The 144179-nt window shown below is 41.8% G+C and overlaps 1 protein-coding gene across 10 annotated transcripts; it reads right to left on the bottom strand.

The window, feature by feature from the left end:
- Nucleotides 1-30784: 30784 nt before the first annotated feature.
- Nucleotides 30785-92711, bottom strand: ephb3b (eph receptor B3b). Of its 10 annotated transcripts, none has more exons than XM_083940131.1 (16): nucleotides 92383-92711; nucleotides 61878-61942; nucleotides 56732-57404; nucleotides 52133-52288; nucleotides 50783-51118; nucleotides 48501-48625; nucleotides 47686-47848; nucleotides 47234-47342; nucleotides 45645-45697; nucleotides 45133-45351; nucleotides 42833-43080; nucleotides 42044-42259; nucleotides 40832-40981; nucleotides 40355-40554; nucleotides 37100-37255; nucleotides 30785-34962 (listed from the first exon to the last, which is right to left on the bottom strand). In XM_083940131.1, the coding sequence occupies exons 1-16, from the start codon at nucleotides 92444-92446 to the stop codon at nucleotides 34854-34856; spliced, it is 3042 nt and encodes a 1013-aa protein (XP_083796257.1). In that variant the 5' UTR covers nucleotides 92447-92711; the 3' UTR covers nucleotides 30785-34853. The 10 variants fall into 10 exon arrangements, 9 of the variants coding, with proteins under 9 accessions (XP_083796257.1, XP_083796256.1, XP_083796260.1 ...); XM_083940130.1 differs by having other exon boundaries at nucleotides 48489-48625; nucleotides 92383-92569; XM_083940134.1 differs by having other exon boundaries at nucleotides 45217-45351; nucleotides 48489-48625; nucleotides 92383-92569.
- Nucleotides 92712-144179: the final 51468 nt, after the last annotated feature.

Here is a 144179-nt window from a genome sequence, read left to right as displayed (position 1 = left end):
GGAAGATAGTACAGGGGCCTATGATACTCTTGTCGTTCATCATTGTCCTTCTCTCTCTCCTTTTAAATCTTTATTTCTTTCAAGTCTTCAATTAACAGCTGCCAGAGGAGAGTCATGCTGAACGAGTGCCAGATTCGTGCTCTCTTGCTGTCCTGTTTGTCCAGGAATAGTTTATCTTGGATCAAAGACTGAAGCTGTATTTGAAACCAACTACAACATACTGACGGATGCGTTATGCATACTGCATTTGCCAGTATTATATAGTATGAAACTGTTAAATCAATTTATTTTGCTAGGCAAAGCTTAGAGATCCTAAAGTATTGGACAGAAAACAAACTCATACCACTATTGCAATATTATTGAGAAATACAACTTATTGAGCTGTGATTTTAGTGTGTTTATGAGCAATGTTTATTTACTTTGTAAGATATTTCCATATTATTATACGTGTTTCAAATCTCATTTATATATAGCGTTATATCGCTCCACAGTAAGAGGGTTCCAAGTCCAAACCCACTGGCCGAATGGGGCCCTTCTGTGTGGAGTTTACGGGTTCTCTACATGGGTTTTCTCCGGGTTCTCCAACTTCCTCCTACAGTCCAACGCATGCAGGTTAATGGTGATTCTCTGACAGTTTGGTGACCTGTCAAGGGGTGTAACCCGTCTTTGCCCAATGTTAGCTGGGATCAACTCCAGGCCATCGCAACCCCGACTGGGATAGGTGGTTACAGATGATGAATGGATGGATATTATAATTAATTTACAAGTGTCTTAAAGAAAATAAATCTATCTGCCCTGTAAGAGGCCGCTCTCTTCTCTCTTCCCTCACCACTCTGTAACCTGTCTGAGTGTGAATGCTGGCTGATGGGCTAACGTGTGCAGGCGCTTGAATAACTTTTTAAGATTACCACAGGTTGCTCTTAAACTTTCAATGGACATTTGTGATATTTAACCAAACCATGGAAGGCAATAACAGGGACATAAAAGACTGTTTGCTATGATACCGCCCTCTTGATAGAGCTTCAGGGTCCAGCCAGCTCATAGCCGGGTCTGCCAGAGGCTGGCAAGCTTGTGACCCTGGCGCTAGCTTGCTGTCACGCCGCTTTGTGGAGCTTCTAAATTTTTGATTTGTTAGCAAGGTTCATTAAAATGTAAATATTTGAAATCTAAAGTTGATTTGGATCAGATTTAGTGTTTTTGATTGTGAGATGCAGTAGATGAGGTAAACTGGTGCGATGCATACTGGACATATATTTATTTTTTCCGAATCAGTACAACATCCAGATGTTTTTAGCATTCTGCAGATTTTGCTTTTGTTTGCACACTGCAAACCACATTTGGTCAAATCTGCTAGTGCACTGGGTGGTTTTGAATACAGCCTTAGAGAAAGTCACTGGTGGTAAGAAAGTAGTGTCAATTCAAGATCAATTTAATTTGATTATTTTTTTTGAGGACATAATGAGCAAGATGATACCAGGTGATCTTGGTATGAAGAAACAGAGGGAAGTAAGCAATGGGAGAAACCCACAGGAACAAAGGTATAGGCTCATAAGATGTGAGGGACTGAAAGACGGAAGAGAAGCAACAAGGAACAAGAGAACAAAAAGGGATGAGCAAGTCTGTGATGCAGATCAAAGTGTAGGTGATACCCAGGGAGGGACGGAAAGAAAGAAACGAGAAGAAAACACACACAGAGACAGTGTTTGTGTGTAGCCACAGATGGATCGAGGCCTGTAAAAAGAAAGGGCAGTGATCAAAGCAGAGATGAAGTGATGGAGGAGGCAAGCGGGAGACACAAGGAAGAGTGGGAGGTACAGTCAGAGCCACAAGGTCTGTGTGCACATAGCAACTTTATTGTTTTATGCGCTATCTTTATGGGAATGTGTTTCTTTTCCTGATCTATTTTCTCCTGGCAGATGCATGCAGACACCCACCCATCCACACACACACAAACTGTCACCACCTTTAATACCAGCCTTGCATCTGCCGGGCAGGGGATGCTCCACGGCCATTAAATATGCGGTCACACTGCACATCACAGCTTCGCCTTATTATCCTGACCATAAAATAGCCACATTCAAACAAACTTCGACTGATGTTGCTGAAGTCACACTGCCTTCCTGCATGGCCTTATTTGCTGCGCTTGTCTAACTAATGAACTGGCACCAGTGGAGGCCGAAACGAGGGATCAGCAGGAAAGTTTAAACACACTTGGCTCCCGCGCAGCAGAGGAAGTTATTTACATAATGCCTCCCTGATTACCAATCTCCCTGCCCGCTTGCACTTTTATGTGTTGGTCGTGTGGGTGAGGTGAGAATGAAAGAAAAAGGTAACATGGGCTCGATTGGGATTTGTCATGTAGTGGTGCAATGGCTAATGAGATATTAATTTGCAACCTGACTTTCATGGCCTCGGTGTGCACAGATCAAAGGGAGAGTTTCTTTTCTGGATGCGGGAGGTGTGGAATGAATCTTATTTCCTTCCATTTTGGGTTACACAAATTAGTTTTTAAATCCAGGGCTTTATATCCTATTGTGCAAATGAGTATGCATATCAGAGGTGCGCGGATGCTTTAGTCACAGCAATAAGTACAGCCCATGCATTTTTGTTGACAATATCTACAGTGCATGCATGCATGTGAGCAGTGTTTGGACTATAAACTAGAATATGGTCTGACATCCTGCAATAGTATCTCCCTACTTGAATGAATAAACCTGTTATCAAAGTATCTACTTGCAAGTCTGCCTGTACTGTCCAATCAACAGACTAAAGAAGTATAAAAAGAGGATATGTTTCTTATACCATTTTGCTAAAAAGTCAGCTACTTCTAATGCAGGGGAGAATAACTGCTTGTACAAACGGAAACACACTTCTTACGGTCTTTGTACTTTTTCCCTCCCAACATCAAAATGTACAGCATCGCCCTGAGGAAGACATGGCTGTCAAAGCCTTGCTTAAAATAAAAAACATGTATTCCTGGCATCCAGGCTCAGTAGATTTTCATTTTATAAAATGAAGAAAAGAGACAGACATTATAAAGGTCCACAGTACATTAGAAATATAAGCTGGTACAAGAATCTTAGTCATATATTTTTTGTCTTCCAAAACATATATGATAAAATTGTTGCCTAGGAAAAGTTCTGCAGATGCAAAAACTTTCACAAGACCTTTCTGTGAGTGGTTTTGTTACCACAATCCTGCTACAGTAGTTCCCCAAGAATCATCTTAAATGTATACACTGCTTACTACCATTTTCATCTTGTGAACACCACCCCTGTTATCTATGAGCACTATTTCCTTCTGCATTTACAAATTAAGACGGCGACTGTAGTTTTATTGTATTAAGTTTGACATGGCCCTTTAACCATGTTTCTAATGATTACATCAGGTTGCAACCAAGTAACGACATTTACAGTACACACAAAGCTCTAGGTTACTTGACTAACTGGGTTAAGAATGGAATTCTCATCAATGGAGCACAAGTTAAAATAGAAACGGTAATTTGTATTATTTGCCCCAGTCAAACTGGGGTCACTCCATACTTGTCTTTTGACAGTCAAGTCCCTGTCACACAGATAGTTCTACCCGACAACTGAACACCTTATCAAGTTTTTAGACGGTCAGGAGTGAACATAACTCACAAAGGGCACTGGGGGGCCAGCCTTGGCCTGGAGGTTAGACGGCCTCTTTATACTCCTTATGAATGATGCATGGCTGGCTGGAGTTTAGTGTGGTGTAGGGAACGAGAGGGAGGGAGAGACGGCAGCCACAGAAGCAAATAAGCATTGATCAAGGGCACTACGATTACACTGACCTCAGCTAGTTCCTTTCAGTGGGTGCCCCTAGGAGCAGAGGAAATGCCCTTAGATAGATGAAAAGGCATTGTGTGTGTGCATGTATGTGTTTTTGAGCCCGAAAATCTTGTATCTTGTTATCTTTTTCCTGCTGGAATCATACATTTCATTGATTTTTTGTATGTGTAGATTTATAAGTCTTGGACCTGGAAAACAAACCAAAAACAAAGTACAGACAGAAGTGGAAAGTAAAGAATCCTTACATTTCTGAAAAAAACAAAACAGGTAATGCCTAAAATTGCACTGTGAGTAGGTGACAGGGATAAAGTAGGATAAGGCGGGGTAGGGGGCTTGGTGAGGGCGAGAGAGAGTGAGGTGTGAGATAAAAGGGAAGGATGGGTGGAATGCAAGAGGGAAGAAGAAAGGTGATATGGTGGTCTGGGGAGTCGACAGATTGATGGATGGCTTCGCTGCAGATGGATACTGAGCAGAAACAGAGCTGCTAAAACCCACTTAGCGTACACACACATATGCAGACACATCTAAATGCATGCATACATACACACATTAAGGTTACCATTAATGAAAGGACTCGCAAATTAATTAACAGTCAGACACTCTAATCCAAAGGTGGTATTTAGGTGTAGACATTTAACCCATAAAGCTTCAGCTCCCTCTATCTCTAACATTCGCACACATTATTAATGTGCGTCATGCAGCACGGGGTAGTGCGCTGACTAATAACTGTAAACAAGTATCACCATGGGGCCTATCACACAGCCCAGTAATGGTTATTACCATCATCACTCTTCCTATGATTATCTAGGCCCGTCATTAGCTTGAACATCATTCCCAGCGAAAATTTACCACTGGCATTGGAGAAATACACTAGACCCCTCTCCATTTCGTTCATTTACATCACCGGCACATCTGCTTGCAAGGTGTCACCGCTGCTGGATTAAATGTTTCAAGCTGATCTTCTGTCAGAGACACAAAAAAAAACAATGCTCGATTTGATGTATCTGTAACAAGCAGCAACTTACTCTATACGACTGGTACGCTCCCATCTGCTTATGTGTTGTAGCGCACAGTGGAGGCAAACTGTGCAAGCTGAGTGTACAATAACCCACATGGGGAGAAACGGCTTGTGGGTTGTAAATGCCAGAAAAGTGTGTATACTAACGAACAAAAAAGCAACCGTGAAACCCTGCATGCAGCCTGATTTACCTTTTTTTTAAGATTGAACAAGTACCGAAATGTGTTAGATGAGCTGCCGCAATCTGTTTGGTTGGTGTGTTTTGGGGTCTGGGTGCACATTTGGGATTAGAGCTCCTTTTAAGTGATACATGTTTTTATCCGCCAATATAAAAACAATCTTTTTTAGGTCTTCAAAGAATGTGTCAGAGGCTTTTCACTTTTCACTCCTTTAAACTGGGAAAGCTGTAGGTCAGAGGGAGGAGGAAAACATGATTTATCATTTTTCTTCTCACTTGTATCTTCCACTAAATATGCCATCCTTGCAATAAGAGATCTTAGAGCTTATTTAAGTGTATCAGTATGTATGCTGTTTGATGATATGCTAAGCTATGGGGTTTAAGTGCAGAAGTATACTCGCATTATGCTGTGAAACATGTTCACTATTTCTAAATTCATCATTTAAATACGAGTATAAAGCCACACTGAGATGGCAGGACATGCTGAAATTAAATGAGACGTGTTGTTTCTAAATGCAACTAGTCTGATTAATGCAATTCCACTATTTTCATCGGTGGTAACAAAAGTGATCAGATCCTTGTTTATTTTGAGAAGCTTTTCAATGCTTTTTAAAGGTCTTTCTCACCAATGATGTGTTTTATTGTGAGTTGTCATTAGTTACCTCACTGTTTTTGCATGTGGACTTTCAAGTCAGAGATACTTTAACAAGCTGTTTCTGGATGATTAATGCTTAAAGAGTTATGTTTTCAATCAAATTAAAAAAAAGAAGAGGTTAAAAATAGAGCATGCACAGTGGGATTAAACTGGAGTGGTAAAGCCCCTCGCATCAGGGCACTTTGATATGGCTGTTCATGGAAAAATAGAGACTACAGACTGCACGTTCAGGTCAGACTTAATGGAACCACAAGTAGTCAAACACTTTTTCAGTCAATATGAAGCCTGAAGCTTGTGGTTTGTCCCACAACAGCATTCTATGGCCATGACTTGTCCCCTTTCAAGCTTTGCTGAAATTTGGTCTTATTCGTTGCAGCTTGGGACCGCATTTGCCTGCTTTAATCAGGAAATTAATGGCCCTTAGTCACGGAGGCCCAGATAATAAACTCATTCACTGTAAATTAATTAACAAACATAACAGTAGACAGTTAGAGGAAATTATGGAAATTGCAGCATGCTTACATAACAGCACGTATATAGTTTGCTAATGCTGCATATATTAGTATGATATGTATGTATGTTATCCAATAAGACAAAACCCTTCGAAACAAGGCCTTCAAAATAAACATATTATGCATTCGTTTTCTTGGAACTTATTGACGCGCTCTTTTTGTTGATCTGAGAAGAACATTTGGCTTCTGCAGGGCAGAGATGTTATTCTGCTGGGGAGATTCTTGCTCAAGGACAATTCAGCAGAGCTAATGCCTGGAAAATGTTGGTCTTCTGGTTCTGCTTTGTCTAAAGAAGTTAGTGGCAAGCAGCAGAAGAGATGGTAGAGCTCATGGAAACACAACAATGGCTATAAGATGGACTTGATCGTACTACATATCTACAATAATTACTCACTGAGCCTATCTGCCTTTCTCTACTACAAAATTATCACCATTAAAATACAAGTTATCTATATTTTCCTGGACACTTCTGATGGCTTGTTCCCTTTAAGGAAAAGTGGACCGAACTGTCAACACATTCTCATTCCACACCAGTCATATGCAGACACTTGGTCAGGAGCCCTTGGCGTCACATTTTTAACGCTCTTTAACGTGTAGGGTATGGTTAGGTTTAGGATTGTTCATTGTTTAGGATCATGTTAATTAATGACATTGCATACATGAACTAACTTACATCTGCAATATAACTCAAAATAAAATTGCTTATATGAACAAGCCCCCAAGAGGCAGAGAAACACCCAAAACCCATTACTGGACTACAGTGGCAACATGAAACATGTGGTTGGTTTGTTTCTGCTTATTGTACTGAGAGATGTTTATGGATGCAGATGCATGTAATGTAACTGCAGATATAATTACTGAAGACAATGCACTATGATGTGCAAAAAGATGCTTACAGTTTAAATGTGTTAATGTGGGCTGATGATTTTTGCTGTATTTACCTTTAATCAGTGCTCCACATTGTACTAAACAATCAACTGAATCTTAGCAGCAACAGAGATTCTGCTGCAACAGCTATTTCCCTGCATAACTCATCCATACATGCATATTTGATTTTAGTTGACAATACCAAAAGCTTCAATTCATGAGGAAGATGTGGTGGTGGTGGAGCTCTGTCATGAGGGTCAGTAGTCTGTTCAAATTGGTTGGGTTACCAAAGCCATCATGTACTGGTATGAATATGAATTTCAGCTGGTAGCAGGATCAGCAGAATGAGCCGCTGATGATAACGCACTAATGAAACAGCGGGTAGCTGATGGGCTGATTCAACATCCCCTGAAGTTATGCTCCATGTGTTTTTTTATATTCATACCAAAGAAAGTAATAAACATTGAAAACCATGATAAGAACCATCTGTGGGATTAGCCAACACACTCTCTGGATGCCAAATAAGAATCCCCATTCCATTAGGGAGGTCGACTGAAAGTACATGTTCACTCTATTCCTGCCAGCTCAAGTCGTAAATACCAGACAGACTCTTTCCTCACAAATCAAATCATTATGTTTAATAGAGAAATAAGAGCAAATACACCAGATATGTCATTAATAATGGTAAAAATCACTGTCCTGGTTTCTGCGTCCTTTAACCCAACTATATTGAACTACGTGCTGTTAGGAAAACAGAAGTGTGCATCATTAGGCCAAGGAGTGGCTTTTTACCAACCTCAACAATCCTTCTCTGACTGCACACTGTTATTTCTATCCATCATATTCTATGAACGGACCTACCAGCAACCAATCAGAAAAGAGAAATCAAGCCTTTAGTCACGGTCTATACTGGCAGTAAATGAGCACTTCTGTTTCTGTGAAACTGTTCGTATATAGAAATGTATTTGTGTATGTACATTCCATTGTGTTATTGCAAGTTTAACACATGTGTGCACACTTCTTTATCTGTTTGTTTGATTGATTATCCAGCAGCCTCTCAGCACCTTTATATTTTCCTATCTATCACTCTCTTTTCTCTTTGTACACATATGTACACAAGCCTTATAGGGGGAGACGGTGGCCCAGCTAACAGCATATTAGCCACCTGTGGGCAAGCCAAGTACTGTGTAAATACCCAGGGAAGGGAGGGGATGGGCTGTGGCGCCCTGTCAGCCCTAATCTAGGAAGACACCTAATCTCCACAATCCCCTGCGGAGCCTTCTCCATCACTCCCAGGTGGATAGGAATAGTTCCTGAAGGATCTCCTCGACAGTATCACTGAAGAGAATTCCAGAAAATAGTCTGAGCCCACAAAGGCCAGATCTAAAGATTAATTAGGAACTTATGTCAGTGTGGATTCTTTGGATTACATAATGGTCTTAACTTTTAAAGAGTGACAATCAATTATGCTGAAGGTCTACACATTTGGCTGCAGATTGAATCATCTTCAGATTTTTAACCAAATCAACCATCAATACATTTTTATCTTAATCACCTCTTGGTGACTATCACTTCATACATTTTAGCAAATTACCATTTTCACTTGCTGTACTGAGATAAAAGAAGATACTCTGTTGTACTTATATATTATTCCACTATTTACAATTATTGGTGCTCTGTACCAATGTGTGTGTGTTTGTGTTTGAATTTATGATGATACGGTTTATTATCCTGCTTATATTGTATATGCTTTTTCATGAATACCCTACTTGGACAGCTGTTATTATAGTTGTAATTTTATAAGAAGATAGGGAGACATGTATTCCCCATTAGTTTGTTACTCTCAAGTGTCTGTAACAACCTCATTCTTAAATGTGTATGTCGTAATCCTGACGCATTTCAATAAGAACCAGGTTTTGTAAAAGATACGTTGTGGGGTCAAATCTTTATTTAAAATATATATTGTCCATTGAACAAAAAAAAAATTTTTTTTTTCATCCACCAAGAAACAAGGAACTTTCATGCTTTCATGCTTCTTTGACCACTGGACAGTATCCAGCTTCACTTTTGTATCCCGCTGATTATTAAGTATTTACTCATTTATTTATTGATTGATTTTACTCAGTCGAATGAATCAACTACATCATTTTCTATTTCAATGTAATTCATGTATTCTTTTTTTAACAGCATTTGTTGTTTAAATCACAATTCACATAATATCTAAATATAACCTCTCTAGTCAGGATGCCATATTAGGTGCCAAAGGGATATACGCTGTATACGTTGCAGATAAATAGTTAAGAACACACTTCTGTCATTGTTGACTCATATCCATGTATTTCAGTAGAGTCTGGGTTGGAGAGGAGGTAATGTTAGACAATATTTAATAAATTCCTCTGAATCTGATCCTTGTACAGTCATGCCTCGGACACTTAGAATCAGATATTGTCTGCAAGGAGAGACGTTTAATAATTAAATTGGCTGCTACTGAGGGACATTTAACCACAATCATCTGGTTTGAACATTCTGTGGAATTGACTGACCAGAAACAAGTAGGCTAGTGAAGAGCTCTAGTTTTTACTAAAACAAGCACTGTCCTGTGGAAGTGGGATTGAGCTGAACCTTTACCCTAATCCAGTTACTCACACCCAAATATTACTAATAGTGCAGCTGCACTTCAAATATCACTTGACAGGTGATCGGGAGAGGGGAGAAAAAACAACAGCAATTTTCTATTTTCAAGCAGCGTTCTGGCAGGTGGAGTGCTAATGAACAATTCTATGATCCATTAATCGGGATCTCATTTGTACATGGCCATCATCACAAAGAGGCACTTGAGTTTGCGTGGCTCCATCAAAAGGGTTAATGGAGACGTTGGTACTAATCAGTCCAAAGCAAATAGCTCTCCTCCAGCTTAAATTCACCAGCAGCCATTTAGGAAGGTAAATGCCTATTGGGGTGCCTAGTTTAAATGTATCTTTGTGTATTCATGTCAAAAAATGGCCTCATGTACAATACTTACCATGCACAAGTGTACAATTATCTGGTATACAGGACAAATGCTAATATCTTATAAAAGACAGGGGATAATGTATCACTAGCAGGGCTACTATGACTTCCAAAGTCAATGAATATGTAAGGTATAATGAAGAGCGAGCCAGTCATTATTGTGACTTGGACGCCGACAAGGTGACGCAGGACTTGAATCACTTTCATTGCCAATCACCTCCTTGCTTAGAACACAGAAATCCGAAACAAAATATTGATTTCAATGGAAAGCAAGCATTTTTTTTGGTTTTAAGTTGATGGACATGGTTCACCAGATCAGAACAGTGTCCATAGCAGTGGTCTGTTATACATGGTGGCGCTGTTCTATACAAAAGTAACAGACCTTGATTTACCAATCGAGTCAACAAAGCCATGTAACTATGTTGAATAATGCTGTTGAGATTATACGTATGATCCATCTCAGAGATAACATCAAAGTCACTTGAAGAAGAAAATAATTTGGCATTTATTTTACCAAAGCAAACCACCTTACCAAAGCTTTGTGTCCACATGGTCACAATATACTGTCACACATCAGTGCATATTCCCACTCCCTATCCCTTTCCATCATATGTAAACCAACGCAGCACATGAAGTTCCTCCTTTCTTACATCATCTACCACTTCTTCAGTGCCAGTAGTACTGCTTTTCCCTCTCCTCTCCTCCCACATTAACAATTAGACCAACGGATGTCTATTCTCTGCCTGCTATGTAGGCAACATTTCACCAGTATTGAGGATAAAGATGTCAGGGAGGATTACAAGGTGAGCCGACAATGGCACATACAAAGCAGCAGACACACACCTAAGTGGCTTGTTGCTAAGCATGAAGAGAGTGTGCAGAGACACGCTGGCCCAGCCTTGACATTATAAGTTAATCACAAATCAAGGGCAAGATTACAACAGGTCAAAAAAGAAGGTGGCTGGTAAGAAAAAAGAAGAAAAAAGGGTGAGTAGTGAGGTGTAACAAAATAAAGTGTTGGAAGCTCTGCCCTGTGACCAGTCAAATTGGTGGAAATGACATCTTGTTCATAAAAGTTGCTTTCATCTAATCTAAATAACGGTGTTGTGTGTGTGTGTGTGTGTGTGTGTTTGTGTACATATACATTAATAATACTTTGATAGTTTGTATGTTCACTCACATGATGCTTTTGCCAGTAACTAGTGGTAGCACATTAACTGTCTCATGCCTCATTTCCATGACAACATTGTCACATATTCTGTGGAAATTTGCAGTCACTCACCACGATTACTATTTAAAATTAGCTCAGCAGAAGACATTTGCATTGCCATCAACTCCATTCAGGTTAACCTGTTTGTGGAAAAAATGATGGAATGATGTCAAATAGTTTGTTTGTTTTTTAACAAAGGATGTGAACGGGACAATGTCAGTCAAAGACCAATGATGCAAACTGAGAAATGTTGATTATAACTGAATGACACAAACATCCATTAAGCCATTATGTTGACAATCCCAGGTTATCACTGTAATTGCACCAGTCATTTTGCACCACATGCATTTCCACCTCACACAGTGAACCATACATTTATGTCATGGCCATAATATAAACAATTGACAGGGGGTAAGCCCTAATGAGTCAACACGGAGAGCAGTTAACTGTGCAGTTCTGAAAGATTTATTGTCATGATGAAGATTGTGGTCTGTAAACATTATCCAAGCGCATAACAATTCAATGCAATTCATCATTTTTGTTTGTCTTATAATGTTATTTGTCTCATCTCTCCGACCTTTATTTCTTGTCTTTGCATGTAACAATTTCTATCACCTGTGTGTTCAGTTTAACATTACAGTAAACATATACACAGTGAATTACGTGGCTATAGTGAATATATGTGAGGGGAATATATTGAAAATGCTAAGTAAAAGATCAGTGTCAGCCAATACAAACCAAAATAAAATGGTCACCACGCTAAAGAGAAAATATGTACACTGTACATCTGGGAATTAAAACAGCATCAATGCCCAGTGTGAACAGACTCGATTATTCCGCTTCACTCCTCTGCCTCTCTGCTCTGTGGTAAATACTTCAATGATGTCCCAGTGTTAGTCATGTGTCCCCCTCCAACCAACATGAAGTGATGTGCAAAATGGCACCAATCTACTCAGGAGACAAAAAAGGAGACAAAGCAAATGTCAAACTGTTCCCCTGATCTGGGACTGAGACCAGGGGGGTGCATGGGTGGGGGCATGTTGGTGTCATTGGGACATTATGCTAAATGTGTGTGTTTCTGTGTGTGTGTGTGTGTGTGGGGGGGGGGGAGGGGGGGGGTGCGTGTGTGTGGCAAGGGCTTAAGTGTGCAAGCAGATGTGCCCAAACACACATTAGGTACTTATGCATGTGTGCATGTGTGTATGTGTGTTTGTATATGCAATTATCAGCGCCATCAGACATTACCTTGTCACAACTATCTCCATCAACCATCCCTGCAAACACATGCACACATACAAGTCTCAAAAGGCTGGATACTTAATGCATGAGAGAAGGAGGGTGTCTGGTGTAACTGTGGGGCCCTAAGCCGGTTAATGACACCGGGCACCAGAAGCCCCACAGATGGCTAATCTAACCATTGTCTTCTCTACCAAGCTCCTTCAAGGCAAACTCCCATCTCATTGGCCCCCCATGCAGCATGCTACTGTTTACCCCTATTCTATCCAATTCTAATCCTGTTTAGCAACATTCTCAGAACTCTGAATAGCCTTTACCCCCGACCCTCTCCCCTCTCCTTTCTCTCTCCCCTCTTTCTTTGTTTTTTCAAATGATAAAACGCTGCGACTGGGTGAAGAAGGGCCACGGTTATCCTCACTTATGTAAAAAGAGAGATAGGTCCACTGGGGAAGGAGGGGCAGAAGAATGAAAGCACGAGGGAGGGTGGGAAGACCTTGGAATGTTCAGGGTTTCTTTCAAGGCAAGTTCATGCCCCAGCTAATTAACGATTATGCTTCATAGTTCTTGCATTCGCTAATATGCGGAGATGACGGATATGGTGCTGACATCTTCAGCCCCCTGATGCTGCCTCCCGAGCTTCCCTCTCTTTTTTCTCTCGTAGTCTGTCAGTTTAAGTCCGCTGTGTCAATCTGAGGCCCCAGTCTGGTTGACTGATATTCCCAGAATTCCTTTCCCTCTATCTGAAGGGAGGTGTCTGTCTGTGAGGACCGCATTGTATGTAGCATATAAAAAGGCCACAGACACACATACATGTACACACACATACACACTGGCTGTCTGTAACCTCTACCAAAGCGAGAATTTCCCAAAGCGGCCTAGAGAGGATCAGTGGATTGGGCCTGTGTGTTCACATTGCCCTCTCTGCTAGTCTTTTCACTTTGTTTCCATACATATCAAAGCATTTTTCAGTGCTTTTGCTTAGCCTACTAATATGACACATTGCCATTTATACTGATTTGAATAAGTGGATAAGGAGCACAAAGGCCCACACAGAATAGGGAATGACTTGAAACTCTTTCACCGCTCGCTGAAAAGAGCATTGTTACTGTCTGACCTGACCGCCGAGTTTCAGAAGCATTTTCAACAGTGCAGGGAGATTACAGGCAACGAAAGAATCCACCTAACACATTTTGTTTTGTATTTCTATCTTTTTACTCTCCTCCTATTTGTTCAGCGGTAGACTTATGAAAAGGAGGAATTATACGCAAATGGAATTGCTGTCTATCTGTTGCACCCAGGTATTGGCACGCTATGACATCAAAGGCCACAGGAGTGCTTTGAAGTGTAGCTTGAAGAGAGACACCTGTTTTTTTTTCTTGTTGTAATAATTGTTCAACACTCTGATACTTAACACCCCGCCGAATGACATGCTTGGATTCAGTGAACATGACAATCGGTCTGGGTAACAAAATCCTCACGTCCAATGATGTGGCAGAGGGGAGAAAACCAAATCATACCTTACTGAGGTAATTTTAAAAAGGTAAATCCACAAGCATCGGACTATGTAGCCATACTAACTCACCAAATATGCATTCAACTACATGCTTGTGATCTAATATTTAAATTGATTTGATTCATTGGCACCTAGTTGTTTCAGTACTGAAAAAAATGCTAATGCACGGTCATCAGCCACCTTCTGCTATCAAGAGCTATCATTTTACCTTTAAAAGCCTTGTGCGAAGTAGGTAATTTGGAAAACCCACGATCAGCCTACACGGCTGCTGTCTGTTTGTGTCTTTTTTTTCTTACTCTTGAATATTCAAAATGTCCTGAGGCAACCTTGCCGTAATAGGGTTTTATATGTGAAAATGATGGGGGAGGTCTTGATGATGGGGAGGACCCAGTAGAGCGGGTCTGCTTCAGTTAATCTGTAGCCATGCCTGTGACTTCTCAGCCTCGCCTGTGAAGACGAAAATAAAAAGGTCTTATTTTCTGACCTCAAGCCAAGCAAAATGAAAACTCTCAAAGCATTTCTCACATTCTATCACCTTGCCTCATTTTCTTTTTCATATGGTGTATGCTTTTATCCAAAGGACCTTACAGTACTAAGAGTCTGTGCATGTTTATTATGGGTAGCACGTGCATCATATTGAAAACCTGCAGGAACAAAACTTCTTCTTCTCATCTTTTTGTAAAACCATGCAACCCTAAATCAGAGAGACCAACACAGTCTCATAGCAAAGCTACTACATCAAGTTTTGATATGCTTAGTTTGGCGGGGTTACGTTAACCCTATGTCAGCACATTGTGTTAAACGCACAATGATTTTGTCATGGCAAATATGCTGGCAAACAGTTTTCTACTTTCACATCCACCATTCTTTGTGCTGCTGAGACTCAACCACATACTTAATATGCAGACTCTAAAACAGAAATAAAGAGTTTGGTTTATTCATCTGTTTAAATTGTAATGTGAAATATATTTATTAATTTAAGTTTAATACTGACAAATTATAAAAATTTTACAAAATTGGACGGTAAAATAAATTAAGCCCACTTAAACTTCTTCCCATATGTGTATGCATTACAAAACCTGCATTTAATCAGAGAACACGTTTTGCTTTCTGTTATTACTCTCAGACTCTACTGTTAAAGAATGAAAAATCCACCTGTGCTGGCTCAATGAGATTCCATTAAAATACTGTACAATGTTGAGTCTGCATATTGTCATATTTCCCTATTTTGCATTTTATATATGTGGTATGACATTCTTATAATACATTTAATGAGAAGAGGAGCAATACTCTATGCAGGCATGATGAATATGCTAAATGGGTGCAGTTGGATAAAACAAAGTTTCCTTGTTGTTTTATGATGGGGTCTTCCCATAATTTTCATTAATGTAGTCAGAGTTGGGGATAAATATACACAACGATCCTCCATTCTTACCTCTAAGATACATCAGAATCAATATATTGTCATTGCCTCATCGCCTGCAGTCTTTTTTATGTAAAATATTTTTTTTCTAAAAAGGGAAAATTATTTAGATTTTAAGACATTATGTTCCGAAATTTCATGAGACCAATTACACAGGTATCCCATCCTGAGACCTTTAAAAGAAAATGGCAGGCCAGCAACATCAGCAGCATGAATCTACAATGTGGTTTCCAAGCTGAGCAATAGGAAGGCTCCAGCACAAAGAGAAGCTCTGTTCCCCCTCTGATGAGCCAGCACAAACTGCCAGTTCCCTCACTGAATCATTCCCCTAGTAAATGTACTTCACCATCGGCTTTTATGCAGCACAGTTCCCTCACCCAGACTTCGGGCACTGTAAACGGCAAGCAGGGTCAGAGTAATTGAAATCATTAATCGTGTTTTATTCCACTTTGGGGCAAAGTAAGCTTGAATTGGAAAGACGTAGGTAATTTCTTCGGATAATGTACCAGTCTTTGAAGGAAATGGATGAAACAATATTGAGTTGTATACACTATTGTGTTTCAAAGGTGGAATAGAGGTAGGTTATAGATCATGTACTGTTATGTTGTCATAATAAAATCATTGATTTACCTTTTGGAATTAATCTCATACTGTATTGATTTATTGCATTCAGTGAAAGACATAAAAAAGACAGAAGAAAACTCTGACATACATCGTTGTATCTGTTGTATCAAATTAAAAATGTAAGGTGAAAAAAGTTGGATTTAGAAATTGATATGTGCAGGCTACTTACAATGGCAAGAGAAGTATACATTGAAGATTTACATGCATTTTCCTTTTTTAAAACATCAGTTGTACTTTGACATTGGGCTTTACAACAGTACAAACATATTAGTCCAGGATCTTTCAAAAAATGTGTTGGATTTTCTAATGTTTTATATAATGTTGTCTATCAAATATATCGATATCGAAGAATCCAGAATGTGCAGGTAATGTTATGCAACGTCAACATACTATACTAGGATTTTTTTATGACTTTTTTATGACATACTATACCATGACTTTTTTTATGACAAACTATACTATGACTTTTTTCAACATGCTATACAATGGTGTTTTATGACTAATTGTACAATGTACTATACCATTACTTTTTTATGACTAGCTATACTATGACTTTTTTCAATATACTATACTATGAATTTTTTATGACTTTTTTCATAACATACTATACCCTGACTTTGTATCATTTTTTTATGACAATCTATACTATGACTTTTTTTTACAACATACTATACTAGGACTTTTTTGATGACAAACTACTATGACTTTTTAATTACTTTTTTATGACAAACTATTCTATGACTTTTTTTTACAACATACTATAAAATGACTTTGTTATGACAAACTAAACCATGATGTTTTTATGACTTTTTATGAAAAACTATACTATGACTTTTTTACAACATACTATACTATGATTTTTTTATGACAAACTATTTTCTCTGTCACTGCATGGTTCTTTAAAAATGTTCCCATGCTTTAGGGCGCTAACACGGACACAAAATTGTATTGGTTTTTCTGCACTTTTATTGGTGTTTCTGTCCATATTTAACTGCTGTGTTCCCTGCTGATATTCTGAAATGTACAGTTGGGGAAAACTTCCTATTGTAATTACTATTTTTTATATGTGTAAGTTGCACTGCAGGAGACAATTTGACCTCGAACATAGTTCAGATCTTCTGTATTTTAACATAATAAAGCAATGAGTCACAGACTTTCATCAGTGGTCTCAGTCACATTGTTTTAATAATTTATTTGATTACACCATAAAACACTTAAAAATAATTTTTGACTTTTTAAAATACTTATTGAATTAATGTTAAATTGGCCCATTTAAAAAAGCTGTACTAATGGCAAATCTCAATTTTAAAATATTTTTACCCTCAAAGCTAGGTCGGAGCCATAGTTCTGTGGCCATAAATGTTTTTTTTTTTTCTTGTTCGCTAATCTAGTCACATGTAACCTTGTGTCACAGCGGTAACTACTATCATATGTGTCTAGGCATGACAGGGCTTTAAGTTCAAAGGTGCCTATCTATTTGATTGCATGCCACAGAACATTGCACCATGGCGTGCAAGGGCACAACACGTCCTGTACCCCAATGGGAGCTGAACGACATGCTGACCTCTGGCACCGGGCTCCCAGTTTGGCTATGACCTTGTGATGTTCCCCCACTTGTTCAGACAGGCCAACAATGTCAGCCTGTGTCTGACCTGTCTCTACCTTACAGTGCTCGAGTTTCAGCATCGATGGATACACTGGATGAGGACTCTAAATATGGTGGACCCTTCATTCCCACGATAGCTGCTCACCATGCACAAAAAAAGTTTGCTATGTACCTGACTATAGCTCATGCTCATTATCATCTTTCTCTGCCCTTGCCTGGCCTTTTCCTATCAGAAACAAAACAGGCTCAGAGTTAATTAAGACATACAAATATCATTTCTAGGAAAGTATATAATATTATATTAATATAACATCTTTATTTTTTACTAAATTATAATATTATTGATATATATAAAACAATGTCTAATCATTAGCTATTGTTTCATTATCCTAACAGAGAAATATTAACAATGTAAGTTGTTGAGGGTACTTTAAAACGACTATACCCTCTCTCTGTACTCCAACTAGCAGTGTCTGGATTCCCCCTATTTTGATTTTAAAGAACATTGGATGTTCTCACTCACTGTTCCGCAGTTTGAACCCTTGACCAGCAGATAATGTGCTCATTCAAACAAATTGATTGATTGGATTCAGGAGATTTGGGCATATCTCCTATGCTCAGCGCCACCGGCACTTCCGCCCATGGAGACAGGCCAAACACTGTTCATCTGAACACAATGCCAACATTGCCATGACACAGACCTGGATTAAAATGGGTAAAGCATCTCTTTAACCATTCAGCACCAGGTCAGTATTCATTCAGATATAATTCTTTTTTTTACTTGTTTTGTATACTTTTACTTGTAACTGGCTTTTGACCTTGGGCAAAGCCTGTGTGTTGATAAACAGCTCTTTGAATTCCTAAATGCCAGGTTAACCACAAGGTAAAAACCATTAGACAATAAATCCTGTTTGATATCAATACTTGGAGTGCCTCTAATCTTTAATTTCAACAGATTTGTTACATGCCTGTAAAATGTATATTTAATAGCTTTGTGGTAAGGTCAGGCATGTTTTGACTAGTGTCTAATGGCACAGACTCTATCCTCCTTTTCCAGAGCAGGTTGCCTCAAGATAGGGCCAAGCATGCCGGCATGCTTACACTGTGTGGCATGGCTGGGCAAGCTTTGAGTGCTAACTGGAGATGGAGAGGGATTGCTTTCCCTCTCGTAATGCCAGCTGGCACACCTGGCCTCATCAGGTTAACTGGCTTGGGACAGGTTAAATTGCGCTCACTCACTGATACACGGAAGACTAATATAGCAAAGGCAAGAAAGAGAGCGATGTCGCTTCTGGACTGCAGCTTCTCTTTTTATTTACTTTTTTTGTTTGTTTCATGTGTATCTTTACCATGTATCCTTGTTCAAATATCAGTAGCATTGGCATTTTTTCACAAATGTATTAACTGACGAATTGATATATTAAAATAAATATATGTAGGAGAGTGAACCTACACGTATTATGGCTAGAATATATTAGTTGCTGAATTAATTATGAATTAACTCGACTGGTTGAAATTTAGGATTTATTTTACCTCGAAGTTGGGCACCACACCGAAATAAGACAGGATGTTTATTAAACTTTGGTGAAGGTTTAATACCTATTAGCAACTTAAAGTAATTGAGTGTTTAAATTTTATCAGTCTCGTCTCGAACGCGTTAGTTCGTACCACAGCCTTATCAGGGACCATCACTGTCCGCACAGAAGGGAAGACCCTCACAACGATGTAAAGTTATAAACATTTATTTGACTAGCAAAGATAATACAGAATAGTGCAATACTAAATAGGTGAGTGACAAAGGGTTAAATGTGGATATAAAAAAGGTTGAGACCAGAGTGATTCAGACCTACGGGGCTGGTTTATAATATTAATGGAGGACTTAAACTGGCAATAATTAGCCTGTCAGCAGAACTCGGACCAGAACTTAATTACCACCAACGTTTTTTTTAACCAGGAGTTGAAGTAAAAGGCCAACCTTACTTTGCCGTTGATATTACAGTCGCCCTGGCGTCTTACAGTACCGATGCAGGTTCCGTAGGTCCGAGTCCTGGTGTTTGGCGGACCTGAGTTCTGGTCTGTAGACTGGGTCGTCTGCACAGTTGGATCAGCAGGGCTTGTCTGCTCCTTTCCTGGCTTGGATTCAGCTCTTCAGGTGGCGGCAGCTCTGCACTTGGCTTTTGTTTAGTGGTCAAAGAAGTTCTGACCTGTTCTGTGGGGCTGGTGTCGCAAGTTCGATGCAATTTTCCGGCCGGACAAAAAGGCAAAGACAGCATGAGGGGTTTTACTATACTTATAAAAGATAAAAACGTAGCGTAGAAAACGTATAAAGTTGCGCGATAAAAATAGATCAATAAACAGAAATATTTTAACACAAAAACAAAATATAAAGTAAAGTCTCTTGCAAGCTTTTGGATAACAAATGTTGAACAAAAGAAACAAAAGAAAAAAATGCAGGAAGCACAGAAGAGGGGGAGAAGAGAGCGTGAAGAGAGAAGGGTGCAGGATGTGAAGATGAAGAGGGCAAGAGTAGGAAGTGAAGAGAGTGAGACACCTCTATGTCGACTCTTTATCTCCCCGGAGGAGCGAGAAGGGGGGTCTTGGCCTAACCCAACCCTCTGGTTCTGAGCGAATTAACTGCTTTATATCCAGAATTCTAACAGGGAAGATTTAACTATCTCTGGTTGATTTTCTGTTATCATTCTTTCTGATATCCAATTTAACCAAAATCTTTAGGTAGGCAGTTTTAACAGATGACCTTACTAAAGTGAAGGGAAGTATTTTTAAAACACAGAATATTTCAGGAATTAGACAGAGACTTTGCACTTCTGAAACCACATAAACATAATCACAACAAGATACAAATAATGCATACACAGTTACACATTCGGAAGAATGTCTTTGAACAGCCAGTTGCGATGAAACGGCGAACTTTAACTGTTTTTCAAACTTTCGAAGATATGATTTTTGTCCTTATCACTGAATGTCACTCTGTCTCCTGGGTGAGGGAGAGACTGACCCTTCAGTTTAAATTGCAGTCAGTTTTGAGGTTGATTTAGGATAAAAGGTCTGCCCTCCTGTGCCCTCCTGAAGTTCTGAGTTTTAATTACCCTAGGAGGGTTTGAGGTTGTAAAACACACCTTATCTCACATTGAAACGTATTGAAAAGTATAAAAACGTCTTATCTCCCACTCCCTTCCTGTGACGCTGAGCAGAAAAACAGAAACAAAGGACTGACAAAAGAGCACTTCCTATCGGGGTTCCTACATATAATACACATGACAAGACCAGGGAAACAGAAAGTATTCTTGCATATGCAGTTTATGTCCATCCCTGGACAGCAGTGTCATCAACCCAGACGGCAGAAAAAAAAATTGTCATTGTACATACAGTATCTGCAAACTACAGAAACGTATTGGACTTTCAACTCCAAGACTCCAATGTAAAGCCACCTATACTGTATATACATCATTATGATTGCTTGTGTATATTGATGCATACACAAGCAATCATAATGATGTATACCATATTGACATGTACATATATTGCTCACAATTTTCTGCTCACAGGTTTGTCTTCAATCCACAGTTAGCATGTTAAAGATGATAGTAATAATTAATAAATGAAAACACAACTTTATACAATAGTGTAATAAAATTAATGAAACTATAACTTCAGCTTGACTAAATTCTACAGATTGATGACACGTGTTCTTATTGCCAGATCCTCAGTCAGCAAAGTACTCCCTAACCTCGACAACTTTCAAACCTAAAACAAATCAACTTTCACTGATCTTAAGTGAATACAAATTATAAAATTTGTTCAAAAAGACATTCCATATTTCACAAGGTTAAATGTTTTATTTTAATGCTTACCACTGATGAACCCTATCAGATTGTAAAGAATTTCCTACAAAGTAATCTGAATAGTCTTTCTTCTCAACAGCAATTATACGACTAAACCCCTTCCCAGAGGTGTGGGAACCCATTCCGTGGCCCGATTGAAAGCTATTAATCACAGTTGGCAGTCCTCACTTCTGTGCAGAACAGAACATAATGGTTTATGCCTGTATGCTGCTCAAGGCAACTGATAGGCCTTTAAACTTTCATAAACAATCAGCACTTATGAAATAAATACAAACTACATCAAAGGTACCATGTTCTAAAAGGTGGGATTTTCATGTCTTTTTTTTTTATAAAGCAGGGTGATGTGCTATATAAATCCTGTTAAATGTATCAAAACCAACAATCCCCACAGAAATATACCCAGTCCATATTCAAAAACTGTGCTTTTAAAAGAGCTATCAGTATGTCACAGCTATAATATAAATAGGTAGAAAGTGCATCAATAGTGCCATTATAGTAATTATTCGGCTGCAATAATGTTGCAGAGATGCTGAGAGCGTTATGTTATTGTGGATGTGTCGACGGTGACACTGGAAATAATGTACCTCTCCGTTTGGTCATACACACTCGTTATAGTACTAGCAGTGTGTTAAAATAGTGTAGAGTGTCTATTTACAAAAAATACCACGCAATCTAGCTATTTACACCTGACCCTTCATCCGCTACCTCAAAGAGGGACAAAGTGTGGTATTATGGTAGCTAACTGTGGGTAAGTTGGTAAAGTACTGGGTTTTCACCCACAAGACCATAGCCGGGGCGGCTGTGACAACATGACAGAAAATTTAGGAAGCATTCAGGTGAGCACGTTGTCGCACTGAATTGAAATGTTGTGTGGAAACAAATATTACAGATATACACCATATGCAGTGTGTTTCTGATAGGCTACATTCAGAGCGTGTGCACCTAATTTCCCTGGTCATGAGTTTGTGACTGCAGGAAGGAGAGAATCAGTGGAGGAACAGCTCTGTAATAAACCTACAGTACGTCATAATTTTTCACCAGAGCTGAACTCCATTTTAGTAAACATGACCACTCTTTGACCCTCGGAGCAGGGGGCAGATGGTGATGAGGATTAAAACAATGGCAACGGGCGAGGGAGGGAGGCAACAGCATTTGGGATCAAAGCGGAGGCAACAAAAGAGGAGAGTATTGAGAAATAAGAGTGCCTTTCAAAGCTTATAGCTGTGTGTTTTTTTCTCTTTTTTCTATATGGCATAATAAAGACATATTGCCATAATCACCGCTTTCAAATCGATTCATTTCCCCTCTACTGTTCTCAATGTCCTCCAGGAGAAAAAACAGTATCCTTGTGTTGGTGAAATGTGTGCAGGAATGCATGTTTTGTGCGTGTGCATAGTATAATGTGTGTGTGTGTGTAAGGTTGCACCTCTGTTTGTGTGAGCATGTAGAGAATGCTCCCTTGCAGAGGCAATGAAGTCTGGCAATAATCACCAGTCCAGTGAGAGGGTGTACAGTATGTCCTGAGGGGAAAAAAATCCTCTCAGCAAGCAACGCACAGTCACATTATCTCAACTACACACAGCGGCAAGTTTAACAGTGAGAGATCATTGTCGTGAGGGCTTTTGACCATAGGGTCCGCAGCTCAAACCTATTTGGAATGTTTAAACAGAAAGCTGTACTAGATGCCTGTTTACTTTTCAAACTCACCCTTTCATTATGTTTCTGCCCTTGAGCAAGGGCAAATGACCCTCTAAGTGCCATAAGCAGAGCAATTTAGCAGCCGTTGGCACAAAAAACATGAATGTTGGTCAGCTGTTATGGCATTTAATACTAATAAAAAAATCTACCCAATTTCTCTACCTTGTTATTTGTTGGTGTTCTGGTAAATGCAATTGATGAATTATAGACAGACTTTTGTGGGAACCTGTATAACCCAAACCACCCATAGTTAATTACAAATGTCCATGACCTCTGGACTCGATCACTAACTGAAGTAGCAGGTTAAAGAAAAGTGGGTAGAAAAATAAACTAAAATTAATAATCAGTTGCTGCATTAAACACATTGTGAGGTGGATGTTTTCTTTAGTCGCCATGCAGCTACAGCAAAGGCATTTCCGTAAATTAAGATATATTCACAGTCAGCGGTTAGAACACGGTAGGAAATTAAATCAAAGTAAAATATAAAATGTGCCATATTCCCGTGTACTGTATATGGTAATACAGTGAATTGAATTATGCACCATTTTACATTTACATTCCTGCTATTGAAACCATTTTTGCAAAGTGCAGGTACTGCTTCTTTTCAACTCAGTGGTACAGTGTGTGCCAGAAGAAGTGATAGCTATTGGATTGAGCTGTGGCTGTGCATGTCTTCCACCTGTCTGCCATGCCTCTCAGCCTACGTGATGGTTTTTATCACATCACACAGGACCACTGGAGCATGTGCAGTAGGAGGTGTGCTTGTATTATTGTTGTCAAGCATGTCTAGTTTAAAACAATTTTTAAAAAGAAATTGCAGGTTTTCCTTTTGTCAGCTCCTGTCAGCGAGGGATGGTGTTCATATGTCAACACATCAGATCCATCTCCTCTGAAAACATGCACACATTTGCAGCTGAGTATGAAAACATGAACAGCCAGAGGTATGACCACACACACACACACACACACACACACACACACACACACACACACACACACACACACACACACACACACACACACAAACACAATGTTTTGATGTCTGGTGCAGGTACAACCATCTAAAGAATGCAAAAAGTTGTTCAAGGAGTTGAGCGCATGTCACATCAAAATTTTAAATTAAGTAAAATGTTAGTTTATTTACTGAACCTCACGATTTTCAGGATCATACACCACTGATTGTTATAAAAACTATACTAGTGGAAAATCAGCAACTTTGTAATTAAAATGTCCTCTGTAATTGCACACCAATTTCCAGAAACCAGTAAATGTGGGATTACCGAGAGAAGGATTAAGGGTAGACGAGAACAGCAGAACAAACAGGACACTGCTACTGTTAAAATGCTCTTACAACCAATTTCCTTTAAAGTCTGACATTCCCTTCCTCTGCTATTAATACTTGCAACATAGCATTGGATAATACTGCCTCACAAATTAGTACATTCTAATCTTATTATAGAAACTGGTTTTAGGGGCAGCCTTTGATGTGTGCAGCGTAGCTTTTATTTCACATTTTCCATGTGTTTAATATGACGGCTCTAACGATCTAGAATGTAATGAGACGCAATTGCCTTCACTAACTATGCCTCTATCGAAAGCCTTTATTGTTCTTCATTGGACACCATTTACACCCTGATAGTGCACTCTGCTAAATTAGGCTTGATGCAAATCTTTGTTAATGAGCGAAATGTGAGCAGTGTGTGTTTAGCTGGCTTGTCTCAATACAGCTATTAAAAACAACGTACACTGGTGTAGCATGAGGGCAACAACTATCCTTAGAGCGTGAATGCCTGATGCCTTTATTTAAATCAGTGTCTAGTTTAACAGAATGATGGCTTCTCTGTTTACCAGCTGTCCTACATTTCTGCTTTCACAACTGCCTCCTCCTTCTCGGAAAACGAGGACACATTTTACCCAAGATGCATCACTGTCTGGCCTTTGCATGACCCCATACGCCATGATGTGAGTGTCTGGCCGCGGGCGGGGTCACATATCGGTTACTTTTGTCCAATCAGAATCCTCTGCTATGACTGCAATGGGTGTGATTGGTGCTGAGCCCCGGTGACGCGATCGGTGTAGCGTTGGAGAGCAAACGCAACCAACATAATGGCAAAAAGAAAAAAAAAGTCAGACATAACATGGCGAGTCTCTTAATCTGTGAAATCGGACACTGTCCCACTTTTCATGATTCGTTTTATTTTTTTCCGTCAGAAAGGGCTTCGGCTTTCCCGCTGTGTTTGCCTTACATTCAAGCTGCACTTTTTTTCAGCCTCTGCCTTTGTTTTGTGACAATTCTGGGCGACTCATACTGTTTACAGGTCAATTGCAGTGCAGAGAGGTGAAGCCGAATTTGTAATGAGTTGACACTTGGTTCCACACAAAAACACCTCACTGGCCTTCGAACCAACACAGCTGCGCAGCCCAAAAGAATGTTAGCACATTATCCAACACCCCCTAGTGCCTCACTTTTGTCTGCCTGCCTCCTGATATTAGGCTGCTTCACTTCGGACCTGTTAGAGGTCCTTAGTGAGGTCAAGGGGTAAGACTGGACACCTGATGCTAGATGTAAACGAATGTTTGTGTGTGAACCAAAAAATAATTTGCCTCTTCATCTGAACAATTGTCGGACTAATGTTTTTTTGTTTTTTTTCACAAAATATAATCTCAGTTTGTACGAGCTTAAATAAAACCATATTACATATGAAGCAGGTTTTTCCATCTGCTAAAAACCTGCTAAAGAAAATGTTTCCATTTATCTGCAAAATCTTAAGTGCTGAGTTTCTATTTTGACCTTCATTTAGCAATATTGTGTCTCTTTTCTTGATGACATTGTTTTTGTGGGGTGAATATTTTCTTTTTTCAACATACTATACAATTACTTTTTTATACACACACATATATATATACTATGACTTTTTTGAAATACTATAATATGACTTCACAACTTTTTCTGAAATACTATAATAGGACCTTTGGACACACTGTCAAACACACTATACTATGACTTTTTCTACAAACTATATAAAGACTTTGTTATGACTTCTTTTCCCCATACTCTACAATGACATTTTTAAAAAAATTTTGGCACGCTATACCATGACTTTTTCAGTTTATTTATTCATTTGATATTAGTTTTTACATGTGAGAGAACTTCCTTCTGCTCTATTTCTTTCTTTTTTAACTCTAGTGTGAACCCAGTACCAGGGAGAAGCAATGTGTGAACATATTCAAATAACTAACAGTCTTCTTTGTGATATATTTTAATTTGATACTGATAGTATCCTGCAGAATTAACACACATAATAATTTTTGGAATCACTTTCAAGTAAGACAAAAGATTGATTTCCCAGATTTGATGGGGGAAACGGTCATGCTAATTATCCCATATTATTTCTATTTCAATTGTAAAGGCAATGTGTTGCATGCCAGGCAGATTTCTAAAACCCCTCATTTGTTGTGGATACACAACAATTAATTAATACAACCCTTTACTAAATTCTCAAGAGAGAAAACAAATAGTCTGTCACTGTTGCCAAGCTGGGATGCTGATGCATTTTAGCTTTTCCCAATATGTTTACAATAAGGAGAGATAAGGCAGAAAATGGGAATGTGCTCTTTTCAATTCCATCTTCTTTTCTGCAGCCCTCTAGAACTTCAAACATGCCAGAGAGTTTTTTCTTCCCTCCGTAAAATCAAGGACAGTGGAGTGATTGCTTTCACACCCAGGAAGTAATCAGACAAGACCTGCCACAGCTCTGATTAAGACTGATAAATATCGACAAGCAGTTAATGAGATGTCAGGTAGGAACAATGCCTTTTCCCTTCATGCCTACCATATGACACCAATGGAGAGAAAAAAATGACCTTGACTTGGCAATGTCATGACCATTATCTTTAGTTGGTGAGCAAGATTATCAATGGTGCAGCTGTATCATTCACATCAAAGAAATAGTGGCTAGCATATGCTTGTTGGGATAATATTCTTCATAACTACGTCAGCTAAACTGAGAATGATTATTGTACAATGATTTCAGGTTCAGACAGGCACATAGTCAAAAAAAAGGCTCCTGCAGGCAGGTCAATTAGTTGATTTAAAGATTATCTTATATGTTTGTTGCTCAAACAAGCCAGTGCCATTCTTTGAGCTTAGAGTCTAAAACCTATCAATAAACTTCAAGTACAGATTAACATTTCCAAATTTAGATCATGGATGTTTTTGGTAAGCATAACGACACTGCACAGTTTTTTCAGTAACATAAACACGGCTGATGCTTTTTGCAATCACTGCAGTGTATAAAACTCCCCAAAAGACACACAAACACAAGTCTACTAGAAGTCTGCTGAACTATGATGAGGACACAAGCTTAGCAGGCAGACATCAGTGCGGCTTATTGCTTGGCCATGTGAGTTTTGCAGTTTTGGTAGAGGTATTATGCCCTGTGTACAGTACATTAAGGCCTATCTTGCAACTGCAACCATGAGGACATCTTATGTTCCCACAGCGGCATTTTGATGTGCTTGTTCAGTGGCCTCACCATACCTGAAGGCTGCAATACCTCTCACATGTGCCAGATTCCCACCAACTGTCCAGCTTTGACCGTGAACTCCAGGTCACCCCAAGGTCCCTGGGCGCAATTCCGTCGAATATTGTTTCCCTCAACCCGTCAGACAGAAAGACCATGCAGCTGCACCCAAACACCCTACAATAGGATGCTTGTTCGGGTCCCCTTTTTTGAGGAAGGGGGTGATGTGAGCGGGTGGTCATATATGCAATAGGAAAATCTTTTGTGATCTTCCTTTGAATGAAAGCATTGGAAGAAGTGGAAAAACTTGTTCTGTCACTGTAGAAATATTTATGAATATTCCTAAATTCTGTTTGGAGAAATGTCTAAAAAAGAAATAAAAGAAAGTCTGAAATGAGCTAAGCTAATCAAACGGGACATTTAATTAGCTTTGTCTTGACAAACAGCAAAATAATACAACAACAACAAGATATGATGTATGACACACTGAAACTGACACTTTTCCCATGGGAAACACGATTTAAGGAAAGGAATGACATATTTGGTAGCTCTTATAGGCCAACCTCTCTGATGACTCATATCATCCATATTGCACAGTGTCACAGTGTTGGTGTTGTTTGTTTCACAGGACCCTTGACTAAAGGAAGGAAACAAAGGTGCAGACAAACACACATGCACGCAGGCACACACATACTTCTTTGTTGAAAGTATTTGCCAATTAGCAAGTTGTGGCCTTGGAGTGGTAATTAGGCTTTCCAGTTGGCTGGTGTCTGTGTGCAGCTTAGCTGAGACAGGTCCGAAGCTAAATACCTCACCAATTGTCCAGCAATTATGTCAGGTCCCCATGTCACAGTACAGACGTGACCAATTAGCTGTGCCAAGCTAAAGTGAAAGAGAGGGATTATGGCAGAAGAGATGGGAGAGGATGAAAACGTAGACAGCGAACAGTTGTGGGGGTGTTAGCGGGGAACTCGTAAGAGGGGGAGAGTGAGGGATCGTCTGTGGGTAATACGAGAGAATAAAGGGAGACAGAGTTTGGCTTTGGCGACGAGGGGAAGGAGTGGGTAAGGATGGGTTTAAGAGAACAGATTTATTTTTTTCCCCCTATTGCTGTACGATCATGTTTTTAATTGATCCTCATCCTGACCGACATGTGGCTCAGACATGCATATGCACTGCGATATTTATGCTAATGCCGCCTCACTGAACGAGCAGGGATAAGCAAATTGACCTTAATTGACGTCTCAATAATTCCCTCGCATTATATGGAAAAGTTTGATGAAATAGGCCTACATACAATCAATATTCTGCAGCTTGGAGTATTGTGTATTATGTATGTCAATAGTTGTAGGAATGTATACAGTGCTAATAGTTCAACTTGGCATTAGTCCATAATTGCAGCCAATTGACAGATTATACTACATATTTAATTTACTACGTATAATGTATATATATACCTGCTATCTGGGTGAGACAAACAACTCAAAATCAATGATACAGTCCCCAGTCTGTCTCAGGATACATTTCGTAGTCATAGTTAATTTGGTTTTGTTACACTGGGGCCTTTAAGTTTTTTCCCTGCAAAAGTGGTGCCACGGAAATGCTAATTATTTATCCGTGAAATGCTGCTGGACCCTCAATAAAGTGTGTCCATCACACGACAGCAACAGTGGAGAACAAGAAGCTGTGGGAGATCTGAGATGAAATGTATGCTACCTGCTGCAAAACAAAAAGAACCCACATAATCCTGAAGCTTTGCAGAGCGCATCTAGGGGAGAGAGTTTCAAAAATATCTGCTCTACCAAGACACCGAGACCACCCATTCCAAGGCTCTGTATTTAATTGGAGAGGGAAAGGGAGAACAGGGGAGCCAGGGGACAAGGCGAAGGGCGCATGAGGTAGAATCTATGATCTGAGCATCTTTCCTTTTTTTTGCCGGAAAACAAGACTGTTTGCTCAGTGCCTGCAGAGATGAGAGGAGCTCATATAAATTAGTGAGCTTGAAAAAACTATATGGGGAGCTTACATGGCTGTGACATGGATCTCTAAACTTTTTTGATTTGATTGTGACAACACCTCTTAAAACTTGTGAGGCCTAGAGCAAATTGACCCTGGTAACTTGTATGAAATTTTATCCAGAGCCAGTTTCTCAAAAGATAGACTTTGACTTTGGCCTAGATCTAACTGCTAGTCAGACTTTAGAATAGATGTCTGAATTAATTCAAATAACAAGGCTCTTAGTCCACAGTTAGCCTAGGGGCAGGGTGGATAACATTTTACGTTTAAAATAGTCGTAAATGTCTAATCTAGCAGCAGAATTACTGTAAATTTAAAGACCATTCTAAAATATATTTATGAAACTAGCTCCTTGTTGACGTCATATTTTCATTGCTAAATTTGGTAAACTACTTTAGAATAGTGCTCTTTCACTTCAATAATGGCAAGGAGCCCAGCAACTGAAGGAGCATTAGAAATAGATGAACTCTGGGTAACTTCTCCAAAGGATCAATATCCATTCATCAGAGTGCCTGTAGCTATAAAGATGAAAGACAGCATTACAAAAATAACAGCGTAACTGAAAATGTCCTCAGGCTTTTTCAAGGCAAGGGAAATAATGTAGGCTAAACCTGTCTGAAACACAAACATCAAATCTGATGAAAACTCAACAACGCCTGCTTGCAGGTACACAGAGCACATTTTGAGAAATATGCATCTGAACTGAGGCTATGTTGCCACTTTGTCAATACGAAGTGTTATTGTGATAACTGCTGAAAAACTACACAAAGTTCTGGTAATGATTACAGGAGTAAGAGATGGCCATAAATGATAAGCTGTGCAATTCAATGTGTTTGTCTTTGGCAACTACTTGACTGGAAAACATGTGTGTGATAATGTTTTGTCATGACAATAGTTTAAGTCTACATGGATGAATTATCAGTTCAAAACACAACATAAAGACTCAGGAGATCGGGTCATATTTCTTAAATAATTTAATTGCAAAAGGGTCTTTTAAAAATATTTCTACAAGAATGCATCATTTTTTTTAGTAATTTGTTGTGTATGTCTGCACTATTAAATACATCTTAATGCTTTTCAAAGAGGAATTAACAATTGCATTTCTCAGCACTTTAGTCCGTCCCCCCTCGCAGTTCAATATACATGTACAGTACTTTCTGAAACATCTCACTTCCTTGTAAGAAGAGGGCTTTTCAAAAGGGACCACAATACAGGTGTGGATTGGGCTTGTTAGAAGGCAGGAAAAAAAAGACAGTACTGTATATATTTACGTTAAACAGACAACTCGTGAAAATAAAGTTAGAAAGTTGTAAGTGAAGGGGGTTTAGGGGAGGGTGTGTGTTTGTTCTGTAGAGGATGCAGGGAAAGAAAGGTGTAAGGAATGTTGGGAATTCTATTGGCACACAAAGAGATAAACCACATCTGACAAAGCCTAAACTCTGCTGATCAAAGTGTTTCTGTATAAAATGGCAATCCTTTTTATTTTACACACTCTCTCGCACACACAAACATAAAGCCCATCTTAATTTCAGCAACGTGTGCAGTCAGAAGGAGTGTCTCTCTTTTCTGTGAATGTTAAATATTAAACACTCCCATGAATGTGTGAAAAATTCACTCAAAGATTAATTGTTTGTAGTTGATGTGGCGGCGGTTTAATCATTTTAAGATGCGCAACAGTGCCCGTTGAGCTCATCACTCACGGACGGTTGACTTTTGGTGAACACAACTCCAGACCCCAGCGCGCCATGTGCACCTCATCAATAGTTCATGCAAGCTCCAAAGCGCTGCCATTTTTCATGAGTGGGCATGTCTACCATCTGATTTTGTTTAGCCTCCATATGCATCCCCTGCTCATCAACTGTGTCTGTTTAGGTGCTACAGCGGGGCTTAGCTGATGATTGAGCTGAGTTATAGCTGGGAGTAATATCATATATTCCCGGGAGACTTTGGGGAAAGTACGCTTTTGATTAATTCTACTCGTTTTTATTTTCAAAAGTATATCACTCTTCCAATCAAAATGCTGTTTTTCTTTGGGGAGAAACAAACTAACTCAAGAAAACAATGTTTGCTCATCTAAGAGGCACTTCCAACACTGTCTCCTCGTGATAACAAATCATGCTGAATATATCCACACTTATATCTCAGCCATATCTAAGTGTCAAAAATGAGGGATGAGAGTTATTTTCTGTACAGTTTGAGTACACACCAGTTAAATTACTACTTGATTGTGTACTGCAACTGTTACAGGTTAGTAAGTCCTTTACAGAGTGTACTAGCAGTAGTGAAAACGTTGTGTATGTGGAATAAGATGAAACGATACAAAACAGGAAACACATTGTTGTCTTGCATAATATCCTTCATGGCTTTTGAAGGGACTTAAGAGAGGCTGACAAAAGTAATATGGGAAGACATACTGCATGGCCGCTAACATCACACTATCATTACACACCTAACTAATAATATTCACATATTGCATTGATCGGCTCCAACCCAAACAATATGGAGACTGTCTGGAAGATCACACCAGTGGTGCAGCCCCATCCCTTAATCAACTACCTTCAAACACCCCTCTGTGAGTTGTACAAATAGTACGGTCTCTGTGATGCAGCTGCTATCATTTAGGATGAGGGGTCTGTCGATTTTGGCTGTCTGCATGCCAGGTCTGTTGATCCTGCACTGTACTAATCACGCAGCAGCCTGAGCTGAGACAGGATGATTGCAGGCCAGACAGGAAGATGAAGAGAGTAAATGATAGGTCAGCCCGCCGTATGTCTACGCTCGCTATGTGCACGCATCCTCGCAATGCCAGATTGGCTGCTGCATTAATCGACCTGACAGACAAAGACCAATAGGTTTCTTGACAGCTCTGGATTATCTGACGTGGATCCTGTTGTAGGGAGGTAAACTGTCTGTTTAGTGATGGAGTTCTACATCCGGGGCGATTGAAATAGGTAACAGGTAGACTGCATCATCTCTGGACCTTCACCCTAATGACTACTTAACAGTCTAACATAAGATGGGTTGGGAGGATCCCGTTGTTGGAAGTGAGTAAAATAAGTAAAATTCAAACAAAGTTAAACCACAGAGACGCATTTGAATGGTTTTCAGGAGGTTTTGAGTTTGAGTGCCTAGAAGACAATTAGTAACAGCTCATTGCTTCACAGAGGCTCCTTATGTTGAGAATGAAAATGGATAGGGGAAGCTTAATATCCCGTTCAGGTGGCGCACACAAAGTTGAACACACCTACACAGACACTCACACAACAATGGACGGAGAGCAAAAAGGCAACATGTTCTCTTCCTCTCTACCTCCTGACTTTCCCCTTCTCTCTCTTCTTACTTTGCTTTCTGTTAATTTCGTTCTGAATCAAACATTTCACAACAACACTTCCATTTTGTCAAAACACCATTTTTCTTTTGTTATTTATCATATTTTTGTTACAAAACATGTACAGGCTGTTTAGAACAACAACAAAAATACAATATCCAATTTATATGCAATTTCTTTTGTTTAATAATCAACAATTTGTTAAGTGAATCCTCTTGGAGTTTCTCTTTCTTCTGATTGTTCCAAGTCCACTGTCCCAAATACTGTCCATCTGGGTGTTGGTGTGGTGTTGGTGTTGGTGGTGGGGTTTGGCGGATGAGGTACAAATAAATACATAGGGCAGGATGTCAAGAAATTAAAACAAGATTTTTGATTATTTCTAAAACCAGATAATAGTAAGTAGAAAGTAAGGTGTCCATCATGATTGATGTGTGTGTGTGTGTGTGCATACATGTATGAATGTCCTAAGTTCATTTTTTTTGATTCAATAAAAAAAGAATGTTTAACAGTTGTCCACAGAATATAGCGTAATTGTTTCAGATATATTTGCTCCTTGTCACGGTTCAGTTCATGCGTTAATTCTCCACAGTGGCAAATAGCGGAAGCTGTATTGTACAGTATACTTGTGTGCAACTTGACACACCCGCACATCCAAGCACACTTAATCACACATACACGCACACATGTGCACGCACACATACAAAAACGTACACAAAAGGCCAAGTTGTCTCTCTATAGTTTTGCCACAGTCCTCGTCTCCCCTTAATCACATAAAAGCGTCCAGTGGGGTGGGGCTTGACCGGCCATTTTGAAACCACAATCTCCCCAAAAAATGTGTAAGACAGCTAAAAAAAAAAAGAAGTGTGGACAAACGAAAACACTTTTATGTGTTAAAACACAGTTGATGAGCAGGCGATCCCAAGCTGCGGAGCTATCCTGAGTCACTGCAGGTCAGGGTGAAGAGGTCATGTGGTGACCTACCGAGGATTCAGCAGCCAAAACAAGTGTCCAAAAATGTGGCTGCCCTCCATTGACCTTTCTGACCTCTGTCATCCTCTTGACCTTTGACCTCAGCCCATCATATATCCTCTTCGACCACCTCACCCCCTCTCCAGCAAGTGCCCTTTTAGATAACACACCTTCAATATGAAGATGGAGAATGAGACACGCGTGCACAGTAAAACAACTTCTATTCAGGGAAAGAATTGTCCTCTATCTTCTGTGGGGTCCAAAAAACTAGTTTATTTTTGTTTGTTTGTTTTTTTTGTGTGGGAACGTTTGTTCACTTTTTTTTTTCCAGGGCGCTCCTTCTTTACTATGTATTATGTCCATCAAAGCTGGGTTGAGAGGTCACAGGGAGAGGCTCTTGCTTGAGAATCAGAGTGTGACATTTCAGTCACAGGGCTAAGGCCAACCTCACTAAAACACACATGCATGCAAACGTCAACCCGCACCAGAGCTGGTGAGCCACGCATGGGATATAAGGGGGTAACTCTTGTTCCTCTTTCAAAAACACACAAATTCTGACTGGATGGAGAAAGGAAACAATGATGAATAACAAAAAAAAAAACAGGAAAATTGAAGTGGTAGTGAAATAAAGAAAACTAAAATAGTCAGAGGCACTGCAAGCCAGTTTCATAGCGTCTAATTGGCAGAGATGGGTCAGGCAGCTAGGGTTTTCCAATGGCTCTCTCTGGCACAGTTCCATCCCCTTTTTTCCTGTCGGGCTGTCCTTCGACTGCATCGGTCTGTGTCCTGTCGCTCACACCTGGACAGGAAGTGTTTGGTTCATCTGTAGTCTCATGTCCTGAATGCTACCCAGAATCTTCTTCTGATGGCCGGCCAACGTTACCCCTATCCGCAGCAAGTCTCTGAAGAGTAAGAAGAAAGGAGGAGAAAAAAAATAGAACAGATGGCTGAGTCATAAAAAAATGAAAGCAGACAAACATCACATGTCCAAAGTTGAAGTGAAACTTTCACTTTTCACCAGTAAGTAAACACATGCTACACCAGGTGGGAACAGGGAAAGCACCTTGGCAATCACCCATAAAATGGCTTCTAAAGAGTATGCTAACAGAATGGGGACACTCATCCAGCAAAGGTGAATGTTGGTCTTAATGCAACATACTTCTGTTGCCCAGCAGATGGGCAAGAGGAGGGGAGTCAAGGGGCCATAATGTCATAGTTAATGATTAAAGAGCAAACTTAGCTACTGTTTGGCAGCTGACAGACTTCACAGAGTTCACACCAGCCTGCTACTTAGCTACAAAAAGAGGGAAGCAGAAGATATTTTTGTAAGATACTAGAGTAGACAGATTACTCAGTTAGGAGCCTGTCATTTATACTTCTGTGTGTCAGTACGTTAGTTTTACCTTGACCACTGTTGCACAGAACTTCTTAGTGGTTAAAATATCCAAGAAAAAGTACCAAAAATAAGATGGAAAGTGTAAATTAGACTTTTAGTTGAGGGCCCACTGCAGCTCCAGTGTGATCTTCACAGTAACTAGAGGGTTGAGAATGCAGTGGGAAAATATGAAAATGTCAACATACAGTTGACTTTACAGTACTACGCCCTTAACAAGGCCTGGGAGAGTGCACCTGCTTTGGCCGTCATTAGTCAGACATCGTAATCAAATCATCGTGGCCATGTTGGTTAAACGCTGTACAATTATATCACGAGAATCTCTCTTTTCTGCTCGCTTGTTTGATTTCCCCAGTAGATAGCTGAGGAGTGAATGGACGGCGTCTGGGACAGAGATTAGCTGACTGCTGGGGCTCTGCCACAGTCTGCGTCCTCTCCATTCAGTCACACCTACACAAACACACAAATACTGGATAATCTAATATTACACACAGACACTGTGCTTATCTCAATGCCTGTATGGTCCCATCCATTTTTGTACAACATTGTGCACCTAAACTCACACACGAGCAAACAAATACAGTACATGCATGTGCGTGCGCACACACACACACACACACACACACATACTGATCTACACTGCAAATCCATCCTCTCCTAAGCCAAATTAGGGTGCATCACCGCAGTTTCACACATATAAATGGTGGTGTTTTTTTCATACTTCGCCGTCCCCATCAGTGCAGCAATGGAGGATGAAATGATAATAAATGGCCACCATTAGAGAAATTACTGGCCATTAAGGGCAACACAGAGCCACAGACACCACACCTGTCAGCCTGGCGAAATTGAAACAAATTACCCCCACCTCCATTGCCTGTTATGCAGTTAATGAGGATAATTTATTTATCATTATAATCCTAATTCATTTATTTGATCATCACTGCCTCCAATTTCCATGACTCCCATTACATAATTTCCTGTTTGTAAACATGGCAGAAGGTGGGTGTGTCAACAAGGTCAACTGGAGATCATAGCCAAGGAAGCAGCAACGAGTGAAGAATCTTTGATTGCTTTTGAAGCAGGTGATTGTTATTAGTCCCCTCTTGATTACATAATCATTCCTATTCTACAGCCAACCTACCCTGATTGGTCAAGTAATATCACATTACGGGAAAAGCATAGAGGAGCTTGCGTTTTCCCATTTTGTACTGCATAATATCTCTTGTGTCTCTTGGCAGGTTGTATTGCCAGTGAATCTAACATCTTCCCTTTTTTCTCCTTTTTAAACGTGTGATTTATAATACACTACAATATATGTATATAAATACTGGAAGACATAACAGTAAAGGGTGTGATACTGTACATCGAGCCTTCAAGGAATGATTTATCTTCATAGCACAACAAATATATTTCTGACATGTTTGTTAGATATAAACATGCTTTATTTATCATTCTTTACACCTGTTATTACTTTGATGTCTGAGCCGAATCAGAGCTCCCGTTCCACATCTAATTATGTTTAATTTAGCCATGAGACTATTTTTATTCCCTCAAGGTCAATCTGTATAACACTAATTTGACTCTCAAACTCAGCCCAGTCAATCACTTTAGGCCTGATTAGCTGAATCCACTCCCTCTCCACTCACTCTGCTGTCATCTGGGCCACCAGGTCAAAGGAAGCAAATCCAGCATTGACGAAGTTGTCACGGTAGCGGCTCATCTTGATGGCGTCCAGCCAGTCCCCCACAGTGGTGAAAGTGGTATAGTCTGGCACACAGCGGTCAAGCAAGGGCTGGGATACCCTACATTGAGGAGGGGGGAGGGGGAGGAGGTAGAAAGAGAAACAGAGAGAGGGTTAAGGTCGTCAATCTACTGCCTCTACCGGCCAACCTCACCCACAAACGCCCGCCCACTGAGCGCCACCTCTCCATTTCTCCACCTCTCCTCCTCTTTTCTCCCCTCCTAATCCCCTCTCCTCCACATGTAAAGAGTTGTGTGCAGGGGGGTGGTGAGTAAGGGGGGCAGGGGGGTCACTTTTATGACTGTGGAGAAACTGGCTGGAGGCTCGGGTGGTGGGTGGTGGGTGGTGGGTTATGGATGCTGGCGCTGCAGCTGGTGAGGCAAGGTGGTGTGTGTCAAATCTGGTCTTGAATGATGACTACACACATTGAAAATTACAAGGAACCAGATTGGATTCATGCTAAAGGTATATTATGTAGAAAGTATTGCTTACTGTTGCTTACCAAAGCCAAAGCTACCCTTATCACCAAATACACTATACCTTTTCTTACAATTGGCAACACATGTGGAATGAGCCACGTTTCCTATATTATTCCCTGGAAATATTTGTATAGCTGTCTTCCTGTTTGTTGGTTCCTGTTCTTCTTGTTTCAGTGAGATGTCACTGTGTTTGCATGGGGACTGACAAAACAGGGAAAAAAATCCCATTTGAAATTCAATCTAAGTGATTGTATTGAGTTGCACTTTTAAACCATATACACATGTGGTTTGAATCTGATCTTGGTAGATTGGATTCCATGTGGTTTTTCCTAGTGAACTCAAATCAGATTTGGTCTCCCTGTATGAAAATAAGCATGACTAGAAGGTTAGAAGCCATATTGTCACTTTGTCTCAGGTTGGCTAGACAAAAAGGATGCGTTGGACATAATCACACAGAGGTTCTCACATTTGCGGACAGTGCTTCATGACAATGGAGAAATATCTGTGGAATGTAAACACGGATGTCGTTCACATGTGTGCATAATTCCACAGTAGGACTGACTCATGGACCTGTGGACACTGGCAATACATGGAAGGCATAACTCACCAACCAAGTGTGTTTAAATTAACAGTGCATCTGTGTGTATAAAAATGAACTGTATTTAGTTTCAGTCATAGTTTCTTTAATCAGTGTGTCTGTATGTGTATTCCTGAAAATGTCTCTAAATGTGTTTTGCATGTTCCTGCACACCTGTTGACAGCCCAAAAAGGACCCTTTAAAGCAGAATCTAACCCTAAGCTGATCAATGCTGTAGATAGAGGCCACCTTGGGAGTTTTAATAAAACTGTGCTACAACTCATGGAGAAGTGGAGTGGATGAACAAGACAGGAGGCGGAGGTGGAGGGGGGAGACGGTAAGGTGGCGGGGAGCTGAAGAAGGAGAAACAGATGAGGGAGGAGGCAAAGAGAAAGAGCGCCACTGTCTCCCCTCCTCTCTGCTCTGTTGATCCCTGTCATCCTTTTTGATGGCATTAGATTCATTAACAATTAAACGAGGAATGGAGAGAGAAAGAGGGAGGAAAGAGAAAAGGCATGGAAGGGGAGTTAATAACAGTAATACAGAGGCTCCATTGAGTGGTGCAGATGGAGTGATTTTTAATAAGGCCTGTGCTTGGGAGCTCAGGGCCTGGGGCCTTCGCTAACACAAGACTCTGGCTTCTCTTAATGGAGCATTGTTAGTCCTCTGCTAAAGTTAGCTTCAAAGGGGTCCAGACCATTGTTGGCCACATGTGAGCCACAAGCAGAAACACAGCAGGAAACCTGGGTAATATCATAAGCTAGCTGGTGAGACAGTTACAGACCCAGCCTAAATTCAAGGTCAGTGGCTGGGTCAGTCAGTGTTTCTCCAAACGGTTATGTCTGTTCAATCCAGAGAGAAGGAATTTCTGCATTTTCTCAACAGTAGAAAACTACACACAACACTAGTGCTGGAAGCCTAACATCACCAAACTTCAGTTGCCCATTCAGCTTTACACCCACAATGCAATATGCAGTCATGTCAAGTACATTTAACACACACAACCAAAGGGCTTTCATCCCAGACAGTGTTAGCTAACCTCCAGCCACCCTTCAATGCAGATCAGGACGGCACTATCATTTCTCACTTCTCCCTTGTTAGGTTTGTCGGCAGGAGGCCACCTCTCCGCTGGCCCGTTTAAAATCTCGTTAGTGGCTAATTAAAAGGCTCTCCCTTTCCTTTTTTGCATTGCCTTAAACAAGCTAATTAACCGCAAGCCTTATCTTCTAAGAACGTCACTCCGATGGCCAATCGAGACCTTGATTTCCCCCAGTGAGCCCAAACCAGGATTGTCTGCGCCCCTCCCTCAGGACAGAAAGACCCTAATACAGGGACAGATAGGTAGGTCATCTCCCTCCCTATCGCTCCAACTCTGCCACCTTCTATTCTCCAAATACTTTCCAGGAAACAGGTTGCAGGGGAAGGTAGTGCAGCTAAATGTAGTTGTGACATCATTGATTGAGCTCCCAGTTGGTGGAGGAGTTGCTCCAAGGGCTGTATTGAACCATGGTAATTTGGATTTGCATAATGGCCCAGGCTGCAAGTGTGAGAACTAAAGGATAGTATGGGAGGAAATCTGCACTTTACACAAGTTCAGAGATTGTTACAGCTGAGTCAGAGTGACTCACACACACCGTATCAATTTGGATAAGGCATATTTGCAAAGTGAAAATCATTATCGCGGTTGCTCGGTATCAGGTGCAAATGAAATGGCCTGGCCAGCGCTCTCACGGCTGAAAAAGTCAAGTGACTTCATTCAATAAACTAATGACCTATTAATGGAAGCTATCATAAGAGTCCAGCAGGTCTCCTCAACGTATGACCTAAGAAAACCATAGAAGATGTTTAGGAAGCAATCACATCTAATGCCCATTATGAAATTATCATAATGAGACATTAGTGCCCTATATGAACATCACTAATCCACTTAATAAAAGTCAACTAGGACCTCCAGAGGAACTAAGAGAAACAGAAACACAGCAAAGACCACAGTATACACAAGATATACGATACATGCATTTAAGTTTCGAATCGGTATGTAAGCCCTGTCAAGCAAAGCTTTATCTGATCAACATACCTTTTATATCACAAATGTACAACTCACCCAGTGGACTGTGTGCTGTTGGTAACCACCTTGAGGCTAGCAGCGTTGCGGATAAGCTTATCCAACGTGGCCACAATCTGAGTGAATTTGGGTCGCAGGTTCCTCTCTTTCACCCAGCAGTCCAACATGAGTTGGTGCAGTGCTGTGGGGCAGTCCATGGGTGGGGGCAGTCGATAGTCCTGCTCCACGGCATTTATCACCTAAGGAACACACAGAGAAATTACAATCGCGTGTAATCGCTGAGTGCGATGTCATGGGAGTGCGGAACACAAGGAGAGAGATGGGTTGATGGAAATAGCAAGTGAGGGAGGACAGAAGAGGATGATAAGAGAAATCATGGAAAAGTCAGAGATAAACAGGAAAAAAGGCTTTAGGGAATGCAGAGAGATAAAGGCCAGAGAAAGATCAGCTTTGAGTGGTAGTTGTGGTTGGATAAAGAAAACATTACGGATTAAAAAAAAACTCATATTAGCTTACATCTTGATTGCTCATGTCCCAGTACGGCCGCTCGCCATACGACATCACTTCCCACATGACAATGCCGTAGCTCCACACATCGCTGGCTGAGGTGAACTTCCTGTAGGCAATTGCCTCGGGAGCCGTCCATCGAATGGGGATCTTCCCTCCCTGTGGATATGCGAATGAGTAGGTGAGCATGAAATACTGGAGGGATGGAGCACAAACACAGAATCACACACATACGAGAGGGAGAGAGAGGGTGAGAAAAACACAGTCTAAGGGAAATGTTGATGCACAACACATGGGTGCATGCTGTACAAACCCAAGAACCACATACACACAAGGTTAGTAACACAGAGAAAAATGATATGTACAAACATGTGACGCTAGAAGAATATTTAATGTGCTACATCATGTATTTTTCAACATCGATATATCACCATCATAGAATCCTTTCATATAATTACCAGACAAACTGAACCATAGGCGAGGGGATTGGCATTTCTTGCCAGTAGTGTCTCTCACAGCTAAGAACACCCTTCCCAATTAACATCATTGCTTCCTGTCACCATGATACTTGCCATTGTAACATATCCAAAAGGCTTTATCTGAGTTAAACTGGAAGAAGAGAGCCCTTTTCCTGTTTTGACAAGAACTTTCGTATACAGGCGAAAGGAGGCTGCCTATCTGTATATATATACAGTATATATATATATATATATATATATATATATATATATATATATATATATATATATATTATATAATATCTCAAAGGACCGTTTCCTCTGGGAATTAACCTGCTTTGTCAAATTTACCTGATGTGTCATGTGAGTGTAGAAGCAAGAATATTTCATATTAGACATAGGCTACCAGTAATTTGTCGGCTAAGGATTTTTTCTAAAATTTCTGGAAACGGCTTCAGTGTAAAACATTCAGCAACGTGCCATTGTAAAAGTTTTACATAGCCACGGAAGTGTCACAAATTAAGTGAAAAGTGAGAAGAAAGTTTCTACCCATAATGGTCATGTCATGTGGGAGCAGACTTGACACAGATCTATTTTTTGAATACACTCAGCAATGATGTGGATGAATTTATAAAATGAGCTAAATTTAACATAAATGTGATGTATTGATGTTAAAAAAGTGATATATAGCACCTTTAAACATTGATTTCTAACATGAATACACATACACGAACATATATGCATAACTTCTGCTCTGACTTACCAGGGAGCTGGTGTACGTGGGGTCTGTGGGATCATCCTCGAGGAAACGAGATAGGCCGAAGTCAGACACCTTACACACCAGATTACTGTTGACCAGGATGTTACGGGCAGCCAGGTCTCTATGCACGTAGTTCATGTCTGATAGGTACTTCATGCCTGCTGCGATACCACGCAGCATGCCAACCAGCTGGATCACTGTGAACTGCCCATCATTGAGCTGGCAAAGGAAGAGAGAGAACGACAAGGATAGATTGGATTGGAGATCAAGGTTGCATAATCAAAAGAATATACTGTATGCATGTCTACTTTTTACCTTTAATTGTCCTACCTGTACCTGACTTTCTTTTTTCCGTGTCCCTTTCATTACTTTCTTTGCTTATGTTCTCTTATCTGCATCTTTCATCTCCTATCACATTCAAACTGTAACGTATTTTTCTCTTCTACCTATCCATCCTCCATTCCTCCCCTTCCCTTTCTCTGGCAGACAATGAATGATGCGACTGTGATGCAGGGATTCATTGTAGACTGAGCTCTTTGTAAATGTCACCATCACCCGAATGCAGCATTTGTCGAATAACCATTGTGGGCTCTGCGGCAGAGTTTAAGAAGACCTTTTATGGCTCCAAAGAAAAAGAGATAACTAAAAGCAAAATTGAGCAGATCTCGATCTAATTTGCTGGATAGTGTTGTATTATTGATAAAATAACAGATGTTTTATAAGGGGTAGCTATTATTCCAGCTATTCTTATGTACAATGTGTTTGTGTGTGACGTTTTCTTTTGCTTCTCACCCTTAGGAAAGAGTCCAGTGCTCCGTTCTCCATGAACTCAGTCACAATCATGACTGGCCGACTCTTGGTGACAACACCTTCCAGACGGATAATGTTGGGGTGGTCAAACTGGCCCATGATGGAAGCCTCAGACAGGAAGTCTCGCCTCTGGCGGTCAGTGTAGCCCACCTTGAGAGTCTTGATTGCTACGATGATCTCCCGGCGCCCAGGCAGCTTGAGGCGACCACGACACACTTCCCCGAACTCTCCTGCAAGAGCCCACGTGAGCCAGCCAGCAATAGAAGGAGAGAGAGAGAGAGAAAGAGGGAGGGTAGAGAGGCATGACGGAAGAGTGGAGGAGAGTGGGGGAAAAGAGGGGAGAGGGGACAGTTAACTGGTTAGAACCAAGGAGCTAGGAGGGTAGCAGGAGGGGTGGGACAGGGGGAACTGCAAGAGAAGCCAGGACTCTAGACCAATGTCAAGGGATGGTGGCGATTGGGGGGGGGCATACAATGACTTTGTGCTGTTAAACTACAGATTAAAAGAAATAGCATGGTGAGTGTGAGGCATGATGAAATGTGAGAAGATGTAGAGTTGTTGAAATGTAAAAAAAAAAAAAGCAGAGTGACAGGGTGCAAGGAGCTGAGGGGGGACAGAGGGGGAAGGGGGCAAGGATTGGGGTATGTCTGTGTGTGTGTGTGCATGTGTGTGTGTGTGTGTGTGGGGGGGGGTGCGCTAAGCTTCAGAGTGGCCAGAGAAGCGTGCACAGGAGGAGGAGAGAGGTGGAGACAGAAGCTTGGGGGTTCTTGGGGTTGCAGATGCTTTATGTTTAGAGTCTACACCAAGCATGTGCATGACAAATTATGCAGTGAAAGCGATGTGTGAATGGGTGCCGGGGTGATGAAGGCAGGGGGAAAGCCAGGGGAGAGTCGGGGCAGGGGATGGAGGGATGGAGGAATGGAGGGATGGATTGAGGGTGGGGGAGGAGGGGGACAGGGAAGACAGGGGTTGAGGGTTCGTCACTTTAAAGGCGAATGCTGGGAAGCGACGGGTTTCAAGTAGCCTCAGAAGTAGAAGAGCTGTCGTAGTAGCAGTAGTAGTAGCAGTAGTAATGGTAGTAGCAGAAGCAGTAGTAAGGACTCCCATCTCTGCCATCACAACGTCGTCCATTTTTGGCTCAGATACAATGCTAAGAAAACTCAACCTCAATTGGCACAGTCCTGCAGCTTTTGAGCAGAGATATTACTATCAAATATATCAAATACATAAATATATTTAATTATCTACAACATCAAATGTTAGGAGGTGGTGTGGGAGAGGGGGTTCTAAAAGCAGGGGACACAACCACATAATGCCAGGAACAGCTTCAATATAGTGATCCAGTAGAAGTACTCTTTAATAAAGAGGCTCTGTGGGTGGGGTCAGAAACAGCCAATCCTGGAGAAGAAGCATTTTAATATCTGATGCTCCATCCAGACAGGATCAATATTTCAGGGGGATGCAGGCGATAAATATTAGCCATGCTCCGTGGGAACTAGAATTACTTTGTACAACCCAACACATTCCCCAGGCTGCTACACATAAAACAATTTAATGTAAGCTACCCATAACCCATTTGATAAGCCTGTAGGGTCTGATCCTCCACATGGGCATTCAATAATTGTATGTCAGAAACAAAGTAATTGCTTTGTGTGAAAATATTTCAATACATCCAACAGAACTGAAATTCATGTGCAAATACTGGAGTTACATTTTAACAAAGTGTCTATCTGTAAAGAAAGTGAAAAAACAGAGGGCCAACAAGTGAGCCAAAAACAATAGGGATGTAATTAATACTAGAAGAGATAAGAGAAAAAAATGCGCTTGGACAGGATTAACATCTCCCCTGGAGAAATAAATCCTGTCTGTACGGTGCTGTAGTCTTGGATTGTCCAAAAATCAGCTTCTGTTACATTCAAGAATATTTTTTAATCAGTTAGAAATTACTGCTGTTTCATACTTATTTAAACTAAATTAATTTCCTCACACAGCACTTCTCTCGATCCAGGATTGGGCTTCATTTTGAGAACACGGGGGAAACGATAATCCACCATACAAAGGGCATTAGAGCTACTCTAAATGCACATGGCATGATAAACAACACAAGGGTGCAAGGACTGTGAGTGATGCTAACTTAAAGACGACATACAATAGCTAGTAATGCTTTAAACACAGAGTGCTGGAGAACATCTGTAAAACTGGAAAGGGGGTTCCTAACAGATGACGAGTGTGGAGTGGGAAAGGAGCAAGGAGAGGGCTAGCGATGAATTGAGTGGAAGTACCGCTTGGTGTGAAGTCCTCTAACGGTATGGCCTGGAGGTGACTAGCAGCCTTCCCCCTGTAGCTCAGGAGCTTTGGTGGGTTACCTGCGCCAATGACCTCCTCGATCTTCACGCAGGAGACGTCGATCTCCTTGGCGAACTCGCGCACAGCCTCGTTGGGGTCCTCATAGGTGAAGGGGTCGATGTAGACTTTCATTCCCGGCGTTACTATAGGGGATTCAGTGGCAAGAACAGGAAAGTGAATCTATGTTGTCAAACAAAATTTCAACATCATGCAAGATTCTGAAAACAGATTATTTAGTTGAAAGCAAGATCCTTATATATTCATACAGTATACTACTTTATTATTGCATGATATAATCAAGCCAATTAATTTTATGTGAGCTATTCTTTAGTGGTTGGGGATGTTCAATTATAGCTCAGTAGTGACTGACTGAGCAGAAGTATAGGAATAATGCTGTTGGAATGTGAATAATGCAAAATAGGAGTGGCATCTCAGCAAAGAGACTTACTGTACTGCTGCAGTTTCTCTGTGTACTCTGACTCTGAACCGTTTCTCTGCTTTCTGTTGAGAAAGATGAAAACACAAACTAAGTCACATGGGCTCCTCCACAGTAGGGTGCAAATGCCGGAAAAAGGAACAAAGGCAGTAGGAGAGATCCCTAATATTGTCTGCAGAGATGTAGCCACGCTACATCGGGGCATAGGGAACGTGTTTTGCCTTTCTGCATTGGAAGCATGAGGATACACTTTAGATAAAGATTGGATCAATGGCTGGTGGTAAAATGATTCATACTTGGAGACTGTAACATGAGTCTAAATAAAAAAGATATCACACCATTGTCTGAAGCAGAAAGCGAAAGCCATTCACTCTAGGTACCCCCAAAATGAGCAACCGAAACAAAGACAGACTAAAACAGCAAGCTCAGCTGTCTCTCCTTTCTCGCCCTACAGACATCTCGCTGCTCATTTCAATTCAATCCGCCTCTTATTTTCTCCTCATTGACGCTCTCTCCTTCTTCACCATTTCACTTCTCTCTCTTACCCCATTTCGATGTGTGTATTCTCATCTTTCTGCATGTGTCCCTTCAGCATGGGGGTGGGGTGCAGGGGCAAAGACAACGATGATGACAGAGCGCCGGGGCTGGGGTTGTTGAAATTACATGTTAATGTGCTTCCTTTGTTGTCTAACCAGTAACCAGGGCAATAATACCCGATGGTGATTTGCATCTTATTTCAGATGCTAATTTGGTTCCGGAATATGCCGAAGCTCTGTGTTTTGTATTATTGCTATTTTCTCCTTCTCCTTCTGTGGCAGTCAGAGCAGCGGCTAAGCCAAGACCCTGAGAGAGACACAATGTAGCGGTGTGAAAATAGAAGAGAGGGCGAGGTGGTGGGGGAAGCGAGGGAGACTATTAGTCAGTCTAGCGTGACCAATGCCCATGCTTGTCAGCCGCTGCCACAACTAACTTGTGAAAGGAAACCCAGTGGGCACCAGTCAGTGGTGAGTGCCATGTATATACACACATGCACCATGTTCTGCTTGACAAATAAGAGGAATAAGGATAAACGAGTGTGGTTAGACCCAGCAGATGTAGTGTCAGACTTTTTGAAAGGAGTGAGCAGCCGCTCGCATCTTCCCCAGTCAATTGGGCCCAGCAGACAGGGCCACATCTGGGTTCTTTGTGGTCCGGCAACGCACAGTTGATTCTGAGTGCCAGGCCATGAGGACAGGCCTATAAGGTCCAACAGCTGCTCCGCCATGCTGTGTCCAGTGAGCAAAGAAGCATTTTGGCCAACGCTGTTTACTATTCACAGATTCAGAAAGGCTAATCTGGCATTCCGCCGCCTCACAGGTGGCACAGCAGTCCACTGAGACTGTTCTCGGGTGGTTTGGAGGACATGCAAACAAAGTTGACATTTTAAGCTATCTCCCTTTTTTTTCAACTTGAAGTAAAATTATTTTTCCACAAATGTTTCTGCAAGTCCTCACTGTTTGAACATATTTTTTCGTAAATGAGTGGACGTGCTCGGACATGCGTGCTCATCATTCACATGCCCTGACTTTGTTGAGTGGCTGATAGAGGAGCTATATTCCAACCTGAGGCAGACGATAGCGATGACCACAACTGCAATGATGAAGACCAAGGTTGCGGTGGCCGATCCCACGATGAGTGGCAGTTGCTCTTGCCATGACTTTGGAGGGTCGGCTTTAGGAGTCAAAGTGAAAAAAGTGGTTACTTGAAGAACTTGACGTGAACATACACATACACACGCCATCTTTCTCTGCCATGAGTATGGTAGAGAGAAAGCATGAGGCTGATAGCATGACTGATTGGGAGGCTATGGTAAATTTTCATGAAATCATAAGTCAATTTATCTACAAGGATTTTTTTCATGAAAAATAGACATAATAGCTTCTACCTTTTTAAGCTTTTGAGCCTCCATTGTATTCATAAGCTTATGCACAGCACTATTATAGAGGTATTGCTGTTAAGCTACAAATATCCCAATATATCCCTGGGTAATGAAATTGGTATGGGAGTAACGTACTTTGCAGGTTGGTGCTGAAGTCAGCCGGGCTGCTGTAGCGGCCGTAACCGGCCACTGTTCGGGCACGGACCTGTACCACATAAGGCGTACCAGTCTTGAGACCTTCAATGCGGGCATTGCTCCGTTGGGCAGTCATGGTATGGGCGATGGCCTCACCCTGATCCTGCAGAGACAAGGACAGTCAGTGATGTAAAAAAGATACCAAATTGCTGTCCACCGTGTTGTCCCATTTGTCATTGTCCCCTCTCTCTGATGCTTTACCCTCCCTTACACACAAATCTAACCATGCAGGGCGGCGAAAAAACTATAGAGACAAGAGCGAGAGAGAGAAATGGAGAGACAGATTGTAGTCGGTGTTTTAATCCAATGGGAGGAGGATGTGAAGACAAACAGAGCAAATATACACTGAGTGCCTTTGTTCTCTCCCAGAGGCAGATCCAGTCAAAACTCTCTGGGCCCCCTGAAAAATACAGAAACTTTCTAATGCATGGATGGAGGGAGGGCGAGGGATAAGAGAGGGCAAGAGGGAGAAGTGGAATTATGGGTACAGAAAAGGGCAAAGCATAACAGAATTATAGGAAATGACTGGGAGGAGAGAAAGGGGAAAGAGAAATAGAGAGATGAGAAGAGAGGAATAAGTAGGCGAGGATGATCACACAAGCTCAGATTGGAAAAAGTGACTTGCTCACTGCAACCATGTGTTTATCAGCAGAGGCATTGTTTTCCCACATTTACAGAAACACAGATGAAACAGAGGGCATGCGAGTCAATGAAATTGGATTGAATTAGAGGGGTTGACTTACATTGCTGCTTACCTTCTCATGGTACTTAATCTCATAATCCAGAATGATTCCGTTGGGTTTCTCTGGAGGCAGCCAGGACAGGCTCATGGTGCTTGCTGTGGCCGCCATCAAGTGAACTGTGGGCACAGCAGACGGAGCTACACAGGGCAAAAACAAACAAAAGCAAAATCTGCTTTATTTAGTGTTTTCATGTTCTATCCTCTTTGTATGTCAGCAGAAGCCCGAACACAAAGTCTTAGGCTGCGGGCTTTGTGAAAAGCTTTCGCCAATAGTTAGTATGCAGAACCATTCCCCACTAATGCTCAAATTCACCCTCAGAGTCCTCGGGGAGGGAAAGGGGATGTCTAATTCTCTTTAGCAACAAGAGAATCAAACTGCCAGACTGATGGATAAATCTCTGGTACATGCAGTTCTCTCTAACATACACCAATTGTAGGAAAATTAAGGAGCAATCATACACAGATGTAGACTTTTCACTTTTCAGTTAACTGTACGCATGCTGAACTACTGCAGCCCTTTTGCTCAAAACTCTTCACAAAGGAATAGCCATGCACTGCCAAAACACATAAATAGACGTCTATGCATTGGTTAATGAACACACACTCAGACGAGCATAAAACACACTGACACTCCACCCACCTGAGCTTTTCATGCTTTGTTAACATGTGTCTCTTAATGGACAAGTGCTGTCTGTCTCCCGGTCTGTCTGTCTGTCTTTCTTCTTTTCTAAGTTCAGGCTTGTTCTCTACCTCTGACTCACTCCCTCCTTTCAGTCTACTCCAGTCTACTGCTTTTGTTTCATAACTTCAACTATCAAACTCCAATTGTACCTTCCCATCAAAAAATAAAGTTCCTCACTTTTTCCTACACTCACACAATCGCCATCTTTAATTCCCCCTGTCCTCTTCAGCTCTTCACTTTTCATCTTCCTTTTCACCACTGAAGACCTTCATCTCCACTTTGTCTCTCTTCCTTCCTTCAAGCGTTTTAATCCCCAGTTTTTACTTCTTTCATCCTCCCCCTGCATTTCCTTTCTCACTCTGCTGCCTGCGTTTGTGACCAGACATCCTTCTGTCTCTCTTTCAATTTTCTCTCTAAACCTTCCCTCCTCAGACCCAGGCCCACCACGTCTCTCTTTGACAATGCTTTCGGTGCAGATCCCCTGGTTACTCTAGCCAGGGGATTAGGGGCCCTCCTCTGGGAGGAGATGCTGAAGTAACCATGGAGGTGGCCCCTGGGGCTTATCACCGCCCTCGTATTTATTTTGGTTCTTAAAAGGTGAATGCACATGCAGGAATGGTCTTGGGACTGCACCAGGGGATAATCTGATCACAGTTGATGCTTTCTAGCCCCCTCCTTTCCCTTCCCTTCTCTGTTTGCACCCAACTGACCCCAAGGACCCAAGGATGGACAGTGGTCCTTGTCAGCCCAGTGCCAAACTGGGCTGACAAAAAGAATGAGACCCTCACGTGGGTCCTGTAGGTCCTCTAGGTCCTAGACCCACTAACAGAAGGCATTCCTAAAGCACCTTTTAGGAGCACACAAGGTTAGAGGTGATGAAGACAAGGCCATGGAGAAAGAGAGAGCGGATGGGGGAGGAGCAAGGATTACCAAGTAATCCTTGGTGTTGTCTATAACTGCAGAAATGGCAAATTTAACACAGCGGCTAAACACATCCAATGCACAATTTAAAATCCCTGGGAGAACCTTAACAAAGAAACCAACAAACAAGTGACTAAAATGGACTACACCTTTCTACTTATTTAAATCCAAATTCATTAACTCTGACATTTACATCTTACGTCTCAGTGTAATGAGGAACACTTGCAATAGCTTATGATTACTAGCCTAAATTATTCTTCAGTCTTCTGTACAAAAAGATGTATCTTAGCACTGATTGCTACATTGGCCTAGTTACTGTTGCTGCTGTGGGCTGTAGGAGTGGTGGGTTGGAAGCAGTGGGCAGCTAGAATGCTGAGGGTTCAACACTTTGAATATACACTGCCTCGCTATTGCTATTTGCAGCGATGTTAGTACAGAGCATGCTGTGGGTGTGTGAAAAAGGTCCCTTTCTAAGCTCATTCAGAAGAATGTCTTCCATCTCAATGTCTCTTCAAAAGGAAAATATATAACACACTCCTACATGCATACAAGAAATTGATCTCTACTTCTTATGCACAGAACATATTCTTAACAGTATTTTGTATCTTTTTCCTGACTTTTTTAAGTCGGCAGTGCCTACAAGTTCAGTATTGATCCATGACAGGTAACCATGATGCTGAAGCTGCACCTACCGGCCTGATTTGTGGTGATGTTCACTGCAGAGAATTGAGGCGTGTAGGGGCTCTTGTTGGAAACGCCGTTGACCGCCTGGATCTCAAAGCTGTACTGCGTGTGGGCCTGTAGGTTACGGACGGCCACGCGGCGCTGGGTCAGGCCCAGGTGGCGCGGCGAGATGTCAACGTTGTCGTCACACCGTGAGCACATTCCCCGCTCGGGTAGGCACTTCTTACAGATCACGTTGTAGAAGATGTCTTCACGGCCCCCCAAGTCACGCGGGTCGCTCCATTCCAGCACGAGCGAGGTTTCGTTCACACTGGAGATGACACTGCGCGGTGCAGAAGGAACAGCTGTGAAGAGGAAGTAAAGCATGGAGGAGAGGAAGAAAATAGGTTTGGAATGAGAGTGAATTTAATCTCTGTCCACAATAGGTGTTAAAAAATACCTTCCTGTACTGGTAACAGTACAGAGACATACTGATAATAGACAGAGATTCATATTGCAAAACACAGTTAACATATCATTATATACACATACATTCATTATTTCATAGCTGCTATCAACACAATTAATGACGCAAGAATTTTCCTTGTGCTGTGGTATTATTACATTTTTTCTGCATTAACTAGAATTTTTTTTCCCTCACATAACAATATTCTGATCCAGCATTTCTTCTTCTTCCGAAAAAACCCCACAAAAGAACAGAAGTTCAAATTTGAATTGCATGTTCATTTCCACTGTGTGCCTGTGTGTGAAGTGCTGGGGGGAATGAGCGAGACAAACTATTGGCAGAGCCTTGGCAATTCTTATCCAATTACCAGAGCCTTATCTCTCGCTGTACTGTGGGAGAATCAGCCCCACCGCCCCAGCAACAGAAAAAGGATCTTCTTTTCTCTCCACCAGTGACTGAATTAGCTCCTTCGTGTGTGTGTTTGCTCCTAACGAAGGCACTGCTACTAGAAAAGTCCCTCCACTGTCTGTCTGTAAAGCGATGGCAGCATCAAGAACGATAGACTCAGCTGAGTGGCGAGCAGGGGGAGGGGTTGGATGATAATGTTTTCGGATAACATTGGGAAATCAAGCAGACTTGTTTGCCACCCATATGGCATGGTGGGAACATACTCTTGAGGGCTCATATCAGCCATTTAGGCCACAATTTAAAAAAAGGAAGTTTCGGCGATTTAGCACACAGTCAAGAATTATGTTTTATGGCTACCAATACATTTGATTACTGTCTGAATGTGAGGTATGAATCTATTTCTGTCTGGTTTTCAAAAGGATTGCAATAACGGCATTTCATATAGCCAGTGTAACTTTTAAACCTGCTGATGCTATTCAGTCAGCTGAAAGCAGTGTTTACTTACTGGTGCAGGGGGCATCAGGAGAATCTGTGTCTGAGCGGTAGAAACCGTTTTGACAGGAGCAGACGCTGGATGCACCTGAGCTGGCACGGCTGTTAGCTGGACAGGGCAAGCAGAAGCTGTCTCCCTGTTTTGACTTGAAGGTGCCAGGGCTGCAAGCTGGTGACAAAAGAGAGGACCAATGAGGTAAAAACAATAACACTTGTGTGGGTCACATTTTTGAAATGGGCAATTAGGCCTCGCTCATTCTGTAATCAAAAATACTACAACTCGCTTTCACTAATATTTTAGCTTAGGACGCAAGCGTTCACAATAGGATGCAACATCTGCACTATAGTGGATCATTTTATGGTAACACTGTTCCAGCTCACTAGTAAAAATGACTCAAAAATCATATTTAATGTGTTTAGCATGTGGTTGTTTATGTACATGTGTGCACATGCACATGATTTGTTTTTGTCCCCTCAACCCCACGTTCCCTTTTTTCCTAATGGAGAATACAAACTGTAGTGGGAATGTAGAGGGGTTTTATAGCAGCGTGTAGCTGTTTAAATAAACCCATGCTTACACGATGAGACTGTCAACCCAAATTACATACACAACCCTCAGAACCAAAACCCTGTGCTTTCTTCTATGAAATACACAGAGAGAATCAGAGAGGCACACATAACACATGGTGAGTTGTACACAAACATGCCTGTGCAAATACACAGACACAGACACACGCACACAAACACGTGCACATGCACGCACGCAAGCACACACATACAAACACACACACACACACATACACACAACCACCATCCTGGCCCGAGTGACTTAAGTGTAATCAGTGTTATGAGGCTTTTGTCTGCATCCTTCTTTGAGATCGCTCCCACTCTAGAGCTACACAAAACGTTCAGCATTGTTCTACCTAAATAGGTTCTCGATTGGTGAAGCCTAGTTAATCAGATGAAAACACTAGTGGCCTTTGTAAATGCCCTATCTTCATTTATAGCTGCTGTTTGGAAGTTTATAACTCAGGTGATAAGTTGCAGAGTTGCAGGGAAACATTGACAGCGGCACTGTGATCCAGAACACTTTGGCAGACTCCATATCTTTGATAAACTGTCTCGTTAAAAGATGAATGAGTTTGCCGCAGCGCTTAATAAAAACAGGCGAGAGCAGGTAAGACAGGTTAAGTTTACAGGGGGCCAGTTGATTAGCTGACCCACTAGTACGTTAGCTCGTCAATGTCAAGGACACATTGTTATGTTTGTCGCTCTGAATGATAATCCTCACGATAGCTCCTGCGTTTGTTTTTCACATTTGTTTGGAGGTCAAATCCACAGCAGAGCATTTCCTGGTCCTGCTGTTAAAGTTCAATATTAGCACAAAACCAACAGTTGACTGCACCGTGTACATTAGCACTGAGTGTATTTGTTCTTCCACCATTAATCAGTCATTCACACCACTGGCTCACAGGAAGTACTGTTTGATAATCAGATAAGAAACAAGTTTTTACCAGGTGGGAGAACAACCTCTTCAATATGGTTTTACGACTCATGCAAGTTCATTTAAGTTCACACAAAGTAAACTACAAGCAATTTCTTAAGTCCCAGGGGAGGAGAGAGTTAGTTTTCGAACATGTTGGGCTAGCAAAAGATGTCGATGGATCATTCCCATTAAAATAAGCTTTTTTTTTCAGAGAGGGGCCGAAAGTGCTGATCAATCACTTCCAGCGAGTAAAGGGGTCATCCTCTTCCTTTCATCAATTTTGCCCCTTAGAGGAACCACTAAGGAATGAGGAAGAAAGAGAGACAAGGGGCTGTAGAAAAAAGGTGGGAGAGCTGGAAGAGGTGGAGGCCTAGAAAATGCTGATCCTACAGGCAACCCTCAACCCCACCAACCCCCAATTTCACAATTCCCCTGTGTCTTTTCCTTAAGCTCTATGCTCATGCAGAACATAAAGCTTAAGGAACTGATTAGAATGCATGCTGAAATTGGAAAATGCAGAGCATGAGGAAAAAAAAGTTAAGAATATTGAGGTTGAAGAATGTGCAGCAAACAAGTGAAAAAGCAACAAAAAAGGCTCATCAATTAATATTAATGCAGACATCCTGACTGTAACTCTGGTGGGTTATTAATGAGAGTAATGGCCTTCAGATTAGGAAGGAACAAGAGGAGTGAAGACTAGTGTGGAGAAAGGTGGAGCTGGAGGAGATGCTGCATGTTGAAACGAGGACAGAAAAGCAGAGAAAGAAAGAGTCACAGTGAAAGGATGATGAGAAATTAATATGGAGAGTGGACCTGAGGAGAGGTAGAGTGAGAGAAGTATAAGAGTGGGAGATTTACCCCCTTGTGGTTTCTAGTGAAGCTTGATTAGAGTATGTTTTTGTCAGGACCTAGTTGACAGGGCTTTAACCTTGAGCTTTCAGGAGCAAACAAAAGAGTTTCTAACCACATATACACCACGCTTCAGATTTGCTATGCTCTCCAACGTGTCCCATGAACAGGTCCTTACCAAATACTACGAAAAGTAATACACAGAAATTTGTACGAAAAAACACACTGACGGACTCGAAAGTCAAAATACAATAAACTGGAAGTGCAACAATGCACAAAAAACAATGTTTCATGAACGATTTTAGTCAACAAATGTGATGGTTAGGGTTAGGCATGAAAACACTTGGTTAGGATCAAAAAGAAAACGGTAATGAACCGGTAACAGACCGGAAAATCGATGCGTGCAACAACACACAGAAAACAATTATTTTAGCCAACAAAAGGTGACACTTAGGGTTAGGCATGAACAACCAAGCCCCAACCACAGCGATTTCCTAGTTGATCCAATTAGGAATTGCCAAAAATTGCAGTTTGCAGGGTGGCCACTAGCTGCAGGTTTCATAATAGAGCCATTTCTCATTGACCTCCATGTTAAACAGGCCGTTTCTCACAGCATAATTAAAGCCATTTAAAGTCTGGCACAAAAAAAACATTCTAGTCTGTATGTTTAGGTGATATCTCCATGACAACACTGAGGAGGGTGGAATTTTTTGGTACCAAGCTAGTTTTTATTTTATTGGATGTTAAAGGTTATGAATAATTAGGGATGCAGCCTCTTGAGTGACAGCTAGTCACTGACCCTCACTTCGCCTTGGAGTTATAAGTCAGCCAGATGGACCTATCTCCTTCCCCCAACGTCACATCAGTGCCTTTTTTTGGTAAAAGGAAATGAGGTGGAGTCAAAGTCTGATGAGATGGCGACTCTCGTAAGTCAGTACGATTGGATCAAGTTGAGAAAACCGACCTCGACGGAGACGCTATGTCAATTTTTTTTAATACAGTCCATGTGAAAAACGCTTGGTTAGGTTTAGAAAAAAGGCTGTGGATTGGTTTAGTAGGGACAGGAATTGAACCCCTGCGCATTACTTTTCATTGTTATATGTAAGAAAACTGCATGAGAACAGCCTGTCTCTCTCACACGTACATACTCTTCTAAAGGTGAGCCCACATATTTAGGGTCAGCCAGAAGCTGCCAGTGTAAAGTATCTACCCACACACTGGCTGATCATCAGTATGGGTGCTTTACTTATATGTCTTCTCAGCCTCATCTCTCACTGATATAAGGAGAAGAATGAGCCCTCTGCACCCAGGCAGGGAAACTGCTCACAAACTGTACATGCAAATACAGTACACCTGGCATTCAACCCCCGCTGATCAATCACCCTGCCTGCTCCCTTCTCTCTCTCTCTCACTCTGCTGTCTCCATTTGACCTCTGCCACTAAGCCTAATTTCACGCCCCTATGACCCTCGACACAAACACGTTTTCCATTTATCCCTTGCCCTCCTCCATGCTGTCACCTGCACTCCATTTCACATGAGACCTTGCTGTTTAAATTCACCTTGCTCTCAACCTCTGTGAACCTGTCATGCTTTCCATCAGACCTGAAACCATCATAGGGCCTCTAATAGACAGCGTCCCATGCATTTCCATTTATTTACCAGCTGCCAGGCAAAACTGAGGTCATGAGAATGACCTATGCCGCCTGCTGACAGTGTCATCTAGTGTGTATTATTCTACCTTGTAGCTATTGGATTAATGTGTCGAGGAACACCAGGCAAACAAATGCCTCATAATAATGTGGCTGCTGGAAAATCTAGTGAGAAAGGCTGTAACCTGCAGTCCAAATAAAATCTGTTCAATCGCTCCAACAATCAGTGTGTGTCCAATATAGCCAGATGAAGCGTCCTTCAGCGAGACTTTGACCCCTTAACTGCTCACTCATTGTTATTCACTCTGCATGAAACCATCTGATTCTGTGCTCCTGAAATGCTAATGTAACTTCTCTAAGCAGTAATAATGTGATACATTATTGATCGCCTTAGGGACCCCCCACCCTCACCACCACCATCTTCCAGTAGGGTTAAGGCACACTGTTCTGTAGATTTATAAAGATTTATTAACTTTCTTTGGGTCAGTTCAGCAGGTAAGATAGGTCGTGAACCTTGTGTACCCTGTTGAAATATGTCTCTCTAACCCTCTAGATTAATCCACCATGACAAACGCTGATTAATAAAATCCTGGACTGATCTAAAATACATGTTTTGGTAAAACTCACCTTGACACTGGGTATCCTTCATGGCTGATTCAAAGCCAGACGAGCAGGTGCAGGCCCCTACGGGAACCATCCACTCGCCGTCTCCGTTGCAATAAAGCTTCAATGGCACAGACACCTCCAGGGCATTGGGGACACAAGTTCCTGGCGCAATGACCAAGGAGGTTGCCTCAGCCCCGGTTGCTGTCTCTGGGAAAACAGCAAAGTTGGCGATGGTGGTGGAGCATTTCTTGTAAAAGACCCTCACTGAGATGAGTGACATGCAAGCACCAAGGTCTTGGAAGGCCAAGTAGAACCCGGCTTTGGACAGTGGCCCGAAACTTCGGACTTTTGTGTTTACCCGCCCAGACTCAAGCATGGAGAAGCTCTCATCTGGGGCAATAGTGTCCACCTTCACATAAGGGTTCTCCATCCAGAAAGGGCTGGTGGCTGTGGCCGAGTCTGAGTCTGATTCATAGTAGAAGAGGTTGAAGGTCTCTTTGCAGGAACCTGGGATGTTGGGAATGCTGTTGCAATCACGCACTGTGAATTTCATCTCCACATAAACACGCAGCACATCCTTCCGCGGGATGAAGTCACTGCGTAGCCAGTTATTCTGGTTGACCTCCCGTACGTTGCAGACTTGGTACGTCCTGATGGGGTTCATGGCATCATCGTAGCCACTAACCTCTTCCCACTGGAAAGAGAGTAGAAGAGAAAATAAAGGTCAGAGTCTGTTAATGCATATTGATATCTTTGATATTCAGACAGTTTGATAAACACGAAGACATTGTGTCTCTGTTTATGGGCTGCACATTTACCCATATCCGTACACCTTGTATTAAAACTTTAAGAGCAATATTCAGTCACGTTACATGAAAAAAAAAAAAAAAAAGAATGAAAGAAACAGGGCAAGGTTAATTTCTCTCATCTTCAACCGCTTATCCCGGGGTCGGGGTCGCGGGGGTGCTGGAGCCAATCTCAGCTGACATCGGGCGTGAGGCGGGGTACACCCTGAACAGGATGCCAGTCTATCTTTTTCTATTTTTATTTTTTGCTTTTTGGTCATTTTTTAATTACACTCCCTTGCCTTTGCCATGTTATGCTTTCATCTTTGGTTAATGTAGCGAAAAGCCAGGGACAAGGACTGCAAATTCATCTCAATTACAGCACCCTGTCACCTCCTTGCCACAGAGCCACCACAGCATGTTTACCTCATATCTGTTTGGAAGTAGCAGCCACATTGCTTCACAACCAATTACGCTGCAATTACAGAGCAATGATAGCAACGTCCTCTAATGAAGACGCCGGTTAACCTTCATGATTCTGCTTTTTTTTACTCCTCTAAATCTTTCACTGCTACTACAGTGCCCAGGGGGTGAATAACTTAGTATAAAACGGGATTAAATTATCTAAACTTTGATTACCAGCATCATTAAATGAGCACAAGCAAACTAGTCTGTAAAAGCTTAGCTGTGAGACACTGTAATCTAATGCATTATTTAATCTTGAATGAGGACACCACAATTAAATCCTTTCACTTCAAATAGCAATTCCTTTGTGTATAATATATGTTTGAACGTGTGTACACAGGAAACTGCTCCCCTTTCCTATCAGACAAACAGTGCATTTATTTTGAAGATAAACCAAGGCCAAGTTTATTTGCATAGCACCTTTCAAATAAGTATTTTGCATAAGGCATGGCAATGCATTAAATCATTCAAAAGACAATGAGGAAAATAATAGAACAAAATACAACTAGACAAAAGGATAAAAGCTATTGTGCAATTTCAGCTAAACATATGTATTACTTTACATGGCTGTCGTACTTGCTACCTAAATCTATGAAATTGAACCTGCAATCTTCTAATTACAGGATGGTCTTTCACATCACTCAGCATGCCTGCTACCGTAAAAGACAAAAATAATTAAGTCTTAAATGTCAGGACATGGTAACAAATTAAATGGCATTCTCTGTACCAAAGTTTGCCATGGAATGTTTGACTCTCTGGAAATTCGATCATAAATGCACCAATTTCTTCTCAAGAGCCAGTTGTTTCCACCTGAGGTCTTGGGCGTCTTAATTGAGGCTGTCATATGGATGTGGTGGAGACAAGGCTATTCATCCAAGACCCTGGAGGCCATGAGAGGAAAGAAGGAGAATGGGCGTGGACCAGCCTTGGCATTAAAACAACAGCCCGGCGAGAGCGAGAGCCAAGGAGGAAGGGACCGGGGGGAATCGATAATCACTGGCCAGGTCAATGGGATGGCTAAAAGCATGAAGTGTCAATGGGTATTTAGTTTAGCGTAATAAATCACCAACTGCAAAAGAGCGATACAGCCAGGTGTTTGTGGGTGTGTGTATGTGTGTGTCTGTGTGTATGAGGTTGTGCGTGTTTGTTTAAATGTGGTTGTGTGGGTCTGTCTGTATGTACATGCTTCTGTGTTTGAGTACGTATGTGTTAGTGTGCATCTGTTTGTGTATGTGTGTGTTTAAAGAGAGATCATCCCCCTGAGACACGCACCAGTGGTCAAACAGTGCCTGCTTACTGAGCCTGAATGAATTAAGTAGGTCATGTGAAAAAGGGTCAAGTTTCTTGGCATCGATTTCCAACAAGATGAATCGTTAAGCGAGATTTGCGATCCACTCCATTTTCTCTGTCCTTTGCAATCTAAGCTTTAAATTTTACTTTCAGGTGACAATGAACAATGCGTCAGTGATGCGCTGTTACTCTCCTTGAAGGCCCGCTGGGAAAAACATATTTTGCAATATTCTGGGCAAAACTATGTGTCTTTGGAGCAAACTGCGGATATGAAACCACAAAACCTGAATAGAGAAAGGAGAAGCAAGTTGTGCGGCAGGCGTTTTAACATGTTTTTCTAAACTCTTTTTTATTCATCAACCTTAGATGAATTCAAGGTGAACATTAACTCTTAGCAACTTAGATAAACTGGTATTATTAGCTTTAGGCATTAACTGAAATGCTGTAGCCCCAACAAGCTTTTGTTTTTCTGTTTGTTGTTGTATGTATGAATAAGCTCTCTGAAGACATTTTAGCTTGTTCATAACATGTTTTAGCATGCTGTGGGTCTGCAAAGACACAGTGATAGTGTAACAATAGTTATTATCTCCACAAGCCAACTAACTCGGTATACTGTTATCAGTGTATGGTTATGGAAGTCTTGGTGGAAATCCCCTTTTGTGACCCATCTGTTTTGGAAGATAAATTATACGATATATAGACAAACACACACACACACTCACGCACGCACACACAGACACACACACACACACACACACACACACACACACACACGATGCAGATGATAGAGACAGAGGTAAAAGACTATGAAAGAATACATGTATGCACATGCATATACATCCTGTGGTATGTGAATGCAATCAATAATAGAATGCACTCTTACAGACACACAATCACAAATGGCCTTCACACCTATTTTTTACACCAAGAGTTGTGGCATTAATAGTAGCACTTCTATGCCAGTTGTCTCTGTATTCACTGTCATAAATATACACAGTTTATGTTTCCTCTGTGTTTCTATGTCTGATGCTTTATGCATTGTGCAACACTTTCAAGAGATGCTGTGACTCAGGCTTGACTGGACAGCATCCCTAGGAGAGTATTTGACTGAGAGTGGGTCTTTTTCTAAGTTTTTTTTTTTTTAGAAATTGATTTTTTTTCCCCTTATATGCCCTCTCTCTGATGAACATGTCTGCGTATTTTACTTAATCTCAGTCACATTGCTCTGCAACTGCAATCCCCTCCCATTACACTCTCTGTATTTTTTGTTTTTATTATTTGTCCTCTCCTCCACTGTGTCAGCTCCTCTTAAACACTCATCACCCCTCACAAAAAGAGGCAGTGATCGAGACAGAAACAAGACAACAGGGAGGGTAGCTTTCTTTGTGTAAGAGAAAAATAAAAGGAGGGAAAACAGTCATGGAAAGATATCTCAGGGACAACCGCCCTATGTTGCACATTCTGCTACAAAACAAAAAAAGGCACGGGAGAAACTCATCTCCAGTCTTTCGGTTGGTAATCTGTGAAATCTGGAGTGCCAGAGGCTCTCCACTGTATTTATATCTATTGAAAAGGAGCATCTGTTGCGTGTTTGCTTCGAAAAGAAACAGGGAGGCGTTTGCCATGCATGGGACCGTTGGGAGCGTTGCGGCTGCATTGTAGCTCAATGAGAAGGAGGGGGGCAGAGAGAGGCAAAGGAAGATGGACGGATGGGAAGGAGGGCACAGAGGCTGTGAGGGCGTTTGTCCTACTGATTGTTGCAGCTGAGGTGGCTAGTGTGGTTGGCTTCATCAGTGCTTAGTTACTTGGAAGTAAACCGAGCGGAGAAAAAGGAGGTTGGGCAACTTTGGACAGCTTGGGTGGAATCTTTCTGCAAGCGCGTTGAGGAAAAAAACAAATATAAAAATGGGGGCCCAGCTTTCAAAACACAAGGGCCAAGTCAGAGGGCCACACAAAAGCAAGGGGAGGAGTGCTGGGGGTCTTTGAAGTATAGCTGAGGAGGGGTCAAGAATCTTTTTTGGTCCTCTTTGGGCCATTGTGAAGACCACATGGGAAAGCAATATGGGGCTGTCACTGACACTTTGTGTGAGGTAGATTTGGATGCTGGGGCATGCACTGGGTCAACAGTAAGAAATATTTCAGTGTCTAAAAGGTTAGTTTATGAGGAGGAAGCTCACATGCTTAAGGTGCACTATAGGGCAAGGGATAGTGAGCATCTGTCACTGGGCGGGTCTGTGAAATCGGATTGTAGTGTATCTTTTTCTGCTCGCTAAAAAGCACATCGTGTCAAATCTTAACACATATTCTTTGGAGTGATTTGCAGATGGAGGTGTCCAGGACTGGCATGTAGACAGTGAACGTAGAGACACACTTGCACACACACACACACACACACACACACACACACACACACACACACACACACACACACACACACACACACACACACACACACACACAAACACACACACACACACAAACATATATGTGAATTTAAATGACAAATAAAAGCGACTATGTTACTCACTCTTCTCTTCCACCATCTGCGTCTCCATTAAATAAATCAGTCGTACTCAACATGAACACACAAAAGGCAAACAAACGAACACACTGCACAGTAAACTCACCCCAGTCTCAGGGTGTGCGGTCCACGCTAACTCCGTCGTTGCCCACTTTGTGTCCATCAGCGTCTCTGTGAACGGCAGCAGAAAAAAAAACAGTCGGGTCAGACAAAGAGGAAGAGGGTGACAGAGGAGATCAATAGAACTTTTAGCCTTTTTTACGGCAATGTCATAAAACTTGTAAAATTAACCGTGGAAGAGATAAGAGGCTTTGACCGAAGTTGTTCTCAGATAATCTGGGAGAATAACTGAATGACAGAAAGCACGGTCTTAGAGCGATATTAGATTCAATTAGACAAAGAAGTACTAATGTCTGTGTGTGACAGGAAGACCAAGAGACAGTAGGGGAGCGGTAGGGGGGCTAGGTGGGTGATCTGTGAGTTATTGTTTGACATTTTACTGCAGCTCCTTGTCTGGCTAATTAGTCTCAATTAGACATTTGCTTTAAACAGGGGAAAGGAAACAACAGCAAGTCTCCCTGAGAAACAGTTCCGCTTCCCACAGGGCACTACAACACACAGACACACACTTGATAACACCCACACACATATAGCGACTAACAGGTTGTAAAACTCCACAAGATATATAGCCGAACAGAAGGCTTTTTTCTTGGGGGGGGGTTAAAGTTAGGTGTCACAAAAGGGGCTCTTGAGCGGAACTGAGGTCAAGATCTTTCAATTGGATTCACTTTGTGTCAATACTTGAAAACATGCACACTTTTTTACTTTCACGCCTGTCTCTTGGCACACAGAGGAACACACACACACCCCATGTACACAATACACACAAATGCACAAAATGGTGGCCAGGGATCATTCCCATTAAACCCTTTTCTCCTTTTTGCTTTCCACTCCCTTGTTTCTACTGGCAAAGATGCCGGCTTTGTGAGAGCAGGGAAGGAACACTATAAATGTTGAGTCTTTTACTACCTGGCGCTTAAGGCGCAGCATACAGCCACTGTTATTATCTCAACCGCCATGCTGTTCTACAAGATAGTAAAAGATGATGAAACGGCACTGCCGGAAAGACAGCTCGAACTGTCCCTGGTCATGGAGGGCAGCGCAAGATGTTCCATTTTTCCTGCCACAATTTCAGGGGGCTAAAGCTGATGAAGTCTCTCAGCCCGCTTTGCTACTCTGCCACCATATCTAAGGATTTCTCTGCCTCTGTCTCCCTCTTTCTTCTTTGATTTTTTTTCCCGCCTCCAAGTGAGCTGATGGGAAATGGGCCTTGGGAGCAAAATAAAAGAGTAAACCTCAGGAATTCACCACCCCTTCCCCGGATACCTGCCGCCACCGCCTCTGCTGCATTCAGGAGCATCAGCACTGACAAACGCAACACCCTCGAAGTCTGAGACCCCTTGCAAATTATGTCTAGAGATGTTGATACGCCACGCTCCTATAGCTGGGTTCCCATTGAATTCCAGCCTCCACATGCTTTGAGTGTCAGTTTCTCCAAAATATGTACTGAATATGCTTATTACACCTGTGAGAAAACATGACTACCAAGAGAGTTCCTGCCAAAGGGAAATATCTTCCAGTGCAAAAAAACACACATACAATCAGATTTAAAATGTAGTTTTGGCTTGTTGCCCTCAGGCGAAATGGTCTGGATGCTTCACTGTGAGCCAGTTCACACGCAGCAAGAACTGTCTCTGTCAGAGTGGCTCCAGGAGCTGAAGTGAATATCATGTACTTGCACTAATGCTGAGTCGAATCGAGCTTGCGACTTTTTTTTTCGCAAACAATCCTCGGCTGTCGGTCTCTGTTTTTTCTCGCTGTGCAGATAGTGGATATACTTTCAAACAATACATGAATCAGTCTGCTTGCCAGATGCGATGTGCCACATTTGTCTCTTGAGCAAATAAGTAACTAGTGTTTTCATCTCAGAAACTGTGTCAGTGCATATTAGCTGCGGGACTTCCCCTGATTCATACCATGGCAATGTGTGATTTGGGAACTGTAATCGACTGCTACGCAGGTAAGCTGTCATGGTGGAAATTATACACCTCCACCGCTTGGTGTTTATTATTATGACCGGGCCGTATGTAGGGTGTGTTGGCTTGTCATTAGAACTGACCTTGCTGAAAATGACAACACGCTGAAGCACAATGACAGACGGGGAGGAGAGTCAAAGAGGGGAGACGGAGACAAGAGAGAAAGAATGAGAGCCGCTGAGCATAAAGAGAGATATGCAAAAACACTAGCATACACACACACACACACACACACACACACACACACACACACACACACATATGTGCAGTCTGACTCAGTGGTTTAGACAGTGGATCATTCGGGAGTGCATGTGCAGCAGTAACCCTTAGCTTCTCGATGCATCTGCATTGTTTAACCTTGCTGGGTAGGTATGAATGTGTGTATGATGCATGTCTATGTGTTTGTGTGTGTGTATGTGTGTGTGTGTGTGTGCGTGTGTGTATATGTGTGTGTGTGTATATGTGTGTGTGTGTGTTTGTGTGCTTGTATTTGGTGCAAAGCTCTGTATTGTGCCCAAAGTGGAGCACAAATCCGGAGTCAATGGGCCAGAGCAAAAGCACTGAATGACCCCAACCTATCCCGGCCGCTCCCTTTCTGCCAGTGTGTATGTGTGCATGTTGGTGGCTGTTATGCTCATTTGTCTCTGCACACCGTGTGTGAATACCACATCAGGCAATAGAAGCACACTGCAATATTCATGATGCTGCAGTAAATCCAGACACCTGCACAGTCACAGAAAACTCCCCTTTAGCACACACACACACACACACACACACACACACACACACACACTAAAGTGAACAAATAAAACCAGAAAATAAAGTGCTAAATGCCGAAACTCAAAGCAATCATTTGTGCACCAAACTGCCAAACCTGAGCTATAAGGATGAGACAGAGGCAGAGTAAGACAGAGAGAAAGGTGTTTTTAAAAAAAAAAAAAATAATAAAACCTCTGAAAGCTTCTAAGGCCATGCTGGCAGCTTGCCTAATGGGCCCGGTTGAGAAAGAGAAAAAAGAAAAATGGACAGTAAGAAAACCAGAAGGACGAGTTGAGGGAGTAACAGCCATTGTGTGACTATAAGATCCTCCCCTGTGCACAGACAGCACTGTTGTTTGCCTTTAAGCTCTATATGTTTCACTCCAGCCTTTAATTTCCATCCTGGAAATGTAAAGAGAAAGAAGAGAAAGAGAGTAAATCAGGGAAATGAACATGCAATTTTGCACACACGGGGAGTGAGATCAAAGCATGCAGATTTTGGACGTGACGCTCGATCAGGATACACAGATGCACAAGGCTGTTTAATCAATCTTCTTTACACGCACTCTCACTTTCTCCTCATTTATTTTCAATCTCTATCTCATCATCCCTGTGAAACTATGGGTCTAATTCCCCCATCACACTTTCTCAGTCTCTGCATCTATCCCTGACTTTCACTAACTACTTTCTCTTTCTTCCCCTCCACTCAGAAGTGTTAGGTTTCATCTCTTTTCATTCGTCTTTTTCCTCTTCATCTTCCCTCCTCTGCTTGCCGATCTCTATATATGTGCTTGTGTTTTCACGCTGGGCTGTGATGGATGTGACGTGCGGCATACAGGGGAATGGTTTTCTACCTCCTACTGCTTACGAAGACTTTTCAATTAGAGAGTCACTGTTTGAGTAACCCGAGGATTGTGTTATTTATGATCAAGGTCAAATGCACCTGGGTTACAACCATGGGGGGAAAATGGCAGAATTTAGGTTTTTTTCTGCATGTGAACTCTGATTGTGTGAGAAAAACTGCAGAAATACAATCAGGCTTGGAGAGATCATATGAAGGCAAATACAAGGGTACGAGCACACAAACACACACACAAACACGCACACATACACGCGTGCATGCATACACGCAAAACCAACCTCTAAACTCTAATCCCGTAATGACAGGGCAGGCCTAATAACAGGGAAGGACGCTAAAGCATTCGTCCCTATGGCCACATCCAACACACACACTCACATGCACACAAACACACAGAGCACCCACAGTTACAAGCCTCTTAAAATATTTCTTTGTTCAAACAAGCACACTTCTTAAAAGAAGGGGGAAAAAAGACTGAAAGAGGAAAGGGGAAGAAAGGCTATTATTGAGAGAGAGGAATGTGTAGTCGTTTCCCAGGGCTAAGTCCCCAAGTCCCAAGAAGCAGACAGGTGAGGGGATTTAACTTGTATCTTGCTGCGACTACTTTGAGCTTTTTGAGCATGCTCGTCTTTGTTAGAGTGATCCTGTCAGACTATAAATGGAAGATAAATGAACCAAACACTGAGGGAGCTAAGGGATATGTCTCCATAACCTTGGAGATATGAGTGTTACAGCGCCGCAGAGCAATGTCTGAGATGTTAACGAAATAGCTGACTCAGTAGCTTCTTCCTAGCTTGATTTTTTCCTGCACAAAACAAAAATGTCTTCTTCTCATGCTAGCGCTAACTACTGTATTAATGAAACATGATGACAGCATGATTTTGTTTTCAGAAAAACACACACACACACACACACACACGACTTCTTCCCCCCATGACTCCTTCCCCGAAATCCTTCCCTTCAGGCTTCTCCACTAGTTAATTATCTGCTCCCCACCTCTACTCCGACTTGCTTTTGTTGTATTCTCCTACAGTCAAACAGACCAAGCACATGGCAACCTGGCATGGGGTAGCCACTCCATTAAAATACTATGTCGTCTGGTTGCCAAACACTTGAGCCTCTGTTTAGCCACAGAAACACTGAAATGTGTCAACACTGAGAGTGAGGACCCCACGCTCAACTTATTAGCGCTATTAGCCTGATTGCTTTCTGTGCTATCTTTGTTGGCTCATCTTTTGTAATCCAATGTGAAGCAGAGGCAGAGAAAGAGGAAGAGAGACACAAAAAAAGAGAGCCTGAGGAGAGATGCTATTCAAATTCAAATTGTCCAAGCAGCCTTTTTGCCTTTGTGCGGGGCCAGAGTGCGATGATTAGGAGAAGTCCCCTCTATTTTATGGTGAGAGCTCCCCTTTAGCATCCACGCACCCACACACACACACACACACACACACACACACACACACACATACACACACACACACACACATACACACACACACACAGGCACAGTCACGGTAATTGGTTGCTGTGACATGGGCAGGCCAAGGAGGTGATTCCTCTGTGGAATTCCTGAACGAACTCGCCTCCCATGACAAACCCCCTCCCATTCAGCCCACACACACACACACACACACACACACACACACACACACACACACACACACACACACTTAGACTCACACATCCTTCACCCTGCTACCACTCACTGTCACTCATCCCACAATGGCTGTCACACAAGAGGTTTGTACCGTGTACGTAAAAGGGTTACGCCGCCGATGCCTCAGAAATAAGCTCTCTTTCCACCTTTCTCTCTCTCTGTCTCTCTTCTTATCTGTTATTTTCTTTTATCTCCCTCTCACTCATACTAACTCTCGCATCATTTCTCCCCATAATGAATGCAAGACTTTGCCCGCTCTATTTTTTGCTGGGCCCCTGCCCCTCAATTATTTCCCCCTCATCAAAAGATACCTTGGGGCTGAATACCATTTGGGTTGTAACATCATGCCATTTTTTTGTCTGTCTTCTTTGCCCAAAGTGTCTGCAGAGGCAATTTCTGACAAGCAGGTCTTACCCAATGACTCTGGTAATAAATAAACAAACACAAGGATGTTCTTTTCTTTCAGAGGCTTTGAAGGGGCAGTACAGAGCAGTTGAGACGAAAAAAGCAGAGCTTTGATCGCAGCAAGGAGGACATTGTGAGCTAGTGCAGCTGCTTTTTGAAATTACATATATGTGTGTGTGAACATGTGTGTAAGTGTGTGTGTTTGTGTGTGTGTGTGTGTGTGTGTGTGTGTCTGCTGCAACCGAGGAGTGTATTGCTTTTTTTTTGTCAAGGGCTCATGAAGTCTAGTCTAGTTCCTGTGCTGCTGATGGACTGGGCCTCTTTGTCTTTAGCCCCTCCTTTTTTTCTTTCTCTCACTCATTCCCCGTCTTTCTCTCATCTGTCTCATTCCCCCACCCTATCCCCTTCTCTCACTAACTCTCCTAATTACAAAGCACAGAGGATCTGACGAACAGGTAGCCCTAAGGGCAGCTGTCTGCAGAACCAGGTGTGCCACTGTGTGTGTGTGTCAACACATGTACGTCAGTATGTGTATGTTTGAATAACTGCATATACATGTGCATGTTCAGTCTTAAGAAGCTGGCGTCTTGCTATGATGAGTATGAGTGATCGTGCCTGTTTGAGTCATCAGCGTATGTGTAAATTTAAGTGGTTGAAACTGGAGCTTCTGCTTTGTTTACTGTAATGTCACTTTGGCTTTTAACTTTGTACCTCTCAGGATTAGTCACTCTCATGTTGATCATTTGGAATTTTAGCTTATTCCTCTATTTCACTCAATGTCAGTCAATATAGGGAACTACCGGTACTTTTTCTCCCTGACTTTAAAGGGGACATATAATGTTCATTCCCTAGTTATATTTTGTGTTGCTTCAAGAATATGTTTAAATGCGTTAATGTAAAAAGAAAACACATTATTTTTCTCATAATGTCTTTCTGACCATACATGTATTCAGCTTCTATCTGAAAGGTTTTAGCGCCTGTCTCTTTAAGCTCCCCTCAGTAAAAAGCCTAGACCTCTGTTTCTCCGATTGGTCAGTGTTTCAGGGTCTTCTGCTTCTGCATCTGCACTGTGTGCATTTCTCTTGGGATTGAGCATTTAATACTCGTTAAGTATATATATGGAATGTCCACCTGAGTCATACTTTATTTTGTGTATGTATATGCTCGCGTGTGAATGTGCCCATTCTCTCCCTTCTATTCCCCAACTTCCTAGTTAACCACCCAACCCCACACCCTGCCCGAGACCCAGCATTCACAGCTGTCTGCATTGTCCCATGGGTTCATTGAATGGCTCTGTGTTCAGATGCTATTGAATAAATCACAGCCCCTTCATCAACAGTAGTGACAATGTAACACGTGCACACAAACACATTCACGGTGAGCCATTGGCACCATTTTATTGGCTACTTGCTCTCTGACACATGCACATTAGGTTTCCTTTAAAAAACATCCTATTCTAGAATTTTTCAATGGGAATCTTCCATAGTGTGAGTGTCTGCATGTCGTCAAGAGTGCCATCTTTGCTCCATTTTGTGCACCTCAATCTAACCAGCTTTTTTTGTTGATGTTTGTTGCTTTTAAATGAAAGATCCAATGTTATAACAGCACAGCAAAGCCCATTGCCCAAGACCTGCAGTTTCTACTTACAGTTGACTGACTGATGCTTTCTGCTAAATACTTGAGCTAGCTTTGAACCGGCAGCCTTTTAGTCACTGCTTCATTCCCCTACACTTAACATTTTGCTCTCAGAAAGGATTGTGAAAGCTTTTGTTCACCATCCATAACATTCCCCCGTCTTTGTGTCTCTCTCTGCCCCTGTACTTAACGTGTACATAGTTATCTTCACCTGTGTGCTACTTCCACAAAACTGCTGATACAGAATATATACTATATACTTAATAACAGAGTTCTGAGCCTTTGTCTTGTTTTGTAGTTTTTTTTTTACATCTATGCCTCCCTACATGACGTTAAGTTTACAGAGTTTCATTCCCCATTGAAGTATTCCTCTATAGGAGTCATTCCATTCCCTGCTGGTTTATGACACTGAGATGTTTGGCCTTGTCATATGAAGTCTAATTAGCTTGAATTCACCACTCACTGGAAACCAATCCAGGGGCAACATAGTGGATGCTGATGTCATGTGACACTGAAATATAACTGCTACAATTACAGTAAATGGGGACATTACCACTGCAAAATACCATGAATTGAAAAAAGGTCCTGAAAGGAATCAGACTTGAGAAATAATCTACCAAGTATTACTTCATTGTAGCAATGATTTTATAAGGTTTGATGTCACATTTAATTCTTACATTTCATTTTGGAAAGGCGTGTTTCTAATTTGCAAATGATCATGTTAAGGGCATCAGGTCTGCCTGTGTTTAACCAGCATCAGGAAACGGGCGCAGAACCAGATTTTTGTCGGGACACGGGATGTTTACATCATCTAACATGGAAACTATTGCTTCAACCTTTACCATAAATTAAGGGATTCTTCATTCACAACCCTTCCTGGAAATTCTCCACACCCTGTTCTCTCTATGTTTTATAACATTTCATAACTCAGTCTGGCTTGAGATTTTTTTTTCCCTTCAATAAAATTCAACATCGAATGCTGACAGTAAACACTGTTCAAGCATAACACTCCAGCCATGAATTAGATTGCTGAATTCAAGCGCAGGGTGACTGCGTGAGGCGTCTAGCTGCCGTGATCTGACTTCCTGGCAGATGACTCAGACAACCGCATCTGAAAAATGCAAACAAGCAAGCGAGGAGCAGGCTCGTTTTTTTGCCCCGAGGATCTGCATATGGAAATACAGATCTCCTAGTCAAGTTTTGTGGGTATTTGCGAATGTGCATGTTTGTATTAGTCAGAGTAACAAAGGAATTAATTTGGCTGTCTATTCATGTGTATGTGTATGTGCTTGTGTATGATAGTGACCGTGTGTCACTACAGCTGTTAATTTCATTCCGTCTCATCTCCCACTCCCTGGGGTGGGGGTGTGAGGAGTGGGGGGCAGCAATAGCTGGAATACAATTCATTTTGAAAACACAATATAGTGTAACTGAAAACTCAGCAAGCTCTGATTTAATTACTAGTCTGCCACGCAGATGAAAGGCAAACAAATACATCACAAACATATACATGAAGAAGCGTAGCTGCATATTTCAAACTTCTATAAAAAGACTTCTTTGACACATACCAAGACAACAAGCAGGCAACACGCCTCCTAACATCAGCTCCGCCATTACCTTGCTTTCAAGAACACCTATTTATAACATATACTGCAAAAAAAAATGCACTCTGTCATGTGTGTGTCAGGCAACACTTTCATTTGTGGGAGTTCAAAGCCTTGCTCAAGGGCACTACAGTAGAACAAAAAACTGAAATGATCTGTTATTAGTGTTTTGAGATTCAAGCTATGGACAAAAAAAAACATAGCTTGAATTTCCCAAAAAAAATCCTTTCTTTAATGATTAAAGGCTTATATTAAAGAAGCAATGCAACAAGAGTACAGCAACAACACAGCTAGTGTGACGACGGACTTATCTTTCACATATTCCACAACAGATACTTGTGTCTTTGTCCATCCATCTCATATTTCATGTACTTTGGAATTTCCTTAAAGCTTGTTGCTGATGTTCAACAATTGCCTCATTATATGTTCATCTACAAAGAGAGAGACATAAAAGAGGGGCGGTGGAGTAATTTAGATAAAGCAGCGCCAACATTCTTTGATTTGCTGCTTTGTCTGGCCAAACCTGCGGACTGCTCTCATGACTCCTCAGTGGATATGGCTAATGAACAAACGGCACGCCGTAGCTTGCAACCCTGATAAGAATCAGACACTGTTAAATATGAAGTGCCTCAAAGGTCAAACGAGAAGAGGGAAAGATGGATTATGATTTAATTAGTTGTGAAATAATCTTCATTCTTACTCAGCGGTCTCATTTAAATGTTAGAATCTAATTAAGCTGAATGAGGAGCAGGTATGAGAGGCAGGCATCCATGCATACACGAACAAATTTGTATTGACAAAATCAAGCCATCTATCTACGTGTCTTTCTTTCTGTCTTTATTCAAGGAAGGCAGCATCCCAACAATATGGTAGTCTGAGCACATGTGTCTGTCTGTGAGCAAAAGTTCTCCTGGCACCTCTGCCTCTCTAAGGGCGCACTCACACTTTCCTTCCGCACCGGGCCAAAACCGTTTTTTCAGCTAAAGCCTAGTGTGTTTGACCAGTGTGAGTGCACCCGCTCCGCGCATAACTGCGGTCAGCGGGCCGTGGACGTGAGAGAGGTGGGCTTTTGTAGAGCGTGTTTCCACATGTACGAGCACGAGCGTGCGCACGTGTACGAGCATGATGTCTACGGCGGTTCTGATGTCATTTATGTGCGCCTGTTCGGACATAGAAAATAGAAGGACGGACCATGGACATTTAACAACAACAACAATGGCGGCGAAAGGTTCACGTTGGTGTGATGCGGAGGTGGACTGTTTACTGCAGATTTGGTCGGATGAAAATATTCAAGACGCACAAAAACTCAGAGGTCTATGGAAAGATTTGTAAACAAAGCGACGCATCGCGATGACGTCAATCAATGCGTGTGACGTGTTGCGGCGTGATGACGTATGGACAGCGAGAAGCATTTGCGCGAGGCCCAGGCAGTGTGAGTACAAACGGGCCTGGGGCGCGGGGGGAGAGGGAGGGGGGAGTACCCTAAAGCCCGGGGCGCGGTGCGGAAGGACAGTGTGAGTGCGCCCTAAGGGATCTTGGGTATTAGTGGTGCAGGCTAACACTGTGACAGGTGAGTGTAGGGACTCGCAAACCCCAACAAAGTCACTTTTAGCATATCAAACCTTCCCTTATAGTTTAGCATCGTTGAACCCACACCCACCAGAGTCACTTTTCGACAGATTCTGTGTCCTTTTGTGAGAGCAAAAACTTTGTGGGCGAGTGGCCTTGTGGTTACCAGAGACCACGCTGGAAATAAAATATTACATGTTCAATAATTGATAATTAAAATGCCCTTGAGAGAGAGGATGGACCTCTATTCGCTCAGTGTTTGTACGACACTCTGAAGCACTAATATTAAAACGTTGGAATATCCACGCCCAATACAAAAAGCAATGGATGAGGATTGAACCATGTGAAAACAACAATAGTATATGTGCAAAGTTGCCTGTATTTTTAATGCATTACTTCCCAGCCTAACACTAACACAGCACAAAGGAAATAGGTTTATTTGTCGAGATAAGTAATGGGTAGGCAAGTGGAAAGAGAAAGAAAGAGAAAGGGAGATTGATCCCCAGCTTTGGGTGTGGCTGCTTGTCATAAAAAAAGCCATTCGGTGCACACTCATTTATACCAGCATTGCTTGTAAATCTCTGTAGATTTCAGCAAAAGCAGAGAGCGAAAGACAAAAAGGAGTTGTGGAAAAAACAGGGGGAGGAAAATGGGTGAAAGAGATGGAAGTGCAAAAGAAAGTAAGAGATTTTCAAAAAGACAAGGAGGGAGCGAATCAGAGAGAGAGGTGGGAATGAAAGGCAAGCAGGGCCAGTAAGGTAACAAAGAAGGGGTGAGGAGGGAGGAGAGAATACAGAGGAGGAAAAAAGGAGAGAAAGGAGAGGATGGAGAGCTGATACACGCTTTCTTGTATTCCCCATTGCCCCTGTGTTTTTGGCATGCTGACATGCAGCAGCCTTCAGAGACTGTGTGTCCGTGTGTGTGTGTGTGTGTGTGTGTGTGTGTGTGTGTGTGTGTGTGTGTAGTCGTCTACAATGTCCTGCGTCTGTTTCTGTGTCCGCCTAAAGTGTCTGTGTTTAACATGCAGTCTGATGGGAACTGTTTTTTGCTCATTGCCTTACTGCAGCCAAGGGAGACATCATCTACTTCACTGCTGTCCTCTTCTCCTCTCTAGTCCTCTCCTCTCCTCCACTGCCCCTGTGCCAACCAGGCCATCCATTCATAACAGCTCCATAGCTCTGGCGACATACTGTGTGGAAGATAACAGCACAGATTCCTGGACCAAACATACGCAAATGTGAAAGCGACAAATCGTCCTTGGGGAGTAATGTGTGAATTTCAATGGAAACGCTTCACTGGTGACGATAAAACTCACCTGTGAGTGTGTGCTTGGGTGGAAGCTGGTGATTATCTGAGTGGCACACACATACACACGCTTTTGTTCACTGGGGGGGGGGGGGGGGGGGGGGGGGGGTTGTGCTGCCTATGCAGTTGGATTGTGTGTGTGAGCAGTTACCTCACAGCTCTAATAGCAGGTTTCAAGCAATTCCGTGTGTCAGCAATGGCTGACTCAACAAACAGAGCTCAATCACATGGGAAAACAAACCCATACTGTACACTTACATAATGCTATAATACACTTTATGCAAAAACAATAATAACAGTAACGCACATACAAATAGAAAATGAGACATGTTATTAAGACTCACGCACGCACGCAAGCACACACACACACACACACACACACAGACACACACACAAATCCTGTTTGTTCACTGGGGGTATAGCCTAGAAAGAGCTAGAACCGGGCATTGAATAAAAGCCGTGGCTTTTTAAATGGCTGAGCACCACAAGAAAAGGGCTTAGTACCCAGCTTTGCCATTCTGTTTCAATAGGGACTCTCACACATGCTCCCCTCCCCACCCCTCTCTCTCTACTATTGTTTCTCTTAAAACAGTCTCTCCTAATACAGTCATCTGCCAACATACCAGATCACCTTACAATGCGCTTCCATTGCAGCATGTAATGATCTTGTTGAATCTAATTAAAGATGGCTACTTCCTGTTACACCCGGAACAGCTGCCTGTGCGTCTGCAGCGAATAGGCAAAGCCTTGCTGCGGTCCACATTTTCCGCATGCCAGTGGCTTCCAATTACTTTAAAACAGTTTAAAAAATACTGCAACTGAGCGAACCTCAAAGACCAAAAGTCTTTGAGGTCGGCTTGTTTCTTTTATGCTTCTCCTCGGAAACTTGCACAGACGGGATAAACAAAAAACAGGACCAAAATAGGAGCTGGGGACTACCCTATTAGTGATCAGTCCAGCTTGATGTGCCAAGAGCCGTCTTTTAGCTCACTTGAGCAACCTCTTATGATTTATGAAGATGTTGCAGGGCAATTATCAAGTCAATTATCACCATCAGTCATGTTAATTTCCCAGGTATGCCCTCATTTACCTGTAAAGAAGGAAAAAAATGCCAGATAGGGAATTTTAGCAGATGAGTAATTATACTCAACCCCTGCCATCATCACGTATACACATCATCGCACCCCCACTCGCCTGTCCTCTTTTTTTTTCTAAAGGAAGGATAAGGAGGACCAGGTGATGAGAAAAACCCTGCGGGCAGACCTGGGCTTCACACATCAGCTCGTTAAGTAGACAGAGGGCTTGTTACAGTTTACCTGCTTGCCCAGTCATTAGCCATTCAGGTCAAACACACAGAGAACAAAAGGGAGGTTAGGGCAGTTAAAGTCAGGAATGCAACCCGCCAGGTCGCAGGCTCTACAGGCCTGTGTGAGTGTGTGTGACGCTCTCACATGCACACACCCTTTCTGTTGCAACAACCATGCAAATCCTTATATACAAAGACTGCATAAAAGCGTTGATATCCCTTTTTTCTGTACCCTCAAATGCAAAGAAATTGGGGAGTGGTGCTTTATCTTAAACAAATATAATCAGAATGTAGCACGGGACATTGCAAACACAAACAGGAAGAGGAACAATGGCCCATATACACTCACACACCAGATGCTGTTTATATAAAACACTGGGCAAGGTAAAATGGAAAGGTTGTCTGGTTTTGTCCTTTCTCTTTCCCTCAATAATCCTGTCTTCCTTCCTCTCTCTTCGGTTTCTTTTTATTTCAACCTTGATGGCAGAGTCTCTCTTTCACAAATACTGCTACACCCCCATTCCTCTCTATCTTTTTTCTTCTTCCTGTAGATGTGTTTGCTGGCTATAACTAACTAACCAACCAGCTTTGGAGCTTTAGTTCAAGTCTCCACCCCACAAAACCCTTGGCATGAGATAGCTGCATACAACGTCATTTCTGTCTGCCTTTTTTTTCATTCTTTCGCAGTGTGAGTGACGGTTAATGGTCTATTATGACAAACAGCTGTGGATTGTTTAAAGGGTTTTATGCCTTTATTTTGGGGACCAGGCTTTTATTTATAAGGGGAGTAGAGGCAGAAAAATGTGTGTTGTTTTGTTATTTAGCATCATTAACTTAAAGTAAGAGGTGCCGGGGAGAGATCATCATTATTTACGGCTATTTTGTTTTCCGATGCCAAATACCCACAAATGGCTGGATGAGATTAATCACATTGATCTGTGTTGGAATGGAAGCTCTCTCTCACACTATCTGCAAGTCTTTCTCTTGCTCTCCCCTTCCCTCGCCACCAAGATTCTCGTCGGACCTTCATTCTTAATCGCCACTGAGTTAATTAAACACATACTTGGCTGCTGTAATAACTTGACTTGTTAGACCTCCTCTGTGAAAATGGACTTCACCTCTTCAGCAGCTAAAAGCACCAGTAGTGAACCAGCCAGAAGGAGAGGGGCATCCATAAAAAGCTTAAAATATGGCCATGTCAATGCTAATATCTGCTCGACCTTACATGTACAATACATTTACATTTTAGCCATTTAAATTACATTCCTGTAAAGTGGCTTCTTGTAAATGTAGTGGTATTATAGAATGAGCTCCAGTTTGTAGATTACCATCATTGCAAGATGGCATGATAAAATGCAACCGCAACACCATTCTTCACCAGCAGATGCAACAAAATCTTCATGTGACTCTGGATGTATGATGCAATCTGAAGGAAATAAATAAGAGCTGAGGAGGGTAAATCTTCTCAAGAAACGATTACTATGATTATTAAAGGCTTTAGTATAATCGCCGTAACTTTGATAAACACATTTTGTTCTTTATACAGTATATCTGTATTGCTGCTGTAATACACACTTGTGAAAAGTCATATTTCAGAATGTTCCTATATTAACTTTCTGTAAGATTCTGTAATAGAGCCGCTGGTCAATATCGTGGTCAAGGATTGGTGAGGTCTCAATCCATATTAATTGTTAATGTATTTAAGCTATAGAGAAACCACTCGATAGATAGCCACAACACAGAATCCATGCTCTGGGCAATTAATAGAAATTGATGGATGGACGGACAGACATACAATGCTGCTCGGGTGCATATGGCAGGGGGCTTTCAGAGGCCCACTTCAACTACATAAAGACCTCTGCACATTGGCATGACACATAGAGGGCCCCAGACAGCAACACCAGAGAAACAAGAAATAAATCATACAGCGGTTAGTAACACGTGCACAATGACACACATATGCACATACACAGAAACAAGCAGATTGGCAAGGATGCAAGTCCCAAAACACAGATGATACACACAAGCAGCATGGGCAGATATAGACAGACAGAATTAGCTTTTTATCTTTCTCTACCACGCATACACAAACATAAACTCATCCTGTCATCGGCTTTGTAAGATGGATGTCTAAATAATTGCACAATGATTACAGAACCACTTGCATCATCGCATCAATGCTCAAGGACCCTCACACACTCCAGCAAGTACACTAAACCCCTGCCAGCAGTCTGGCCTAGAGTTTATGCATCAACTCCTCTTTCATCTGAAGGTGTCCTGTTGTCCTTAAAGCACCACATATATCTTAAGTGGCAGAATCTGGTTGTACGTCAGGACAAGGGAGGAAGAGAGGGACAGTATCGAAACAGGAAGTGAGGTAGGTAGAAGTTTCATGGTTTGGCTGAATGATATGGGTGACAAATCAGATCAGAGAGGGACCAGGGAACTCTGGATTAAACGTTATTTCTCTTCTAGCTTTTCTATTTCTCTATTGAAGATATATAGTGTAGACATTTCCCATTTTTTTCATCTGTCTGCCTCCCCATCCTTCAATCTTTCTCTTGAGATATGTAGGAGGAATATAGGCTACCCTAGATAATGTATTATTCACCCTTCATTGATGTGTAACTAAAGCTGGCAGTTAGGAGGGAGCCGGATGTCACCAATAACCCCCCCCCCCCTACACACACACACACACACACACACCACCACCACCACCACCACTACCTACACGCACACACAGTAGCTTGAGCCACAAGGCCACCAGGCACCCATTGATTTATGTGCTGACATGTTTGCACATATACACGCACACACAAACACACACATACACACACAAACATATTTTCCTGTATCTAAAACATGGATTTCCATCTTGACTGGATGTGCATGTGTGTTGTGTGTTTGTGTGTTTGTGTGTGTGTGTGTGTGTGTGTGTGTGTGTGTGTGTGTGTGTGTGTGTGTGTGTGCGTGCATGTACACAGAAGGTCTTTTGGGATTTTCAGCAGGACCACAGAGGTATTATAGAGGTGCCACATTATCATCTATGTGTGCGTGTGTGCATGTGTGCGTACGTGCGTGCGTGTGTGCGTGAGTGCGTGCGTGTGTGTGTGTTAGTATTGTTGTGTCCGAAATATACTCGAAAATTGAATGCAGGATCTGGTGGCTAGATGGAATACGGAAAATATATACAGTATATAACATATATATATATATATATATATATATATATATATATATATATATATATATAAACAGAAGGGGAAGATGGCAAGTAGATTAAAGGGGAGGGGTTTTGTTAATACATTTATAGGGGTCATTGGTTAGGAGGTCAGGTTATATGGACAGTCAATAGTTGGTGCATACATTAGCCTTTGCTGTTTTGACAGCCCACTCAAGCTGAAATAACATAATACGGATATTTAACTACCAGATAGGTTGATGAGGTAAATTGTGCCACAGTATTCGGAAGCAATAGTACATTGATATCTCTGTGTACATTCAAGAAAACTTCACAGCTAAGAGGAATCTTGTTTAGGGGTTGGCCATCAAAGGCAATAGTTAACTTTTTCTTAGCACACCCAGACGTTTCCCCACCTACCCACCTGCCTTATTGTGATCCTTATAACACAGCGTCTGGTAAACTTAGCTAGTTAAAAAATAACAACCCCAATGTTTATGCCTAAACTCAACCATTAGCACACGTGTTCAGCTGGGTTCACTTCTGTTGTGGCCTCTAGCGAAACAATCTGAAGGGAATAAACAATAACGAAGTGCAAGTTTGTTTTCTCCCCAACAGGGAACACAAGAAATCAGATGTACCAAAAATATCAGTATGTTTCCATACAGCTCATATGTTCCATCTACCTTTGAGACACACACACAAACACACAAGCCAGACCTCTTGGTGGTCCAAGTGAACTAGGTGGGGTTGGTAATGCTCCAACCACAGGGTGTGGATCAGCACTAACCTGATTAGTCATCGTCCTGACCCTGAACCAGCCAAAGTGGGTAGAATACAAATGAATCCTCAGGGGTGCTTGCTAGTAAATCTGACTCAGGACCAGTGTTTATGGGATTCAGACTGCACCACTCAAGGCCACAGCGGATAGGCTTACTGACCCTGAACAGTGACTTCATTGAAAGGAAAGGAAAAAGGCTTTTGGGCAGGGTGTATGCAGGAATGATTGGTAGTTACAGTTATTATAAGATTGGGGTTATGGTTACAACGTGATGTTGTTGGCATGCTTCATTCAAAAAGGTGTCATGAAGTCAACAGTATACTGTTGTTTTCCTTGCAGCAAGCCTCTGTTTTAAAGAAGATACACATAAATCATGGCAGCTTTAAAACTGCAAAGCCCTCGCTGCTCTGGGAAAGTGTTAATATTTCACCAACTTGAAGCCTCACGTTCTGTTCCTTCAGGTTTCTTTTTCATGTCTGAGGACTGTCAAGGCCCAACACATCCGGGCTGCTCTATTCTTGGGTTAATGAACAGGTGAGAAATTACTTAGACAGACAGAGATGGAAATTGATTTTTTTAAGTGTTGCCTCATTATCCCATGTGTGGCACTTTATCCAGTACCACAGAAACACAACACCAGACAACGTGGGTTGTGTAACGTCAAGGTCATATGGGCGTTATGGTTCTGTCTGTGCATTGACAAAAAGGGGGTTGGCGGTCTGGATTGAGATCGTATAGATTGTCTGGAAGCAGGGCCATTAGTGTGGCACTAATTAGGGGAGACCAAGTGGTCTCCAGTACCGTTCGAAGCCAAGATTCATAAATAAGTAAGTGCAGGGGCAGCTTGGTCGCTTAATTAACAAAGCGTGAAAAAGGGTGTGAATCCCAAGAGGCACAAACCCAATCTGGTTGCAAGGGCGGCTATCAGCAGCGATCCTGACGATTTTGGTGGCATTGATTGATGGCAAGCCAAATTGAATCTCTAATCATCACCACTGTTTTAGCTCCAGCACCCCTCGGGATTTAGAGAGGCCAAAAGTGGCACAGGGGGTAATGCTTTTGTATCCCATTCCTGCCCCCCCACCCCCCCACCCCAGCTCATTTGACCATCCCCATCTGTCCAGGGGTTATCTGACCCCTGTGTGTGTGTTCTCGCTCACACTTTCATGTCTCAGCCTATTGTTTTCACACTCTAAACTGTTTGGCAGAGGTATTTAAAACCTAGACACCTCACGTGATTCCCGTTTAGAGACCCTCTCCCAGTCACCCAACATATTGCATTACAGCCCACAGAGGCACTCTTACCTTTCTTTTTTGTAGCCATTCCTTTTGCACTAATCTTATGTATCGTCCAAGCTGACAGGCAAGGACCATGTTTAGCGAAAAAGCCAAGGGCGACACATTGAAAGAAATGTGCATGTCAGAACTGTCATGTCAGGAAACTCAATGGAATGAAGGGAGATTACGTGCATTTGCAATGCCTTTCAACTGCAGACTTTCTTCTCTCCATACACAATAGGGGAAGTCCTCTTGGCAGTCAAGACCTTATCAAGTAGGAGGCAACTACAAAGGGTCTCTGAGCAGTAAATAGCATCTATCTCCTAGCTGCTTACTGTTACTGTTGGGTGTTTTATATCACACGGACGTGAGATACAAGGGAAAGGAAAATAATACTGCAATTGGGACCTACTGTAACTGTGATAAGGTACGGTCACAGAAGAAGGAACTGAAGAAGGGCAGAGGGCAGAACGATGGACAAAAAAGGATAGGATGAAAGAACAAAGGACTAGAATGACAGTTAAAGAGAGGGGGCGGAGAGATCATAGACTGAGAGCAATGCTGGGAAAGGGACAAGGCCAAATAGAGTGACAGGGAGGTGAAGAAAGGGAAGGTAAACAGTATATAAAAGGAGGCTTTGTCTGCAGAGGATTTTTTTGATAAATACCCGCCTTTTTGGTGGAAAGTCTTGAACCTTTCAGTTCTTCTTATTTGGCAGGCCAGAGCACCAAAGTGTTTGCCTGGCACAATACATATGGGTACCTCGAAGTTGGTGGTACTTGATAAACTACCACTCCAATTATAAACCCTCAGACTGCCTCTTTTCAAATGGTAATAAAATATATTGGTCCATTTAAATCAATGGCCATCTGAACCAAAGGTAAACATTGCCACTCTATAAAAAATAAACCAAATGAAAGATGACACCATGCTTTGTTCCTGTTGATAACCTACTTTAACAAGGCTTTGATTTGCTCAGACATTAAACCAGGAGAAGGTAATAAAACCATAACACTCAGCTTGCAATCACAGCTCATATTAGATTTGTGTTTACTCACTCAATCCCTCTGCCTTTTGTTCAACTCTAATTATTTCTTTCCATCTGCCAATGACTCAGCTATTCTGACACTATCAGATTACATTAAATTTACAGATTACATTTTGAAAGCGTTGCACAATGTTTTAATTGATATGCACTGGATTGCTTGTAAGATTTGTAAAAAAAAAAAAAAAAAAAAAACAATAGCAGAGTTCTTCCAGACTGCATCAAAGGCTGTACCTTTCATCTGGGACCAATGTCAGTGTATGTGTGTGAAAGATACAGATACTGAGGTAAAGGATAGTGAAATATTCTGGTGGAAAGCAATGGATCTCTTCTCCCAGGCACAATGTATCTGGGAGGAAGCTGCACGTCATGAAAGTGGAGTTAGTTGGTGGCAAGTATCCAAGTCAGGAGATTACAGTTTCCCTGCTCAGATGGATCTCACAATCCAACCTACTGCTGCTTTTCCTTCACTGCTCACACTCCTCTTCTTCCACCTCCTACCTGTCCTCTTCCACTCATTTTTCCCCTAACCTAAACATAATTGACCTTGGCTCCCTGCAACCTCTCTGCAACCTCTGGCCTGCATAGTTGCTTCTCTCAACACCTTTTGAAATGAACTGGCTGGCCAATAAACAGAATTAAGTGGCTTTTGAAAGTGAAAACCTGTCTCTCTCACCTCCCTCTCTTTCACTCTGCATGGCCTCACACACACACTGCTCCAACTTTAAGGGGCTTTAATAACTGATAACCTTTCTGACTTTGACTCTGTAGGTGGGGGACTGGAGCATGGCGAGAGTTGGACCTACCATACACATCGCTCACCTAGCCAAGCTGCATGCTCGAGCACCTGCGCCGGGCTGGGCAGTTCATACCCCCCTGGCCAAGAAGGGGTCATCCCTGGAAGAGAATGAGCTTGGATCTGGCTGAAATCCACCACCCGCTATCTCTGGCCTTCCCGTGATGTTGAAATCCACAGTTCTATCACGCTATTCTCTCAAAGGTAACAGGAAGGTCAAACACCATGCATAAACTCTAGGAGAAGGACGTCTTGCCTTCTTGATCTTTTTTTAATCCCTTCTCTTTCTTTCATTTCACACACACACATACATACACACTACTACACACCATCAAAAATGCACCATATTTCTGTGGATCCAAAGCGGATAAGAAATGAGGAGTCTTTGAACTGCCTGGATGTTTCAAGCCCCTTCTTCTACTCTCGATCTCTAAGCTCCCCTGCTGCTCTGTTGGGACGGGGGAGAAAAGGGGCTGATCGATGGGGTCTGACAGCAGTGAAATGAATGGAACCAGCTGATTGATTCATTAGCAGAGGAGTGTGTGGATGTGGATGCAGGCTCTGACCCGAAGAAGCATGTGTGTGTGTGTGTGTGTGTGTGTGTGTGTGTGTGTGTGTGTGTGTGTGTGTGTGAGTGAAGATTTTGTTGGGCTTGTGTATTGGGCGGAGGTAATGCATGTGTGTGTGTGTATGACTGTGAGATTAAGCAACTGTCACCAATCATGTATGTTAAATGCGTGTGCGTGTGTGTGTGTGTGTGTGTGTGTGTGTGTGTGTGAGTTGGGAGGTCAGAAGGGATTTCCATAGGGTGTGAGAGGGAAAGGGAAGCTGTTTATGGCCTGACTTTGCACAGAGGGAGGGGGTCAACCTATATTGTCCAGTGCTTTCATCTGGCTCATTGCAATTAGTCTTTCACAGCACTCATTGTCAAATCCCTGAAAAATAGCACAGCTAACAACCACCATGTCACACAGACATGTAACACTGAATATATATTTGAAACTGCGTATAGATAGATAGATAGATAGATAGATAGATAGATAGATAGATAGATAGATAGATAGATAGATAGATAGATAGATAGATAGATAGATAGATAGATAGAAAGAAATATTGTGATGTATGCAGTTACAGTTTTTATCCACAGTTGAGATTACAGAGAAATGAACATGCAGTACTTTAGAAAGAACAGATTATGAGGACATTATGGAAAAAAAACCTATGTAAAAAAGAACTTAAAAAATGAAAATGCTCATCAGTTGCAGTTGATTGCATCTTACTATCAAAAAAAGAACATCTTCTGGAGAACAGACTCTTAACAGCGGAACAACAGCCCTGTGAACTGAAGCCCCACAGGGTGCCCTCCCTTCCCTTCCTCTGCCTGCTGCTGAAAACACATCACGAGTTGGTCTGTGTCACACTCACACACACAACACTTTATAGCCCTCTGTCATCTACCGCTCTACCAAATGGGACAGGTGTTAGAGTGCCATCTGAGTAACAAAAGACCAACACCTCCACATTTGCTAGAATGCCCCTGAAAAATGCTCGCCTTAATAATAGCTAGCCAGTGTGGTTTTTTGACCTTCCTTTCATTGCCCTCTAAATATTGCACTCACTTAAACATAAAGACACTGTGTCGCGGAAACTCAGTTCCAAACTTGAGCTGAGGTTAAGTAAATGCTCCTCACAGCTGGCAGTGCCTCCGGGAGGCTGCAGCGTGGAACCATGGGGGATTATGTAAATATCTTGACAAAAAGGTCACGTGTGACTGGTGCCGCTGCCACTGAAATCTGCTGGATTCACCGCGTGTGAGCTGTGCAGAAGCGGGTGGGTTTAAGATGTTCAGCATGAATTTGGTGCACGGTAGATAAGAGAGCAGAGGTCTGGTTAAACCTGCCGCTGTTCTCAAGAAGACAAAAAGGGAAAGGGAGGCAAATTTAATAGATGCGGGGAGCCCTCCTCTTGCCTTTGGGCCTTTTGAAGTGTAGATGAAGTGCAGGTGGCGAGTGTTTTTGACACCGAGGATGAGAAGTGGGGCGGAATAAAGTGTAATAACAGTCATCTGCAGGAGTGAACTGGGACACCAACACGTAGACCCCTAACTGGGTAAAATATACACCGTTCAAACACTCTTGTTCTCAGACATGCATTATGGTTAATTACACTAGACATTTGAGCCCATCACATCATTCATGAACTCGGCACTTCCCTTGAAGCCATTCCTATAATCACACACACACACACACACAGACACACACACACACACACACACACTTTATTACACTGTTTGAAAATGACAGTGAGTCCTGTCTTAAAGGTATTGAGTCCTGGAGCCCGCGTTTTCAAAAGTTCCACCATCAACCACCCAGCTACGATTAAACCCAAAAAAACAAATTTCCTTCTCCAGTCCCCACTGTCTTTCTTTTCTTCTTATATTTAACAAGACCGGCAAAGGCTGAAAACAGGCAATGTGGCCTTGCTCCCCCCTCAAGGCACACTGTTTTACAGCAGTGTCCACTCTCCAGGCAGGTGCATCTGGGTTATTTTTAAAAGACAAATATCAAACATTTCTTTCTGCTCCATCGGCAAAATTTGTTACAAGAGCCTGTAGCTCATAAAGAAACGGTGGGGGGAGGCCCTGAAGTTTCCTCCCCCAAACTTCACTCTGTGTTCCTTCGAAATGCCCCTGCTTCTTCTGTGCTTGCCAAGTGATGCGAGCAGCATGTAGATGCAGGCTCCTAGTCATTACTCATAAGTGGGTCCAGGTCCAGGTCCTACATGCAAAGAGTATAACTGCCCTGGACTGCAGGCTGGCCATGCTGACAAAAAGAAATTCAAGCGCACAGCTCTGAACCCAGTCCCCAACTGTGCTTTTGATCTGACCAGTTTGTCTGTGTGTGTCAATGAGCTGTGGAAAGTTACACAGTTAGTCCCTCTAAATATACACATCCTATTTCTGTGTATTTTTATTCGCCACTGGAAAAGGATAACCCCCTGGAGCTTGATTGTGTCAGAACTGCTATTGTTGAGAAGTCTAGCCTTGTCGAGTAAGCCCCCTCCAAATTAATCCAAACAGACCCCCCCATGACCTATGGACAGGAGTCACAGGACATGGATTGAGAGTGGGTGGACAGAACAGCAGGTCCTAACTCACTTTATTATCTGGAAATTTTGACACATGGTAATTTCAGCTGCACTTTGTGGACATCCGGCGCAGACAGGATCTATAAAGCGGTAACTGTGATGGCCATTAATGTTATGTCAAACATTTCATCAGTATTTTGAAAGCCATTAATATCATTCAGTAAGGATGAAAGCGCGGGGGGGGCCCCCCTGCCTGAGTCTACTGAGCAATGTGAAACACCCATCAACCACCCACACGTGCACACACGCCATATAACTATCATAATCTTTGCTTTCCCATGTCAAAAAAGTAGGCACACCAAGGCTGTACCCCCAGCAATACACACAAAAAGAATTCCCAACCCCTGAAACCTCCCATATACACACTCCTAACCCTGAGATGCAACCCTGTGATTGCAGAATCTCTTTCTCTCACACTCCTTCATTCCCTTTGTGTGTGTGTGTGTGTGTGTGTGTGTGTGTGTGTGTGTGTGTGTGTGTGTGTGTGTGTGTGTGTGTGTGTGTGTGTGTGTGTGTGTGTGTATGTCTCTCTTCCTCTCTCTCTCTCCCTTGTTCTGCTCGGCTGACTCCAGACATCAGCAGTGTGTCTTTGCAGTGAGCAGGCCCAGACACATTCGCCCTCCTCTGCTTGCTCTCGACAGTGGGTGTCAAAGACCTGCCATCCCACAAGGCCCCTCTGTCGGATGCCAGGGTGGACAGCACACACACACAAATGCCACATTCAAAAACAACCATACAAGCTGCATACGCACATACCGGTTTTCAAAAAATATCCAGAAAATATTCTACTGCCATTAAGCTGTGTATGCAGTATGTAGACTGTGTATGTTGCATTCCGATTTTACATGGATAAACAGGGAGAAGTTATAATTTATAATCAATCATTATTCATCAACCACAATAATGTCACATATACTACATTTGTGTCACTTTATCCACTGTAAAGTGACATATGAATGGCCGTATTCAACTATATTGAGCATTAGCACTAGTGACTACAGAGGTGTTGCTTCATATTTAACATACCCATTGACATTTGTATAAAGATTTAACAACATATGAAGGTCCCTGTTAACTAACGCTGAAAACCTACAAAACATATTGTATTGCTGTAATACTTATAATAATAATAATACACTCACATTTATCAGTATACAGTATAACGTTGCAGGTGGTTTTATATTCTGCTTCTGTTGATCCTGTTTTGCAAGCTCCAAAAGCTAAGCGCAAGTATGTTGTAAAGCCCTAAACAAATACAGTAAAAACGGACATGACTTATGAGACGGATGACATCCCTGGTATCATATTTAGTCTCGTCCTCAATAAATACTCCACACTGAAGTGCTAAAGACACAAAGCTGAGTTCACAACATCCCTTTTTTCACCTCTGCTGCCTCATTTTCACCGGTTATCCTGCCTTGTCCACTTCCTGGTGTGTGAAGGCCCCAGCAGGCCTGACACGGCTGTTGCTGGCCTATATGGGAAAATTCCAGCTCTGTGAATCTTTACCCACCGCCACACAAGCCGTGAACCATCAGTCGGTGCACATGAGCACTCACGCAGGCCCACTGCATCTGTAAAGTCTGTCTACCCTGTGGATCTCTGATCCAAATCCACTCTATATCCCAACTACTAGCCCCCTCCCTCCACCCATGCCATCCTACCCCAACTCCTAACATGTCGTCATCCACTCCCCCTTCTTTCCTGAGCGCCTTACGCCAATCTGAACCTAAGTCAGTGTACATCTGTTCAACATGGCTGCTGCCTAGCATATGACCTACCGACTGACTGTGTTCCCTGTCGAGGTCAATACACCAAGATACTGCTCTGGGTGATGGACAGTGTCTTATGGTTTCCTTGATTCATTTATTCTTTAAAATATAAGTGCACATATATGGATGTGCAGAGTTGCATTTGAGCCAGTATCTTACTCTGAAGCAAGCCGTAAAAATTAAAATGCACTAGGAAATTTGAAAATGTAAACAATATTACAGGCAACATTTTTTTTTACTGGCTTGACTTTACACATGAAGATACATTTTATAATACGATTCAAATTGAGTTGTTTTATAATAATAATAATAATAATAATAATAATAATAATAATAATAATAATAATAATAATAATAATACAGTGGGAAATGTTACATTCCTAATAAATGTATTTTTTACTATCCCTGCTAAAAAAAAAACAAATTAATTGATTCTTTTGTTTGCAAGTCTAAAATATTATTTAAGATTTAATAATATATATTTTTTTATTATTATTCCTATTGTCATTTATGGTTACCCTTTGTGCTCAGTCTGCATTCGTGACTATAGCAGTTGAAGCGAAGTCATCCTTTACCCAGCCAATTGATCCAGGGCCTCTGATGAATATCCTTATGAATAGGCAACTGCCTCTGGCAGAAAGACAGCTAGACAGTCTGTCGCATCAAACCTGATTCTGCTGTTCTAAAAGGCTGAGCAGCACTGATTCGCTCGATCAATAAGCGATCAATTGACACTTTGACCAATCTTCGAGTTGTGTGTGCACTTAACGTCTGTTTGCATTTCTACCAGCAGTCTATATTATTTCTCATGAAAAAATTTGTATGTGTAATTCTGCTTGATAAGCCACGGTTTATAAAATAAAACTAAGAATTTAAATGTAGATAGATAGATAGATCGATAGATAGATCGATAGATAGATAGATAGATAGATAGATAGATAGATAGATAGATAGATCGATAAATAGATAGATAGATAGATAGATAGATAGATAGATAGATCGATAAACAGACTGGTCCAAGTCATTTACCACTTTGCTGACCTCCAAGTTGTCCTCAGGAATGATTCATTAGCAGAATGGCCAGAATGACTTTGCTTTTATTTTGCAAATTCACTTTCACGCCTCTTTAGCACGGTTCCACTTGGTCCTCGAACGGTCTGTGTGACAGCCAATAACAGTTCCATTTGTCCCCTTAAATTGTGACCCTTAGATACTTTTGTTCAGTAATTTGCTTTTGAATGTTAAGTAGAGGAGTTCCTGGAAAAGTTTAACATAGCAGCTTCACTGCGAGTCCTGCTCGGGCCACACACGACTGATGCAGGCGCTCTTAAATAAAGGCTGGTGCACGAAGGCCTTCGGACAGCAAGTGTGCCGGACAAAATATCCCCATCACTCCGTTCGTCATTCACATTTATTGCGTTTTAGCACGATGCAGCCGTTCCAAACCTATTAAAAAGGCCCACGTTTGATGTTCTACTTAAAAGTGATTGAGGGTGAAAAAACACATTATTCCCCTAAAATAACGTAAAAACACAACACCTTTAAAATTACTGTACACGCGATGTATATGTGGATGCCACGCTTGTGGCGAAGCATCCGTCCTGTGCCCATAGTGGAACAGGCGATTGATCTTTGTATTTTTTATTCTTAAATTGACATACATTTGTGAGAGCATTTTTTCCTGATGATCTCCAACTGGAAATAATAATTTACAAACCCTCTCCCTCACATTTAAGATATGCTACTGCCTCACTGGCAGCGTCTCAATATTAATAATAAAATGACGATAAGGGCGAGGGGACCTCCTCTGCTAAAGAAAGAGCAGGGGAGAATAAATCGTGGCAGAGAGTTTGATGAGAAATGTGCCAACTGCAAACAGGCACAGGGAAGCTCATGTGGAGGTGTGATCTCACCCACATAAAAAAAAAACATAAACATGTGCGCTTCAAAAGGTCCTGGTTGTGCGTAATCACTCCACAATACACCGCCATAAATAGAAGGAAAAGGCATGGAGTGAGTGGGGAACCCTGAGCTGCGACCATAAAAGCCCATTTGTCTTAGTTTAGACAGAAAATGATTCCAGGTGAGAGTTGGAGTCGTAATAGTTTGTTTTTGCCTACAGTGCAAACAACAGGGTTGACGTGTTTGCCATAATACACGCAAAAACATCTTAACTGAAAACAAGTTTATTCGGCTGTAGCACCTTAACTGTGACCTGGAGTAAGTCACATGAAACTAACTCTAATCCATTTTACAAGTTGGTATATTTTCTGTCAACAACAGGGATGCGTAAAGACAATGAACTTTGACAAACCGCATCGAAGTGATACTGCCCACTGTCATGGCCTGAATATCATCATGATGCCTATTTTCATGTTTTTTCTGTGCTTCCTCCCTCCGTCCCAGGTAATTTACACGGAGGAGTAACCACCGCCTGTGCGCTACAGATGACTGTCAATGATGCAATGTATCTCCTGGGCACACTGAGCAGCAGTTCAACTACCAAAGGCCTTTCTTACACCCACTGGGGAGTCCACTGTTCCCCCTTACCAGTATTACAACCATTTAATTCTAATTTTAGCATAAACATAAGGAATTTCTCCTTCTAATGCAAATAACGTGGAAAGTGGAATCAGAGGCCGTGATCTTCCGACGATTAAAACATAAAACACATTTGTATACTGTAAAAAAAGGATTATATCAAATGAAGATGTGTGCCGAGTATTTTATTATTCAGAACAGAGACACTCAATGACACGAATACCAAATTCTGCGTAAAGTAACTTTTGTGGACCTGATTTGAGCCACGTATAGGCGAACCCAAATCAGTTAAAGTATGAGACATAAACATATTTAAATTATTGTTTTGCGTCGATGTTTGCAGCCACTGAGATCTCAGACACGAGCCCCTCGGGTGTAACAGCCCCATAATGAAATAATTAAAAAACAAACTAAATGTGCAAGATTGAAAACGTTGGGTTTAGCCATTCCATGTCAATTTAAGGAAAGAGAAAAATGAAGGAGAAAAAAAAAGAAAAGAAAACGTGAATTAACTGAGAGCATTTCCCCCGGGCCTGTGATGACCCCGCGACCAGGAGATGCTCGCGGTGGTGCCGGGTCAAACCTCCCCACCAGGCCGCTTGTTTCTGCCTTAATCGCCATAAACCCGAATATCCCAGAAAGAACTCCCAGCAGCGGTCATAAATCACCGCGCTGTCTTAACAGCGTTGGTAAACCCCCCATCCAGGTCAGTCGGGTACAATTTATGGCATCACTTATGTAGGGAATAGATTGTTCTAACGAAATGGTATACATGAACTTCCAACCTGTGTGCAGCGAACTCGCTACTATTGTCAAGAAAACACCTCTATCTCCCTCCCCCCTCCCTCTCTCTCTGTATCTACCTCTGGAGCCCCCAACTCCTGCAAAACAAGAACCCACTCATCCACTCGAGCCATGTGTTTTAAGTCAGAGACTCCCAGCTGGGGTCCAGTGACCTACATGGGTCAATGAGAGGGAGCCAATGGGTCCCTATATCAAAAATATAGAACAACACTTTCAAAACAATTGTGTTCAGGAGAAGTTGGTGCTAGAAAAAGTGTATTGAAGGCCAAACACATCCATCTGCTGTGTGGGGATGGTAATTAATTCGGTTTCAGTATATTATTCGACTACATCAAACTGCCTTAAAGTTCGATCGATGGACCTAAAATAAAAAAGTGCTCTTATCACAGTCATCCTCGGTCACCCCTGTTATTTAGTGGCACCCATAAAACAACAAACCATATCAGATAAGCTTTACATTACTTTCATCGATTGGGACCTTGTTTTCTTTACGCCAGGGTCCTTGCAGAGGAAGCTTTAAAGTATGAAAAGGAATTTAGTCAGAATGGTGATTTCATAAGGGGCGAGGCAGCGTGTAATATTTTCTCAGCACCGACTGTAACAGGCCTAAGGATGTTTTCTACAAATCAGGGTCAAGACACTGAAAAGTAAGTTGAGAAACTCAAATAAAAACACGCAGAGTATATGCAGCAAGCCGTGCTCGCCATTTTTGTAATGATGTAGAACATTCATGGTTTTGCTGTCGTTGTTTCAGTGTGTTTATGGGCAGCCAACTGATTATACATACAGTAGATGACGTTTATGTATTATTTCAAAGCATTGGCGTCAAGTAGGAAATTGTAAAGTGAAGTAAAAGTTACCTTGAAATGTAATTGCTCATTTTAACAACATAATAGACGTTTCATTTTTAAAAAAAGAAAAAATACACTGTGAGACAGGCCGAGAAACAAGCTGACAGAGAAATGCGTACTGAGCCACTGGCCCACTGTCCTACTTTCCTACTGGCATCACAAGCCAACCGGGAGCCTGGGTTCCAGCATTCATAGTTCAAGCTTCAGGCCCCTTTCAACCTTATTTCCACTCTTCCTATTATTTCCCCAAACAGAGCAAAGTGAGACATTGCATAATGTATAAAAGGAATAACAGAAGAGTCTGACACTATACCTCGCTGAGAGAGAGAGAGAGAGAGAGAGAGAAAAAGCAGCTAGACTTTCCCATCGATTTTACGCACGGCAAACATCAACACTCAGCTTAAACAGATTGCTTTGTTATTGGAAGCAACTGTTGTAAAAATACAATTGTAAACAATCAACCGATGCCACTTTAAGACAAAACAGCATTAACTTAACGTAGAATGAAACGAATACAAAGATTAATTAAGGGTTGTTTATCTGACTTTATTATTTATTAAATGACGATTGCGTTTCAAAGCTATTTTGAAATGAGAAAATCTTTTAAAAAACATACAACAGCTTTTCCAAATGAATGGAATATCAAAATAGACTGTTATCGGTTTATTTGACTGTATACTTTGACCTCAAACTGAAAGTCCACATGTCAAAAGGCCACACACTCATACAGCCCTGAAATACACGCAGCCGACCTGAGAGTCTGGGAGGGGAGCTTGGAGCCGCGACTCCCCGAGGAGATACAGTGTGGCGCTAATTTCCTTTAAGTGACGAAGAAAGCACTAGCAGTCGGCAATAGCTGATGTAACAAAAAAGAATACATGATTACCATTGAAATGGATGGGCTTTCGTTGACGCGTATTACAATTGTGTATTGAAAAGCTAGACCGGCCAACAGCGCTCGGCTGCGTAAAGCCAATAAAGCCATTAGTGATCCCTCGAAATAAGCCAGATGGTCACTTCGAAGAAAAAAAACCCCAAAACGTTAGTTCTAATTCGGGAATGGTAGAAAATAAAGAATTTGGGTAGACTGTACACATGAGCCTCGCCCGCTGCGGTGCTCAGCCTCTGATAGGCATGGGTGCTGGCTTACTTGATATGGAGGGAAATATACGCTTTTGGCATAACTGCAACGCAACACCAATTAAAGATGAATTGTCTTACCTTCAACGGTGGACACCACGGGCAGCAAGATGCTGCATAAAAGCAGAAAGTAATCCATTGTCATAAGGCAGTCAGGTCGGACATGTAAATAGACCCACGAGATAGAGAGCGCGAGGGAGAGAGATAGGAGGGAACACAACCCTGGGTGATCCGACGCTCCACGCACCCGGTCCCGTCCCAGTCCCAGCTGTATCAAGCCTCCGGGACCAGAGTTACCCCCATTCACTAAACACACGTAAAGGTGAGTGTTCGAAGGAAACAACACCCTTGTTGTAAAACGTGTGAATGTAGCAGCCCCTTCTCGATTTTTTAGTGATCTCCAACCAGAGAAAAGGCAGTGAGCGCAAGACTCCCAGTCCTTTCACTTAACATCGAGCGAAGCTGAAAACAGGTAGTCCAGTCCTCGGTCACCATCCGGAGAATATTTCCAGCAATATTTTCGTTGTAAGTCAGTGGTGGTGGTGGGGGGATGGGGGGGTATAAATGACAGCCTTCGCGGGGAGATCCAGATACTTTCTCTGTGATCAGAGAAGCCGAGGCACAGATAGCCGCACTTGTGTCAGAGCCATGGTGTACAGTCCCAGCCATGCAATGAGGCACGCTCACATGCGTCCGAGATCAAGTGGTATTCCTGTGAAGAAACAGCCGCGCGGATTATAAATATTTATTCCCTGAGCGAATTTATCAGCTTTGGCTGCCGTATGGACCGTCTGCTTCGCTCTCGAGCACTGGAATGAAGCACACGGTCGCGGAGGAATAACGGCAGTGTAGAGAGAGAGAGAGAGAGAGACAGAGAGAGAGAGAGAGAGAGAGAGAGAGAGAGAGAGAGCAGGGGGGCACCGGGAGGAGGGCTTACGGTTGAAGCAGCTGCATTGGAAAAAAATGTCTACCTTGACAATCATTTAGTCTCACATTTATTATCAAAATAAAATCCTTGTCTGTTTAAAGGAAGAGTACATTAAGAACTTTTTAATTTTTTAATTTTTAACTTTTTCACAGATCCGTCTTTGTTTCCACACAAGTAAGACAGCACACCATACGATGTTCTTCTCCAGACTCTTAATTTAAAACATTTCTGTGGGAAATTATTATTTGATTTGTTTTGAAATAATTTGCGTCACATTTTTACTTATACCTTCAAATGTTTTTTTTTTTTTTAAGGACTTGCAAGACTTAAAGAAATGGTTTGATTGTCAACTGGGTGTTTTTTTTTTAATGCAGCGTGTCACTGCCTTTCCTTCCCGGGACTCCCTGCCCATGTACAGACATGGACGCACAGCGCCTCCCTGCGGGTCGCTCCGTTTCGATTCAGAAGAGAAAGGAAGTTTATGCTGACTTTTTGCTTTGATTAAAACAAATTTCCTGTCAACTGCGTGACTTCAATAATATTAAAGCATTTCGAAAAAAAAGAGAGCTTTGATGGACACTGTCTGGACCCCGAGAGCACATCGCATATCCTGAGGTTTACTGTGAGTATGATAGTGACATCATCAAATCCAGTGCGTTATATGTTAGACTTCGTTTAAAAAAATATAAATGAGTGAATTAAACACGCAATTTAAGACCAAAGAAACAATGTTATGTGTGCGAGAAGCATCAGCGTTTTCGACCAATTTCGGTGTAGTCGAAGTTTTCTATTAAAGAAAAAAACTTCCATCCTGGACGCGACGCGTTTACTTCAGCGGAACATAACAGCACAGGTTTTTAAATCGCTCGTTTGTGTTTATAATAGTGAGACATTAACTAAATTGCTCGGGCAAATGGTTGCAGGCAGTGTTTTTTTCCTGCATAATTATAGAGCCGCAATTTACTTTTCCTCTCCCTTGGATAAGTTGAAGAAAGGGGGTATCTGTCACGACCTGCATGCTTTTACAGCCTTTCTCCTCAATCTCTCTGCCTTTACAGTCTTTTATTGTATCAGTAAGTGCTTTGGTTTATTCTCAGTCAACAAAGTTAATGCATCGGTCAAGAATTGTGCATTCCAGTTCAAACGGCAACTTTTTATTGAACCTACTCTTTATTTACAGAAAGAAAAAAACAAGTTTTGATAATGCACAATTCTTAGTTTTAAGGGGTCATGATGGTGCTTTAAATGGACGGAAATAGCCATTTGGTCAGTCAAATAAAATCCTGTGATCTGTGGCTGAATTGCAGGGCTGCTGACAAAACAAAGTAACTCAAGCACACAGGTTATGGGCACAGCCTATTGTATGAATATTTTTTAATAGTATCCACACTTAGGTTATTGCTGAGTGATATTGTGCCTAATTTGTTTTATTTAATTTAGTAATAACCAACTGATGCATTTAATTAAGTCAGACATTGTAACAGCCATAGACAGGCACAGTGCTATGAGAGGCTGTACTTGGCACAGTCAGCATTAATACTAGGCTACTAAATTGCAAAATCCAACTACATTATTAATCTTGTTGAATATTGATGTGTCCGCTGCTGTATTTGGAGATTAAGCTTAACACTGCTCTTCACATAAAGTTTTTGGTATTAAAGTTAATGTAAGTAATTTGCAGTATATTGTCACGCTGCTTCTACTTTATTTATGTGCAAAGAATAGCAATTATGTTGATCCAGTGGAATTTGCCGCCTGTCCTGCACATATATAAAGAAAGGTTTGCGGTGTGTTATGGGGGAAACTATACCTGTGAAATGTCAAAGTGAAGCCAAATGGTCTGTTAGTGTAAAGTTGAAAGGTGATTGGATGCCATTTCCTGAAAGGTGCAAGCAGACAGATGGAACCATGTGCGCTGTTGTGCGTATCTGTGTTTTATGTGTCAGTGGGAATGTTACAGGCTAGTAATAAATAGTTTAATAAGATAATTCTGTGCCATTTGGCTAATTTGTGTAGCTTATTTTCAGGATTATAGTGAAGCAAAGTTTGTTGCTTTTGTTATAACCAAAACTCCCACTTCAACTTATTAATCAGATTTATTTTGAAATTATTTTAAAAGTTTTTTTTCTTTTATGTCTAATTTAGTGAAATGGCAGAAATGTTGACGTTGATTAGGAAGAACATTTTCCAAAAGTGAGAATGCAACATAGATTTAACTGTAAGAATATTGCAGCATGAGTAAAACATAAAGTTTTAAAGAGTTGTTGATATGTTGTAATTCTGCTTTCAGAGCATTAGAATTCAGTTGGCTGATGTGTTCTAACACTTGTAGAACTGCTCTTAATCTCATCCATTACTCACTTAACTTTTTTTCGTTAAGGATTTTGGAGCGAGCAGAGAGGAAAAATCTGAAGAGAAAGGTTGGACTCCTGGATGTGAATGAGAACTTCAAAGTTTTCCAGCTTGGTGTTAATAGGCCAGCTTGTGAAAGGAATGTTTTCACTTTGTGTTCCCTTGTGTCTGAAAACATTTTTTCATGTTTGCATAATAGGATGTGTATTTCTTAGAATTGCTAAAAGATTTAAGGAAGTCAACTAAGTAATCCATACTTTGTTATTGTGAATAGAGATAAAAAATGAACCACTAAAAGACCAAAATTAACCAAAATACCTTAGAATACCACATAAAAATATTTGTAATGAAACTACAACCTCTTCTTTTAATATTAACAGTGCATCTGTACCATCTCTTTAGTCCTCCTGTGATTATTATTGCTGTTGTTTGATGACATAGCAGCCCAACATGTAGAACTCTGCTATAAAATACAAACGTTAGCAATAATATTACTGCTGGTATATACAGTATATTACTGTAGAATTTAACATACTTTAATGACATACATACTGGGTCATTAACAGGGCTTTGCTGTTGGTGTCATTTACAGGCTGTTACTATTACTTTTATAAGTTCTTATATATCTATATACAGTATGTGTATATATATGTTATTGGTTTTCATTGTACTTTCTTTAATTAATAATTTTAGCATTTTGGTCTTGATGTGATGAATACAAAATTAAATAAATGCTAGAAATGTTATTAAAGGCTCCCTCTGATTTAGTCAAGGTATTTTTTTGGGGGGGGGGGGTAGAGCTCACTGACACAAAATTTGTCATTTTCACATATTCATTTTTGTATAACCCACAACGCCATGGTCCGTTAGAAAGGAAAAACATTTTATAAGCGAAGCGACATGAGTAAGAGGATCTGTGCTGTCTTCAAATAAAACTGTCTCGTTTGTTGCCAAAACCATTGAAGCCCCAGCTCTCCTGCCTGGTCGCCATTAAAGGGCAACCAGAAGCACACTGAGTTCATGGCAGCCACCTCCGTTACTTCAGTACTCTCATGACTGCTCTTAAAAAAAAGAAATGCGGTAGAAAGACTTAAGAGCAGCTTTTCTATGTAAAGAAGAAACATAGATTGCACAGATTTCTTTGGACGGGAGTCTCATTCACCTCTGAAGATTGCTTCCAGTAGATCAGAAAGCAAAAATCTTGGACAATACTAAACAAAAGATTACCAGGGGTAGGTCTCAGAGAATTGCTGAACCCCCGACTGTTTGACAATGTTAAAAAATAAGTGTGTCAAACCAAAAATATGGGCTTGGTATAAACCAACACACTGTGGGGAGGGGGACTTTTCCAATGAATGGAACGTTCACATTAATAAATCAACGGTTCTGTGCTTCATAGCTATGGTTGAGTTTTAACTAAACTTGGAGTAGGTTTATTATTATTTTTTTTTCTACGTTTTATAGTGTGTGTCATTTGGTCCGGTTTGATGGTTGAGAGTTTTCTCGTCTACGAAAGGAAGCAGTAAAACTGTATATACAGCCATGTTGTTATAAAATATCCGTAGCGGGTCGAGAACAGTGCCTAAAAAGACCCAAAAACGCAGTATTTCTGGAGACGATGTAGTGGTATTTTTTTTCCCTTTCTATAACCGTAACCCATAACCAAAACACACCTCACCCTAACCACTGCCCTTACCTTTTTACCCTATAATGTCCCCAATGAGAAGCAGTGGATGATCGGGTTTGGAGTCTGCAATTTGTTTCAAATGTGACTTAAAACCAACACAAATCCACGCATATACAGTACACAGACAGTGCTTCTCAAGCACCTGGCACAGATTAGAAACTCAATAAGTAAAGTGGCAGACATTTTACTGCCATATGGAAATTTCTCAAGCTTACACCTACTGCACCCCCGCCAGACCCTCACTAACCTCATCCATCCTTCCTCCCACTCATCTCATGCCAGGATATCAGTGTCTCTACTTTCTCTTTTAAAACGCAACACGTGGACACACACACACACACACACACACACACACACACACACACACACACACACACACACACACACACACACACACACACACACACACACACACACACACACACACACACACACACACATACACAAACGCAGACGCAAGACCTTTTCTAACACATGCCTAACTTCTCTTTCCCTTCCTCCCTCACAAATCGCATGCTGGGACGCAAACAAACACACACAGTCACCCCCTCTTGCATGCATAAAACTCTGGCAGACTTCACAAACACAGACACAGAGACACACACACACACACCCTGTAGCCCTGTAGGTCTGGGTATGGTCTAAAAGCAGCACTAATGTGATGTGAGTGTGAGGGGATCGCTTTACTCCGGCAATATTAAGGGAATGGTGAGCCGTTCGTTATGTTAGAGTGTCTTTTGACGTGTATGTGTTTGTGTGTGTGTGTGTGTGTGTGTGTGTGTGTGTGTGTGTGTGTGTGTGTGTGCGTGTATGTTTGTGTATGTGTATGTGTTGTGTGTGTGTGTGTGTGTGTGTGTGTGTGTGTGTGTGTGTGTGTGTGTGTGTGTGTGTGTGTGTGTGTGTGTGTGTGTGTGTGTGTATGTGAACAGGCAAAGAGTAGTGGAGGAGGAGCTGGTGGTAGGATGCTCTGGAGAATCTCACAAGGGTTCAAAGCTGGAATCAATGGAGAGAGGAGGTGTGTGTGTGTGTGTGTGTGTGTGTGTGTGTGTGTGTGTGTGTGTGTGTGTGTGTGTGTGTGTGTGTGTGTGTGTGTGTGTGTGTGTGTGTTTGTGTGTGTGTGTGTGTATGTGTATGCGGGAATGAAGGAGGGGCTGTTTACAAGAGTTTTTTGGGTGGAGATTGGTGGGGGTCTAATCCCAAAGGCCTTCACCACTGGCTGAGCACTTAACACGGGATCACAAACAGCCTGAACTGAACCCCCTGAAGACCACCATCATCCACCCCCAACTCTGCACACACCAGCACAAACACACCCACCCAACACCAAATCTGCTGTCTCCCCTTCTAGCTGTAAATCAGCACCTCCTTGCCCCACCGCCCCAAACTCTCCTCTTCCCTTAACCACCACCAACACCCCAACTTCTGCCACAACCAGCTACTGTGTGTCTGCTGAGTGTCTATCACCTTTCAGCACCTTCTCTACCTAACAGAGAAAATATATACTTCACTGTCTCAGGTGCCTGCAGATTTATGAGTCACCCTCCCATCACCCCGACCCCGCTGTCTTTTGTGCTGACAGACATACAGACAGGCAGTCATAGATAGACACAGTCATACACATATGAGGATCACGGTGTCATGCAGGCACGTGCACACTGACAAACAGCCTGAGCATTCAAATTACAAACTGTGTCGACAAAAAGTGAGAGAAATAACCTTTCAGCACTATGTCAGGATTACATAAAGAGCACAGACAGAAACAGACAGCGGTGTGGATCGTGGGAAATTCAGGTATCGATGCTGAGTTGGTGGATAAGTGATTACATCTGCTTCCAACTCTGGCAACTGAGGTTCAGTTCCTGATTTCAGAGGAAGCCTGTAACTATAAATGAGGATTTTAAGCCACAACAAAAGCCTTCATCCATACCTTAAACAACATTTCAGTTGAACAAACTGTTGCTCAACTTGCTGGAAGGAATTCGATATTATTTCCATGTGACTTCAATATAACATGTCCGGCTTGTCACATATTGCTGTCACACATTCAGAATAAGCTTTATTGTCAGAGTATTTGTAAACATACAAGGAATTTGACGCTCGTGTTTCGTTGCTCTCAATGTACAAACAGAAACAGACATACAGCTAAAACAAAGACAACTAGAAGGGCACTCTGGGAGCGCAGACTTCTGCAAGGAATGCCCTATCTCATGAAGTCAATTCAGTGTGAATTTTCCCAGTTAGGAAAACTGTGCTAGAACCTTCTTATACATTGCTACTTTTAAAACTTTCCTACATTTTAAAGAATTTATTTTAAATATTTTACAGAAGTTTTTACTGGAAGTTAAAAATAATTTGTGTATCAGCCCTGTGTTCCACTCCAAAATGTAATGGGTTCTTCCTTGGTCCATGCTACATCCTTCCAGCAAGTTTCGTTAAAAAAATCAGGCCAGCAGTTTTTCTATATTCTAGCCGAAAACATAACCTCATTGGCAGAAAAAGTTGACAAAGCTGAACACAGGCTAAATATAAACATTTAACTGCTTTGTACATATATAAATATGCAATAATGGTGCCGAGGGCAAAGGGGGGTGGGATAATTATGACTCTGTCATAATGAGTCTGAGTATATTAAAACATTTAAAAAAAAAATGCTGTTATATCATTACTTTGTCATAACGTAATCCCTTCTTCCAAAACCCTTTCTGCTGCTGTAAAATATCACTTGTGTGTCAGAATTTTTTTTCTAGGCTGAACTGGGTATAGGGTGTATCATAGTTGTAAGATGTAAACTAAAGTAGGAAAAGTTCACATTAAAACTATTTCTCCATTGTTGTTTCACTTGACCTGTTTGACCTTGAAAGGGGCAAAAGTAGCACATGTAATTTCAATCATTTTTAACTAGGCAATTGAACTTTTGTAAATAAAAACTACACGAGACTGAATAATTATTCCATGCAGCATTTTTGTGGGTCTGAAAACAACTATGCAGGGTACCTTTAATCGTCATATTTAACCAACTTGTTTAAAAAATGGATACAGTCTTACTTCAAAAGCCATTGCTAAAAGTCATATACAAAAGCTTACTCACATCAGTCCATACAGCTCTCTCTCAAACCTCAAACATCTCTGAGTGTTCTTTTGCTACCATGCCTCTGTTCTCTCTACAATATTTTGTCTGGCCTGAGTGGCAGAGTATGTGGGAGGAGGTCAAGGCAGGTACACTGGCCAGCAGAAATACTACTGTATGCCTCAGAGCTTTTCCCATTAACACACTGGAAAAATCAGTGTGCTGCTACTATCCTTGCCATTGTAAATGTATGGCCTTCCAAATGTGTGACCTGCTACCTCTCTGCTCCCGAGGTACACAGGCCTGTACATTCTAGATTGATATGCTGTAACCATGGCTGTGGTTGAAATATATCGAGGGTAACTTGTGCTAACAAAATCGCTATAGATTCATGAATATTCTGGATGTTTCCATCGGAGCAGTGGATTACTTTCACATTGGAGTGAGAAAAGAACACTCAATTTACTTTAATAACTAAACATTTTTTAGAAAATACAGCAGTGACAAATTCCCAAGGACAAAGTCCAGACAGAGAGGGAAGAAGGAGACCCATGCAGGAATTATTTGAAGTCAGCCAATATCAAAGGTCCAGGATGAATAATCACTGGTGCTGGTCCAATAACAGAATGATTGATTGGCCCGGAGCCCCACACTGTCTGAGATAACATTGTTCAAAGTGTCCAAACACAATGTCAACACAGTGTCTCCCTCATGGGCCACGTTCTTCCTCCATACCCAGAAACCCTCTGTTGACCCTTGACATTTCAGCATGTCCAGCTGCAAAATGCAATCTTTCATGTAGTCTGCGACCCTGAGGGTTGCCAACGGTGGCCAAAGATGACAGACCTCTTCTGTAGGTTATTTTAGGTCACAATAAGCATTCCTCGAAACCAAGTCAGAAAATGAACTTGTCAAATAGCAATTTTCTGCCATTTGAAAGAAAATCAAAATGTATGATAGAGAAGCTACTGCAACACTCGTATCATAAAGAAGACTTAGTTGAGGCCAATGACTGAAGCAGAGGACAATAGCTTTGGTGTCTACTTTTTATGAGCATCAAATCGCAACAAATTGTTCCCTTGTGTAGTTACTGTCAGTCAGGTGAAAAGGAATTTTCTTCCCCCCTTTAGTGTCCAGCTTGACTCCAGCTTTTCCAGAGGTAGTTAGTCATGACAAAGTTTCTAACCACAAAAGCACATGGTTTCAGTTTAGCCCCTCGCTACCATTCAACATGGCTCCCATCCGGTGGCTCTCTCTCTTGCACGATCACACAACTCATGTATGACATAACATGACCCAAAAGCTACGTAATGGGAAGCAGAGAGCCTTAACCACCACCACTACCACCCTCTAATCTGGACACCCAATAGGAAATGTCATCCACATCGGGTAAATGCTTGTGATATTTCTAATGACTCTGCCTGTATGGGTAAGAGAGCAATGAGCTGAATCATCTGAACCCTGAATAAATGCATCTCAATGAGAGATTGTTTTGCAGAGGTGGCAGTGGTTTGTTAGGGTGTTTTGTTGGTCAATTGGTTTGCTGGCTATTGGGCAATGTTATGAAAGAGCACAGACACCTGGCAAGATGGTGCAAGACTGCAGTCGCAGTGTGTGTGTGTGAATGTCTTTGAGTGTGTTTATGTGTAAGCCCAGCCCTTATTACCTCAGTGTGGGTGGGTGTAAGGTGGTCTGAGTATGTGTGTGCGTGTGTGTGTGTACTGTCCTTATTACCTTAGCGTATGTGTAATGTAACCAAAGTACTTATTACCCTGGCAAGGCATTGCATGTGTGTCCCTTTTAGCTTCTTCCTCCATACTAGATGATACTCCCTGAGCAGTCGTTTGCATGTTAAGCTACAAAACACAGTGGGACCCTACCAGGACTGCCACAAACATTGAGACATGTACCCCATTCAAGTGAAAAGCTGTCATGGTACACACGCAGACAAGTGATTGGATTTTTAATCCTTAAATAAAAGTAAGAAATCACATTGCTCCGGTTGCTAGGTTTTAACTCCCTTGTTTCGACTTCTTAAACAACAAGTTACATTACATCTTGTATTAAAGGATTGACTAATCTAAATAATGCAGCAAAAAAGTGTATTTATTGCTCTACAGATACATTCTGGGATAGGGGAAAAACTAAATTGTTTGAATTTCTTTAACCAATCACAATCCCCTTGGTTGGCACTAAGCTCCAGATGAAGCGATGGTGCCTCAAAAGCGATGGAGTCTCAAAAGAGATATTTATGTAACATTTACACATAGAGGTTGGCCCTGACATTAAAATGGCTAATTCCCTGCGAAACCCCACAAAACTTTTGTCCAAGTTATTAGACATCTGTTGAAACTGTGGTGAGAACTTTACTAAAATAAAAGACACACGTGATTTGATCGTTAGTGACCAAGAGGTGGAGCCTGCCTATACTTCACCTCACTGGACTCCTTAAAACCACAGATAATTTGGTAGATATATGTCGCTCACAGAAGCTAAATGTAAAACACAAACAAAAAAAGGACAATATTTCAAGATGTGGATTTCCCAAAACCTAGGAAATAACAGAAACTTGGCTAAATACCACTAGCGGTATGTAAGATGAACTTGGATGAATGGATCTTGTCATGTACTCCTCCATCTTCCATGTTCATACAGTATGATGCATTATTAGCGCAATATTTAAGCCTTTTTGCAATGGTGAAACAATGCAAATGAAATAGTAAGTAGACAAAAAGAAAGACATTGCAGGACTGACTGAAATTACAATTCCCTCTATCTAGAAACTGTCTGTACACAACAACAATCGCAGCAGTTGCAATTTTATCTTTAATGCTTGCGCAAATGCAGCAAAGCTCCATGTTTATATGACAGTAGTATCTCTTCTGCTGTTGCGTAGATATTTCCTAAACACATGAAAGTCTAGCCACAGACGAAACAAGTACTCACAATCACTCTGCAGTTTCACAGTTGTTGGGCCTCCATCAGACAAAGCAGGGCAACATTATTGTTTTGCCTCAAGGCTCTGACATGCCCGTGCTCTTACACATGATTACATCATCAATATTTGAGGCAACAAGAAAAACTGCTGGGTAGCAACTCATGCTATTTCACCTAATTATGAGTCACAACAAGTTATGCTGCTATAGGTGCAGGTGGACTGTTTCACACATAATTACTGTACATAATTATTGTATCCCTGTCTGGTATCGGAGGAAGCAGTCAACCACTAATCATGAACTGACTGTTGATGACTTTCAGAAAAAGTGTGTTGTTGCTCATGTTGATTCAACTTTTATCCAGCTTGAATTTGTTCACATTGCAAATATCCTATCATATACTAGTCTGTCTAAATGCTACACACAATCAAAGTGAAAAGCTGAGCAAAGACTACAGTTGGTTGTGTGGGTTTAAATATGAGGTTTTGAATAATGGTATAGCACGTTGCACTCTCACTTTCTCTACTCACACGTGTTGTGACAACCGACTGGCAGACCAAGAGAAAGAGAAGGTTATTTGGTATGTAATTCAAGAATATGCACCCATGCACAGTCAAGCCTGCACTGTATGCACATGGCAGGAGGGATGAATGCATGCAGTTGTGCAGGCACACACACACAAAATCATTTGACAGACAGCAACACGCAGGAGGTGGCCAAGTTAAACCACTTTCCACTTCGCAATGACATTTACATGACACACAGGGTGACTTTCAAAGAAAACATTAAAGCCGCTTTGGGAAATGTTCGGAGCGGATATCATTAAAGTAGTTTCTGATTTTACGAAACGAGCAGGAAGCACAAATGTAAAAACATATAATAAATTTGGTGCTGTTCTTACATAGGTGCAGTCCCTCATATAAAGATGTATTAAACATTAAAATGTCACCGACTATGCTTGCGTCCACACATGCACCAACACCAGTTATCAATTTTCAGACTTTTTTTACCCTCTTAAGCAGCCCCACCCATATTTGTGGCAGATATATACATAGGAAACCCCCAAAGCAATTCCAGTCAAAAGCAACTGGACATGGTTATTTGTCTAAGAAGACGTTTCACGTTGGGGATAATGATGACCTGGACAAATGAGAACATTCACAGGCTTACACAGGAAACAGTCACACTGCCAGCACCTACCCACATACCAGCCCATAACCACCAGTCAGCTGCCTTATGCCTGCCACTGATACAAACAGACAACACAAAACGCACTGCCAAGAAGCAATCTGTCAGAAAGAGTGCCTCAGTGATTTGTTATGAGCAGGTGTTGTGAAGAAAATTGACAGGCAATGTTTTATCAAGACAGAATGAATTTACTGTCGGTAAATTGATAGTAGACATAATGAAACAGTAAAAATGTCTGCAGGGCCAGCCGGGACAAGGTGCTCTGTAGTTCCAAATATGCACATACTCATGTGTATGTGCAGTGTGTGTGTATGTGTGTGTGTCAGAAGAGATCCATTGCCTCGCAATTCACCAAAACGCCACATTACACACTCTCATTTATGCCTCATTGTTTTCTTAACTGATAAGGAAGTACTTAAGCTGTTTGCAAACAGCATGTCAACAATGGGAGAGGACAATACAGCTATTCAAAAGCCAGGGAAAATGAGAATGGGGTAATAAGTGGGAAAGAGAAACAGAGAGAAGAGCATACGTGAGTGTGTGTGTGTGTGTGTGTGTGTGTGTGTGTGTGTGTGTGTGTGTGTGTGTGTGTGTGTGTGTGTGTGTGTGTGTGTGTGTGTGTGTGTGTGTGTGTGTGTGTGTGGGTGGTTTGTGGGGAAACACAGAATGGGTGCCGTTCAAACAAACAAACTTCAGCAAAGTGGCTAATTTTCAGCAATGTTACATTATATCATGTCTTCCTGCTGCAAGTCATCATAGGGTGTTTAGTGACTTTGCCCAGTGCTCTCTATATTCCTATACCCCTCCCACGACCGAACCCCACCACCCCCACCCACACACACACTTACACACAGGTCTGTCACCCATGGCGATGTGAGTGATCTCTATATGGACGCTGCTGAGCAGTCCAAGGGGGCATCTGGTTTTTTTCCCTTCTCAGTCGCTGAAATGTAAACACCCCAGTTGCCTGGATTTGCCAAATGAGCACCTGGTATTTCAAAGTGGCCTCCTGGCTGTGTGACTTTTTTTTTTTTTTTTCAATTCGGGGTGGAAGGCAAGGCTGTTCTGCATTATGCAGACATACACACAAGCGTGCTGGCACGCACACTCGCTGTTGTTCACCACCAGTGTATAGCGGGAGTGGAGACACGGGGTGAGACAAGCCAGCAGGCCCACACACGCACATGTACACACTTTGACACTACTTGAACCTTAAGAAGGTACATTCACACTATGCAATCACACACACATATTCCACACACTCCGTCATTCCCTCACCTGGCCTTGTGTTTAGTCTATATAAAGTGTAATGGTATACGGTAGGATTACTGCGACCCTCGGAGGTGCTGCGGTACAGCGTGTGGTGTGTGTCAAGACTGTCTGTCCTCGTCCCCGCAAGCTGCTGCGACTTGTCATCAGAACAGTTAGCCACACAGAGCTAAACCAGATCCCAAACCTACACACTGTCAATCTGAAACAATGGGGTCAACACACAGAATATCCATTGTACAAATAAACAAATGAATAGAAGAATGTTGCCTGAGCTTCGAACAAGTAATTGCTCAATTCACAAAAGTAAAGTGTGTAAGTCTTCACTTAGTCTTTCATTCATTCATTCATCTTCAACCGCTTAACCAGGGGGTTGCGGGGGGGGGGGGGGGGGGACTGGAGCCAATCCCAGCTGACATCGGGCGTACAGTGGACTTGACTTGAAAGTCATAAGTCTCTGTTAGATTTTCTTATTTTTGAGAATTCATACCCAATTCTGATGGTCCACATCACCTTTTTCCATTATTGATGAAAAGGCATATTTACTGTACAATTGTCCACCCCTGTTGTTCCAATCTTTGCTTACAAGCCTATTTTACCCCTCCTACATCCTCTACTGCCTTTTTCTATTGTCTCTTACAAAATTGCGAAGGGAGAGGAGAACAGATACAATACATGCAGTCGCTTTATAATTTTAGTTGACTCCCTGGATCATAAAGGGGGATGCAGTCCTCTGTAACATAATTGCCCATTGTGTTGTTTATGGTCACACTTGCCAAGCTGACTCTCGGACAGATTTTATTTTTGAAATAAATAGCATGTCTGAAAATGTATTATTTTTGTTCTTTTTGCCAAAACCAACAGACTGCAAAGGAGAATGACTTTATAAGCCATATCACAGTTTAAGAAAACAAGTGCAAAGCTAGGATATCATTTTGAACACCCACAATGCCTCACACAATGCAATCATTCTTATGACAAAACTGCAGACTGTTACATGCATAGAGCTACAGACAAGATCTCCATTTGGCCTGGGGGGCCTTTTACTCATCCTTACTTCTTCCTAAAATGGGAAAATGTTGTCTTGTCTTTTGCTGATGTGATTTGTAGTCTGTTGCTTTTGGGGCTGATTCACATTCATGTGATAACAGACTGTGTCATGCCACTGCATGCCTCGGAATTGACAGCCAGCGTTAGCTATCTGTCATTGGTGCACACTGACACATCCTGGCCTACACCCAGCTAGACCTGAATGACGCATCGTGGATAGAAAGTCAGGTGTCTCCCTTTAGACTCCAAAACACATTCCATGGCGCTTAATCACCAGTGAGAGTCTGAGTTGTGTTTATTACTTATGTGTGTATGAATATGTGGCGACAGTGGTTTGTGTTCACTTGACTGGATATATAAGTAGAAAATTTTGGCTTGAGTGGGTGTGTGTGAAACAATTTGTTGGGTGTGAGAGATCAGGGATCAAAGTATGTTTTTAAGCCTGTGTGTGAATTCTTGTATGTGGGTCTGGATGTATGTGAGTATTCTTTTACGACTCAGTGAACAAATCAGGCGCACTTCTATCATGCTTTCAGGAAACTTTTCACGAGGGACCATACCCTCCTCCTACCCACTCGCACACGCACGGAAGTGTTGCTCTGCCTTTGTAGCAAATCCCTGTTTTCTCAACTGGCTGTATCCACCGGGGGAAACAGAACACATTCTACAGACAAGCTTGAGAAACAACCTGACAAAACAGACTACAAACAGCAATCACGGGCACAGAAATGCTGATAACGTCAGTCTTTTTTGTTTTTCATTTCTTTTTCCCTGTCTCCAGCTGGTACTACTGTATCTGTCATTGTTTGGCATTTTGTCTTGGGCATTTTCTGCTGTTCTGTGTGAATGTTCAGAAGTTTCCCATGGGTGCTTGTGGGGAATAAAAAAAAGATCCCAGCAACATTTCATACAGACTTCCCAAGGTTACCAGACCTTGAGTCTTTCTCTCTTCCAAACAAAGGCTCACCTTTGCCTTAGATTACCTCTCTTTCTCTCACCATTTCTTGACATGATAGCCATACAGTGTCTGATGAATAAGGTCTGGACATTCCAAAGTCTGAAGTATCGTTTTTGTACATGTATTACACAACAGGAGATTGTCCGTGCCAGACTCATTCTTACTTAACGAAAATACTCAGGTTTATTTTTTTCTCCATTTAGACATTTTCAGTGTTGTCTTAGTGTTAATTACCCTACTTCTTCACTCTTGGATGATTGCTTTCTACCGGTTTTGCATAAGCCGAACGATAAAAAAGCCATCATTCTCCGGGCAGTGAGCAGCTCTATTTACACGGACAAGACAAAGACTTTGTACTTGTTAGTTGGCAGGGTAAACCCCGTTTGATGTCCGATCTAGCTGATTTGGACATTTGCATTCTCCAATAAAACTCTGCGGGCAGATAATTTGCGATGCATGTGTGAAGAAAGGTTTTGTCTTCGACTCCCTCTCCTTTTGCCCTTCCTGTTAAGTCTTTTTCATCAAAACTTCTGCAAAAATGGGAACTCTGTGGTCTCCTCCTATGTGCTGGGGGCAAAGGTGCTCTAGATTAAAAAGAACCTCCCAAATTGAATTCACACTTGATGAAACAAACAGATTTGCATGTGTCTATCCGCCTGAGACGGGTTGGCCAGCTCCAGGCAAAGTACTGTCCCACCTCCGAATAGTGTAATGTGCTCAACTAATTAATGGGATGTTATTGGAGAAATGTGCCAGAGTTTGAGGTGAGGTGATGTGGAGCGGTGCGACCCCAGTCCAATAAAGGTCGAGGTCCTCGCTAATAGGATTGGAAACGGGTCATTTCTTAACCTAATCAAAGTTTTTATCCTAAGTTTGTAGTTCTCCTTGTTAACTTTTGTATCAATCTATCTCATTCACATCTGAGAAAGCCAAGATTGATTTTAGTTCTGTCGGCTTCTCTTGTCAAATCGCTTACATTTTCATTTTTCCTGTATTATGGTGGCAATATGTAAAGTATTCAGGCTGCTTTGAAGCCATATTGCGGTGACAGCTGTGCATGGGTTGACAGCTCAGTCTATTATCCCCTTCCTTTTTTCATCAAAGGATGTGTTTCTGAACATTACATCAACTTAGAAATTACAATGATATGCTGCGGCAATAAGTGTGTTAGAATTTTGTGAGTTCTTGGGTTCATTTATGTGATAAATTTTCTTCATTTGTTGCCTTTGGTCCCAACGGGTGTTGTTGTTTTATGATGTACCCTAAGCTATTTCTGGAATGGCTCAGGCCACACACTGCCATTACAAGGCCTCTTTCCCAAGTGTTTTATTGGACTTTATGGCAGCCTTCCTGCTGGCTACCAACAGAGGTCAGTGGGGAGATCGGTCGGGCATCGGCGACCACAGATAAACCCTCCTCTCTTCCTGGGCATGATGGGAAGACTCATGGGACCAGTGTGGGCAGACAGGCTGACGCGTCCCCCTCCCCTCCTATGTTCCTTCAGCTATTTACCAGACAGAGGTCCCATCCAAGAAGGAATTTCACACCCTATTGACAATGTGGCTTCTGTCAGCTGCCGCTTTGGCACCCATTACCAGGGACTCATCCTTCCTTCCGTCTCTTCCTTGTTTCCCTCTCTGCCTTGTTTTAATCCTTCAAGGGGGTTCTGCCCTGTAGCTTGTTAAAAGAAAAGGCAGGATCCGGGCTGGTCAGGGATGTGTGGCTACGGCGTGGATTTGTTTTTAGCAAGGAAAAAAAGGATAAGCAAGGAAAACGGTTAAATCTTTGCAAGACAATGCAAAGGGAGATACCCTCTCTGTGTACGGTGGAGGGGTGCAATCTGAGTTGCATAATAAAGAATCACAATAGCAGATATGAGAATGTCCCAATGAAAAGGTAATAGGTTTATGATAAGTGCCACAGCCAGTATGATAAACTTAATAACTCCAATAAGTACTACATGATGAGTCCAATATTAGTTCTTCATACCATTTAATCTTGTAGAAAGGCCTGATGGGGTGGAGTTGATGGGCGGGTGGGGCATCTCTGTGGATAAGGACAGAGAAGGCCCAAGCCGTGTGAGAGGGAGGGCCAACTGTAGGCAGCAGTGGACTTCACAAACCTAAGGGCCGGGGTATACTTGATGAGAACTAGTCTGTATAATCTGCTGCCCAACCTCATCAAGCATCAAAACTGTTTATAGTTTTTCTACACAAGTGAGGGCTGTTAAGTCGGCTGTCAAAAAGAGAAGGGAGCAGCGGTGGAGTTGTAAATTGGAGTGTGTTGTTACAGGTACTGGTGAAACAGTAAGTATATGATCCAGGACGAACTGCTTGCGAAATTGATCCATGACCTTGAGTCGCATTTGAAATAAAAACCTACTTGACAAACACCTTTGCCTTGCAAATCTCAGCCATTTTACCAAGTTGTGTTTCAAGTTTTTCGGATACCTCTGTGTTGGGTTGCAAAGCAGCTAGCCAATCAGGGCTCCCCTAAAACAAAAATGTGTGGCAAAATCTGAACTCAAAGCTCCACATGTAAGCTTTTTTGCGGGGCTTTCACCTGCATGTCATAGTTTTCATCAGCAAATGAAGCTGGCTCAGGTCTTCCCAAACAGAGAGATGTTCTTGGAATTCAAGTTTAATTTTAAATGCATTTCAGCTGCAAATGCCTTCACATTGGGTAAGGGGTTCCGGTACATTTAATGTGAAAAGGTTATTCACTGCACACAAGAATATGGAATTTGCAGGTCACGGTGATGTAAGCTGAGATGGCACTCAAAATAAACCTAAATAAAGGTGAACCAGACAAAGATTAAATGATGTGTGTGTAATGTTAAACTAATAATTCAGGAGGAAGGAGATTATTTAGAATTGGGATTCATCAAAATAAATATTATAAATGTAAATCGGAGTAAGTAAGGTGGCTTGCCTCCTTCCAACACATACTGTTTTCTGTAGAGGGCATTAACAGGAAGCTGGATGTATCTGTTTGTGAATGTGAACGTAAAACACGGCATACCTAAATAATCCTACCTACCATAACAACCTACATGTTTGTTATTCTAAAGGAGGGCAACCTGGATTCCCTTGACTAATGCCGTCATATAATGTCTCTCATCACATTTAAGTATTCCTTCCTGAAAGAGAGAGGTCACATCCTCTCCTGCAGAGAGAACGTGTGCAGCAGGGAAGGGGAGTGTTGCTTTCTCTACCCTGTGTTTATGTGTTGGTGTAAACACATAGACTGAGAAGATTAAAGGTAGGCCGCAACTGTTTATTTTACATTTCACCTAGCAATCCATGGTATTTGGCGTGATCAATGTACATCTGTCAAGGTATGATTAATTTTTTTTGGTTTGTGATGGAAATACTACAAAGTTTCCAACAGCAAGTGAAGAGATTATCTGGCTTGTATAAAATACACAGATAACATTTCAACACTGCACCATTTTTTAAGCTGTCACCTCATTTGCTTTTTGACATAAAGCCAAACTCTGTTTCTGATAATTCTACTCATAAAGCATACAGCTATAACATCTGACTGTGAATATGGGATCATGTTATTTCTAAAATAGCATATAGTATAAAATAAAACCTTAACCTGAAATCCATGCCATTTGAATTTGCACTGTAAAAGTTCTTTAATTGAATTATAGAATGGATGAGTCACTAACATATCCTTTTTCATTGTTACTTTCTTGTGTTGCAGGTTTGAAGTAGCATGTGATTATTCTCATACATTATTTCAAATCAAACTTTTCACTTATAATAACACTTGTAGGAGGGCGTTGGGTGAACAAACACGTATCCTCAATTAGCAGCTACTATAAATAAGGTTAAACAATAACTAAAACACTTGCATCAGAATATGTTCAGCCAGTAGTATAGTCTGCTGGTTCCCTTGCTTGAGAAAAAGTAAAATCTAAAACACTCATATGGTATGCTACTTGAAGCTTGACTAAGACCATATTGCCATGGAAACAGAATATTTTTGGTCTCATAGAGGCACTTTTTTTTTGTTTCTGGAGAGACAGTTTGAACAAACACACTCATAATGGCAAGCTCATCTCTGTTGCTCACCGCTGACATAATGCCCGAGAGCAAGGGTTCTGGTAGAGGTGCATTAAGTTTACCTTAAACATAATTAAAGACAGGGGTCTGGGATAGCAGAAGCGACTAAATGAGATTGAATGAAATTGGTGGAGGGGGGGAAAAGAGTTAATTAGCTTAATAAGATTGGGGAAACAGGGAGTGGTCGGAGTAAAGAAGGTGAGGAGCGGGGGGGGGGGGGTGCGCTGGTGTTTCGGTGGGAGTCGCTGTGCCCCTGCGTGTCTCTAGAACTTGCCAGAGGTACAGTAGAAGTGCTAATCTGGCAAATTGAAAGGTGCTCAGAGGGGTGTGGGTGCGGGAGTGGCACTCGGGCTCCCATCCCTGGAATGAGAAAAACAAATTACATTTTTTGTAGCCTCAGAAAAGTCTCCCCCTTCCACCCGACACTCGTTTCCTTAATTGAATTTGTGCCTTGCACACAAGCCTAGATGTCATTTTATGAGTGTGAGAGGGCTATAATGGGAAGACTGTGTCCGGCAGTTTGTAAGATATGTTTATACACAGCTAGGCCTTTGTTACCATTCCCAACAGTGATGCTGGTTGCTAGACGTGACAGTTATACTGGTATTGTTTTCACCTTGTGAGTCTGTGTTTGTGTGTTTTTGTTGCAAAATATGGTCCCGACACCAACTGTAGCAGGAACTACCACAGGGGCAATATTTAGTATTTTGCCTTTTGTGTATTGTGTTCATGGCTTACTGTCTGTGGCCCCATCTTTTCACCGCAATAGCGTCCTAACCGTGCATGCTACAGTCACAAAACATTATTAATCATGTCAATATTCACACATGAAAGAACTTCTTGCACCACCTGCAGCTTGTTGGACTGCAGGAAGAGATCTACCTGGACACAAGGCGAACACGCAAACTCTACACAGAAAGGACCTGATATTAAGATTTAGGATCTTCTTTGTATAAGGCAAGAGTGAAAGCCAGTTATTCCCCAGTTTGTATCACTTACAGCCAAGCAGTTTGTAAAGTTTCCTCATCTGATTACAATTACTATGATGACAAACAACATAGGTATAGTGCCACCTCTAATGGTGAAATAATTTAAAATAAAATTGAAGTTGAAATATTAACCATGATCCATCACTATTAAGTCAAAACATTTACAGCAGCCTTTCTGTCGTCCCTGTGGCTTTCAAGCAGTGAATGTAGTTCATTCAATAAGGGCTCCAACAGCCATAAAAGCCCAATCTGCAACTTTCAGCAGCCACACTCTGCCTTTTAGCATCAATCAATACTTATCAAGCTGCCCAAACTCGTTTGTTAATATGGCTTGTCACTTTCTGTTTAAGGGACTGATCAGCTTTTTTATGACGCACCTGTTTGATGAAATCACTATTCCCCCAGAGATGTGTCCTCTCCAAATCTGACACAATTAAAAAAAAAAACAACAACAGAGGCAGCCTGATCTTTGCCTGTGGCCAGAGTCAAATTAGTTACAATCATCCTCTTGTTGTCAGAATTAGACATATTTTGTTCTCCAACTCAATAAAATGAAGGGGGGAGAATGACAAATTGAATCCACAGGCTTAATTGTGGGGTCCTTGATGGATGAGGGTCCATTCAAAAAGGTAGATAATGAATGAGAAAGGAGATAGGAGAGCTGTTGCTGAGCATTGAGGAGGACAGATTACCTCTGTGTCCCCAAGGAAGCTTTGATTGGTAGGATTTGTTTGGCACCTTGACTGCCAGGCGGAGATGAGGTTTTCTCAGCTGTGTATATGCATTCTGTGATTAATGTAACATTGGCAGTGATGTAATGTACTAACCCAACATATCTCAAACTCCTAGAGAGATGTCCAAACAGCAGCCTCAGAGAAAGCCGTCACAGGGTTTTACAACGTGGTTTGCTGCTGATGATTTAAAGGGATACTATTCCCATTTTAATCCAGGACTGTGTCATGGCAATGTGGTTGTTTTGTTCAGGTGAATAGAGTTTGGCACGTCTCAGTGAAGGAAGTCCCCCGCGGAAAGGAGCATCAGAGATCTAGCCAAAATCCTCAGAATCAATGACATCATGCTCAATCGCAAATCTCCGATGCTCCATTGTGTGGGACTTCGGAGACAGGCCAAACACAGTTCATCAGTACACAATGCCCACATTGCCATGACACAGACTTGGATTAAAATGGTTAAGTATCTCTTTAAGATGTTTCTGTTTCTTTGTCGGCTATGATTGTTATCATACACAGCCACTCCTAAAACTGCAAATATATTGGGAAAACCATCTATAGATAGATTTTGGAACATTAAAATGACATGTGGGATATATTGTTCTCTTTCTCTTGTGCAGGAAAATGTCCTTGTTGCGTTATTGAAAAGACATTGACAAAGTGCCAGTATACATCAAAGGATGTGTGCAAGTGTACAGTTACATGAGCTGTTACAGCTTTAACATCGAGTGCCTAGAACCTGAAGCCATTTCTCCCGTTCACTCCGGCATAGTCACATTGTTGTAGGTAAGTCCTTTTTACACATGCTCTGCAACCCCGAACCCCAGAGGAGCTGTATTTGAGAATGCATTATCCGCAACGGATCATACATTAAATGGACATTACCCTGCCAGTTCCACTTGTACAAAGTCTGTGTAATGTCCGATTGAGCCCATGGGCCTAGAGAATTCACTGCATTGAAAGAGTCCCGCTGCAGAGCTCCAGGCTCGGCCCCCCTTTGGCACATGGACCCCTCTGCAAAACCAGGGCCCATGGTGGAAAAAAATCACTGCTTGGGGTCTTTCAAAAAAAAAGGTGCTATCATGAAATAGCATGGAATCATAGAAGTTGTAGTCTTTATTACTGAAGAAAATATCAGTCAGAATTACGTTCACAGACGGAGTAATGTGTTGAAGTTTTGGTCACGTTATGTTTCTTAACATTTATTCATTTTGTGTCATTTAATTCTAATGAAATAGCTGCCGTGTTTTCTCTTTGTAGCGCCCATGAAGCACGCTACCCAGAGGCCATCCATCACCTAAACCATACATACTTTTTCCAGGAGGTCCGAAAATGTCTGACAAAAAAAATCTGCTGTTGTGTGTTACATGTGTGAAAGGGCAGCTTTCTCCAGACAATATCAGGAACTCATATGAGATGACGGCTACAGTAAATCATAGCAAAAATCCATCTACTGAAGTCTTTCACACAATTAAAAGAATATTACATGGTCTGAAATATGTTTCAGGTCAAAGAGAGGTCTGATGAGAATGTGGTTTATGTCCAACTGGATTATGATGTCATCTCTCTTTTACAAACCATGATGTGGAGTTGCCAGTGGCTACCTCACAATTAAGGAGACTGTATCCCGTGCCAAAATCAGCAAATCCTTCCCTTCTGAACTCATTCATACAAACGTTACTCCATCTATCTGTCTCTCATTCTCTATCTTCTTCTCTTTCCAGTGACTCTCCAATATGCTGCCCTAGAAAAATGCAAATAAATAATGCATTGCGTGATTAAATTACAATTTCCATTGTAAATGCACTGATGCAAATGTGAAAAGTAACTTGCTGGCAAAGAATTAAAGATGGAGCTTCATTTCATTATGTAAAGAAGTGCTCTCAAGAGTCAAGAAAAAGAAGTTGGCAACAATATTGGAAGGGTAAACCTGGCTCATTATGCTGTGTGTGTTACTGAGCCTAAACTCACTACATGTTGATGGAGCCATTATGTAAAAAAGCTGTATGACATACAAGATATGGGTTCTCTTCCATATTTCCTTTACATGTCAGTTAAAGTTAGAAATTACAACAGATGTTTTATCACTGGGTTTGATCTCTCTGATATGTTTTTATTACAACTGTCTTTTAGCTCAAGTCACCATTTCACTCATGACCTCTCATCAGCAGCATGTGGGCTGGTGTGCATCCCAGCAAAACATATGATCTGGGGTTTCCACTGGCATTGAAACTTTTTTTACCTGGATACCATGCTGAAAATGAATAGCATTCGCTCCCATTATGTGGTTGTCATGCACATCCATCGCATTAAATAGACCACAGACAATAAGAGTGGGTGTCAGTCAAATATAAGTGAGATGCCAACAGGGTGGTGGGGGTTGGTGGTGGAGGGGAGAAGGAACCTGAATTGAAAATTCTCCAATTGAAATTCCAATTTTGGATGGATTTAAATGTCTGAGTGGGGGCTCTGTGTGGATCTGTCATTGAAATGCAAACCGTTTTGCTTGCAGTGCTGTATACTAAGGGATGAAAATTAACATATATTTTGATTTTCAACACATAAAACTGGCGCATTTAAAGCCAACATGCCAGGATTGGAAATAAATTTATTCATCATGCAGTCATTCATTATTCATATTTATGTGTGCACCTCATAATTGCTTTATTCAGAGTCAGATCTTGTTTCTGAATGGGGCCTTTTGATGGTTTACAGATTAACCCCTTGAAATGTGGCTTGCTTTAGATGTAATGAGTAGCTAATGGACACCTGCACACAGTCTGCTGAGAAGACCAGCCATCCAATAACAGCTTAGCTACCGTCCCTTTGAAAATGAGTCAAACAGGACGTCCTGGTGGCCAAGTTGCTCACACCTCCTGCCTCATCTGTCACCTCAGGTTTTAGGGCTCACTCTCTCAAACCAGTCTGGTTCACAGCACAAAGCTGCCTGGTATTGTAAAATCTCAAACCTCAGACCATTTGTGCCTATTTGTCACCACAAGGCAAAACATACTAGACACATTTTGTATGGTTAGAATCTTTGCAAGTGACAACGTGTGAGACGTTTCCTCACATGGCCGCGGCTATCCGTCCTCTAACCACACTGGCAAAAGTGAACTGGTTCACATGTAATTAAAGAGATAAATTGGCCCGAGCTTGAGAGGGGTAAATGATTATTCCACTCTATCCCTGTGTGTTCTTTTATTCATTCCTTTTTTCTGGATGACTACATACCTTTAATATGATGAATGGGAATGCAACACCCCAGTAATTTCATTCTCCAGCTACGGCCATTTTATTATTTCTCAGGGCTTAAAGGAAATGCTGCTAAAATATGGAACAAAACCACTTCAAAGTCATACCAGACCTCAGGGCTATCTCGGCTAAGAACAAACTGTCTCCTGAATTGAGTTGATAAACATAGAAAGCAATGAATTCAGTCCAAGACAAAATTCAGACTAACATTAAAATGGAGAAGAGAGGAACAAAACAAAAGGTTATTACCTCCCATTTATGTTCACTTTGCATTTCAAACGAACTGACTTTCCTACCTGTCACACCCTAGTTAACACTTTAATCCCGACACGGATGAAGGACACAGTCCTCCTTTGTGAGATGTCTGCTAAATGTCCAATGGCTGGATGGTGGGGAAGTGATGAAATCAGCAGGAAGGGATGGGGAAGTAAGGCAGTGAGGGGGAGATGATCAGAGGGCTACTTTATCTGCCAGAAGTCACACCGTGTGATTGCCATCAATGAGGCAAGGAAATTAGCAAGTGGGTGTTTGGATGAGTGGAAAGAGGGGAAAGAAGTAAAGCATCAGAGACAGCTGAAAGCCATGAGGTGAGAAAACAGTATGTGTGAGCATGTGTGTGCAGTTATGTCTTCAGTGAAAGGGGGCAGTTACAACCACTATCGCAGATCCCACTAAACTTCACCTCAATGCATTTTATAAACTCATTATTATCAATCCATAACCTCCAACCCACGGGATTCCAAAAGTGAGTGCTTTCTTTTTTATCTAAAGTAAGATAAATGATAACCACTGATAAGGCATGAGATGCAATAGTAATAAGTCATTTGTAAGGTAGTGCCTGCACTGAAGCCTACCCTGGAAAATAACCTAAACAAGTGGATATCATCATCTTGTCAAGACTGAATGTATGATTCCTTCCACACATGGCGGAGATAATAAAGTAAAAAGCCTCTCAGTTACGATAATTTAGTTACTTTATTTAAAAAATAATGTGTTAGAGTTCTGGTTACTGCCAAAAGTACAGTAACAGAGTTACCGCAAGGCATTAGTCCCAACACTGGGGTAGAGTGAATAAAAAAGAATGATGGTAGCTAGCTTGGTTATTTTAAAATGGTGGCTATGTGTAGGATGTCATGTGTTATGCTAGTGACAATCAGAGGGAGGGTGCAACGTGTCAGCGCTCAGAAAAAAAAAATGCTACATGGACACACAGGCTTACGGCTACAACTGCTGATACTTATTAATGTTGAACATGTTTCCCTCCATACCAAATAGGTCAACATTTCAATAACGCTGTGTGAGAATTGCCTTTTTCTTCTGTGTTGGTATTTTGTTATGAATAGTCTTTACACCTGGTCTTTGCACCGCACCTGGGATGCAAGGCAAGTGCAATTAATGACTGATAAACGCTTATATAAAAGTTGTAACTCCAAAACTTGACATAACAAGTGTCCCTTTTGACCGCTGAAGCATTGAGAAATTTGCTTTAACTGTCAGCTCCCCTTTAAACATGGATTGTAAACAGTTAAACCCCAAACTGATGAAAATGATGAGTGTCTGCAGTAGGGTTATTAATAAAACACTTGTTGATATAAAAACGTTTTTCAAATGGCTGCCAGTGGAAAGATATGTGGAGATAATCCCCTTTTTTCAGTTTTGATAGCACAATCAGAATCTTTTTTTTTTGTTAAACAGCATGCAGTACGGCACAGGTGCAGTCAAACCATAGAATTTGAATCTTATCTGACATGCAAACTCCAAATGCATCGACTCATTCAATATTATTTTGAATATCTGCAAACTGTCAGTAATGGCTGGATATATGAACAGGAAATATAGAATTATTAAAATAGGAGGCATCGAGAAATGGAACCATGTTGTAGGTTGAGTGACTGTGTATGTGAGTGTCAAAGGGATATTTCCCCTTGCATATGAACAATTGATCGTATAAAAAATGGACGTAGCATGCCCGTCAAGGTCTGTTCTCTCAACTTGATCCAATCTTACTCACCTATGGGAGTCGCCATCTTGTCAGACTTTGACTCCGCCTCATTTCCTCTTACCAAAAAGGGCATTGATGTGACGTTGGGGGAGGGACATACGTCCATCTGGCTGGAGGTATACCTCTGCGGAGAAGTGAAGGTCAGCGGCTAGCTGTCACTCTAATTATTATTCATAAACTTTAACCTCCAATATAATAAAAAATAGCCTGGTACAAAAATCACCCCTCTCATTGTTGTCATGGAGATATGACCTAAACATATAGACTAGCATGTTTTTTTGTACCAGGAGTACATACGTTAAATTATGCTGTGAAAAACAATGGGGTTAATGAGAAATTGCTCTATTATGAAATCTGCCCCTAGTGGACACTTGGTGATCAACCAGGAAATCGATGTTGTGGGAGCTTGACGTGAAAACATATATATCTGCATGTGTCTGTGAATGGGTGCATGTATTTATGCAGGTGCGTGTCCTTGTGTGTGTGCGTGTGCGACTATATGATACTGGGGAAGGAAATAGTTGATATACAAAAACAGGAGATTGAGAAGTTGATCAAACAAGAAAAGGGAAAGAAATTCATGTATGCATATTGACACACTTGTGAGAGTCCTTGTGTGTTATTGATGCACATGTGTGCCAGTGACTGTCTTTGAAGTCAGAAGAAAAGGGACTTGTAATTCCTTGCCTATGCTTTATTCAGCAGGACACACACATCCACAAGCCTAAATAATAAACTGTGACTACACTCTTTTGGGCAGAGAGAGGGAGTAGTTTTACTTATTAATTTACCTTACAAAGCTCATGTACAGCAATGCACAAACCAAACATCCGTTGTTTGGGAAGCAACACGACAGCTTGACCATTACTGGCAAACCCTTGTGACTGAATTCAACATGCTAGTGCCCCTAAACTCTGGCCTCCCTGGAAGTGGACTTGATCTTTTAACCTCTCCCCTGTGACCTCTCTGGGTCACATGGTTAGCTAAGCTGTGACCCTTTGTGACCTTGTTGGTTAAAGGGGAGGCAGCTGTGTTGGGGAGGTCAGGCAGAGTTACTGCTAATAACACTTTACACACCTTTAACACTTGGAGCTGCTGTGTGAAGCAAAGCATGTTTAATCATCCCTGATGTGGATAGACCCCACAGCAATTAGTTTTAGACCATGTAAGTCTTTGTGGATGTGGAGAAATATATATATAAATCAGCTCTACGACTTAACTTAACTTGTGCCATTTCTAACTTCAAATCCATGTTTCGCACACACAAGCAAAGTCTGATGACATATTTTATTGAGAATGCAACTAAGACATTTCACCTTACCTCATTTTAACTGCGGATTAATTAGATTTTAATAGAAATTGCAGCCCTGACACATGAAGAAAAGTGTAAGGGTGCAACATAGCATCACATTTACTCATATGTACATGTCTTCTTCAAACATAACAATGGGTATGCAGTGGGCAATGGGCTTTCATTTACAGTTAAGTATATTTTTTTAATTTACTGATACAATCATATATAATTTCCTTTCCAGTACATTTTTCTTGTCTTTCCTACACCACTGCACTCAAAGAAAGTTCTCATTTGCTTTATCTGTCTTTGTGGGGTTTTTTCATAGCAAAATAATAAAAAAATAAAAAAAACAATTGATTGATTGTGCTGGTTTAAATGTGCCATTTTGCTTAATTTCTTCCTTGAGCTTGTGAACTTGTCATAGACATTCCATGGACCAGAAATTTCACAATGTCAACAAGCAGTCCGTGTGAACGCATACCATTGCTGTCCGGCGGAAACCTTGTGTGTCCAAAACCATAACTTTTCAGGAATGGGAGGTTTTCCTGACAGTTTGAGGATCCAATAATGTTACAAGATTTAGTCACAAGTTCTTTTCAATACTTTTCACCGGTTAAAACTTTATAAAAATCTACACACAGGCGTAAAGATTGACAGATAGCATAGATTTCTGAAGAAAAATAAGAATGACAAAATATGGAGAAACAAGGTTTTTCCAAGAGAACGACGATATACTACATCTTTATGCACACCCATAGTCCATACAGTCGTTATGTGTGAATCGGTTTTAATCTACTCACGTATATTCATATTACTGCACTCAAGGTCTGCCAATTTTTTTAACTCTGCATTGAGGAGCAAACTCAAACAAACTCAGAGAGTGTTTCAGAAAGTGAACCTGACATTTATTGAATCAAACTGAAAATAAAAATAGTGAAATCTGAGCTGGACCTCTGTAACCTTCTCCTGGCCTTCTCACAAAGATTCGAGCTGTTGGAGTTTTCCACAGACATCTCTCCACTGACTCCCCACACTACAACTGATGCTCTACCACAATGTGCTGCACTGTACAAATTGTTACATATTGGTGCAGTTACCGGATACAGCAGAAAAGGATTTCACAGTTTCTTTAAGAAAATCCTTACTTATTGCCTATAATCTATAATAGACCTGATAAAGGGTCTTCATAGAATTTTTCCCTTAGGGATAATTCACTTTACACCCAGATTAGGTTCAGGACTACTTTATGTGGAGGTTTTACTCTTAAGAGCTGAGCTGGCCTAGTTTCTCCGGTGTCCAAATGTAAGGACAGTCTACTCTTTAAAGAGTAAAGAACTGTTTGTTTCAACGTATTAGTCTGACTTGTTAGAATTTAAAAAACAGCAGGATCCTGCTATGCAGACAATCCCCAATGGCACAAAGTCAACCCTATAGCACTGGTTTCTTTCAGAAGAATAATACAGTGTGATATTGGGGTCTGTGCCACCGGCTGTCTGCTTCAGAACTACGTTCAGAAAAACATGACTGTTTTCGTTTCTCTGTGTACGTTTTCTGAGCTATGTAATTACCCCTGTCATCTCTATTGCGCAGCCACTGCAGCAGAGCCAACACAAATGTCCAACAGAAACCTGGAATTGGGTAAAAAAAAAAGAAATATCTTGGCCCATAAAATCCTTCTAGAAGGAGTTTTATTCTGCTTTATTTGTTCAAAGTGTGTGCTACAGAAGAAACTGTGGATCACCCCAAGGGTTTAATTCTTTGTGTGCGCTGTCAGTGGAAGGGATGGGTGGGTGGTCCGGGGAATGCCACGCAAATAACATGCTTGTTTACGCTGCTTGGATGCAAATGATAGACTGAGGTCACAAACTCTCCAAGTTTGTGAGACAAAAGGCATCTTGCATGCAACCGTGCTTTTTGATGAGACCGGTGGTTTTGCTCGAAGGTACATCATTACTCCCTAAAGGGTCTGTTTGATCTGGCCTCCTCGCCTCTGTCTGATGTGTGGCGCTCTGCTATGGCTGCTTCTTCTTTGCTTTACTGCATATCGTTACAAATTCTGATTCTGAAAGTTCAAATAAGCAGTCCCCAAGGAGGACGGCTGATTCTATAACAGCAAGGAGACAGAGAGAGATAGAGCGAGAGAGAAGGCACCCCGCTGAGACTTCATCTGCTTTTTCTGAAAACTGGGGAAGGGGAGGGGAGGGGGCAGGGGGGTCTAGAGAGAGAGAGAGAGGGAAGAGAGGAATTTTAGAGTAGATCATCCTCCCATCTTCTGAACAGCTGTGCAGCAGGACGGGCCTGAGTTCAGAAGCGTGTGAACAAGTGTATGTCTGTGTCGTTCATCTCGCGTCAAACACATGGAGGATATAGAGTCGGGAAGAATGTGGTAAAGCTGAGCTGAATCTTGTACATTTTCTCTCAGTTGCATACACAGTTGCACACCCACTATCAAATAGGATGCCAGTCTGTTCTACAATTTGTGTGTGTGTATGTGAGTGCGGGGGGTCTTCTACAATCACTACTCAGCTAAGACTTAATGGGCCACGTCGTAACAGACCGGACCTACTGTACATGTCAAGTGTATGATTTCCAAAAAGGTGGAAAGATGATGAGAGACAGAGGTAAAGGCTGGAGGCGGACATCAGTGTCAAATCCATCAATTGTAGGATATGGGGGAAATGATGAGAGACAGCCAGAATGAGGGATGAATGGAGAAGGAGACAGAGGCAAGGCAGAGGAAATAAGGGAGACAAAGTGAGATGAAACCAAGAGGAAGAAAGTCCTGGACAGAGAACAGGCCTCCGTGTCCAGTGTCAAACGCAGAAAGTGGAGTTTTGATGGCAGGCAGAGAAGGAGGCAGCGGTGGGCAAATAAGTAAATGGATGTCATGGATCAACAGTTTCTGCACTTTCAACTCTGTTATTTCTAAAAACCTGAAAAGAGAATGAGGAGTACATTTTTCATGCAGAAAGATGTGGTTGCAAGCCTCACAGATATATGAATGGCCTGTATTAAAGTCAGTGTGATTTTTTGGGGGTTGGCCTCTAGCCCACTTGGTAGAGCATACGCCCTATATAGGCTCAGTCCTCGGCAGCAGCCTGGGTTTGAGGCCGACTTGTGGCCCTTTGCTGCGTGTCATGCTCTCTCCCTTCCTGATCTCCTGTCACTGTTCAAGCTGCACTTGAACAAGAAAAAAATGATTAAAAAAACAAAGTCATTGTGATTTTTAATGTTTTCAACCTCTCATCATGTCAACCTGAGAGGTATAAAGACATCTATGGAGGGATAATGAGCCCATCAATGCTGCATTGTCCTCAAAGCCCTTTGCTGTCCCTTGAGAGAATAACAAAATACCATTCATGTATCAGTAAAGTGAGACTAAACTACATGAATGTGTGTATGGCATTTAGAGTGATTCTGTCACTGAATCCTTCTTTTGCATGGGATGTGCCATTGTTGGTTGTGTGTGGATGATGAGAGGGGAGTAAGGGGGTAAAAGAAATGGGTAAGGAAGAGTGAAAGGGGGGGGGGGGGTCCCCTGGAGAGCCTGGTCAGGCATTAATCTTCTCCCTTTGACAGCTCCCTGAAAGTTTCTCAAGAAGGGCCATTTCCTTGAGCTATTATAATGCTTTACTCAAGCACAACCCCTATGCTGAGTGTTTCAGGGGAAGGAGGGAGGACCGGATGGATAGTAGGGGAGAAAGAGTGAAGAGGTTTGTGGGACCTCAGGATCAGATTATATGGGATCATTAGGTGGATCTAGCACCAATCTATCACACAAGGTAAATGAAAGTATGATTATGAATAATATGAAAGTATTGCTTATTTTGGATTCAACAAATGCAAGCAATTGAGAAATACCTACAGCGGTCCTACTATAAATATCAGTAAATGCCTGTTTTTGAACATTTGATCATCACAAAATGAATTTCTATTCACAAAATGTCGCCATCCTATGTAGTTGCATCAGGGGGAATCTTTCAAAACAATCTTTGCACCAAACCTCACTTAGTCCATTTGACATCTTACTAATCTGATGCACTGCTTCGGGGGTTGTTCCATTTCCACACTGAGAAAACAAAGCAGCCACAGCATTCACGCAAACCAAAAAATAATTCTGGAATTTACTTTTACAATGCAAGTCTTTCATTAGGCTAATGACTTAATGACTTAAATCTAAATGGATGCCACAATGCATTGATTATATAATCCCTTTATCCAACTTAAAAAGTTTTATGTGGTCTTACACTGAAAAAACAAAGGATTTACTTCCTGTGATCATGTGCCTCAGCCCTTTCACAGGAATATATTGCTATTCCAAAATTGTGTGTGAGGTAAACAGTTTCCTTAACAGGGGCGCCTAATGTGTTTTTGGGACAAGCTACCTCCTGACATCATATAACATATACACTTTTTTTATGTGCCCCAACTCCCCAAATTTCCTCCCCAGCTCACCATTGAGGTTAGCTGTTGTCCGTTTCCTACCGCTAAATATGAAGCTACAGCCAACAGCCAGCCTGCAGATTGTGAGCGGGGAGAGCAATAGGGATGACTTTATGCAGAAAAAGACCATGGGATACTTTTACACTGGAATTACACTTAAAAAAATTAAATTAATAAAAATTAATATATATATATATATATATATATATACGTAACATTCATGTTCAGAAAGAATTCAGAAAACGATGTTCCTCTAGGTTTAAATAAGCTCACATAAATTCGCAAACACCTGCTTGGCTTATATCCATAAACCTGTGTGCTTCTGCAAATATCGAAATAACGCTGTTTTCTCTGTTTCACTTCTTCCTGCCTGAGAGCTATCACACACCAACACCTACTAATCTATAAATCTCCTCATCTCTTCCTCTGTCACTCCGTTTTTGTAACACATGTAGAGTGACATGGACACTGTATTATGAGTATCAGTTTGCACTGTATGTGAGGTGTTGTTGCAGTGCATGAACTGTGAATATCTGTATGCTGACAATATGTCTCTGCCCTGATAGCACCAAACATTCCTCATTCAAATTCACCAACACACACATGCACGCACGCATGAACGCACACACGCACACACACACACACACATACAAATTTTACTTCTTACACACAGTCAGGACTGATACAGCACAATCACAGATTGCCCTTCAGGTATGGACAGCCCTGGCACCATTACCATCACGGCTCACACAGGGTCGGGGCCACTGACTGGCCTGGGTAGCTTTTGAAATCAACAACAAATTTGTTTATATAAAGCACTCTGGCCTCCTATGGACGGCCAGGCATGGTGATGGCGATAGCTTGACAAAATATAGTAGACAGAAAATACGACGTCACGAAAAGACGAGGGGGGCGAGCTAAAACACCGACCATACAGGAAAATGTAAGCACATGGAAATAAGAGATAGAGATGAAAAAGAAACACATTATAAACAAGAGGCACAGCAAAACACAATGAGAGAGGAAGAATAAAAGGGGAAGAGAGGTTGAAGACAAGGTTACGCTATAGAGACAGTGTGGGCAGGAGAAAGGTAAGAGACATAGTTAATGTGAAAATGTTGCGAGATCCTGTAATTGCTTGGTGAGCCTGTGACTGTTTTTCTTGCCAGATGCTCCTGAAAAGCAGACAGGGGCATAATGCTGGCATAATCAAACGAGTGAATGCGGGAAAGTGTGATGAATCACCTTGGAACAGGTGAAAATTAGATGCTGTGTTGAATTACGATACAGGAGGGAAGTTAAATATTGAGACACTGCGAATAGAAGCATAGGCTTGATGGTGTCGCAAAGCTTTCAGGATGACACTGAATTCAAGTTTAAGGTTCAGTTTTGAATTATGTAGCCCATATACTACACAGACTACACACATACATTACTTTATTATGACACTTTTCCAAAGCATTCTGTACTTTAAAGCAATCATTTATTCATGACAGTATGACCAAATTAAACTTCATGCAAAATGTTTGAAAAGTATATGATTATTTGGAAAAAAAAAGAGAAAAAACTTGACTCAAGGCTAACTTACTAAACGTTTTTTTTTTTGTCAAACTAGTGTTTTTCAAGATCAAATTCAATTTTCATTCTGAATTTATGAATGATGTGTGTCATTTCCCAATGATACAATGGTTCATGGAAATAATCACTGCTCTGTATTTAAATATTGTGTTGGTTTTTTTTAAAAAAATTTTAGCCTGGCAACAGGTATAGAATTACCAATGTCATGCTTGTTTGAATAAGGTGTTTTCTCTGAACCATGACCCCTTCATAAGATGATTTATTGGTTTTTAACTCAGTGTGTACTCTATTGGGGGGATCTAGCAACCTCTCTCAATGTGCGTTAAGCGATTTGTTCAGTGGGCCATCCTGCAGTCAGTATTCAAAGCCCGCTGTGCAGTCACTCATTCAGCCTTTTGTGCACATCTTTTGTGGACCCCGGTCTACAAAAGATGTGCACCAGAACATGTCCTGGGAGAGTGGGTGCTTTTTCAACAGCAGAGAAAGTGTTTCTCTTTTTCATTGCCTTTAATTATCTCCAAATGGGGATACAGGCAAAGGACTGGTAAGTGTGATTCTCCTCTCTTGCCGGGGCCCCAGCCACCTCTCAAAGAACTCTAAACGTGTACTGGAGACACAAATGCTCACATTTATGCTCACAGCCACATATGGACAGCGATACACTTCTTCACATGTTTAAGGAATAATCATGATCTCACACAAAAGCACAAATACTTGTGCTTTTGTGTACACACGATACATGAAGAATATATATGTGAAACTTGACATGAAGCTTCATTGGTTGAAGGCGTATACCAACCCACATTACAAAGCTTGAGTAAGGTCAAACTGTGATACAATGTGTTAAAGGGACAATCACGCAAACAAAAGTAAACTGTGGGTACACTATGATCCTGCACATTGACAATGGGCCATAAGTTTGACTGAACATTTAGTAATTCAGCTGAGTGAGGGGAATAAAAAGCTAACTGTAACTGACATCAAGCGTTCAGCTGGCATTGCCATTTTAGTGTGCTTAATAAGTCCATTAACAGCCAATGTGAGTTGGTAAGAAAATAATTAAGGCTTTAAAGCAGAATTAGTTTAAGATAAACAGAAGCAACCCAGTAACCGAAAGAGAAATTCAAAGTTAAATTGTCCCTGTGATAGGTAGGTGCTGGGAGCAAATCAAACCGCAGAAGAATAACACAGGAGATGGATAACCTGTAGGTGATGCGTGACCGTCCGGGAAATTGATATTTAAGTATCAGGCCTCACTCTCCATTTACCATACTGTCGTTCAACAAGGAGAATCGGGAGGGAAAAAAAAAAGAGGACAGATGTCAGCATGAAGATCATAGACAAGTTTTCATTGTCATGGCGACGGGGCAAAGAAGGTATCATCTCTGACCCTGGATTGCTCTGCTCATCAATCTTCAGCGGGTCATCAAATGGGCAGGGACAGAGAAGGCCAAGGCAATTGGATTCGCCAATCGTGATGGATCCACTGCTAGTTGCTGAGCGGGTTTTAATTTGTTGGAAGGCGATAGGAACAATGTGACAGAGAGCTGGGATTTGAAGTCTTTGAATCTGCGATGTGTGAAAACAGGCATGTTTTTAGTTGTTCAAAAAAGAAATGGTCACTTGTGTCTGTAGTGAAAAAGTGTGTTTCTGTCTTACGTTATATAACTCACTGGCACACATACACACTCACACAACTTGGCCTTTAAACAAGGTCAGGCCTGTAGCCGGGTAACAATCGTAACTCATTAACATCCGGGTAGATCCATTGCTCTGGATATTGGCTTGGACAGTCCTTTTGAAGCAGATTGTCTTTGGACATTTCAAGCCTGTCAGTCGCATTCCATTCAGCCTGTACAGCTGAGACATCTGCAGCTCAGAAAGACAACTCTGTCTGTTTCTACTATCCCCACATCTGCCCTTCATTGATAGACCATGCTCAGAACAACGGTTGAATTATTCTTCTGTATCAAGAAATTGATGTAGCTGTTTTGGGTATCTACAGTGGCAATTCTGTGTAGACTTCACCCACTGACAGTTTCACTTCAAAACGAGATGGCAGGGTTGTGCATTTTATATACTTAGTAATGGCCTTCATATTCTCTCATGCTTTGTGTTGCAGAGCAGTAACGATGGCAGTAATGAGAAGACTTGGAAATCGCTTTGCGAGATAGGGAAGAGCTAATTGGTGGTGCAAGCTACTTCCACCTGCTCCTTTTAAATGAGTGCCAACACTGTTTATGAACAATCACTGAATGTTTTGAAAACGGGTTAAAAAAAAGGCACACTAATTGATGTAGCTCCATGTGTATTGACATTTTGGATGAGGCACAGCCCTTTGTGTCCTTACACAGACACTACACTGTCAATGCCAACAATCCCACAATGCAAAGCTCTGTATTTTCTAACAGCATTTGACGTGTCTGTAACATTGGTTTCAGTTAGTCATTCTGTTGTTAGTAGCAACCCCTACTGGGACTGTTCTATAGCAGTTGCTGCTTAACATGCATTGGTAACATTCAGCCTTTGGCATCATCTGTAAGTTATATTCACAAAACAGTGAATATAGGGCGGCACGGTAATGTGGTGGTTAGCACTGTCGCCTTACAGCATGAGGTTTCTGGTTCAAATCCGGGCTGGGGCCCTTCTGTGTGGAGTTTGCATGTTCTCCCCATGTCTGCATGGGTTCTCTCCGGGTTCCTCCCACAGTCCAAAGACATGCACGTGTTGGGTTAATTGATAACGTAGCTGTGAATGTGAGTGTGAATGGTTGTCTGTCTCTGTTTGTCGGCTCCTGCAGCCCCGATAGGGACTATCAGTTGAAGATGGATGGATGGATAGTCTTGTATTGCCAGACCTCCATAGAACCATGCCAGTGCTGGAGTATGGTCTGGCTACATGAGTTAACAATTCTAGGATAGGGGGAAAACACTCTAGCTTGTTTGTATTTTTTTTTAAAGAATCACAGTTGTCTTGGGTTGCATGTAGCCTCAGTTGCAGCACAAACACCCTTGCAAAACAGATAGAGGAAGGGCCCTGGCATTCAGGGTGTGAGAGGTCAGGCGTTATCCCAGCACTGTACATCCAGTAAGCCAGACTACTGTTGGGCGAACTGATAAAGACTTTACTTTCTTTCCTTATACTCTTGTGGACTGTGTATGTTTACGCAATATATGGATCTTAACAATCTTCACTGCTAATGATTGATTCCTCCTGACATTAAAAAAACAATGTAACTAATCTGACAACTAGTGACTACTGTTGTTTATCTAGTTTCCTTGTTACTGTACAAATTCATAATTACAATACCTCTGGTTTATGGTATCCAATATTTTCCAGATATTTTGCTCTATCATTGAATTTGCAGTCCAATACCATATTGAGGGTTTCACAGCATCCAGTAAAAACTTCAATGGTTGACTGCTGCCTTCAACTTTTATTGGAAGTGTGTTGAGCTGGCTGCAAAGCTGTGCTCCTGCACTCACAGTGACTTACATGCAGAGCAAAGCACTTTTTTGTGTAAAATAAACCCACTAAGTCCATATTAATCATGGCTGTCATTTATCTAAAAATGTACTTTGAGCAATTTTTGTTCTTTTAAGGTGCTCCACTCGAAATACTGAAAAAAAGTGAGCTGGGATTGCCTCCACATGGCTTTCACACCCAATATGGGAAATAATTACATTTTTTCACGGCCTCATGCACTAATGCGTGACAAACTGTTTATACAGTGACTTTAAATGACATGAAAATGGGCATAGGTGCTTCTGGATTCCAGTACGATAACCGTACTTTCCCAATTAATTCTCTCATTTTTTCCTTTTTCCACATTCAAAGACCAACTGTTATGCTGGGCTCCTAGGCATGACCATCACACTTCAGTGCATACATATAAATCAGCGTGAACAAAGCAACAGCAATCTTTTGATCGAGATGTGTACAGTACATCCGTTCAAGCAGGAATGTCCTCATGCAGTGTGACTGTTTAAGCAGATGAGGGAAAGAGAAGTTGTAGAGAAGCAGGATACAAGGAGGGTTACAGGGGTCAAAAGACATGAACTTACTGAAATGGTGTGGACAGGCACTGTCACAGCCAAGAGAAGGGAATGTGTGTGTATGTGTGGTGGTTGGTGGGGCTGACTGCTGTGAGTAATGGCTCCTGTTTGACAGGGCCTTGGGAAATGGAGCTGAAGCGATCGATACGTTATAATGTTAACAACGATCCCTCCTCCCATTGTGCTGCACAGGACAAATCTATTAAAGACCCATCCCATCCCGTCGTCACCATCCACTGCCAAAAGTATAAAAGAGAGTGAGAGAAAAGGAAAAGAGAGTTGGGGTCTGCTGCTGTGCTTCCAAGCTGCTCTGCAGAATAGCGATTTGCATTGTGTCAGAAAATGTTCGCTCACATTGGCGAGCCATTTTTGCACTTGTTGGTTATTTGCTTTGGTCGATGTGCAGCTCGATGGAATGCATCTCGCAGTGAAGTGATCCCCTTGCTGCTGCATTGATTGCCCATTAACGAAGAAATATCGACAAACAAATTTTGACGTCTCTGAAATCGTTTTGTGTGTTTGGATCACACTTCTCACAAACACACAAGTTGCAAGTGTCTTAAAAAAGTAATCCCTGTGAGGATAAAAGAGGGTTTTGCTCAGATGACTTAATTTGACATCTTGGCGACAACAGCTTGAAACAATGTTTGCATATGTTTTACTGGTGGCTTTTAATGGTTGAGGAAGAGAAGTGCCATGGAAAGTTGCTATCGTCTCAGAGAGGTTTGAAAGTGCTGGCTTCAACAGATCAGCCTGTCACTACATCTCCCCCGAGAAAGTCGAGTGGAGAAACATTTGTCGTTACTTTTCTCCAGGGGCTTTGTGTGTGTTTGTGAGTGTGCAATCCGAGTGGCCCCTCAGACCAGGATGAGCAGTGAGTGGTGACGGCAGCTAACGTCAACCATGCCTGATGTGCCACATGTGGGATTTACATTACAGAGAAAAGTGCACATGCACGCAACGCCATCCGCATGACAAGGATGAATGGTGAAGATATGGTCAGCTGCGGTTGGGCAGGGTCTCAGCTGCCCCAGGACCCCCTGCTTTCTACCACAACAACCAACACCACCCACACACGTTTATGTATTTTTCCCTGAAGTGCACAGAGAGGATATAGGTTGCAGTTACAGTGAGTCATGTTGGAAAACCTGGGTCACCTCCTATCTAACCTTGCTCCCATATTATAGGACAAGCTGTGACACATGACGTAAAAGTATGCACACAAACACCCAAACATGTTCATACAGCAATGGATACAAATAGGTCCATTGGTACAAATAGGTCTCGACCCCCGCCAACCCTCCCCTCACCCATGCAATCAGGGGCCCTGCAGACCCCCGAAACCCCGGCAACTGTACATTCTGAGGTTTTACGATCTTGACCTCATATGTAAGTGCCACAGAGTTGCATGGAAGGGATCAGCTTAAGTGAAAGGGCCCCCACTTGTCCTTCCTGCTACGACCCCCCAAGCTGTGAACACAGATCAAGTTGCCCCCCCCCCCCGCCAGATGTGAGTCAGGGGGATATCCTGATGCTCTAGTAATGTGTGTGTGTGTGTGTGTGTGTGTGTGTGTGTTTGTGTGTAGGGCACACTCCGGTGTCAGCAATGTCACACCCCCTGGCACTTGACGCCACCGACCTGTCAATGAGATGGATAGGCCTGCGATGCCGATGTAACGTTAGGGTGGGGGTGAGGTGCATATGTGTGGATCCTCTTGCTCTCTGTGACACCCTTGCTTTCCTGTAACAAGCACCTCTTTGGTAGCTTGCCCTGAAGCACTCCCTGAAGAGTCTCACCAATCCCCTCCAGAGACAGCACAGTCCCTCGACTTCTTTCTTCCAACGCAACCTCAGCGGTCCCTTACCTCAAAGATCTTTATTAACAGCTTTATTTTTAAGCCCTGCATCCAGACAGCACCGTTCGTGTCGGCATCCCTCGACATGCACAGGAGTTACCACCTGGCAGTCAGCCGCCGCCTCCATGACCATTCCCCAATGATCAGTCACTAGATTGGGTTCAGATCAAAAGAGGTCTGGGTGTTACGATCGCGAGGCTGCGTAAAGTCAGGCCGCCCATAACTTAATTCACACATCCTTATTGATTGCCCTGCTCAAATTTTAATGGCGGGCCAAATGTAGTGAGGATTGTATTTCTTGGTCTGAGTGGTCAGATTATCACATTTTCCCTTCACACTGATGTTGTCAAACGCTGAGCACAGGTCTAGCATTAAGCAGGCAATATGTCAATACATAGACCAAAGTGGTAACACTTAGAAACATTTCATCTACCCCTTTGCAGCTTGAATTTTTAATATGTTGGTGTCTGGTGTTCTGAATCGTAAAATGGCTGTTAATGACCTATCATTACTTAGCATGTGCCATGTCCTTCCTAATTCAGGATTGGGTCTGCAAGTTAGCGGGTGTTAATTTATTTTCAAGGCACAGAGTCGTGGTCAAATTCCAATCAATAAAGTATCACCAAGAGGTTAGAGGATGGACCGGTTCGAGGAATCAATGTCCTTATCCATTCGTTCATGTACTTATTTTCACCACTGCATTTGAATTAACTATAAGTTAATTCTATCCATCCTCATAGTGTGTCGCAGGACATGAATGAAAACTGAGCATATGCTGTGGTCTAGAAACTTGGTATGGAAGAATTGGTAAAGGCTTTTGCTGATCATTTTCTTTCCATTAAACAAATTATTCTAAGGAGCACATTCCACCCTGCAGTGAGGCAAAACCCTCCCCATGCCAGAAAGACGACACGCCACAAGTTGCTTTATTACACACACATACACACACGCGCACACACACACACACACACACACACACAGAAGAATGTTCGCATACACAAGAGGAGATATTCAGACAGAGACATGTTCTCAGACAGATACATTTGCACACACAGAGCCAACAAAATTCTCATCAAACCCCAACACACAAACAGTCACACTCACACAGCGTCTCAGTGTATATAACCAAACCCCTACCCTGTTCCACTGCTCTCACACAGTATAGCAAGCCTAGAGAGTGTTTGCTGTGTTTAAATTAATGCTTATGTGATGCTGGGGTTTATGGGAAGCATTGAAAAGCATGCAAATCTCAGTGAATACACACAAATTCACCCAAAACACTCGCTCCAACCAGAAGATATTCAACCAACCACACAAATGTAGCCACACGGTACACATTCCTATATATACACACATTCTCGAGGGATATACTTTCTCCTAGGGTGAATCTGCTGAGTGAGATACACATATATCAGCATATGCTCTCTGGATGTCACAGACAGAAGTCACAGGACGATTTTGGCATATTTCTCAGCAACATGGCATGCTAAAAAATGCGGTGATGTTGAGTCTTAACAAGACAGGTGTGGCTTAAAATTTAGGGGTTAGTATTCCTCAATGTGTCACACACATTTTATTTTATTTTTCACAGTGGAGCACAAAAACTTATATTCAAAGCAAAGACACAATCTGGTTTATAATCAGCCTCTGATTAACTGTATTCAAAATGTGTCTGTTTCTCAAGAGGAGGGGGCAAGACAGGTGGACGGTCTGCTAAGAATAGAACAGAGACATGAAATATTACTAAATTCTGAGAAATCACACAAACACACACCCACTAGCCTGGGTCTTTAAAATGCATCTTTGCACCCCCGGTAAACAAGGCTGCATGCACTCAAGGCAGATACTATTACACCATGTGGCATCACAAGGGGTCATATAGTAGAGGGGTGCTACATTCACATGCAGAATCGGAAGCCACATTACAAAATGGCTGTGATTGCACACACTACATCTCCTAGAATGCCTTGCCACGGTAAGTGCTTAATGCTGTGTTCCATTTACGGCAGAAGTGGGAAGCCAGAGCTGGGAATGACGTCACACCTGAGTTGGCTGCATTCCAGTATAACAAGTCGGAAAACTGTTATTTCACAGTGGGGTTAGCACAAGCAAGGTTAGCCATTGTTAGCAATAGCAACTTACATCACCATTACGTGCTATTTTGCACACTGTAGCAACATGTCCAGCTTAAATGGGATATATTTACATTTGATGTTGTGCACTATTTGGAATTTTTTTGAATTTTTAAACACTGTTTTGCTTAGTGTTTGTTCTTGGGATTTGATATTAATTCACAAAATCACCTGGGTTAACTAGAGAGAATAAAACAAACTTCTTTGGAACTTTCTATTTTTTCCTGATTTATCAGATTTGCACTTCCCAACCCTAACCTGCCCTTGTGACCTCTCATGACATTACAAGGCGTATAGAAATTAAATTAGCCAGCATTATCTAATTTCTCCAGAGACACATCAGAAAGCTCTCTACAAAGACCTGGTTCTCATTGTTTAAAGCTAGCCCGCACCTCCCAAACCCCAACTCAATAAGCACTCCTGTGTTTATACAGAATTATTTTTCATCAACTGTAGCAAATTGCATTTTAATCCATGAAGCTCATTTCATTGAAGAAATTGTTTGACTGGTCTGAGACTGGCATTGAGTAACTGCCATGCACAAGGCAGGGAGACAAAAGTGAGAGATGATAAAAGCTGTTGTTTGTTTCTCCCTTTGTTGCTTCCATTTTCTGTCATGCTGATGGAAATTAGCAGAGACACAAGAATCTCAATGACAGCTCCGAGCTGTTGAAATTCTCAGTAGACTTGATTCCATACAACCTTTGTTTTTCTTTGTAATCTCTCATCTTTGACAAGTTGAAGAATTGAGATGCCCCCCCCCCCCCCTGAGTTGAACTACACTTTGCACCTATACAAAAATTATCGTATATATGTGGATGTGTGCATATCTTGTAGAAGTATTGTAACAGCAGTCTCAAGTTAAACAGTATCTAACCCATTTCCTATAAATCCTCTCTTTGTTTCATTTGGAAGTAATTGGGAACAATATGATGTATTTTCATTGGTCAGGTTCTTATTAAACCAGACTAGTTCTGTTTTATAAAAGTGCTCAACTCTCCAGAGTGACTTCTCCTCCAGTAGTCTACTTTGATCTCTCTGCTGTTTCAAAGCCTTAATTGCCCCTTAATTTGTGTGACCAGCAGACCCTAATGTTGAGGGGCGATAAAGAGGCAAAGCCCAGTTGGGTAAAAACAGTGGCCCACTATCTGACATAGTCAGTATATATGCTCCATTGCCCCACATAGTTCTTCAGTGGCCCTGTAGTGCCCACTGAGCCTGGGGGCCCTTTGGTAGAGTGGAGAAGCACAAGCACTGGGGCCAGGACCAAAGGCCCTTAATTAGCAGTGTTGGTCGGGCTACTAAAAGTTGGAGAAGTCTCTAGAGCTGAAATCCTCTCCCCCTGGAATGCTCAGCTTGGAGTACTTATAATGTAGGATCACTCTTTCTGGAGTCAGCAAACCAATAAAAAAAAAAAACACCAAAAACATGTACACACCCCAAAGAAATGCATATCTTTACAGTAAGGGACTGGAACCAGCTTTGTGCACTGACTCGTAAGAGGGGTCTGGCATGCTATGGAAAAGAAAATGCCTTGTCTTAATCAATACCGCCACTTGCTTTGCTTGGAAACAAGGCATGCGTTATTGGGACACATCTGTTTAAAAGCTGATCACGCAGTGGTCCAAAAGCAAAACGATGCATTAAATTGGGGTCATGTTTACAGTGAGTAATACATAGAGCATGTTTATATGAAAATTAATGAAGAGGAACAGGGGATTTATGGAATTGTGTCCCAGTCATCGAGACCACTGTTGAGATGATGCAAGGAGGAAGCAAGTTTGTGACTGGGAGGTTTGCGGAATGGAAGTTCCAGTATAAATACCCTAACAGGTTATAAGTGAACTGAACCTCAATAATATCACAGTGTCCTTGGGCAAAGCAATCAACGGCAGTTGTGCCAATGATTTTGTTTTGTGAACAGTAAAACGAAACTGCCCCGATGTGGATATTTGCTGCTGAATATGAGGTATGGTTTCAACACATCAATAAGTAGGGGTTGAATGATGAATAGGATTCAAATGCCTGTGGTTTTGCACATTATAATGGCAATCAATACTATACTGCTGAAGAATAACACTAGAAATGTCACAGTGTCTATCAAAAAGGATTATTTATTCATTTGTTTTCACTTAGGTCAAAAAATTAAAATTTCATATTCTCTGCCAGATTAAAATTTAGGGGTTAGATTGAAAATGGATGTTAATCTTACATTCAGCCAGCTTTGATCACTGACTAAAACTAGCCATGAAAAGAGTAACAAAACAAAATAATAGGGCTTTCCACAATTAAAGAGATTCTTAGGGCGTACTCACACTGTCCTTCTGGCCGGGGCCAAAACCGTTTTTTCAGCTAAAGCCTAGTACCTTTAAGCAGTGTGAGTGCACCCGTTCCGCGCATAACTGCGGCCAGCTGGCCGTCCACGGCCCGCTTGAAAGAGGTGGGCTTTAGCGGAGCCGTTTGCACATGTACGAGCACGAGCGTGCGCACGAGCACAAGCAAGAGCACGAGCCCTACGGCAGTAGCGTTATGTCCGCCTGCTCGGACATGTAAATAGAAGGACGGACCATGCGCGGACATTTAACAACAACAACAATGGCGGTGAAAGGTTCACGTTGATGTGATGCGGAGGTGGAGTGTTTACTGCAGATTTGGTCGGATGAAAAGATTCAAAAACAGTCGACAAGACGCACAAAAACTCTGAGGTATGTGGAAAGATTTGTAAACAAAGCCACACACACGCGATCAATGCGTGTGACGTGTTACGGCGTGATGGCGTATGGACAGCAAGAAGCATTGGCCGGCCCTGGCAGTGTGAGTACAAACGGGGCTGGGGCGCGGGGGGGAGAAGGAGGGGGGACAAGTTTGTACTCACACTGCCTGGGCCTCGCGCAAATGCTTCTTGCTGTCCATACGTCATCACGCCGTAACACGTCACACCTATTGATTGCCGTCATCGCGATGCGTCGCTTTGTTTACAAATCTTTCCATAGACCTCTGAGTTTTTGTGCGTCTTGTCGACTGTTTTTGAATATTTTCATCCGACCAAATCTGCAGTAAACACTCCACCTCCGCATCACACCAACGTGAACCTTTCGCCGCCATTGTTGTTGTTGTTAAATGTCCGCGCATGGTCTGTCCTTCTAATTTCTATGTCCGAACAGGCGCACATAAATGAAGTCAGAACCGCCGTAGGCATCATGCTCGTGCTCGTATACGTGCGCGCGCTCGTGCATGTGCAAACACGCTCTACAAAAGCCCACCTCTCTCAGGCGGGCCGTGGAAGGCCCGCTAGTTACAGTTATGCGCGGAGCAGGTGCACTCACACTGCTCAAACGCACTAGGCTTTAGCTGAAAAAACGGTTTCAGATGGACAGTGTGAGTGTGCCCTAACACTCATAAGTTGAGTTAATCAACAGCTCTGTAAAACTAAGTTTTTCCACAAAGAATCACTCAAAATAAACATTTTAAATCTTGTGTTTACCAGAGAAAATGGACAAATGGTGAAATTACAAGTCAAAGAGTGTGGTCTTTACTCTGTAAAGTGTCCTGAGATAAATTTTGTTATGATTTGGCACTATAAATAAAATTGAATTGAATTGAATTGAAATGCTCATGAATTGTATGGAGATAAGAAATTCAGCATGAAAAAGCATAAAAAATTACTAATCAAATTGCTTTCAGAATTGATTAAATTCAAAATGATAAATTAATAAGATAATTATATGAGCTGTATCCACTTAATAATATATATTCATGTATTTAAATTTGAATATACAAAAATACTTTTTCCTTTAAGGATTTATTAATACAATTAATAATAAATGTATAACTAATTCAACATAAAACAACCACATTCAACTGTAGATAATTGAATTCATTAGGTCATGTTTTCCGCTACATTTTACACTCTTCTTTTTGATCTTCAAGGTCATAGATATAATAAATAATAAATAAGATAATAAATAAATACAAATAAGCTCAAATAGTAAGGCTGTGAAAATCTACAAGACAAAACATTGAGATGATCCAAATATTCCTTGTTTTTATGAGTCAACAAAATTAGGAGGTCAGTGTCACTAGTAAACTTAAGTACTTAATACAAAATAACAACTCATCTGTTCTTTGTCTTTTTCTTTAGTTTTACTTTTGCACTGAATACAGCTGTAAAGCTTTTTTGAATGCAGCCTGTTATTGTCCAGTGAAGCAAGGACAAAACTACGAAAGTGAAAACCATGTTCTAAGTTCCTGACAGTCACTGTTGAAATATCATGCCATTAAAGTGGAAAATAATATGCCTCCTCATTCAAAAAGTGAAATAGAAACTGACAGGTAATGGCATAGTGTAGAGAGGTACAGTGCTCCATGATTGGAAACAGTTCAACCTAATGTCGGAGGAGAAATCAAGACTGTAGATGTAGCAAAATTCACACTTTCTCTCTTACTTGGAGGTTGAGGAGTAAGAGTAAAAGATGTGAACTGCTGATATTAAATTCTTGGATTGCTCCCTCGTTGGGATTTTTTGTGGCTGACCTTGGACTGGACCCCATGGCATAATCTTTGGGATTGACTGATGCATAGACACAAGGCTCGGAACAGTTGCGTTCTGTGCTAAGAAGTCAAGACAGATGGCTGTCCTCCACAGAGCTGGGTCTGTCCAATGTTCCTGCCTGTAATAGGGAAGGTTTTCGTTGCCACCGTACTCTACGGGGGAATTGTTGGGTCCATGTAAATCATAAATAAGTCATCGAGTGTGGTCTTTACCTAGTTTGTAAAGTGTCCTGAGATAACTTTTGTTATGATTTGGCACTATAAATAAAATTGAATTGAATTGAATTGAATATATTTTTGACCTTTTTATTTCTTGAACCACCCTGCTGGAGGGGTCATCACAGAATACCTTGACGATGTTGTAATAGGTGGAAAGGTGTCCACTTGCCACATCATCATTTGGTCCCCACAGCTTGCTAAGCCCCAAGCTGAATCTGAGCTTGAGAAAATCCCTTACTACTAGCTGTTTATGAGTGGTCAAGTCACCTTAATAAATGCTTACTTCCAGCCAATAGCAAGCAACAGCCCAAAAGTCGAGAAAAATATCCAGTGCTACCTGTTTATTTTGGACAGAGAGGGCCAACAAATGCTGGCCTGGGGGCCTCATGTCCTGTGTCCTGGGCCAGGTAAAGCTGAGAAACAGAATAAGGGTTGACCACTCTCAGAAATCTGTGGCTCAGGCCAAAAACCAACTCTGCTGCTCCTCCCCGTCCTAAAGCCTCCCCCCTCGTCCCCGTCAGGCTCCTGGGACAGCCCAGCAGAAGGACCATCCCAGTTGCTCTAGAGATGTGCAAACATAGCAGCGTGACTAGGGGAACAGAGATCAGGACACACAACTGGTGTGCATTCAGAGCGTAGTGGCGCCATTTGACTAAGAGGCATTTAGTCATACTTAGTCTGAAAAATGTAATAATATAAACAAACAAAGCTGTCTGGTTAGAATTCTCTGCTCTGGAATAGGTTAATTTGCATTTTTTTCTGCTAGATGAAACTGGTTGTATATTACAGTATGTGGTTTACACACACAGATACACACACAAAGATATTTACACCCTGGAAAAAGTTCTACGTGGGTTTTTTAGTCACTTTCCACAAGGCATAACTGTTCAGACTGAATATGAATGCTATTAATCATCAATCATCAACATTAAAGACTGACGTTGAGCAGAAAACAGTCCACTACCTGCAGGCTTGTGGGCTGGGTAAAACATAACTTTATTATGGAGCAAACAACTTTTGAAATCATCCCCAAGTATCCCTCAGTCTTGCTGACCCTTCAACATCTCGCCCACTTTCAACTTCATCTTCTTACGAGCCTATAAATGCCACCAACCGCTACATCTTGTTTACCATCCCTTCTCTGGATGCAAGATGCCACAGCTGTTGTCTCCCTCTCTGTCAATAAATGCTGTTTAATATGACATCATTAACTTTGATTGGGGTTATGCTTGTTATTCCCCAACACTTGTGCAGGGGACTGTTTATTTTTATCTCTGCTATAATATCGTCAGCCAAGCTAGCCAGGATCCACTCCCATCCCACGCTCCATCAGCTATCACTGTATCAGCCCAGCCACTTGGATCAGATACACCTCATACATTTCAATGCCAAGGTCCATTATCCTGACATAGAAATGCAGGTACATAAATGTAACTAGGCTTTAATAGACTGTACGTAATATCTTCTCACAGAGTAGCAGAGCAGCAGAGTGGCACCATCGGCGTGGAGAGAAGAAGAAGAGAAGAGGGGAGCAGGGGAAGAGAAACCTCATAGGGTTCTCGGGTTGTCTAATCAAGGCAATTACATTCAATCTAACGCAGACTGTTTCCCCTTTGCTGGTGGTTTTTGAAAAGGCGGCAGTTTTCCTGCAACACATTCTGGTCTAATTAATTGGGGACATTTTCAGCTCTTGGGTCACTTTGTTACCAATGAAAGAATTAAAGAAAAAGAGCGAGTAAGTACACTGCAAAGGAGCATTTTTGCTTTTATGAAAAATGATCCACAGCAAGCATAACTGTCCTTTCCTTGACAAAGACTTTATCACATGACATTATTAACAAATTGATAGCATGTGTCAGGTGCTTAAACCATTCTGCTGCCACAAGTACCACTGTATTCTTACTCTTGCTGTGGAGTCCAATACAAAAGAAAATGGCAAGTCAACATAAACACATCAACATCAGCTGCTGGTGCTTCAGGCAGCATTTGAATTAGAAGCAGAAAACCTCAATACCATGCCTCATGTGAGTCATGATCAATGCCATAGAAAAATCCAATCAAGTCCAGGATTTTGCTCAAAGTCAACCTAGGTCACCGAAGATACTGTCAATATTACCGTCATTTTTTCCAGGCCGGAATAATTTAGATATTGATTTCTTGTATTGAATTTCATATCCAGGAGGGTAGATCAGGCTTTTCTGGACCAGAATCTGCCATACTCTTCAGCCGGAAGGAGGACATGAAAAGGAAAGGACATTGGAATCATTTGTCTGAGACTCATTATAAGTTCTAATGACTTTACGCTGGAAACAATTGCCCTTAGTTTCTCTGGTGGCAGTTCCAGCTCGCCTTTTTTAATAGGCAGGATATGAGTGATTATCCAGAGGTATGTTTTTAATAAGACATGAAAAGCATAAGAGGAACATGCTAGTCTGTTTCTTGTTTCTGTACAACAATTGTAACCTGCTGTAATACTTAGGATAAACTCCTTTTCTTTGTCTCACGTTTGCTTTTGTTGGACAATAAAACATACTCTATAGCCTGGATTGATAAAATAAGAAACGACTGGCTTCCAAAAACAACCTTGCTTTTATTTTGGTGACATAAATGATACAAAGCAATGGTCCAGTTTAAGATTGTATCTGAACATCTGTTTTACTGACCATGGGAATGCGCTTCATTTTATTATCCAAACATTCACTTATTGACATTTGGAACGTTTGCGAAGCGTCTCAAAGTTTGTTGTTGTTTACCTAAAAATCGACCACAGCAATATGAATTTCCCCAAATCTTGTTGTATTGTTTCATTTTCGATCAAATACAAAATTACTTAAGAGCATGGGGGATGAAAGACCTCCCAAACTAACAGACTGTAACACATGTACATAGCCTCCATGGTGACCCATAGGTTTCTGAAGAGCCAAAATGAAGCTCAAAGTGGGCGGTTCTGGCTATCGCCATCTTGGAAATGCTTGATGCCACCTGCCCCTGCCTAAATCAGAGCAAAGAGCAAAGAGTGGTCCACGTGAACCGTGGATGGAGCTGAAGTGGGCTGAATGAAGCCTACACTGTTTGCTCTTTGCTGCTGTCACCTGTAACACGCTCAAAGCGGCCATGACCTTAATTATGCATAACTTTAAACCTTTATAGAATTTAAATGAGTCAGTTATATATATTAATTCACCCCCTGTACAGTTGTCATCTATTCATCATCTTCAACAGCTTGTCCCTAGCGGGGAACACCCTGGACAGAATGCCAGTCTATCACAGGGCATATAGATTGTGCACATAGAGACAGAGAGAGACAGACAACTATTCACATTTACATTCATACCTAACCATTAACCTAACAAACAAGCAACTCCTCACAGAAGGGCCCCAGCCTGGATTTGAACCCACTTGCTGTAAGGCGACAGTGCTTACCACCACACCACCATGCCAGGGAATGCAACATGTTTATTTCTGCTGGAAAGTTGGGCATTTTAACATGGAGGTCCATGGGGACTCACTTTTGGAGCCAGACTCAAGTGGCCATTGTAGAATGTGCAGTTTTTGGCACTTGCACTGCATTGGCTTTATTTCTCTGTCCCGGAGGTTGCTGCTTGGGTACAATGAGGGACAGGAGGAAGGAGGAAAAGGGGGTTGTTGAGTAGAAAAGGAGTGATCTGGAGAAGGAAACCAGTTGGAGAAAAGAAAAAGAGAGCCAAATGTGTCATTTCTTCAGTCAGTTTTTTCTTTCTCTCAAACACGATGCATTTTCTAGATATTGGTGTGAACAACCAAATGTTTGTTTGTTTATTAAATCCCATCCCAAAGCATACGTCTGACACGCCACTCGTATCAAATCTGAATTTGTCAGCGCTGCCATAACAAGTAAATCTTACATCATTCACTTGAGAGTATTGTCATGATTTTGGCACCCCAACAGCTTGACTGAGCCTGCGTTTGCACAGAGCACAGGAAAACGAATATCACGATCAGAATATGTTTCAAAGACATTAAGTTAAAGAAACAAATGTAACTTTCTCGCTGTCATTTCATATTTGTGTCAGATGTGGCTTGAATCCCAGCGCATTGAGTTGAGCATGACAATCTGCAATGTGAATATATCCAGAGAGTAAGAAATACAAAGATATATGGGTGAAGTAGAGTGTCAGAGCATGAGAAAGATGTGAGGAAATGAGGAATCGAGATCGATGGGAAGAAGGAGGGGAGGAATTATGAGATTCAAGAGTGAAAGGGGACAGAGATGCAGAGGGAAAATCAGCCATTGCCGGAGAGAGAGAGAGAGAGAGAGAGAGAGAGAGAGGAGCAGGGGAGAGTGAGAGAGGAGTAGTGGAGAGAAAAAGAGAGGGAGACTTAGGGGGAAAATTGAGAGGCTGCGTAGCACTTTCCTCTGCAAGCTGACAGGGCTTGACGCTCAACTAACAGGGCTGTTTTGACAGGTGTCAGATGGTCCATATTACTATTTCACCACCGGGCCCTTGGGACCCTGCATCACGGGCCACAACAGGACTGGCCAAGCTGGAAAAAAAAATAAAGAAAAGTGGCATGGCAGGAAAGTAAAAAAACACTACACTTGACTTCCTCCCTCTGCAGCTCACTGGCTCTGCACTCTCCCACAGCCCGGGCATCTGCTGGATGTTAGCTGGCCTTACCCATGTGTGTGTGTGTGTGTGTGTGTGTGTGTGTGTGTGTGTATGGATGTGTGTCTTACAGTAAAGGTATTGTATGAATGTCGGATTGGCATGATGAGATTCATACTGATCATTTTGTTTCACGTCTCTTTGGAAATTATTTAAAAAATGAGGCAGTCAGATGAAGAAAAATCAGATCCGTCTTCATCTAACACCAATTAATCAACGTTACATTCAGTACCCACCGTGCACTAAGCAGATGACAGAAAAAAAACTGATTGCAACCAGATTGTGAATGCATACAGAGAGAGCATATCACATCATCCCTGTGAGGGGTTAAGTTGCGACACTGGAGGGTTTCTATAATGTGGTTAGATACTGCCTCACTGCCTCACCAGGCAATAAAAAAATATTGATCCCATTCTTTTCACACTGGAATCCATTATCTGTGCATGAAGTGCTGGCCTTAAAAAATATGATAAGTGAGTGAAAGGTTGCCTGATTTGATTATCTCCTGTGACTTTGTGCACTTAATGATTTACATCAAAGCTCAAACTGTTTCGAGACAATGGGGAAAATTTATACAGTCATGAATACGGCGGGCAACTCAAATCTTATAACACTCTCT

This window comes from Echiichthys vipera (genome assembly GCF_963691815.1).
Source record: "Echiichthys vipera genome assembly, chromosome: 3".
Taxonomy (NCBI): Eukaryota; Metazoa; Chordata; class Actinopteri; order Perciformes; family Trachinidae; genus Echiichthys; species Echiichthys vipera.
The sequence above is the reverse complement of the archived record's forward strand: the minus strand, read 5'-3'. Positions and strand labels throughout refer to the sequence as shown.

Bases quoted from the DNA above. Each gene is read 5' to 3' on its own strand.
- ephb3b (XM_083940130.1), bottom strand. From the start codon at position 92,446: ATGACAATGGATTACTTTCTGCTTTTATGCAGCATCTTGCTGCCCGTG. The intron at 45,352-45,644 runs GTAAGTCTCTTT...TTCTTGCCACTG, and splicing joins AGAGAAACTGCAGCAGTACA to AATCCCCTATAGTAACGCCG. The intron at 40,555-40,831 runs GTAAGCTAATAT...TGTGTTCCTTAG, and splicing joins GGGACATGAGCAATCAAGAT to GTGATAAATGCCGTGGAGCA.